Source organism: Microtus pennsylvanicus, chromosome 6 (assembly GCF_037038515.1).
Source record: "Microtus pennsylvanicus isolate mMicPen1 chromosome 6, mMicPen1.hap1, whole genome shotgun sequence".
Taxonomy (NCBI): domain Eukaryota; kingdom Metazoa; phylum Chordata; class Mammalia; order Rodentia; family Cricetidae; genus Microtus; species Microtus pennsylvanicus.
Genome location: NC_134584.1, coordinates 64,831,196 through 64,975,374, shown reverse-complemented (window position 1 = coordinate 64,975,374; position 144,179 = coordinate 64,831,196). Strand labels below are relative to the sequence as shown.

General features: G+C 38.5%; 1 protein-coding gene and 1 pseudogene across 4 annotated transcripts; one reads left to right on the top strand and one right to left on the bottom strand.

The window, feature by feature from the left end:
* Positions 1 to 37,243: 37,243 nt before the first annotated feature.
* Positions 37,244 to 116,228, top strand: Tmem161b (transmembrane protein 161B). 4 transcript variants are annotated; one of them, XM_075976371.1, is made up of 14 exons: positions 37,244 to 37,379; positions 63,613 to 63,716; positions 68,464 to 68,489; positions 76,063 to 76,146; positions 78,347 to 78,444; positions 78,668 to 78,685; positions 84,833 to 84,989; positions 103,654 to 103,805; positions 104,235 to 104,295; positions 104,884 to 105,024; positions 107,659 to 107,772; positions 112,812 to 112,986; positions 113,811 to 113,907; positions 114,990 to 116,228. In XM_075976371.1, the coding sequence occupies exons 7-14, from the start codon at positions 84,925 to 84,927 to the stop codon at positions 115,262 to 115,264; spliced, it is 1,080 nt and encodes a 359-aa protein (XP_075832486.1). In that variant the 5' UTR covers positions 37,244 to 37,379; positions 63,613 to 63,716; positions 68,464 to 68,489; positions 76,063 to 76,146; positions 78,347 to 78,444; positions 78,668 to 78,685; positions 84,833 to 84,924; the 3' UTR covers positions 115,265 to 116,228. The 4 variants fall into 4 exon arrangements, with proteins under 4 accessions (XP_075832486.1, XP_075832485.1, XP_075832484.1 ...); XM_075976370.1 differs by lacking the exon at positions 78,668 to 78,685; XM_075976369.1 differs by lacking the exons at positions 68,464 to 68,489; positions 78,668 to 78,685.
* LOC142852856 (large ribosomal subunit protein uL23 pseudogene) lies at positions 47,550 to 48,057 on the bottom strand (annotated as a pseudogene).
* Positions 116,229 to 144,179: the final 27,951 nt, after the last annotated feature.

Sequence of the window (144,179 nt, the reverse complement as noted above, 5' to 3'; positions counted from 1 at the left end):
TCCCAGTAGTTGGAAGTGTAGCACAGCTGAGATGAACTGATCGGAGACACTAGCTGCTATTATAGGAACCATATATCCAACACCATGAGCTGTTCCTCTAGCTTGCAAGACCTCTGTTACTGCTCACTCCTGTTAACCCAGGATAACCTCAGCTGCTGATTCTAAATGTCCCCAGCAGTAAGCATCTAACCTGAATGCCTACAGTCATGAGCTCTTAGTTTTCCAGACTTAGAGATATACCTCTCTGGGTGTATCAGCCAGTTCACAAGTCTTTGGCACTCCAAGCCACAAAACTGCCAACATTTGAAAAGCTGCCCCTTGCCTAATCACATTTCTGAGTAGTCTGAAAGGACCCTGGCCCTCTGCTTGATAACATCATCAGGAAAAAGAAAAACTAATCACTCAAATATTTAAGAAAGTGAAGTTGCTCTAATGGTCTTGGTTTGACAAAGAGATGGTGCTGCCATTTTATCTGAGTGTCCCTTTGGATATATGCACTGCTGATGTAAGTGCAATGCTTATTGTCTTTCTTATCTATATTATTGCATTCTTTTTTCTATTATAAATCTCAAGTAAGAAATTTTAAAATCCACTTTCTTTTCCTTTTTCTCCTCATAGTCATCCTCTTCCTACGGCCTGTCATCAAATGGAGCCTGTTCCTCTGTCCTTTCTCCAGCACAGAGCATCTAGGTTCAGATCAGAGCTTCAGAAGGTAAAGGTAACACTTGGTCTCAGAAATTCCAAAGTTCATCTTCGAGAAGATGATTTGATAGAAGTCTTACTGTTTAAATCAGAATTATCTCTTAAAATCTTTGAAATTGTTTTTGAAATGAATTTCTAGCAGTAGAGTTTTAGATTCTGAGCAAGCTGGTAGGATAGTCCTTGGATTTTTAGGTTCATGTTCTTCCCTGTAACCTTTACTCTGCCCCCTGTAGCTTCAACCCATGAATCTTCTCCAGTAAAGATGATTCTCTTTTCAGCGGCTACAAGTACAGCCATCCGATCGGCCCTCAGTCCCAAGTAACTCTCATCTATTTTCTTTCAGCAACATCAGCTGCTCAAAAAGCCATGATTTAGGAAAAAGTTGAAAATGTTTCCCCATTCTTTTACCCAAACTGAAAAGACCAAAGTTGCAAGGGCTGGGGAATCTCGGATATCTCCAGAAAGTACAAGGTTGTTTTTCCTGATTGGCGGGGAGGTAGGGGAAACAGGAAGAAACTATATTAGCAGCAGTACAACCACAAGCCTCCAGTCTATTCCCTAAACAGGCAGTCCTTTGTGATGGCCATGTCTACAGGTGGGCACAGGGCATGATAAAATGCCACACTTACAACTTTGTAAGAGACATTAGCTGCCTTCTCAATGGAACAGTGCCACTGTCCAACAAGAAGGAAGCGGCAGCTTTAACATTTAATGTCAGTATCTGAGTGTGGAAGCTCTCAGATAGTCCAAAGAGACCAATAGTGTTTTATATGATTTTAATAGGTTGCCATTATTGAGGCTAAAATTAAGATTAATAAGGGAGTCTCACAATTAAGTAACCAATCTACAAAATCTGTATAGGAAATGGACTCAACTATTTCTGGTGACTATTACTTAAAAAAAAAACAGAAAAGTATAGAATTTTTTGAGATGTGCTCCCTTGATGCTTTACATAAATAGCAAAATACCAAACAACCACCAACAGCTTGGTATTAGCAGCAGGATCCTTATACCTAAGCCAAACTGAACAGTTCAAAGAAGATTTCAGCCACTACTGTGTCTATTTGTTTTTGACACAGTTTCTTATTTACATATAGACACTAGATAGTCTATATTTACAAAAAACCAAACTGTAAAAAAAAAACAGTGAAGTTATTCAAGGAACTAGTGGTGTGGACGAAGGAACACTCAGTGTGTTACTAATACTAATGAATGCAGTCACAACATACAGTATCTACTTTGTAACCGTATCTACTTTGTATTAGGCATTAAGACTTCGTTATATATTAACTCATTTAAGAATTTTCAAATTTGCTGGGCAGTGGTGGCGAACACCTTTAATCCCAGTACTCAGGAGGTAGAGGGGCAGGCAGATCTCTGTGAATTCAATGCCATCCTGGTCTACAAGAACTAGTTCCAGGACAGGCTCCAAAGTTACCGAGAAACCCTGTCTCAAAAAAAAATTGAAAAATCAGCAAAATCATTGTTTTCAAATACCAGAGACCAACTCTAATGGAACAATGCATTAAAGTCATTCTTAATATTACAGAGTTAGGAGATGACATAATTTAAACCTTGATAGTCTGGTTCTAAAGAAGCATTCATAGTCAAATGAGCTCATTAAATTAGGTAATCAGTTATTCATTTTTTCATAAAATATGTAATATTCCCCCAGTACTGTGGTAAGCATTGGAGAATACATAAGTGAATTATAGCAGATATGGTGCCTGTTCTCATAGTAGGTAGGATCTATCTATAAGGGAACCTTATTATTAATCAAATAATGTAAACAATGCCACAAACAAATGTAAAAGTTAATATAATGGGTGTATAAAGAACAAATGTACAATGCTATGAAAATCAAAAGGAAATACCTTGGTAAGAATGTGACAGCTCCATTAACTACTAAGGGTATAAAGCCTTGAGTGGACAAAGAGGAAAAGGAAGGGATTTAAGCACATATAATCATCATTGGTTGCCTGGGCATATTGCATTGTGCTTACAGTTCCAACTGCTCCAGAGGCTAATAAAGGAAGAGAAGCTGAGTATAGCAGTTTGAGACCAGCCTGAGAAAGATGGAGAGACCATGTCTCAAAATTAAATAAAGCATCTTTGATGGTCAGAGAAAGCAAGAATACTAATCACTGAAGGAAGGTTAGTATGGGGAGAATTGCGAAAGCAAGGTGAAGAATGGAAGACAAGGATGGGACGCTCAGACCCAGCAAAGGTTATGTAGGACAGGTTTTGTCTTCATAACTTTTGCTTAATTAACTCTTACAAGCATTTAAAGATTTTTAAATGGGAGAAGAGCAGTGGTGGAATTATAGGTATGCGTTTTTAAAGGATCATTATAACTTTAATGGTTGCGATGAAATGGAAAAGAGCCACTAGATATAAATTAATTAGAAGTTTATGGTAATAGTCCAGGTGAGAGATGATTATATTAGAGTGATGATGGTAATAAAGACAAGTGCATAAAGTCAAACTATTACAAGCATAAAATCAACTTGAACCTCAAAATAACAAAAGACAATTTGATCAGATACAACTATTTGCTTTTATAGATAGATAAAACTAGTATTTATATAGATGGTAGGGATAGCTACAGGGAAAACAAACTCTTCATAGAAAGACATTGGTGGCGTTTATTTTATATTTTGAGAATTCCTTACTTGATTCTACCCTTCCCTCTCCCTTTTCTAAATCCTCCCATATTCCCTTTCAAATTCATTATATATATATAAAACTTATCATTATGTATATAAAACTTATGTATGCTTTATACATAGTCTCCTTCCATTAACAATCATTGACAGCTTATAGTTCTTCGACTCAGGTTGGACTTTGTGAGCCTTCACCTCTCCATGTTGGCATGTCAACTGCTGTGGCAGGCATAATACATTAGTGAGCTCACGGGTGAAACAGTCCTAAAGGAACCAGAAGATGGTATCTCACAGCAGTCCTCCCAGTCCTTGACCCTTACAGTCTTTCCACCTCCTCTTCCTCAATGTATCCCTGAACCTTAGCTGTGTTGTAGATATCCCATTTGGAGATAACCCCTTACTTATTATCTATAATAGTCTTTGTCAACCCCAAAAAGAAACTGCTTGACCAGGGGCAAAAGTTGCGCTTATGTCTGGCTACAAGGGTGAATATACAGCTGGTAGTTGGAAACTGTAGGTTCTGTAGCAGCTCTGTCCACAGGTTATTAGCTAGGTTCACAGTCCCAGGTATGAGTTTTCTCCTATTGAGTGGGCCTTAAGTCCAATAAGTAGGTGTTGATTACATCTGCGATATTTCTGCCACTTGTTTACTAATGGAGATATCTTGCTGGCCTGGTCTTTATTGTAGTGTATAGGATTTGCAGCTGGCTGAAACTATTGACAACTTTTCTCCCTCAGCAACATATGTAACACCTTCTCACATGATAAGTGCTAGCTTTCAGGGGGGAAACTTCCAGATCAGTAGTGGGTTGATTTCTCCAAATCCTGTGGCCAAAATGTGTACTGTCTTTGGCATATTTTGTTTTATTTTTGACAAAGTTTTGCTATGTGGTCCAGGATGATCTTAAACTCTTGATCCTCTGACCTCAGCTTCCTGAATATTGGGGTTATAGACATATAGACATATACCTTCACACTAAGCTCTGCAAAGATATTTTATATATGAATACTTATTAACAATGAGGTATTTACCAGTTCATATAATCTCCTCTATAAGCAAATTTAAATTTCAGAACTTGGTCCTTTTATGTGTTGTAATAGTTATCTATTTTTCTGTAGCAAATTACTATTGTGGGTGCCACTTGTTAGTTCCTAGTTGCTCAGCCCTGAAATTAAAACACAGAAACTGTATTAATTAAATCACTACTTTTCTCATTAGCTCTAGTTTCTTACTGGCTAACTCTTACATCTTAATTTAATCCATTTCTATTAATCTGTGTATAGCCTGTGGCTGTGGCTTACCAGCAAAGTTTTGGCCTGTCTGTTTCTGGTAGCAGCTACCTGGATTCTCTGTGACTCCCCCTTCCTTCTCCCAGCATTCAGTTTAGTTTTCCCCACCTAGCTAAGCTCTCCCTTGTTATAGGCCAAAGTAGTTTCTTTATTTATTAACGAATAAAAGCACATAGACAGAAGGACCTCCCACACAGAAAAGGGGAGGTGATGTGGGATTCCCCTCTGTATGCTGTGATTACCACTGGTTAATAAAGAAACTAGCTTGGCCTGATAGAGTAGAGTAGAGCTAGGCAGATAAAACTAAACTGAATGCTGGGAGAAAGGAGGCAGAGTGAAGAAGAAGCAATGTAGCGACCACCAGAGACAGACATGCCAAAACTTTGCCAGTAAGCCACCACATGGCAATATACAGATTAATAGAAATGAGTTAAATTAAGAAGTAAGAGTTAGCCAATAAGAAGGTAGAGCTAATGGACCAAGCAGTGATTTAATTAATACAGTTTCATGTGGTTATATTGAGAGTCTGAGTGCATGGGTAACGAACAAGCAGCCTCCTACAACAAATGATCCTAAAACTTACTGATGTAAAACAATGTTAAGCCCCAGTTTTTGTAGTTCGGAAATTTGAGAACAGCTCGGCTTCATAGATTTGTTTTAGGGATCCGACTTGATTTAAGATGGTGTTACCAAATGGCATAAGCATCTTCCATCTTGGCTCATTCCCATGTTTAGCCAAGTTAGCCTATAATGGTGTTAGATGTTGTTAGCTCCTACCAATGTGAATCTCTTCACAGTTTCAACAATGTCACTGCATGGAGCTGTTTTCTTATAGAAAAGATCATCCACATAATATGAAATCTGCAATGTCTTTTAAGACATATACTCAGAAGTAACTAAGCTTTATCCAATATCATTGATTACATAGGTCTGGTCTATTTGATCTGAGAGAGTACTGTGTGAAGGGACACAAACTAAGGATCACCAGTGTTAGGTCACAAAGGATGTCCCTTAAAGGTCATGTATAAAAACATGGGTTAGTCCTTTAGGAAGTAATTGGGTTAGGAGGGCTCTGCTTTCTCAAGAGTATTAATTAATTCAAAAATTAATAAAAAGTCAATTAAATTATTACAAGTGATTTTGATTAAAAAAAACTGAGCTCTGTCTGTAAAGTTTCTTGCCATGTGATGCTTTCTGCCATGTCATAATGTAGTAAGAAGTCCCTCATTAAAATCTGGCATCATGTTTTTGGACTTTCTAGTGTACAGAACTATAGCCAGATACTTTGGTGTGTCTTGCCTGATACCACTGAAGCAGTTTCTCTCCCATCTACTGGTTCCTGCAGCCTCTTACAAAATAATCATTCAAATGTTTAACATTAATTATAATTGCCAGGATGATGGCTCAGGCTATTACTGACAAACTCTCTCTCTCTATTAACCTATTTTAAATAATCTGTATATCACCATGTGCCCTGTGGCTTACCAGTAATGCCCTGACATCTTAGTCCTCCGGAAACTGTTGGTTTCTCCCTAACTCAGCCTTTTTTCTCCTTTTATCTCTGTTTGGATTCGCTGCCTGGCACTATTCTGACTGGCTATTGGTCAAATGAGCTCTGTTTTGAACCAATAGTAATAAAACATATTCACAGCTTACAGAGGGCATCCCACATCACAGAACTATATGTGAAATAAGCCTCTATTTTTTTAATGCCATATCTGGTCTCCAGTATTCTGTTACAGCAGTAGATAGCAACATAAGATGGCCATTTTGAAGGCTGGCCAACACACTTGTGCACACTTGCTTTATTGATGTGGATGTATGCTTTGAAGTAGGCTTTTGGGAACCAGCATACTCTTGAATCAAGAGCTGGAAAGAAGATGTTTAGTGTTCAAATTTTGGGTTCCATTTTTCTTATTAATTAGTTTTTATTATTTGAGAGTTTCAAATATTTATGTAATGAATTTTAGTCATTTTCACAATCACCCCCCCCCCTCCAATTCTCCTCTCTCACGCAGGTAGAAAGAATATAAGAGACAAAAGATAGGGAGCTGTACAGGACAAAAATATCTTTTGGACATGAAATATCTGGTGGACTCCAGAATGCAGTGCAACAGTATCTGTCTGTAATGAGACCTACACATGATTCAGTCCTCAACATTCCATCAAGGATGAGGGGAGGCCTCTTCCTGAGGGCCTATTGGGGAAAGCAAGTACCATTCTCTTCAGTGGCAGAGTCACTGATAAGCTGTCCTAGGGTCCAGTAAATAACTTCCCATCCATGCTAGGACAAGAAACTAATAGTACACAGATGATTATGCACAAAAAAATTGAAAGTAGGAATGAGACTTGCTGTGAAGAAAGGATCAATTATTAAGGATATGATTATGATGTTTGCTAGTCTTTTATACTTTGCAAAGAAATATGGAAAATAAATTAGTTATATATTTTATGGAGAACAACAATAACTTTACCAAATAAACCTTTTGCTAACATTCACTATGTTAAATAGAAAATTATGGTTTCTATGACCATGTACTTGTCATAGCTGTCTTAAAGCCTGATCAATTGAAAACTCAGTGAGAGAAATTGGGGATCAACCCGAAGACCCAAAAAGCAAAGCAGCCAACCACTGGCTCTTACCTCAACCTCAGTCCAAAATGTCAATCCTGCCTCCAGGAATCTCAGAAAAGACTGTGTCTGAGAGGTTTGCCCCCACAATCTTATAATCTCTCTAGGGCTGGGATTAAAGTCTTGCACCACTGGGACTAAAGGCATGCACCACCCAGTTTCTATGACAACTAGTGAGGCTACTGGGATTAAAGGTGTGTGTAACCACTGCCTGGCTGTAAGGTTGATCAGAGTGGCTATTTTATTTTCCCTATCCCCAAGGAAGCTTTATTTATTAAAATACAATTGAAATGCCACTACATTTTCTCTTTTTGCCTAAAATAAAAAAGAAGGCTGTAACTAATATAAGGAAAACTATATACAATAAGTATAATAACTATATACACTATTTACAGGCAATAAATACATCAACAATGTCTAGTCCATTTGAATTTGAAAAATTCAAAGAAAATACTTCATATCTATCCCATCTTGGTGAGTTCAAAGTCTTGTGCCTAGTTTACTTTTTATCATTAATTGCTTTCTGTAACAGGTAAACAAGGAAAACTATAACTATGTAGTCTTCAACTCCCTCAGAGATCCAAGAAGGAAATAATATTAACTAAGTAAGCAGGAAGTGCAAGCAAATGGCTTTTAGAAAATGTGAGTAATGACAGAAACAGCTAGCTGCCTGGACAGTCACCCAAAGTTTCTCCACAATGTTGGGACATCCATCTTTGGCCTACAGGCCTAGTATATTCAACAGACTTTCCTGTGAAGCAGGATATCTTGTGTCCTGCTTGTCTAATTAGGACATCATACTGTAAGCAGTTGAGGCAGGGCATTTTTTTTCCCAGTGTCTTACTTTTTCCACAAAGAAAGTAAACTCCATGTGGCATTTCTTCAATGCCCATTATCTTCTCTGAAGTAGATTGGTACTGCCGGTAGCAGACATGTCTCCTTGTCATAAAAAAAACAACCTAGGTTATTAAAACTTCTTAAATGCCATATTCTGTAGATCTCTGAAGTCTTTGAAGATGAACTGTCTATCTAAAAAATATCTTTGTTTGACCTTGAAAACTATCTAATGTGACTACAAGTTCAACTATACTAAGTAATTACTATTAACCTATATTTCCTTATCATTCTAAACAGTTGGTAATAATAATTTTCAAGGACTAGAAAGTTACATTACATTGTTAAATCAACTATATAGGTACAATACCTTGAAATGTATGTACAGTATATTTTAACAAAATTAATCTCAAATTTGTATCAATACACAAAATTTTTATAAATTATATAAAAGTCCAATCCAGTGTAAAACATTTAAAACTAATCACAATCTACCATTTTATCTTAACATATCTACCCTTTTTCTTTTCAGAGTAGATTCATTAATCTATCCTTTTATCCTATCATATCTATATCTCCTTTTTTTACTTTTCTTAACAAGAAGCTTGAATCTAATTTCCTTTGTTTAGCTTTTGTCCTGACCATTATCCATAACAACTTGTAACCAACACACTAAGCAAAGACAAACATCCCTAATCCATTTTTTGGGAATGTTGGCATAGTTTTTCAAGCTACATCCTGCTGTTTGGGGCACTGATAATCTTATGGGGACCTAAAGAAAATTTAAGATTATGGTCAAGTCCAGACTGGAGTATTCTGTGAAACTGAATCATCTCAGCCAGCAGTCTTGAAGCTGTCCTTGATGTAGAATTCAAAGAAAACTGCAACAGAAGTGCTCTAAAATGTTAGATCATCTGGAGATTTTTCAGTGGGTCTCCTTTGATCAAACCTTATTTTTCTTAACACAGAATGAATCCACAGCCTCTCACTTCTTGTGGTCATAAAAGCAAAACCTCTTCTCCAAAGTAAAATATCCTTTGACTTAAATTTTGAAGTCAAGGAATTTTCAAAATATATAGATTATATTAGTCCAGTAGTATTTATAATTAAATGTCTTTTAGCAGCTGCTGCTTCTTCCACAGAAGTCAAACAATTCAAAGACAACACAATAACATACAGTATCCAGTTTCGTTGTGTATTTTCCATCTTTACACGGAAGCTAAGCAGGGCTGGATGGGAGTTGGGAGTGCTAGTTTTTCTTCCAAATCCAGATCACTAGATATGGGTCCAGCTCTGGCCTGTGCCAGTGGATAAAAAGACTCAGGCAAATGACTTTTTTGTAAATTCATGCCCCAAAAGTTGTGTGCCAAAATGAAGCACAATTAATTAAAAACTCAGAGAGAGAACTTGAGGTTCAATCTGAAGACCCAAAAAGCAAAGCAGCCAACCACTGGTTTTTACCTCAACCTCAGTCCAAAATGGCAATCCTGCCTCCAAGAATCTCAGAATGAGACTGTGTCTGAGAGCTGTCTCCTCCTGTTTAATAATCCTAAATCTGGAATTAAAGGTGTGCACCCCCTGGTTTCTATGGCAGTGTGAATACTGGGATCAAAGGTGTGTGTCACCACTGCCTACCTGCAAGGCTGACCAGTGTGGCTGTTTTACTTTCTCTTTGCCCAGGCAAGCTGTACTTATTAACATACAACTGAAACATCACTACACTTTCTCTGAAATATCTCTGTATTAGTTAGGGTTACTTTTGCTGTGATGAAGCATTGTGATCCAAAGCAACTTGGAGAGAAAAGTGTTTATTTTATTTACACTTTCACATCGCTGTTCATCCTGAAGTGACATCAGGGCAGGAACTCAAACTCTCCAGGACTCTTAAGCCAGGAAGTGATCCAAGAGACATTTAGGGTTGCTGCACACTGGCTGGCTCCCCATGGCTTCTCTGCCAGCATTTTTACAAGACCCAGGACCACCAGTCCAGGGATGGCACCACTCACAATGGGTTTGACCCTCACCCATCAATCACTAATTAAGAAAATTTTCTACAGGCTTGCCTGCAGTATGATTTTATGGTGGCAATTTCTCGGTTAAGCATTCTTCCTCTCAGATGCATTGTGTCAAGTTCACATAAAACTGGGCAGCAAGGTGTCCTTTTCACTAAAAATCAGTTAACCATATCCAAAAATATGATTTTTAAATTTTGGAGGGCAAGGACACATTGCTAAATTAACAAATACACATGCATCAACACACATATTACATATCCTCAGTTATTAAGAGTACACTACAGCCCTCTTAAGACATCTGTGATTAGACAGTGCAACTATGGAAAAACTATTCTGGCCAATGAATGCCATCAAATGGGGCTACTCATACTGGGCAGAGTAATTTTCAAGAAAATTACTGAATACCAGCTAACAAATCATTTCTACTTTGGGACATGTTTCAGGGGAAAAAACATGCTCAAAATTTTCAGATTAAGCCATATTTAGATTACAAAGGGTTATTTTGACAATTGCATGAGTTAATAATTTGAAAGCACTTAAGACACAAAGTGCGTGGCATAAAGCAACATTATTAGTACATTTTGGTAGTGGTGATTGTTATGTAGGCAGACACATGCCTTTTCATGATTATCAGTTGTATCAAACACTGGGATATACTAACATCCTTATTTATGTCCAAAAGATGAATTTGCTCAACTGCTAGGAATACACAATTCTCAAAATGTTAATTCCAAATAGGAATTGCCCTCAGTTTCAGTCAAGGTCCTATCCACTTTCTGAGGGCAGCCTTTCCAGTGTCTGGCCTTGATAGTTATGCCAAGTTTTAGCATCCTGTCTCAAGTCGGGACGCATTTGAGAGGCCTTGTTAGGTTCAGAGCCACCCACAGAGTTGGTGTGTGCTTTACTATAACTGCCTTAGTTCTTCCCTCTGTTCAAGACTGTATTTCTCCACAGTTTTGTGTCCAGGAATACTTCTCAAAAGATTAATGTGTGTATGTACATTTCAACCTCAAATTCTATTTCCAAGGAAACAGGATAAGATGCCAATGTTATTAGGAAATTTCAAGACTGCTTAAACCAATGTGTCTATTTTTATTGATTAAAAAATTAGTATATTATGGTATAAGTTTGAAAAAAGGTATACATAATAAAAGGTGTTTAAAGCTTTCTTCATTTTGATTAGAAAATTTAATGTTAGAGACTAATGACACAAATTATTGGTTGAGCTGTTTTGTATGTTAAGTACTTTTTGGAAAAGGTAATGATTTACATATAACTAACTGAGGCATGCTCATCTGAACTATAGAAGCACAAAAAGCCAAGAAAGCTTTCAACTCTCAAGATAATTAGATGTGAGAGGGACATATTTGAACAAGTGAACTAGATAGGTTTTTTCCAGAGATTTCTTTGAAAAGATTATTGTACAACTTTTAAAAAAAGATAAACTGAGCTCTCCTTGATCAAATTCACTTGCATATTTTATTGCTCACTCCGTTATGAATAAAAGGAGTAAAACTACCCTGCATCACAACCATTTCACACACCCTTTGTCTTAGTTAGGGTTTCTATTGATGTGGTGAAACACCATGACCAAAAGGCAAGTTGAGAAGGAAGGGTTTATTTCACTTATACTTGCAGATTGTAGTCCTTCACTGCAGGACAGGAATTAAAGTAGGGCTGGATGGAACCTGGAGGCAGGAGCTGATGCAGAGACCATGGAGGAGTGATGCTAACAGGCTTGTTTCCCCTGGTTTGCTCAGCCTGCTTTCTTATAGAACCCAGGACCACCAACTTGATGGCACCACTCATAAAATGGGCTGGGCCCTCCCACATTGATTAGTAATTGAGAAAATGCCTTAAAGTTGGATCATTTCCTCTTCCCTTTATTCCTTCAAATCTTCCCATATACCCCTCCTTGCTGTCTTTCAAATTCATGGCCTCTCTCTCTCTCTCTTTCTCTCTCTCTGTCTCTCTCTCTCTCTCTCTCTCTCTCTCTCTTTCATTTGTCTGTTCATCCTTCCTTCTTTCCTTCCTTCCGTCCTACCTTCCTTACTAAATTATTTTTTGTTTTCAATACATCCCAACCGCAGTTTCTCCTCCATCCATTACTGCCATTCCCCTCACCACTCCATCTCCCCCCCCCCTCCCAGGTCTACTTCTTCTTCTTCCCCCTTCAGAAAAGAGAAGGCCTTCCAGGAATATTCACCCAACACTGTATAACAAGATACAATAAGACTAGGCACAAACTCTCATATCAAGGTTGGGTGCAGCCACCCAGTAGGAGGAAACGGGTCTCAAGAGCAGACAAAGAGTCAAAGACACCCCAACTACCACCACTGATAAGGGTCCCACAAAAACACCAAGCTAAGAACCATATTATATAGGAAAGGACCTAGCACAGACCCATGCAGGTTAATTGATTGCTGCTTCAGTCTCCGTGAACACCTACAAGCCATACTTAGTTTACGTTAGTGGACCATGTTCTCCTAGTATCCTTGAACCATCTGGCTCCTACATTTCTTTCTCCCCTTCTGCCCAAGGTTCCTCAATCTCCAGAGGGAGGGACCCAATGGAGGTCTCCAATTTGGGCTCTCTCTGCGACTAATGTTTAGCTGTGGGTTTAGCATGTCCTCACATTAGCTGCTCTTGGTAGCCTCTTTGATGATGATTGGGTTAAGCACCAATGTATGAGTATATACAAATATCAATGGCAATCATTTTATAGTTTTTTATATCATAAGTTTCTGAGCTGTATAGCCTCCAATTTCTGGTCATCCAAGCAGTATTGGGCATGAACTCCATCTCATGGTCATGGTTTTCAAATTAGGCCCATCATTGCTTGGCCTCTCCTACAAGTTCTGTGTCTGTGTGTCCATTGCCCCGTACATCTTTCCAGTGGGATAAATCATAGGTCAAACGTTTGGTGACTATTTTGGTGTCCTAGTTCCACCTCTGGAAACCTTGCCTGGTTAGACAGGAAGGCAGGTTCAAGCTTCAGATCCTCGGTAACTAGGAGTACTCATTACGGCCACCCTCACAGAAAAAAATGAGAGTTTCTACTAGACTAAGTTTCCACATAACACACCCCCAAATGTCCTCTAATTCCAGTACCTTCTACCTCCACACCCCATAGAATCTTTCTTGTCACTTAGTCTTTCTGGGTTTATGGATTGCAGCATGATTATCATTGACTTAACAGCGAATATCTATGTACTCTCGTTTTTATTAATTATTGTTGAATGTATATATGTAGCTACACACACATATATATGTATAATGTACCAGTAACATTATGCAGACTGAACAGGTTATACACACACATATACATATATATAATATATGTATGTATAATGTATAATGTACCAGTAACATTATGCAGATTGAACAGGTTAAATTTAGGAACACACACACATACATATGGTGACCTTCTGGTATTGGATAACCAATTGGTGTGCTCTTCCCTGGAAAGGATGAATTTCTCCCACTCTCAGCATTCATTTTCCGATAGTGCTTTGTAAATGGTTGAGGCCTTGTGGTCTTAGCCCTATTCAGTTTGACATACCTAACGTTGTTCTTGTGTAGTTCATGTTTAGGCAGCCATTTATGTATGTGCTTGCCTGCTTATCTATATGTGCATCATGTACATGTGGATGTCCACAGGAACCAGAAAGGAGTGCCTAATCACCTGAGACCACCTGATATGTGTGCTGGGAACTAAACACACGTGCTCTGCAAAAGCAGAAAGCGCTTTTAACCCCTGAGCAATGTCTGCAGCCCTCTCCTTTCTCTTGACTGCCAGTATGAAACACATAGCTATACTCCATCATGTACACTCAACGTGATGCTTTGCATCACTACATCCTAAAACCAATCAGCCAACTAACTGTGCATGGAAACCTGTGAATTTTAAGTGCAAATGGATCTTTCATCCCTATAAAATTTCTCATATTTTGTTACAGAGTAAAAAAACCTAACAGAATTAATAAAAATTAATAAAAATTAAAGGCCCTCTCTCTTGCAACAGTATCTTAAACATTTGTATTCATTCTCACAAGTATAGTAGAATGTGCTTCAAGTGGTAGAGCTGGTATCATATATTGAACTTGTAAAAGGCAACCATATATGTCTAATTGCACCAACAGGGGCTCAAAACAATGTGAAGTGGATAGGAAAGGTGAAGTGAATTTTCAAGGTTCTCTGTTGCACAATTATGCAATTGTCATTTGTTCCAGAACATGGTATGGTTTTTCACATGCTAGAAATCATAATAAACGCTCATGATGTTTGACTATCCTTGAGTATTTCCCATTTAATAGGTGGCAATTTCAGTTTGCATCTTTAAATTGGCTAGGAATCTATTCAGTTTTTTGCTCTGTACTTTTAGGAAGTATTTCTTGATACTGAGTGAAATTGCCTATAAACAAGTGAACAGTGTAAGTATTTTGGCATTGAGCTAAAATAGCTTGCTATTTAGGTCCTGTCAATAATCTCATGCAATCCTCTGAGACGAACTGATAGAAATGTATTTCTTTCCACACGGCAGGAACTCAGACATTTGAAAACAGTCATCCTGACCTCTCAAATGTACCTCAAGCTAAACATTCATATTTCCCCTTCAACCATTCCTAAAGTCAACTTCTTCACCATGCTCCTTATTCTCATGTGAGACAGTCCTAGATTTATTATTGGGCAAAATACTAAACAAAACATTTCTATTATTTGGTCTATCTGTATCTACAGAAGAATAAATGAAATGTGTTTTTCATTGAGAATATAGTTTATGTCACTCAGACATTTGGAAAAATAGTTTGTAATCTTTTCATTTTAATTTTTATTTTCTGTTTGGTTTCCTAAGACAATGTTCTCTGCGTCACCTTGGCTGTCCTGGAGCCTGCTCTGTAGATTAGGCTGGCTTCAAACTCACAGAGATCCATCTGTCTCTGCCTCCTGAGTGTTGAGATTAAAGGCATGTGCCACTGCCCAGGTATATTCCGAAATCTTAAGCCAAAAATCTCACCATAAATTGTCATTATTTTTCAAGTATTACATGAATATTTTTTAAAATTTGCTACATTAAAGAAGATATATAATAAAATACCATGGCCCCCTATGTTCTAACTGGATGGGCTGTGATGTGTTCTGTTTGATTCTTTTAAAAAGCACATTTCTTTACATGAATATAGTATTTTTTTGCATCGTTATACCATCATCTTTTTTAAAAGTCATGTTAAATTATGTTGTAATTTTCATACATTTATACATATCACTTTATGTTTATATTTTATATTAATTTTAGATTCAAAGAAGAATATTGCTTCATCAAATAGCATTGGTTTGCATAGAACAGCTCTCCACACACACCACCTTATGTTTTCATGAGCAGCATGTAAGTGTTCATCTATGGCGAATTCTTCCAGCCTATCAAACTCTTAGTGGTGATTGACATATGTTAATGCACATCCAGTCCATATAATTGATTGTAGTTTTTAAAACTTTTACTAAACTTGATACCTTAGAATGTTGTGTTATATTTTACTTTTTACAAATCTGTTTCTATTACCAGATTTTAACATTTAGCCATTGTTCTAAATCCCAACAGAGATATACATGTGGACTATTCAGTAAATGTATGGCATTTAAATGAGTGAAAGAGTGTGAAAATCCCTGCCAGCTTGTTGGATTCTATTTATAATTTGAAATGTTAGCTCTGTCAGTTTTGGCAGCTCAAATTAGGACCATTTAAAAGTATACCCTTCGTGACTTTGAATCAGGTGTAATTTGGATAAGTATAGGTTCTATGTCTTTATTCATTAATGAAACACAATATTGTCCCAGAGAAAATGTAGGTCTGTAAGAATGCCCTCTGGAGAGGACGGCTCCATTCAAAAATCACTGTCCTCTGCTGTTACCATTTTCTGACAGTACTATCATCTATCTTGTCCTCCCACCCTCTGACCCAACTTTTATGTTGAAGAATACCAGAATCCTACTGGCCCCAGGGAAGTACTATGTACTTTTTACTGTTTTATTTTTCTATTTTCCTAGTAACCTCATCATGAGGAAAATTAGAATGCAGCCAGTTATTACAGGTAGTCATACTGTATTACATTGATTAATGTGTTCTATTATTGTGCTGGCTGGTTTTATGTCAACTCGAGTCACCTCTACTGAGACAATGCGTCCATACGATTGTCTGCTGTGGGGAAGGCTGTTAGGGCATTTTCTTAATTAGTGATTGATAGGAGGAGACCCAGACCACTGTGGGTGGTACTTCACTGGGGTGGTGGTCCTGAGGTCTATAAAAAAAACAAGAAAAACAAACAAACAAACAGAAAAACAGGTTGAGAAAGTCGTGAGGAATAAGCCAGTAATCAGCACCTTTCATGACCTCTGTATCACCTTCTGCCTCCAGGTTTCAACTTTGTGTGAATTCCTGTCCTAACTTCTTTCAGTAATGGATTACAATGTGGAAAATATAACAAAATAAATTATTTCCTCCCAACATGTTGTTGCTCATGTTGTTTCATCATAGTAACCCTACCTAGGACAATGCCACATTAAAATTCTTGCCAAGGATCAACATGGTCCTATCTTGGCATTACAGGTTATCAGGAAATCTTAGCTGAATGAACAAATTCCCAGTTAAGCAAATTGAAAGGACAGTTTGCAAGTGATATAATTTCCACTTTATACCACTTTCAATACTTTGTCTATTTGTCTATTCAATACTTTGTCTATTTCAATACTTTGTATATTTGAGGCTTAAAATATTTTTGAAGTATGTTATCCTATAAATACCTTGAATATGATTGATTTAAACATATATGCAGCCACAGATTTACTTCCTCTACAAACAAAAGAAACAGGCAGAAACATTTGTTAATCAAACATGCTTTCTCTCATTACCTGACTCTGGGGAACATTGGGCTTTGCCTTGCTGAAACATGTCTTTCTGCTGCTGGCATGCTAACCCCGTGGGTATCCTTTGAATCCTGGTAACCTGTATCACCACAGAGACTGTGCCATCTGTAATTTAAAACCTACATTTTGGTTCAAATAATCACCCTGAAACATATCTCAGACCTTCTTTACCCTCCTCTGTCCATTTCAGTATCTGTTATTCTGTCTGATTCAACTCGGACTTTCTCACCCTCTGTTGCTCAGTTCATCATCTATTATTTCCTCTAAACCTGACTGGGATGACTAATTTTACATTCCCCAGATTGGGCTAAAGGATACAGAGGTAGCTAGTAAATATTCAAGCATTTATATTTCTATAAGAGATTAGCCTTTGCATTGTTGGTTTGCCCCGTCAGTGCCAGCAGGCCTCATCTAGTTGATCATGACATGCCAAACAGGTATTCTAATAACAGTTTCTTCTGGAGTTACAGAATTGGTGTCCTTTAGCCTGTCCAATACCAGAGCTGGTTCTGAACAGCTGGACTTGTGCCAGCACTCACAGACCTCATTCTCGAGTCTTGGGGTAGGAGTGACATCATTGACCCTACAGGTTTTGAGGCCTTCAACCTTCAGCTGAATCATATCACTTACTTTATTGTATAGGAGAAACACATGTGTAAAACAAAGAAAATAATTATTTTATGTGTTTGCAAATCAAGCAATATTACTTTATGAAGCTTAACTTCTTTTTGTTTTTATTTTGCTCAAGCAATATTTTCATTTTAATTATTTTCTCTACACTCCTTCCTTCCTTTCTTTCCTCCTTTCCTTTATTTTCTTTCCTTTATCATTCCACTTGTTTTTCCTTACCTCCTCTTCTCCCCACTTAAAACCAGGAAGATTGCCTCTCCTGGTATTCTAAGTCAAGACTCCAAAATCATGACCTTAGCTGTAAAAATTACACCACTAATGGAAAGGTATCTTGGCACCCAGGAGCCAAGAAATATCACAATCACACCACACAGAAAATTTCACACAAGAAATACCACAACCACATCAGACAGCAAACTTCATACAGGAAATACCACCATCACACCACACAGAAAACTTCACTCAAGAAATACCACAATCACACCACACAGCATACCTCACACAAGAAATATCACAATCACACCACACAGAAAATTTCACACAAGAAATACCACAACCACATCAGACAGCAAACTTCATACAGGAAATACCACCATCACACCACACAGAAAACTTCACTCAAGAAATACCACAATCACACTACACAGCATACCTCACACAAGAAATACCACAATCACATCACACAGCAAACTTTACACAAGAGGTTTATTGGGAGGGAAAATATAGGAGGATGGCTGCTTCTGCTCAGATGAGAAACAGCAGCAGACTGAACACGATACAGAGCTTAGATAGAGTTTCTCAGGAAGTGGGTGAAACTTTCCAGGATGGAGATTGGTGGGATTTCACATCCAGAGACTGGGCTTTTTACTCTGTAGGATGGGGTCAGGGTCCAGCAGTTAGGGCAGTTAAGAGCACACAGTGGGTGGAACCTGGCAGTTAGAGGTCCTTGTGGAAGGAGCCTGGCCACTCCTGTGACTCAAGGGGCTTACATTCCTAGGCGAGGACTTCCTCTTGAGAGTCTAGGAGAACATGTTCTTAGTTTTCTCCATTTCTGGCAAACATCAGTGTTCTTTGATCTGTGGCCATATTATCCCATTCCCTGTTTCTATGGTTAAAATCCCTCTTTTTGTCATGTAAAAATGTTATTGGATTTACAGCTCACCAAATGATCCAAGATAATATCATCCCAAGATTCCTAATAACATCTCTTCCCAATGAAATAATGCTCACAAGGCGTAAGATTGGGATATGGATTTTTATCTTATGAAGGTCATCATCAACCACTACTTCCTGTGTAAGTTTCTCTCCTTTTCAAACTGCCTCTTACTGCCTTAATGAAATCAAGAGACCTGTTCTTTCCACACCATTTTAGTTTCGAAGTATTAAATTTCCACTTAAACCTTTATTCAGTAAATGTATTCTTTTGTTTCTGTATATCTGGAAATCTCTGTCTCTTGGGCAAATGGACACAATATCATTGTGGAAGGAATTCACTAACAGAAGAAAACATAGGCTTGCATCACTTAAATAAAATGGGAGTGCATTCTGAGAAATGCATTGTGAGGTCCTTGTGCCAACATCCATCACAGGCTATACTTAGGCAGAGCTCAAAGACATAGGTCAGTCACTCAACTCTTCTCGAAGAAATCAAGAGATGCGGTAAACACATGTCAGAGATATTTCTGGCTCAGTACCATACATTGCTTTACAGTAAAATTTTTATAATTATCTTAAATTTATTTATATTTGTATGTGAGGGTGTGGTGGATGCCACAGCCTGTGTATGGTCAGAAGACAACTTATGGAATTTGGTACTTTCCTCCCATCTGTGGGTCTCAGAGACTGAACTCAGGTTGTTAGACTCAGTAGCAAGCACTTTACCCACTGCACTATCTTTCCGGCCCAGTAACGTTTTTAAATAAGTAGAACTGCACTCAAATGTGATTTTTTAAAAAAAAAGCCCATTGTAATGGTTGGTGTTATAAACTTGACCAGCCCTAGGGTCACCAATGAGTCAAGCCTCTGGCTATGTCAATGAGAAAGTATCTAGTTTGGGTTAACTGAGGTGAAGATCCACAGTAACTGAGGGCCACACCATTCTCCTGTGTAGGGTTCCGGACCGAATGAAGAGGAGAAAGCAAACTGAGCATAGGCACTCATCATCACTTTCTGCCTCCTGGCCATGGAGGCAATGTGACCAGCTGCCCCTTGCTCCGGTCCCATACCTTCCCTTTCATGGCAAATTCTAGCCCCAGAATTATTTGCTGAAATCATATCTTTCTTCCTTAAGTAGCTTCTGTCAGATCTGTTGTCAAAAGGATATAAGAAAATAAAACACATAGCAAATACATAAACCAGTGAGATAACTGTTATCAAGTGTGGACTTGATACAGTAGAGTGTATTTTCTTACACCAAACTACCACAAACATGTAACAATTTTACAATTTTCCAAACGAGTTACAATTTTAGGATGGCTGACATCACACAGCTATGGGAATTTTTTCTCTATATAATAATCTGAAAGGACTATGATCATTTATATGACATGCTGATGACCAAAATATCATTATGTAGCACAGGAGACTTCCATTTCTTGAGCTGGAGAGATGGCTCAGCGGTTAAGAGCATGTGCTCTTCTTGCGAGGACCTGTGTCTGGTTCCCAGGGCCCACATGAGACAGCTCATACCTGCCTATAACACCCGCTCCAGAGGATCGACCACTCATACACATGCAGAAGCACACAGATAAACATTAATACATATTTTTAAAAATAGCTTCATCTCTTACCCTAAAGATGCACATCTGCTTAGGTTTGGTTTAGTTTGCTCCATTTATTTCCTGCAATCTCTTCAATAAGTGCGTGGCTGTTCTCAGACCCCTTTGTTTCCCTCCAATGCCTGGAATGGAAACCCCCATAGAAAATGATGCAATCTAAGCTTGAATTGTTAGGAACCGTCAGGATGCCCCGCCCCGGCCCCCACTATTTAGGAATAGAGTTGCTTTTCGCCACCATTTAACTTCTCTTTTGAGGAGAAACAGCTAGTTGGAGGTACTATTTTTTTAGGTGCTATTTGTGTGGTTGTTTGAGTAGGTTTGGCCCCACAGACTCCTGTCTTTGAATGTTTGGCCCATAAGGAATGACACTATTAGAAGGTGTGGCTTTGTTGGAGTGGGTGTGGCCTTATTGGAGGAAATATACCACTGTGGGGGTGGGCTTTGAGGTCTTATATGCCTAAACTAGGCTTAGTGACACAGTCTCCTTCTGCTGCCTGTGGGTCAAGATGTGGGACTCTCATCTCCTTTCCCAACAGCATGTCTGCCTGCACACCACCATGTTTCCCACCATAATGTTAATGGACTAAACCTCTGAAACTGTAAGCCAGCCAAACTTAAATGTTTTCCTTTACAAGGGTTGCCATGGTAATGGTGTCCCGCCACAGCTCTACAACTTTAAATAGACAACTTGTGAGCCTGATTCAGTGCTTTAAATGCATGATTTCCATTATTCAGGGAATTCCTAGGAGAAATCCTCTTATAGATGGGAGGATCGCCTACCCGGAATAAGAAAATCAATTGTTGCCAAATGTCAAAAATCACAACACATTTGTCTTAAAGACTAGACTGGCTTTTATAGATATTTCTAAAATTGGGTAGTGTCTCATTCTATAATATAGGTGATCCAGCAAGAGGGGATGAGGGGTGGGCTCAATACACAGACTAAGGCTAAGGAAAGTACAAACAAGGAATAGGAAGCCAACTGGTCACTTCCAAGTTACTTTGTTAACAGGGCTATGACAGAACATATCTTTTATCACATGTGTCACACTAGCATGTTTGGGGACATGGATGCTTTCAGTTTGCTGATGGCCAGCTTTAGCAGCAGGGCTCTGTTTTTGCCTGGGTTGTTGGAGACGCTCAGTATATTTTAATAGTGTGGACAGGAATTAAACCCAGGTTCTTGAGACGGCAAACATTTCTCTTTCACCATGTCATCGTGTGCTTCCTTTGTCACAAACGCAGCCAGACAGGGAGCTCTGCTCTCTCTCTGTCAACACGAAAGCAGTACAAGAAGCTGCACATGGCTCACCCACGATTAGGTGGTTCTGAGCAGAATTGTAAAAGGTCCATTATTTGTCCTCTCTTAGATTCTTTTTTCAAGTCTAACCTCATTTGGGAGCTTTAGATTCTTAACACTATTCTTTAGTGTTCATGCTACTTTCTATAATTATCTTTGGTATGCTATTGCTTTCTCCCAAGGTTTCTGCCACTTTCAATTAGCCGAGCAATTCCTCGTTGTTGGTCAGAGTCAGGTTCCCCAGGTGCTGTGCCAGGATGTTAAATCATAAGAAAAGCACATGAAAAACTTCACTTTGCTTCTTAAAATTTTATCTCAAGAAAACTTTTAAGGGTGTCCAGTTTTTTGAATTTCCTTTTCTGAGTATGACACGGCTAGAGGTATTGAAAAATTGCATATGCTGTATGGTAAAGTATCAACAATAAATTATTTTATGAAGCATAGGCTGTGGCAGTGAATGTCTGAGACAGGCATAAAACCTTCTGTATCAGCCGCAAGCTTCCTCGTGTCTATATGTGATTTTGGTTACTCTAAGACTCACTTCTCAGCCCACAAATTCACTCATAAACTCTAATGAACTGAAGGTATTTGGTTTTTTTTTTTGTTTGTTTTTATTTTTGGTTTTTCGAGACAGGGTTTCTCTGTAGCTTTGGAGCCTGTCCTGGAACTCCCTTGGTAGACCAGGCTGGCCTCGAACTCACAGAGATCCGCCTGTCTCTGCCTCCCAAGTGCTGGGATTACAGGAGTGCGCCACCACCGCCCGGCAACTGAAGGTATTTGTATATGACTTTTTGATATAATCTAAAGCCAGAAAGTAAGGGGTTTTGTTAATTGAGAAAAACTGCCTACTGTCTGCTGTTTTATTTACATCAGGGATTAAACACAGGATCTGATACATACTAATCGAGTGCTCTCCCTATGTGAGTGTTACAGCTCTGGAGCTGCAAAGGTATCCTAACTTCTCAGGAAGCCAGGCTATACCTAGAGCTGCAATAGGACAGCTCAGCCCTGGAGGGAGAGGTATCTTGACTTGTGAGAAGCCAGGCTAACTGAAGCTGGGGTGTGGTGGGGAATGTTTTCCTGGTGGGATATAGCAATCCTGCTCTTCGAGAGAGCCTCTACAGCAGAGCAATGCTCTGTTCCCCTAAGGGAGAGCTCTTCTGAGGCCCAGTATGTTACTTCTTCTGATACACCCTTCTAAAGGGGAAGCCCCTGCAGAAATATATCAATCTCTGGCTACGGAGAAAAGTCATTACTTTTTCTGCTCAGCCTACATCTCAGCAATGTTTTTCTGCTCAGTCCCCTAAAGATCAGCTCAGCAAGGTTCTTCTATTCTGCACAGGTGAATTAAGTTCTTCACCCAAGACTCTTAAGAGAGATTTCTTTGGGAAAGAGGAGTCCAAGTGAGTGTCTGTCTCTGCCAGGGTGGGAAAGGACAGCCTGAAACTGAACAGGTAGAGGGACTTACCTAGTGCTTCTTAGTAGTGGAGTTTTCCCAGGGAGAAGTTTTGCTGCTCAGGGATTAGTTAAGTTTTCCTGCTCAGAGATTGCTTAGTTGGTCAGGGGCAGAGATTTTCAAGGCCAAACTGTGTTTCTTTCTCTGGCTCTTTTTAGCCTTTTGGCTCCAATCTTAGGGTCAGGGCATATTTCTTTCACTGGCTCTGATTCTAGGAATAAAGTGTGGGGTTTTGGGGCACTGATTTCAGAACAGGGTGTTTCTTAATTTTGAGTTCAGAGATAAAGTGTTTATTTTACTGGTTCAGGTTTCAGAACCTGGGTGTGTTTCTTTCACTGGCTCTGGGTTAGAGTCATGACGCTCAGGGATTGGTTGGTTTTCCTGATTAGGTATTGGTTGTTTCCTGCTCAGGTATTGGTTTTTCTGCTCAGGGGTTGGTTGGTTTCTTTGGCCAGTTGGTCAGGGGCAGAGATAGCTCTGATTTCAGATCCTAACTGTGTTTCTTTCACTGGTCTTTTTTATTCTTTTTGCTCTAATTTTAGGGCCAGCGGATATTTCTTTCTAGCTCTGATTCTAGGGACAAAGTATATGGTTTCTGAGTTAGGGTATGCTTCTTTGATTCTGGGTTCAGGGATAAAAGTGTTTTTAACTGGCTCAGGTCTCAGATCCAGGGTGTGTTTCTTTCACTAGCACTGGCTTTAGAACCGGAGTGGGTTTCTTTGTCTGGCCCCTTTTCCCTACTCTTCCACTGACCCACACCATATCTGCCATTTCTTTCTGCTGAGTATCAAACACGGGGTCTCAAACATGCTCACCAAAACTCTCTTGCTGACACACATCTGCAATCATGTCTGCTAATGTTTTTATTCATGTTGGGGATCACACAAGATTCCATATATGCTAACCAAATGCTCTCCCAATGACCCAGTACTACTATTTCCGCTAGCTTCTAAGTAAAATCAAATTTCTTCCAATAGTGAATACAGACAATAAATCAGTATTACTACTGTACTGGTCACTTTTTTTGCCCATAAAAAGTTATATTTTCTTATCACATTATCATAGTTATGAGTCTCAAGATACAACTGATAGCTTTTACTCCAAAATTTTACAAGTAGATCTTCCATTGATTAATAAAATTAACTTAAAAGTACATGCCTACACTTAACATATTTATTGCTGTACTACACACAATTGATTATAATCCGATGTATTTTATTTTAGTACCGAAAGCTATTATTCTAAAGGGGAATCTCTAGACTTTATCAGATGTCAGTGATAGCTATGGCATCCACAAAGAGCTAAGAAATTGTACTATACTTTCTGCTATTATGGTTGAGAACATATAGTCTGGTATCACAATGCTTGAATTTAAACACTGCTCTACTACATGTTTTAATTTTGACAAAATTATATTCTTTGGACTTGGATTCTTCATATGTAAAATGTGTATACTAAACACTTAGAGATCTTTCCATAAAGATGATGTAGTTTCTTTAAAAAGTGTAATACAATGCCAGGGACATGTTATTTATAACATCTACATAGATGATAAAGGTTCTATTTAGATTCAATTAACATTTATTATATACAGATATTTTGTATTATATTGTCACTGGCTATGATCTAGAATTATATAATTTCATTGACCAGTTCCAAATGAATATTTGTAAGTATATGTAAGATACACAGAAGAATAATTCAGTGAACAGCTGTATAGTCTATCTAATTTTAGGAGAGAGAGTGTTATGTTAAGAATAACTAGGGGCAAGAGAGAAAAGTCAGTGGGTAAGAGTGATGGTTGTGCAAATAAGAGGGCCAGTATCCACATAAACAGCCAAGTTGGGCAGTTTGTACCTGCAACCTCACCACGTACCTGTGACCTCACCACTGGGGGTTGGTGATGGAAAACAGGCAAATCCTGGAAACTCAATGTCCAGCTATCCTAGTCCATCTAACAGCTTTGTGTTCAGGGAGGAACTTGTGTCAAAGATGAAGGAAGACACCCACTGTCCTCCTCTGGACCTCCCAATGCAAGGGTGAGACTATACCCACACACATACACTATAGACATAAAGACAAAAGAAAAAGTAAACCCAAATTTATTATCAAGTTTTTTACTTTGATTGTTGTTGTTGCTGTTAAATGCAAGTAAAATACTTACATTAATACTTTGTTAATTTTTTGACGAATTTCACTAATAAGGCTAATTCATGTCCATACATGTAAAATTAATTTTTATATTGCTATATTCAACTATATGAATATTCTCAACATATTTATCTACTTTCCTATCAAATTTCAGTAGGATTATTCCCAACTTTTTTCTGGTTTATATTATACTATTGAGAATGTTCTTTTCCTCCTACGGTAATTTTTCCTGGGCCACAGTTACTGCTCATCTTTAACTTTATCAGGAATGCCAGATTGTTTTCTGAATTGTACCAGTGTCAACTCCTATTAGAAGTGTATAAATGTTCCAGGGATACTGTCAATTTAAAATCCTTGCTTTTACATATGTGTGTGTGTGTGTGTGTGTGTGTGTGTGTGTGTGTGTGTGTTTCATCAATCTTTGTGTTTTGCTGCCCGCCTAGCTGATGTATTTCAAGCTGGATTATGATTTCAGGTTTCATACTGTTGTCCACTCTGTTAATAAGTTTGCCAAATTTTTGCAAAACTGGGTTCTCTTGTCATGTAAATGGCTTCAATAATACACTTTTAGAGTCCTTAACCAAGAAATCTAAAATAGTGATCCATTTTAATTTTCAGACTAGTATTTGCTTCTTATATTTTCTTTGTTTATTCACTTTTAGGCCATTTTTCCTATTTTTTTTATTAATTCTTTGTGGATTTCATATCACACACCCTGATCCCATCCATCTCCTTGTCCCTTTATATCTACCCTATGGTCGTTCAACCTCCCCTGGAAATGAAAATAAATTGAAATTTAAGAGAAAAACAATCTCACCATGGAAGCTGTAGTGTGTCACAGTGAGTCACGCAGTACACCCTTTAGTCCATACACCTTTACTTGCAAGTGTTCATTGAAATGAGTCATTGGTCTGATTTGAGGCCTCTGGCTTCTGCCATACTATTGGGATTCCTTTTAAATAACCTGTTGCTGTCCTAGGTCATAGAGATCTTACAGCTTTGGACCTGCAGGACCAGTCCCTTCACGTGCTCCAGCAGTTCATAGATGAGGTGAGTGGTGGGGTGGGCCAACTCCCAGCCCTGGTTCTGTGCCTGGGTGGTAGCTGGTGTTTGACCAGCCAGCCGGCTCTCCCTCATCCTCCCACCACATTTTGCTCTCCAGCTAGCTCACCCAATGCATCAGGCAGCAAGGGCCAGGGCCGGTTCTCTTGCTCTCACCCTTGGGGGCAACTTACCAACACCCACACCAGCAGGGTCAGCTCTACTGTGTTGCCCGAGAGGGGCAGAGGCCGCTCTCCTGAATGTTATAGCTGGTGAGGGGCAGGACCAGCTTTCTAGCTCTCCTGCCTGTTGAAGGTGGTGAGGGGTGAGAAGTGGGGAGGTCATCTTTTCCTCTTCTTTTTCATCACCTGCTTTACAAGGAGGTGGCCCAGTTGAGCTCTCCCACTCTCATGCCCTAAAGTCTGGCTTATACCACCCTCCTACCTCCCCAACCCCCATCACAGGGTCAGTTCTATTGTGCTGCCCAAGTTACAGGCCATTTCTACTAAAAGATTAATTTCTGATCATAGGAAACACATCTGTCTGCTCCCCATTTCCTCAGTATGTAACAGTAACTAATACAAAGACAAAAATAAATATTTAATGATAGAATAAAGCTAATTTAGATTTTAAAGAAGTACTTTCAAATGGCTGTTTAAAGATGTGTGTGTGTGTGTTGTTTTACTGGGATTCAATCTAGGTAGAGTGAAGAAGACACTTGTGGGGGTAGGAAAATGACTCATTGTCACAGTTAGCTTCAGTTGTTGTGAGCCTCAGTTAACTAGTTACTTTCATCACACTGATCTGTGGAACATGTTCTTAAATGACAATTAATGTAGGGCTGGGTGCAGCCTGCTGCAGATGGTGCCTTCCCTGGACATGCAGACCTGGGAGTTTAAGGGAAATCCTGAATGTTTTTAGTGTTTTTCCAGCCATTTGTGTTCCAGCTTTTGAAAATTCTTAATTCTATACCTCAGTTTTTAATTAGTTGTCTCTTGATGTTGTTAATTTTTTGTATATTCTACATACTAAGGCACTGTAAAATGCATAACTGGTAAACCTTTTTCGTTTTTCTGTAGGCTGCCACTTTGAGGCTACATAGAAGCTTTTTAGTTTTATGAGGTCCTCTTGTTTTCTTGTGGGTTTTTTGGCTGTTACTATGGTTTGGTGGCTTTGTTTGTCCTTTTTGCTTTTGCTTTCTTTTTCTCTTTCTTTGTTCTCTTAGCTTTTTTTTAACGTTGAAAACAAGAAAGAAAGAACCTGAAGATGGGTGGGTAGCTGATGGGGATGATCAGGAGGACCTGGGGGAGAAGGAAAGAAGGTTTCACACATGACATAAAGATCCCATTATGGGAAGGTATCTTAGGCAGTGAAATGCTTGCTATTTAGTTGTGAAGGCAGAGTTTGATCCTAGAACCTATACTTAAGTCAAAAACACCCCCCAACAAAACAACCAAACTATACACCCACACACCCACACACCCACACACACACACACAAACAACCCGAAAACTCAAGGCAAAGTTGCTATTGGTTGTGGGTCAGCCAGCCTAACCAACCTGTTCCTGACCAAAAGGAGAGACCACAACTCAAAGAACATGGTGGGCAGCTCTTGAGGAAGGATGCTCAGGTTTGTCTTTGCCCTGCCCACCCCAGATCTCATGAAAATACGCACTATACAACTTGTACAATTATAAGTATTCATTCCACTTCTAAAGTTCTAAAAACAACTAGGGAAAGCAACACAGACATAAAGATTCACAGGAATGCTACTGAATTACTGAGGGACTGCAGTACATTTTTATTTTTGAGGCTGTTTGATGCAGCCCAGGCTGGCCTTGGACTGCTGATTTTCCAGTATACTCTCCAACTTCTGGTTTAACTTCTGAAGAACTTTTCTCCCAAATTAGGAAGGTAAAAGTAATATAGGTATTTTTCTTTTCTCTTTTCGGTTTTTCAAGACAGGGTTTCTCGGTGTAGCTTTGGTGTCTGTCCTGGACCTAGCTCTTGTAGACCAGGCTGACCTCAAACTCACTGAGATCCTCCTGCCTCTGCCTCTCGAGTGCTGGGATTAAAGGCACATGCCACCACCACCTGGCAAAACTTTTTTCTTACATACTTTTTTTTCAAAAATTTCCTTAGTATAGCAGAACCCCGGACGGTGGAGGCGGCCGGAACACTGGACGATGGAGGCGGCCTGAGGACGCCCTCCGCAGCTGGCGGGGACCGACTGGGACAGGCTGGGACTGGGTGGGACCGGAGCGGCATCAGAGGACACAGGCCGCAGGCGCCAGGAGCCATCGTGGCAGCAGAAGCAGGCTGCAGGGACCGTGTGCAACACCAAGAGCAGATCGCCCCACTACAATTAAATCAAAGAGGTAGGCCTTCGGTTGGGGAGGTCCCTGGCAAAGGAGGAGCGGGTCCTATTCCTGAAGACCCTTCTGAGGGGTGAGAGGGATCTTGGCCCCCAGCAGGAACCAGGAAACAGAGCAAGGGCATTTTGTAAGAGGAGCCCCTGGCCAGCAGGGAAACCTGAACCAGTTTTAACAGACCCCTTAGATAGCATCGATAGGAGAAGATGGGCAGGCGCCAAGGCAAGAATTCACCCAATAATCTGAAAAACAGCATGAAAACACAAGAACCCAATGATCTTACAACAGAAGGTCTTCAACACCCTAACACAGAAGAAGTGGAAAAAATAGACTTTATGAAAGCAATAGAATCCCTTAAACAACATGTGAAAAATGCCCTTATAGAAATGCATGAGAAGTATAACCAAAAATTTGAAGAAATGAGTAAATACGTATATAATACCCTGGGAAACCAAGAAAGAACGAACAAACAGGTAATGGAAACAGTTCAAGACTTGAAAACTGAAATGGAAGCAAGGAAGAAAACACAAACTGAGGACCAGCTGGATATGGAAAATCTAGGTCAACGAGCAGAGCCTACAGAATCAAGCATAATCAATAGAATACAAGAAATAGAAGAAAGAATCTCAGATTCTGAGGACACCATAGAGAAAATAAACGCTCTGATCAAAGAAAACTGCAAAGCCAACAAATTCTCATCACAAAACATTCAGGAATTATGGGACACAATAAAAAGACCAAACCTAAGAATAATTGGAGTAGAAGAAGGAGAAGAAGTGCAGCTCAACAGTCCAGAAAATATACTTAATAAAATTATAGAAGAAAACTTTCCCAACCTGAAGAAGGATGTACCTATGAAGGTTCAAGAGGCATACAGAACCCCAAATAGGCTGGATCAAAGAAAAACATCCCCTCGCCATATAAAATCAAAACACAAAATATACAGGTTAAAGAAAGAATACTAAGAGCTGCAAAGGAAAAAGGCCAAGTAACTTATAAAGGTAAACCGATCAGACTTACACCTGATTTCTCTATGGAAACAATGAAAGCCAGAAGGTCCTGGATAGAAGTACTGCAGAAGCTAAAAGACCATGGATGCAAGCCCAGACTACTATACCCAGCCAAGCTTTCATTCACTATAAATGGAGAAAACAAGACATTCCAGGATAAGAACAAATTTAAACAATACATAGCCACGAATCCAGCCCTACAGAAAATAATAGAAGGAAAATCGCAACCCAAGGAATTCAACATTGCCAACACTGCCTACAATAACTGTGGCATCTAGTGACCCTTAACTAGCACAACTCAAAGAAGGGAGACACACAAACTCTACTTCCAAAAACAATAAGAATATCCGGCGTAAACAACCACTGGTCATTAATATCACTTAATATTAATGGTCTCAATTCACCTATAAAAAGGCACAGGCTAAGAGATTGAATACAAAAACAGGATCCAACATTCTGCTGTTTGCAAGAAACACATCTCAACCACAAAGACAGGCATCTACTCAGAGTAAAGGGTTGGGAAAAGGTCTTTCAAGCAAATGGTCCTAAGAAAAAAGCAGGTGTGGCCTTATTAATTTCTAACAAAACTGACTTCAAACTGACTTCAAACTAAAATCAATCAGAAGAGATCGAGATGGACACTTTATATTCATAACAGGAACAATTTGTCAGGATGACGTCTCAATCCTGAATATTTACGCCCCTAATATAAAAGCACCCACTTATGTAAAAGAAATATTACTAAAACTCAAGGCAGACATCAAACCACACACACTAGTAGAAGGAGACTTCAATACACCTCTCTCAGCAATGGACAGGTCAATCAGACAGAAACCTAATAGAGAAGTAAGAGAACTACTGGAGGTAATGAAGCAAATGGACTTAACAGACATCTATAGAACATTCCACCCAAATAGGAAAGAATATACCTTCTTCTCTGCAGCTCATGGAACCTTCTCAAAAACTGACCACATACTCGGAAACAAAGGAAACCTCCACAGATACAAAAAAATATCAGTGTCCACCTGTGTCTTATCAGATCACCCTGGATTAAAGTTAGAATTCAACAACAATCCTACCTCCAGAAAGCCGACAAACTCATGGAAACTGAACAGTCAACTACTGAACCACACCTGGGTCAAGGAAGAAATCAAGAAAGAAATTAAAGTCTTCCTTGAATTTAATGAAAATAAAGGGACAACATACTCAAACCTATGGGACACTATGAAAGCAATCCTAAGAGGAAAGTTCATAGCACTAAGTGCCCACTTAAAGAAAACAGAGAAAGCATACATCGGAGACTTAACAGCACACCTGAAAGCTTTAGAAAAAAAAGAAGCAGATGCGCCCAGGAGGAGTAGAAGACTGGAAATAATCAAACTGAGGGCAGAAATCAACAAAATAGAAACACAGAAAACAGTCCAAAGAATCAATGAAACAAAATGCTGGTTCTTAAAGAAAATCAACAAGATCGACAAATCCCTATCCAAACTAATTAAACGACAGAGAGAGAACACGCAAATAAATAAGATCAGAAATGAAAAGGGGGACATAACCACAGACAAAGAGGAAATTCAGAGACTCATTAGATCTTACTACAAAAGCCTGTATGCCACAAAACTAGAAAATGCAAAAGAAATGGACATTTTTTTTAGATAAGTACCACATACCAAAGCTAAACCAAGACCAGGTGAACGATCTAAATAGACCTGTTAGTCGCGAAGAACTAGAAACCGTTATCAAAAATCTCCCTTCCATAAAAAGCCCAGGACCAGATGCTTTCAATGCAGAATTCTACCAGAACTTCCAAGAAGAGCTAATACTTATACTCCTTAATGTATTTCACAATATAGAAACAGAAGAGTCATTGCCAAATTCCTTTTATGAAGCTACAGTTACCCTGATACCAAAACCACACAAAGACACAACCAAGAAAGAGAATTACAGGCCTATCTCACTCATGAATATCGACGCAAAAATTCTCAATAAAATACTGGCAAACCGAATCCAAGAACACGTTAGAAAAATTAACTATCATGATCAAGTAGGCTTCATCCCAGAGATGAAGGGCTGGTTCAACATATGAAAATCTATCAATGTAATCCACCACATAAATAAACTGAAAGAAAAAAACCATATGATCATTTCATTAGATGCTGAAAAAGCATTTGACAAAATTCAACACCCCTTTATGATAAAAGTCTTGGAGAGATTAGGGATACAAGGCTCATACCTAAATATAATAAAAGCTATTTACAGCAAGCAGACAGCTAACATTAAATTAAATGGAGAAAAACTCAAAGCCATCCCACTAAAATCAGGAACACGACAAGGCTGTCCACTCTCTCCATACCTCTTCAATATAGTGCTTGAAGTTCTAGCAATAGCAATAAGACAACATAAGGGGATCAAGGGGAATAGTATTGGAAAAGAAGAAGTTAAGCTCTCATTATTTGCAGATGATATGATAGTATACATAAGTGACCCCAAAAACTCTACCAAAGAACTCCTACAGCTGATAAACACCTTTAGTAATGTGGCAGGATACAAGATCAACTCCAAAAAATCAGTGGCCTTCCTATACACTAAGGATAAGGAAACAGAGAAGGAAATTAGAGAAGCATCACCTTTCACGATAGCCACAAATAGCATTAAATATCTTGGGGTAACTCTGACCAAGGATGTGAAAGATCTATTTGACAAGAACTTTAAGTCTTTGAAGAAAGAAATTGAAGAGGACACCAGAAAATGGAAGGATCTCCCTTGCTCCTGGATTGGGAGGATCAACATAGTAAAAATGGCAATTCTACCAAAAGCAATCTATAGATTCATCATAATCCCATCAAAATCCCTTCAAAATTCTTCACAGATCTGGAGAAGACAATAATCAACTTTATATGGAAAAACAAAAAACCCAGGACAGCCAAAACAATCTTATACAACAAAGGATCGTCTGGAGGCATTACCATCCCTGACTTCAAACTCTACTACAGAGCTACAGTATTGAAAACAGCTTGGTATTGGCATAAAAAGAGAGAAATCGACCAATGGAATCGAATAGAAGACCCTGACATTAACCCACAAACCTATGAACACCTGATTTTTGATAAAGGAGCTAAAAGTATACAATGGAAAAAAGAGAGCATCTTCAACAAATTGTGCTGGCAAAACTGGATGTCAACCTGTAGAAGAATGAAAATAGATCCATATCTATCACCATGCACAAAACTCAAGTCCAAATGGATTAAAGACCTCAATATCAGTCTGAACACACTGAACCTGATAGAAGAGAAAGTGGGAAGTACTCTACAACACATGGGCACAGGAGACCACTTCCTATGTATAACCCCAGCAGCACAGACATTAAGGACCTCATTGAATAAATGGGACCTCCTGAGACTGAGAAGCTTCTGTAAAGCAAAGGACACTGTTGCTAAGACACAAAGGCAACCCACTGACTGGGAGAAGATCTTCACCAACCCCGCAACTGACAAAGGTCTGATCTCCAAAATATATAAAGATCTCAAGAAACTAGACCGTAAAAGGCTAATCAATCCAATTATAAAATGGGGCACTGAGCTGAACAGAGAATTCTCAACAGAAGAACTTCAAATGGCCAAAAGACACTTAAGGTCATGCTCAACTTCCTTAGCAATCAGGGAAATGCAAATCAAGACAACTTTAAGATACCATCTTACACCTGTCAGAATGGCTAAAATAAAAAACACCAATGATAGATTTTGTTGGAGAGGTTGTGGAGAAAGGGGTACACTCATCCATTGCTGGTGGGAATGCAAACTTGTGCAACTACTTTGGAAAGCAGTGTGGCAGTTTCTCAGGAAATTCAGGATCAACTTATCCCTGGACCCAGCAATACCACTCTTGGGAATATACCCAAGAGAGGCCTTATCATACAACAAAAGTATATGCTCTACGATGTTCATAGCAGCATTGTTTGTGGTAGCCAGAACCTGGAAACAACCTAGATGCCCTTCAATGGAAGAATGGATGAAGAAAGTATGGAATATATACATATTAGAGTACTACTCAGCAGTAAAAAACAAGGGCTTCTTGAATTTTGCATGCAAATGGATGGAAATAAAAAACACTATCCTGAGTGAGGTAAGCCAGACCCAAGAAGAGGAACATGGGATGTACTCACTCATATTTGGTTTCTAGCCATAAACCAAGGATATTGAGCCTATAATTAGTGATCCTAGAGAAGCTAAATAAGGAGAACCCAAAGAAAAACATATAGGCATCCTCCTGAATATTAACCTTCACCAGGCGATGAAAGGAGACAAAGACAGAGACCCACATTGGAGCACTGGACAGAAATCTCAAGGTCCAAATCAGGAGCAGAAGGAGAGAGAGCAGGAGCAAGGAACTCAGGACCGCAAGGGGTGCACCCACACACTGAGACAATGGGGATGTTCTACTGGGAACTCACCAAGGCCAGCTGGCCTGGGTCTGGAAAAGCCTGGGATAAAACTGGACTTGCCGAACATAGCTGACAATGAGGACTACTGAGAACTCAAGAACAATGGCAATGGGTTTTTGATTCTACTGCACATACTGGCTTTGTGGGAGCCTAGGCAGTTTGGATGCTCAACTTACTAGACCTGGATGGAGGTGGGGGTTCCTTGGACTTCCCACAGGACAGGGAACCCTGATTGCTTTTCGGGCTGAGGAGGGGGGGGACTTAATTGGGGGAGAGGGAGGGAAATGGGAGCCAGTGGCGGGGAAGAGACAGAAATCTTTAATAAATAAATAAATTAAAAAAAAGAAAAAAAATTTCCTTAGTATAGAAAGGTTTACAAAATCTATGCTGAGAATTAATGAATTATCTTTTTCTGTGAGTGTAGGATCTTTTTTCAGGTCAAAGTAATTATACTGACCAAAATTACTGCGTTCTTTACTTTGGATGTTGTAACAAAACTATTATAAGCTGGGTGATTTAAAGCACATAATCGGTTCTCATAGTGATCAAAGGTGGATTTGAAAGGGTCCCTCTTCATGGAGCAGATGACTTCCTGTTCTGTTCTCACAGGGTGCTGACTAAAAGGGATACAGCTCTTTTGTCTCTGACAAAGGCACTAAACAAATTACAGAGGTTCCACACTCATGAACCCTCCTCTAGCTTAAAGACAGCCTTTTTCCACTATTGAGACTAGTGGCTTTTTAGAACAATTACATAATCTTCCATTAACTATACATGGCAGAATATGACCAATACTTTACTGTTATTGGAACACAATTGTGCCTACTATTACCTATAAAGAATTTTAAGTACAATTTTACTACAGAACCAAAAGCCCAAAAAACAAGAACCATATAGCCACAAATCATAAAGGAATATAAATCACAGAATAAAGCACATAATCACATTTAGTATTGAGAAAACAATGGAACTTTTTAAAGAGGTGAAACAAATCTATACATTTTGTAAAAGACGGGGATTGTTCTTTGAAAAGTGATAGATTTTAATAATTGGAAGAGTTTCAGATCAGAGTGGGCACTGATAAGTAGCTTTCTGTTGATATTGACACATATTTGATACCAATTCTCAAAGAAGCCATTTTTAAGTTTTCACAAATCTCAAGTGGTAACAGCCCAGACTTCTCTGAGATTGTACCCATGACTTCTTTGCCAAAAAGATGTTTAAATTGTTATCATAACATCTTCCCCTTCCCTTTCATAATTCCCTGTATCTGATTTTTTATCAAAGATCTCTACTGATTTAAGAAATGGAAAGTGGTAAATTCATTTTTAAGAACAAAAATAGATAGGTGGTAGCTAGAAAATACTGTTTTATAGGATAAAAAGTCTTTATGTAGCTATAATGTAAACATATACAAACTAATGTTTAAAATATTACTTGTTTAATAATTTTGTAATTTTGTAACAGAGATAATCATGTGACATTAAAGGATTTTAACCAAGGATTGGCAATCAATGTGCCATGCAGAAAAGAAAGAGTATAGGCTATAACAGTCTATTCAAAGTGATGATAGCAAAAACTGGATGATTTCTTTTCTGGTTTTTACTCTGGCAGGAATGGATTCTACCTTGTTAATAACTCCCATCTTACTGTCATATAGGAGGAGATGTTTTGTGAACCTCTATGAGGCTTCCGGGTTTAGGACAGCTACAAGACCCACAGTGTCATAAATGAAAGAGTACGACTTCAGAGAATGTGATGTCAATAACAGGCTGAGGGCCACTCTCCTCCACCTTTTCCTTCCTCAACTGCTTCCTCCAGATACCCCAATCCCTCTTTGCCACACTCAACCATCTGCAGTTGGCCCAGGGCCTATTTACAACCTCTTCTCTGGAGATCAGAAACAGAAAGAACTCTTGGGGCAAAGTTCTGAATTGATCATCAACAGAAATCTATTTTACCAACTACTCCCCAAGGCCACTGGAGTTGCAGCAGCTTGTGACATTTCTTATCCTTTCTCTATCACCCGGACACTGACCCAACTGAAAACTAACAAGGTATAAACTTTGTCTCCTGTACCCTTTTCAAATAGCCCCATTTAAGTTCTTTAGGTGGCTCAGAACTGATTCCTAGGCCCTTGGGCCATTTACAGGTTGAACATTACTTCTAGGTACTCTGTCAGGATGAAAACCACACTATGGTGATATCTCATGGATAAGGGTTAAGGTAGGAAAAGTTTCTATAAGGCTTCTCAAACTGTTGGATAAATTTCTGAATTAAAGATGCTCTGTGTAGTTATTTCAAACTTGCCTCCAAGGTTAATTCTCATCACAATAGAGTTCGCCAGTACTCTATTGTTTTGCCCCCACCACCCTCAAACATGTTTTGGGACACACCCTCCATGTATGTGTGAGAATTTCCCTCTTTTCCGTGTTATCTTTCCTGTTTATATTGGAATTAAGTAGGTAGGACATGTCCATATTGAATTTTCTTCTTGGCGCTGCTCTTGGTAGATATCCACTGGCTTCAGTCGGCCTCTGTGGAGAGCAAAGAACTTATAAAGGTCAAATTCCACTGCGTTAGGAGAGGTCGGCAAGAAGTGGCTTTTTAACCAAGACTCCAAGGTACCACGTAAGAAAAACCTAAAGACAGAAAGGACGCTGGCTGAGCTAGACGATTTCGGAGCTACCTAGGAACAAATACAGCAGCGGGTCACGCTTTATCCTCGCCCAACAGAGAGGGTGCGAGGTTTTCTCCAACCCAGAGCGGATCCCTGGCTCGGGGGAGAGCGCCCAGCCCTCCTAGGAACCCTGCCGGCGCGGCACCCCGCCCCGCCCACCTACCTGTGCGCGTGCGCTCTTGCGCTCTCAAGGTCAGCCCCCCCCCCCACACACACACAGCCCGGCCCCCGCGGAAGTCGCTTTAGAGGACGCCCTGCGTCTCCTCCTCTCTGCGTGGCGTGGGGTCGCTGGCGGTGAGGAGAGGGAGGAACTTCCTGTCCCGCGCGGGCAGGACTTCCGGCAGAGCCGGAAGACCTTTTCCCTCGCGGTTTGCAGAGGTCCGTTCTGCCGACCCTGGACGGGGAGATTCAGGACGCTGCCGGTGGCTCTCGAGTGTCAGTCTCACGACCTATCCCGGCGTTATGGTGAGTCCTCCTGTGAGGACCAGAGTGACGGCCGTCGGGAGGAAAGGGCGGGGAGGTCAGTCCGTGAAAGAGCCGGTTGATGCCGCTGCGCTGAATGGAACCTGCGGGAGCGTTGGGGTGAACCGACGGGACCCCCACCTGCCCGGAGTGCGCGCGGCCACGGCAGGGACCCGTGGGGTCGCGGGAGGGGCGGGTCTGTCGGAGTGCCCTGTCTAGGTAGCCCCCATCGCTCGTGGCCTGTGGCACCAGGTGGCTCCCAGATGACCTTGCTCAGCTCTTCACCTGTCCCTGTCACCTTCGTCACCTTTCCCGCTGCGGGCTTGTGACCAAGATTTTAAGAATATAGAAGTACCTTTTGAACACTGACTGTATCTTTCTTGGAGACAAGCAACGCTAGGCACGTAAGATAAAATTGGCTTTTCTTAAAACTCTACTATTTCAGAACTGGAAATAATATCATTTCTAAAAAGAAAATATCCAAGTTGAGTATCAACAGATTTAATCGGAAGGAAACTTTGTAAAGGTATTGTTTTGAGAAAAGAGCAATTGCAGCAGAGAGAATAGCTTCAGCCATAATATTTGCAAGTGTCTTAAAGGTTAGGTGAAAAAGGTTTCCTGGAGAGCCTGGTGTGGGAAGATAGGATGGAAAGGAGTATGGTAGGCAGTAAGCAGAGGGTGTTTTACTGTGAGGTCAGCCATCCGGAGAGTTCCCGAGTGTTTTAGGCTGAAAGCAGGATAAAGTTTAGGGACCTAGAAAGGAAATTTTCATCAACTTTAGTTAAGAAGCAGTGGGTGTTGACTGATCGCACAGTTCGGTAGTTAACTTAAGAAATGAACAATGGAATTTTGACAGGCCTGGGTTTTGCTTTCTAGGAAAATGGGAGGAGGGCAAGTGGTTGTGTAGGGAACATGATCGCAGTAAACTATGTTCTGGAACATAAGAGAATTATAAAAGCAGATTCAATGTTTCCAAGATCACAGGGTTCTGGGAAAGTTGAACAGACAGCTGACATGAAAGATTTCAAACCCTCATCCGCAGACACTTCCATGTTTGATTCTTGCTTCATTTGGCCATGCCACCTTCTGTGTCCAACAGACTGTCCTCTAAATCAGAGATGTCTCTGCCACTGCTTCCCGAGTGTTGGGATCAAAGGCAAGTGCCACCACTCCCAGTTTGGCCATGTCTGCTTTTCAGAATCAAATATTGCCAGTTTTAGCTGTTGTGTGTGATGATTTTAGAAGGACTTTAGAACATTGTTGAGAATAAAATCTCATCTGGTTCCTGTTGCACTCTACCAGGTGACTTACATTTCTTTTAGATTTTTTTAAAAAAATGTTTTGTACCTCTGCATAATATGACTTAACTTCCTTAAGAGAGTTCTGTTCTCATTTGGCATAATGAAATTAGAAAGGGAACATTAGAACTGGAAGGAATCAAAATCTAGCCAACCTTCCCACCACTTCAGATTTTTCAGAAGGAAGAATGCAGAGTGTAGAAACAGGCAATGATATACTTGAGGTGATGTCTAATGAGCTTGGTCTCCGTTTCTTAAATATAAATGAGTTTTTGACTTCTTAATCTAGAAAGTTCACGATAGAAATCAATAAAAATCTTCAATACGTTCTAGTCACAGAGAAGTTGGATCAGAATGTGTTCCCAGCATTCTGAGATCTGTAAAACTACTCTGCCAGCTTCAAAGAAGTAGGTATATTTCTAGCTAATCTCATGGTGATTTTCACAATGTCAGGCTGGGTAGTTAACTGTCTTCATTGTGACATTGACCTTGTTTTTTTGAGTTGTTTGACTGAAGTTAGTTGTTCACAGCTATAGAATTGATCGTGTTTGTGTATGTAATTGCAGTCAATGCTTGGAATCCTGAGAATTGAATTTAGTGAGGATGGGCTGAATTTAGGATGTAGCTTAGTTGAATTAGCGTTTTTTTTTTTTTTAAATTGGTAACCATACAGTCAGCACCTTCCATGAACTCTGAAGACCCAGAGTCTTCCCATTAGTTATGTGATTTTGTAAGATTCCTCAGCTCAGTAAGAAGTTCTAGATTCCTGGGGCTGGAGAGATGGCTCAGCGATTAAGAGCACTGGCTGCCTTTCCAGAGGATCTGGGTACAATTCCTAGCACCCACATGGCAGCTCACAACTGTAATTTCTGTTCCAGGGTATCCAACACCCTCACACAGACATACATGCAAGCAAAATGTCAATGTATATAAAATACAAGTAAAATACTTAAAAATTATTTTTAAAAAATTATAAGTTCTAGATTCTTTACAAAAGAAGTAGAGTTAATCTTTGAGTCATCTTCTGATTCTTACATTCAATAATTTACTACTTTCTTTCATAATATATAGATATTTCTGATTAAGATTTGTTTTCCTTGGCTCTTTAGCTCCATTTTTTTTTCTTTAACCTCATTCTCTTTTTTTAAAAAATATTTTTATACATGATGTGGGTGGTCTTAGAACCTTTGTCCTTATATTTGGCTTTCAGTTTGTGAAAATAGTCTATAGAAAATTTATTAAAGGTATACTAATTCTTTTATACTCTTTGTCATGTTGGAAATTGTATTCATGCTGATTCGTGAGAGAACAGTAAAGTAGAGCTAGCATGTTGAGTTGTGCATGTTCCCTGGCTTGTTTATTCCATGTAGCAGTTTAGAGTTATTAACCACTGTTAGCTAGTTGTAGGGAGGGAAAGCTTTGCTATAGTCAGTTGGTGAGGACCTACTGGTGGGCAGAGATAATGTGCTGTGCTACACATTAGGAGAGAAATACATACAGCACAGACCATTGAATTGAGTCTAAATGGGGGGAGTCATAGAATAGGTAGCTTCTCATGAAACTGGAAAGAGTGTTAGGATACTTTTACTTAAGAATGTCTGGGCATGGTGGTGCATCCCTTTAATCCCAGCATGGCACCTGTGAGTTCAAGGTCAGCATAGTATACAGTGAATTCCATGCTACTCAGGTCTATGTGGTGAGATTCAACCTCAAAACAAGCAAATAACAAAAACACCCAAACCAATGATTCTTAGTAAAAAACGTATATTTGGACCCCATTATCATGTAGTGAAATTTCAGAGTCTGTGGTTGCTTGTTTATTCTTTGAAACATGTTCTTACTCAATAGCTCAGGCTGACCTTCAACTCCCTACGATCCTACTTCAGTATCCCAAGTGCTGGGCTTATTGTATGAGCTATCACTCCCAACTCAGAATTTTGTTTCTAATAAATTCTGTAATTAAGTCTTAAATAAGAAGTCTTCAAGCCATACATAGTGGAAAATGGGGTGTATTCATTAGAAGTTCTTATGCTTTTGAATGAAAATCAGACATGCAATTTGAAAGACAGATTCTAAGGAGGTTTTCGCATTAAACATTCAGTGCCAGAGATTTAAGTTTCTTCTGAAGTTTTCTGACTTCCTTTTACTGAGATTCTTCCTTGCTCTTTTTGTCCTTCAAGAGGCCTAGTGGATGCTTGTATTGAGACTTGTTATTTCCCCAGTTAGTATTTGGTTAATTCAGCTTGTCCCATGAGCACCTAAAAGAACCCCAAAATGTAAACTACTTTTCTTTCTTTATATACCACTTGTTTTATTTTCTTCTCCATCGCTAATAGTATGGCACCACAGATTGTGTAAATTCTGAGAAACGGGTTTTTTGGGTCACAGTCTTGGGCCAAGGTTGATGGACCTCATCTAGTGATGATGTCTTTGCTGGGCAGTAGTTAGGTGTTTCAGGTAATCATATGGCAAGAGATGGGCGAGAGGGGTGTGTGTGTGTGTGGTTTGTGAATGCATGCATCCTCTCATTTCTTTTCTTTCCTCGATTTAATATAGGGACTCTGTTGTGATGACCTTAACTATTTGTAATCACATCTCAATGACAATACTCTGAAACATGAGTTCTGTTAAGCTTCTACCCTCTTAATGCAATGGAAGCTAAACTCTAGCATGAATTTTAGAGAGGACAAACCCTACTTTACCATCTGCTCTGGATTTATAGTAAAACAACAGTTTTCAAGTCCTTGTGGAGTGAATCTTAATCCATATGTGAGTATTCTGAACCAATCTCCATCCTCTGAAGAATAACAAAGTGCTCTTAACTTCTGAGCCACCTCCAGCCCCTTGAAGCTTTTGTTTTTTAACCCAATTAATTTTTAATTAACTAAGTATTTTTTATGTATGTTGGTGTTTTTCCTGCATGTATGTGTATGCAGTGCCTGCAGAGGCCGTAGGAGGAGGTCGGATTCCCTGGAACTGGAGTTACAAGTAGTTGTTAGTAGTCACAGCTTCCGGGAATTGAATGAGGGTTCCCTGAGAAAAGAGCAATCTCCTTAACAACAAGCCACCTCTTGTAACATGAAGGCCAGGCTTGTTTGGGGTTTCTATCCTACCCTGTTCCCACAGCCAGTAAGCCCCCCCAAAAAATCACAGAGTCTACGTTAGATATAAAACTGATTGGCCCATTAGCTCAGACCTCTTATTAGCCTATTGTTCTTATCTGTGCTAGCCACTGGGCTCGGTACCATTCACAGCGGGGCAGGTAACGTGTTGCTTCTTAGGTGGTCTGGGCTGGACTGCAAAAGAGCTTCCTTCTTCCCAGAATACTCCTGTTCTCATCGCCCCACCTCTACTTCCTCTCTGGTTGACCCGCCTATACTTTCTGCCTGGCCAATCAGCGTTTATTTAAAACATGATTGACAGAATACAGACAATTCTCCCACACCAACCTCTCTGGCCCTGAAAGGTGTTTTTAAAAGAGGAGCTTCAGATTAGCTTAGTGTGCCTAAGTTTCAGTTGTTTTACATGTCCTTCCCATTATCTGTAGCTTTTAGTATTGTGGTATATCTCCTCATTGTCATTAAGAATTTCATACAGCAGATTTGATTATATTTACCCCTTCTTCCTTGCTCTTCTCCAGATCGACCTTCACCTCCCTATCTGCTAATTGCATGTTTTTGTCTCTTTTTTAAACCCACAAGTAGAGTCTTATTTTTGCTGTCCAGCTGCTTTCAGGTATGGGTGCTGCCGTGTAGTGTAGCTGACCTATCCTTTTTTAAAAAATAAAATTATTGTCGGGTGGTGGTAGCCCACACCTTTTATACTAGGGCTTGGGAGCCAGAGGCAGGTAGATTTCTGTGAGTTCTCAACCAGCCTGGTCTACAGAGTGAGTTCCAGGGTAGGCTCCAAAGGTACAGAGAAACCCTGCCCCAAAAAACAAAACAAAACAGACAAACAAAAAAAACATTTTACTTTTGCAGATAGGTTCTGGCTGTATAGTCCACACTGGTTTTGAACTTGTGATCCTCCTGTCTCAGTTTCCACTGTGCTGTGATTGTAGGCATGTGTCACTGTGCCCATCTCAGAATGGTATATTCCATACAATTGATATGTTATAATCACCCCGAGTCTATTTCTATATTAGGAGTCCCTTTTTAAAAATCATGTTTGCTTGTGTGCACTTCCACCTTAGCGTGCATATGGCAGTCAAAGGGCAGCTAATGGGAGCTGATTTTCTTCTTCCACCACATGGATTCAGGGGATAGAACTCAGTTTATCACGTTTGATGGCAGTGGCAAGCACCTTTGTCTACTGAGTCATGTCACCAACCCAGGACTCGTTTTTAATATACTTTTTGTGGGTTTGGATGAATTGATCATTCTTTGTCTCTATTATTATTATGTAAGATTATTTTAACTCCCCTGGAAGACTCAATGCTTTACTAATTTATACTTCTTCTTTCCCTTTCTCTGGCAACCCCTGATATTTTTCACTGTAATCAAAACTTCCCAGAATGTTGTATAATTGGAACCATAATCCTTGCAGACTGTCTTCTGCTCAGTAATAACTATTTAAGGTTATTTCCCCATGTCTTTGTGTCTTGATAGTTCCTACTATTTCTTCTGTCCCTCTCTTTCCTTTATTCTGAGACAGACCCAGGGCTTGTGCTTGCCAGTCAAGCACTCTGCCATCATGGTACGTGAATTTCAAGAGTGTGTTATGTGTCAAAACTTTTCCTGGGGAAACACAAGTCTACTCATTCCAGATAGTTAGCCCATGACAGACCTAAATAGAGATGACACCAAAGTCCAACTTGGTGAGTTCTCTTGGGGTTACTTATGGAATATGGGTGTGGGCTTGCTCACAGGAGCAGAAATGACTCTTCAGACAGTTGCATCACCAGGCCCCTCCCCCAGCATAGATGGCAGTCCACAAAGTTGGGAGTTTAGTGCACTCTTCACAGCTCAGCAGGTTGGAGAGTGTCTGTTCCAGGTGCATCAGTTGGTCTAAACCTCTTCCAGGCAGTGTGGCAGGCTTCTATTTCTTCAGGTAGCTGTTGTGGGCTCAAGTCTTTGCAGCTTGGCTAGTCTGAGTCTTCTTTCAAGCCTGGCTTCCTTCTGTCTGAGGGGAACACTTCAGCTTTATTGCCTACTCTGCCTGGGGGAGGCTTAGTGAATCAGTCAGTTCCAGGGCATTCTAAAGCTATTTTGAGTTGTTTACCTTTGTGTTTGAAAACTTCTTCCCTAAAGAATGTAATGTTTCAGTAACTGAGGAAACTTTTACCCAACAGGGTGGACTACCATGCTTAGATTGACTAAATTATTTTTAAATACTTTTGTTGTTTTGGTTTTGAAATTATTTTTCTGGGTGGGTTGTCTGCATGCATACATATGTACCACATGCATGCCTGATGACTGTGAAGGTTGGAAGAGGGCCTAAGATTCCCTGGACTGTGGTCCCAGACAGCTGGGATCTGCGCTATGGGTGCTGGGAATCAAACCCTGGTCCTCTGGGGTGCAGTTCTTACTCTTCACCACTGATCCATGTCTTTAGCCCCCTCCACTAATGTTTTTCTCTAATGAATGGACTTGGCCTTATTGTTAGGTCTAGAAAATCTATGCTATACCCAAGGTCAACAAGTTGTCTTCTGTGTTGTCTTATAGGGACTCTTTAAGTTTTGTCTTTTACACCTATGATGTTTCAAATAAATTTTTGTAAGAGAGTAAGTGTATGTCTAGTTTCATTTTCAATGTGAAATAGTTGTTCTAATATCATTTTTTTGAAAAGACTGACTTTCCTTTTTTGTTTTTCTGATATTCTTGACTGTCAAAGTTCAGTCAAGCAAATTTTTGTAGGCCTATATCTGGCCTTTATATCCTATTGTGTTAATTTGTCTTTTTGTCAGCACTGCACTTTTTTTGAGTACTACAGCATTATAATAAGACTTGAAATCTACTAATGTCATTCTTCTAACTTTTTCTTCAGTATTTTCTTTTTTGTCTTATCTCTTTTGCCTGTCTTTATAAATTTTGGAATTCGTTTTTTAATTTATTGAATAATTTTCCATAATTTTGGGGATTTATTATTTTTAATTATTTGTCTCTGTATATGTGTGCTCGAATGCAGGTGCCAAAGGAGACTGGAGGCATTAGATCCCCTCATAGAAAGTTACAGGCCTGTGGTCTGTCTGCAGTGAATACTAGAAACCACACTGTGGTTCTCTGCAAGAGCAGTACATATTCTTAGCTACAGAGCCATCTCTCTGGCCCTTCTTCCCATGACTTTGCTTGGTCATAAGTTGGTGTGGATCATGCTGAAGAGGATTCATGTCATGACAGTGTTTAGTCTTTCCTGGCCATGAACCTGGAATGTCTTCCATTTAATTTGCTCTCTGCTTTGGTCATCTATCTTTTAGTTTAGCTCATATTTTATCTTTCTGTTTTTAGGGCAGGGAGGGTCTCACACCATAGTCCTTGCTGGCTTGATGCTTCTTATGGACACCAGGTTGATGTCCAGTTTGTGGTAATTCCTTTCCAATTTCTCTCAAATTGGGATTGGTGTGTGTCTGGCTTATTTTCGTAGACACATAAATCTTTTACTTTGTATGGAATACTGATATAAAAATGCTGTTGTTGTTTTGTTTGATGCTGAAGAATAAGCCTAAGACTTTAATAGTATGCAGGTGCTCTACCACTGTGATGTATCTTCAGCTAAACAGATAGTTTTAAAGGCAAGGTCTTGGTCTATGCTGGTGTGAGGTCCTGATTTTTGTATGTTAGATTGTATTCTGCAACCTTCTATTATTGTTGGGTCCATAGTGTGCCTGCCACAAAGTACTCTGCTTTAAGTTCTGAGAAAAATACACCTCAGGCGCCAATAATCTCAGTTGTACCTTCACAACACTTATATTAAACTTGAAGAGTAATTCTATTATTAAAGTAGATGGGATATCATTTGTGGTTTTCTGGCATAAAGTGTAAGGTTTGGGAAAAAGGGAGAGCAATTTCAGTTTTTCCTAAGAAAATTAACCTTAATTGTGGTAGGAAGGCCCTCCTCTCTGTAGGTGAAGTGTTCCACAGGAAGGAGAAAACAAGGTGATCACTAGCCTGAGTGTGTTGGTTCCCTGCTGGGTGATCTTGACTTCACTTCCTGCCCCTTCCTTCTCTGCACAGCTAGACTGCAGCTAGAATTGCTGGCCAATAAGCCCTGGCTTCCCCGAGTTACCTTTGTCAGGCTATCACAGCAGCAGGAAGAAAACTAAGAGTCCATAAAGTCAAAGACTTTCAAAGCACTACAGGTGATCAAAATTGAGTTTTACTTTTCATCAATAACTGTAGTAGCTAAGTTTATTTAGCAGTTGGAATTTATCAGGTGTTCTAAAAGTGAACTTCACTGAAATCCTTATGAAGTATGTAAGTTCTGGTGTTTTGTGTTCTTTTAAATTCCATTTTATAGATTGAGGCACAACAAAAGTAGAGGAACTTGTCCAAAGAAATAGATAGCTGTGACAGAATTTGACTTCTAAGCCTGTTTTCCTGTTCCACTGTGCTACTTAGCCAGGCTGATTATTGTTTAATTTGATAACTTTTAGCTTATAAAAGAATTAGATTTCACAAGTTTAATCCAATATTAAAGATTAGAAACCATTTTCTTATAGAAATAATATTATAATATGAAATAATCAGATTATTTTTGTTAGTCCTGTTGGTTCAAATTTAAAATCCTAGCTACTCTAGAGACTGAGGCAAGAGGATCACAGATTCAAGCTAGCCTGAACTATAGAGTGTAAGGCCAGCCTGGACAATGTACTCTACCCAATTTCCACGTAGGCTGGAGATAGATAACTCAATGGCAGAGTACTTGCCTAGCGCAGCATGTGGAAGACCCTAAATTCAGGCCCTATTGTTATCATTCATGATGCACATGACCCCAGGCTGGTCCCACAAGGGGTGCGGTGGGCTGGTCCCCTGGGCAGGTGGGATACAGATAGATGGGCCATGCAGAGAGTGCTTGGGTTTAAAGTTTATTTGGGTGTGGGGGGAGAAGAGAGAGAGAGAAGGAGAAGAAAGAAGGGGATAGGGGAGAAGGGAGAGAGGCAGAAGCTGCCTCTCTAGAAGAAGGATAGACAGAGTAGTGGGAGATCCGCTTGCCTGGCTGGAGTGGGGAGATTGGGAGTGGACGGAGCATGTATCTTAAAGGGACAGGGTACCCAGGTGACAGGCCAGGCCAGCAGATTTACTTTTATAACTTCTATAACCAAAAAAAAAGAAAAAGAAAAAGAAAGTAGTAATTTTTATAGCTGTTATATACTTACTTTTGGAAAATCTTCCCAAGTCTAGTTGATAACATAACACATAGTATTACAGGAATTAGTCATTACTGTTAGGCATAGTATGGTTGGCATTTCTAAGGCAAGTAAGTGCTCAACTTCTTTCACTGCTACAGTGAGTCACAGTGTAGATTCCATAGTGCCTCTTTTGCCTTAAATGTATCCAGGGAAGAGATTCCTTTATACCAGAGTATTCATCATTTAAGTCTGGGCATGGGCATGAAGTAAGGGTGATGAGTTAGAAGGAGATGGAGATGTGGAGCTCTGAACTGGAATTCCTTCATTACTGTAGGCTTTCTTTATCACACTCGTCCCAAGCCTGTGGCACCCTGCTTTTTCCCCTTGGTCTCCAGCAGTTGTCTCCCTCCCCTCCCATGTGCTTGTAATGACTGTTGCTTACAGCTGAAACTTTACTTCCATGGGAGCTGTAAAATCTCTAATCTTCCCTTTTATATGGTCAGCCATCCCAAAGACCATCTCTCCATGTCACTTCTTCGCCACCACTAATGCGTTAATCATCACAGACATCTTTTTTTTTTATGGTGAAAAAGTGTATATTTAGAATTAACCGGCTGGGCTCAGTTTAGATGATTCCAATCTTGTTGGCAACATCCAGAGCATCATAATCAGGAGCCAACCAAACACACGCCTTCTTCTCTCCATCGGGCCTTATGAGGGTGTTGACTTTGGCCACATCGATGTCATAGAGTTTCTTCACAGCCTGTTTGATCTGGTGCTTGTTGGCCTTGACGTCCACAATGAACACAAGTGTGTTGTTGTCTTCTATCTTCTTCATGGCTGACTCGGTGGTCAGGGGGAATTTGATGATGGCATAGTGGTCAAGCTTGTTCCTCCTGGGCGCTCTCTTCCGGGGGTATTTAGGCTGCCTTCGTAGCCGCAGGGTCTTGGGACGCCGAAAGGTGGGCGATGTGCGGATCTTCTTCTTTTTGTGGCTGTGGACGCCTTTCAGCATTGCCTTCTTGGCTTTCAAGGCCTTCGCTTTAGCTTCGGCTTTGGGAGGGGCAGGAGCTTCCTTCTTCACTTTCGGCGCCATCTTGACAAAAAGGGTCCACAGACATCTTTTTTCAGAGGAAAAATAGGACTTGTGATGAGATATTGTCTTTTTGTTTATGCTCAACAACTTTTTATTTGTGTTACAAGAGAAATCACATTTTAAAAACCTGTCATATTTTATATAAATTTACAACTGTTGGTTCATATTTATAAATTACTCTGCCGTACATGTCACAGGTTCGAACACCTGCTGAATGGCAGTGATAGTATCTTTGCAGCAAGTTCTTGGGTGCAGAGCTTTGGATGGTGAAGAGGTGGTTAATGTGGATGGGCACTGGGAAAGAAAGGAAAGGAAACCCTTACCATTGCAGACAGCAAGCATGTCAGGAGGAACCTTTAGCAGATTCTGTTTTATGTATATTTCATTGTAGGTTGCCAATAGTTGATGCCTGCCGTGAATACTTAGCACTCTAAGGTTTTAGTTTTACTATGTTTGAAATGCTAAGGGAAAGGTTTGACTACTAAGATACAACCCTGTGTTTACCTTTTAAAGCAAACTTCACATTTTTATCTCTGTGATAGTCTTTAACAATCCCAGTTATCTGAATTATCTGCTTGTCCTTCACACTGTTTAGTACTCAACTGGTGTTTGTAATCTTTATTTGATTATTGGCTCTAATGCCGTGGTCTACTTTTGAAAAGCAAGGTCACCTTCTGTTTTCTTCTTTCTTTCTTTCTTTCTTTCTTTCTTTCTTTCTTTCTTTCTTTCTTTCTTTCTTTCTTTCTTTTTTTGTGAAGGAAAGTCACACTGGGAGATTTTTTTTTTCCACCAAAGCCAAAACTCCATTAGCTTGTCATATTTAAATATTTTTATCATTACAAAGACTTGAACCATATTTATGATGATGAGTGATTAATTACAAATAGTTCATATTCTTCAATTTTGTGGGAATGTCTGTGTAAGTGTTCTGTCACTAGAACTATTCCTTTCTGTTTAGCCTTGTTCAAAGAGAAAACTAATTTCTTATCTTAAAGGAATTGCTTTATGCTTTTTCCCACCGTTTCTTGCTAATTACTAAACTAGTATGGGACTTATTACTCTGTCTTTCCTGCTGCCTCGAGCTCTTGATCCCTCCACCACAGCCATCCAGGAGCTGGGATTACATCTGTATGCTACCATGCCCAGCTAAGTTTTTAATTTATTGTGGTTAAAATTTATATTATGTTCTTTAAGACAAAAAATGTAGAAGACTTGGGAACTAAATTTTTAAAATTGTCAGCATGTTTTTCTGATCATTAAAAACACAGAAAAAAACCTGAAACACTTCACTACACTGTTGATTATGACCTTAATTTTAAGACATTTTTTTTTTAGGATTGAAACTATTTTCTAGTATAATTTCAGCTAATTTTATTGGGTGCTTGCATTTTATTTTTATAATTTATCTATTAATCATTTTTCTAGAAGTGTTTGTGGTCATCATAGTTCTTATGTTCTCTGTGTCTCTCCCTCCAGTGTGGACTTCAGGCCATCTTGGAACTTAACTCTGTAGACCAAGATGGCCGTGAACCCACCATCCTGATCTCCCAAGTGCCGAGATTACAAATGTGTGCAGCATACCCTCAAATACGAAATTTTATTTCATTTTTTCCTAGTGCTGTGTGATATTGCCAACTACTTTCTCTTCATACCCACTGATTAGAGAAAAATCTTGTACCATTAAAACAAACAAAAAAGCCCAAGTCGTTTAAAGAGAGAATTGACTAAGTTTCTGCAATGGATTTCAAAAATAAAATAAAACATTAGGCTTTCGTAAGTCATAAGTCTCTTGTAGCTCAACTCTTGGTTTCCTTTTAAGCTTCTTATAAATTGTAGCTTATTCAGTCCTTTTAAGGAAAAGAAAATTATGTATTACCACTAGCTGAAAACCTAACGTTTAATGCTTCTAAGTGCTAGATGTGTATTAAGTTAAAATTGCTACAGTCATAAACAGTAAGAATTGCTTGGGATCTGAGAGATCATTTGCCCGTTATTTTAGAGATAAGAAATAAGTCTGGGAGAGAAAACATTTCTAATTATTGTGTAGCTAGTGCCAGAACTACTTGTACAATGTGTTTTGTTACTTAATTTGTTAAAATATTCACAATATTTAATTTTGGGATATATGTTTAAATTTCTTGGCTTTTCTATTTATCACTTTAAATTATAACTGAATTTCTTAATTTAAGTTTGTTTTAGAAACTATAAGTGCACTTAACATGGTTGTGATATACATGGTGTGTAAATGAAAAACTATTACTCTATATTGAGGTGATCATCACACACCCTGTCTTTATTTTGCAGTATGAAAACTACCAGGCTAACCTCCCGAGGTTGCAGTGGGGTGGAAGAAGCTCTTTAGTTGGGAAGCTCTTTCCATCAGTGGTCAGTAGACATACAGCTGAGCACGCCAGTGGCAGTTTGGAGGTATACTTACTAGTTTTAGTTAGAAAAGGGAAAATTATAGAAGGTTTCAGAGGAACTGAATATTAAAGACTGAGTTGGAATTGTTTTGAACAAGATGGTTTCTAAAAATCAAATATCTTTTGTTTTTGCAAATAGCTTCATTAAGTTTAGACACAGAGACTTATTTTCTGCTGTGTCAGAAACCATTCTCACAGTTAAGGGAAGTGGGAGGATTTAGGATGTCTTCTTCCACTGGGCCATTTGTTTTTTAAGTACGATGATGGAACATTTGTTCATGTCTTGGCTGGAGATGAAGTGTCTTCAGTGACATCTTCTGAGATACTTGGTTCTTTATCACTTTTAATGTACTGGTGGTTTGGGGTGTCAACTTGACATAGGCTAGAGTCATCAGAGGAAGGAGCCTCAGCTGAGGAAATGCCTCTTTGAGATCCAGTTGTAAGGCATTTTCTCATTTAGTGATCAATGGGGGAGGGCCCAGCCCATAGTAAGTGGTACCATCCATGGGCTGGTGGTCCTGGGTTCTTAATAGGTGGGTTGAGGAAGCAAGCCATGGGAAGCAAGTCAGTAAGCAGCTCCCCTCCATGGTCTCTGCATCAGCTCAGATCCTGCCCTCTTTCTGTCCTGACTTCTTTCAGTGATGAACAGCAATGATGACATGTAAGCCCTTTCCTCCCCAACTTTTTTGACCATGGTGTTTTGTTGCAGCAATAGAAACGCTAACCAAGGCAGTAGTATTGCTTTCTATGAGGTATTGCACAATTTATTTAACCATATTACTGGACAAATATCCTTCAAAATAAATATTAATTTCACCACCAATATGCTAGAATGGTTTGTAAATTGTATTTACTTAGCTTACCGTCTATTCTTGTAAAACTGTATCTTTAACTTTGCTGTCTTTCTTACTCTGTTTTTTATCAGCTTACATTGAACAAATGTCTTCTGTTATTTCTTAATTTAGTCAGACTTACGGTCTCTAGGTATTGAATCATCCATTTAATACCCGTGTTTTTGTTTTTGACTCCAATTCTTATAACATGTAGATGTTCCACCCTTTTATATATTCTCTGCCCATTCTGCTTCGTCGGAGCTAATTTGAAAAATTCAAAAAAAAAAATCTGAGTTTTCAAAAATAACTACATGGTACCAGCAAAGTATCTAGAATCTTGACCTCATTTATTTTTAAGATGTATTAGTTTTATTTACAGTGTAACTCACCACGTTTAAAACAGGCATTAAAAAAATAGATGAATCAGGAAGTTACATATAAAAGATGTAACTTTGTTTTGTAGAGAATTTCCCTAGTTTACACAAGACCCTAGGTTCAATCCCCAGCACAACATGAAATAAAAGATCTTTTAAATTATGAGGGAAAGGAAGTATAATGGAGAAAATGTGTCTTTTTAGGATTATTATAAAGGTTTTGGCCTATTTGAACTAATTTCTTTGCTTGTTGAAAATCGGTCTTTTTTCATATGATATAGCTCCCTCTGCACCTCCCAATCCCTCCCCACCTCCCCTTCTCTCCCTATTAATTTCTTTTCTGTTTCTCATTAGGTAAGAACAGGCTTTTAGGAGATAAGAACCAAACAAGACAAAAAAAAAATAAGAAAACAAAGACAATTGAGTTGGGATAAGGCAACCCAACAGAAGGGGAAAAAAAAACAACCAAGAGTAGGCACAAGAATCAGAGACCAACTTCTTCTAACACCCATGAGTCCCATAAAAATACTAAGTGTAAATGGAGACTGCTTGTTTGTTTCCCGGCCTCTTAGACCCAAACAATCACAGAGAAACTATTAATTACAACACTGCTTAGCCAATAGTTTAGGAATATTTCTGGCTAACTCTTATATCTTAAATTAATTCATTTCTGTTATTTGTATTTTGTCATGATGGTGTGGCCTACCAGCAAGGTGAGCCTCTTTCTCCTTTGACAACTACATGGCATCTCCTTGACTCTACCTACTCTCTATATATCTCTGTTCAGATTTTCCCCTTGGCTTTTTTCTGCCCTGTCATAGCCTGAAGCAGTTTCTTTACTAACCAATTCACAACATAGAGAGGAGAGGAGAATCTTACATCAGCTAAGCTTAAAACTATAATATATATATATATATATATATGTATATATATATATATATATATACATACACACACACACACACACACACACATATACATACCTACAGAGGACCTGGTGTAGGCTCTGTTCTTGCTGCTTTACTCTGAGTTCATATGAGCTTTGCTTAGTTGTTTCAGAGGGCCTTGTTTTCCTGCTTCCTCCGTTTGCTCTGGCTTTTAAATTCTTTCTACTTCCTCTTCTACAGGGTTTCCTGAGCTCTGAGGGGAGGGATCTGATGAGACCCCCCACCATGTGTGTAATATCTGGCTATGGGTTTCTATATCTGTTCCCATTTGCTTCAGGAGGAAGCTTCTCTGATGATGGTTGAATAAGGCACTGATCTATGAGTTTAGTAGAATATCATTAAGAATCATTTTATTGTTACTTTTTAAAAAGTTATTTTTTTTTCCAGATCCATAGTATTTGGTTTTACCTTAGGTCTCTGAGCTATCTAGTGTCTGGTTCTTGGTCATTCAAACAGTGTTGGCTATGGGTTCCATCTCGTGAAGGGACCTCAAGTCAAGTCAGACACTGGTTGGCTACTCCTTCAAGTTCTGTGCCACCGTTACCTTAACATATCTTGCAAACAGTACAAATTGTAGGTCAAAGGTTTTGTAGGTGGTTAGTATTTAGATTTTTCTTTTGGTAACCTGCAGAGTACTTTCCTGCATCAAAGACACTAGAACAGAGATTAAGATATCATGTAAGCTCCAACCTGATTTCTCTATGTTCTGGCAATGGGGCCCCTCAGTCAGTTTGCAGAGAACAACCCTTTTTCTTAGCAACAGCCTGGATTGTTTGAGGTTTTCCATGGGACCCACTTGGCCAACAACAAAATTGAATGCAACCAGTCCCAGTACTAGTAGTATTATGCCTGTGTTGTGAGACCCCCAAACAAGACCACCACAAAGCCTGTATCTGATGCAAACACAAAGGAGTTTAATTAATTACAAGCCTGAGCTTGGTCCACTGTCCAACACTCTGGCGCAGTGTGTGGAGGAGAGTGGTCCTGAGCATTTACAAATTAGGGTTTATATAGGGAAAACCACAAGTGGATCACAGCCCTGTCAGAGGGTTTTGGGGTAGCTGACATTTAACCTGATTGGTTATAGTGAGGGGAGGTACAGAATTGAAGAGTAAAGTAGTTAAAAATACATCAAGCGTGGTTGAGGCGTGTAGTTAGTAGCTGTCATTAGTCATGTCATTAGTGGCTGTCATCAATCTTACCCTCATCAGTCATACCCAGGGTGGAGTTCCACTCTTTTCTGAAATTTGGGGGAACTTGGGATCATGGAGAGGGCATAAAATGGGTGGTTAATAGTTTTGTTCAAATTTGGCCATCACAGTAGACTTGCTTGGTGACAGGGGATGGCCAGTAGGGACTCTATCACCATTATTAGGAAACCTCATTAGGATCCCCTTCATGTATTTTACGAAATTTCCAGTATGTATCTCAAACATCCCTTAATTCTAGCTGTGTTGGAGACCAATTTGGACAAGGATACCACTTACCAGGGTAGGGGCATGGGGATTAGAAAAATAAGAGAATGAGGACACGAGTGAAAATAACAAGCAGAAGCATGGGATAGTACGGGAGGGAGTTCCAGTGAGTGCTGAAACCAGCTGCATTTACTTTCCATTTGCTTAAACTGTTAGTTAGCATGATACAAGGACCAGTTGAAGGTTGTGAGCTACATTCTTAGTTAAACATTCTGTTTCTAGAACAAGACAAGTAACACTCACACCCTAGATCAAAACATTCTGTAGGCAAACCACTCCTAGGATGGAATCTGTTGTTATCTCCCTAAAGGAGTAGGAACTTAGTTGGATCTTTAGACTTTTGTTTGAAGTAGAAACAGATCTACTTTTTAATACCTGAAATCAAGGTCTAGATATTAGCCACACCTGTTGACAATAACCTTGAGAAAGCAGAACTCTGACCTAAATCAAGGTAGGGCCTTTGTTTGAGATAGAAACAGACTATAACCTTGAAGGGAACACAAGTAAGTTCCAACTCTCTGACCTTTAGGCGGGGTGGAAATAGGCTCACATTTTTGGGCCTCCACATAAAAAGTCTGTCCCCACATTCTCTTCCTCAACCTTATCTCCCTTCCCCATCCCCACTTGGTCCTCTTTTAGCATCTCGCAGTGCCCCCAGTCTACTCCTATTTCCTCCTTTCAGGGAGATCCACGCATCCCCATTAGTTCCTGCCTCCATACTTAACCTCTCTGGGTCTAAAGATTTTAGGTTGCTTATCATTTATTTAATGGCTAATATCCACATATAAGTGAATACATAACAAACATATTTACCTTTCTGGATCTGGGCTACCTCACTCAGAATGATATATTTCTAGTTCCATTCATTTGCCTGCAAATTGTTTGATGTAATTTTTTTTAACAACTCCATTGTGTAAATGTATCACATATTTAGGTTGTTTCCAGTCTCTGGCTGTTATGACTAGAGCAGCAATGAGCATAGTTGAGAAATGCTCTTGTCATAGGATGGAGCATCTTTTGTGTATATGCCCAGAAGTACTATAGCTAGGTCTTAAAAGTAGATGGATTTCCATCTCTCTCAGGAACCACCATTCCCATTTCCATAGTGACTGTACAAGTTTGCACTCCCAGCAGCAGTGGAGGAGTGAAGTTTCCCCATTCCACATCATTGCCTGTATGAGCTGTTATTTGTGTTATTGCGTTGATCATAGCTATTCTGATGAGTGTAAGATGCACTTGTATTCTGTTCATGAATTTGCCTCTGTAGTTCCTGTTTCAGTTCCTAAACTTTTCATTTCCAGAATTCCCTTAGTGTGTGTTTTCTTTATTGATTCTCTGTCTGTCTTCAGGTCATTGACAGTTTTATTCATTTCCTTACACTGTTTCTTTTCCTGGATTTCTTTAAAGGATTTCTTAACTTCTTCTGGACCTCTATAATCTTCTTACAGGTGGTTTTAAGGTTTATTGTGCTTCAGCTATGTTGGAATATTCAGGGCCTGCTGTGGTAGAATAGCTGGATTCTAGGAGGGACGTATTGCTCTGGCTGTGTTTTTTGACTGTGATTTTTAACACTGGTGTCTAGGCATCTGGGATTGGGTTGATTATAGGCATAGGTGCTGATTTCTGTGTTTGGCTTTGTTGGGTGGGTGTTTTGTTCCTTGGTTTCTGTTTTTTCTCTGGATTTTGGGGGGAGTGTCATACCTATGTGTTTCCTGGTAGGACATTTTCTATGGACTTGATAGTTGTGACCACTGGGGGTTCCAGGTAAAACGTTTTTTCTGGGTACTAGGAGCTGACACTTGGGAATGGGCATAGGCTAGAGGTTGAGAACAGTGGTCAACAAAGATATGCTCACTTTGTCTCCTTGGAATGGGGAAGTGGGTGGTCAGTGGTCACCACAGAGGCTATGCTATAGCTCTGGGAATGGGACTGCGGGGCGGATCTAGAGGAAATAAGGGGGAGGGGAAGAGCTACAGATGGCCTTCCTGCTTTCTTGGTGGCTTCGAATACTTGCTGGAGTTTGGGTCTGGGATAAAGCAACAAGAGGGGAGATGGAAGTTGGAGAGGAAGATCTGTGGGATCCATAGGAGATGTGGGTAGAGGGGAAGGGAGGCTGCAGCAGGTGATCCATTACAGAGCTGGGATTGAGGCTGGGATATTGGATCTGTGGAACAGAGGGAGAAGAATCTACAGGTAGCCTACCTGGTTTTCTGTCATGCATAGTCTGAGCCTGCTCGAGTTGGGGGATAAGATGGAGTGATGAGTTGGGCGAAGGAGTTTAGAAGGGGAATGAATACACAGGACATGGATCTACAGGACATGGGAATAGGAAGCAAGGAGTTCTGCTGCAGAGTTGGGGGTGAGACTGGGAAATTGGATTTGACAGGGAGGAGGGAGGGATGAAAGTCTTTAGCTGGCTTACCTGTTTTCTGGCCTGCTTAGCTGGTGTGTTCCCAGGAAATGTCTGCTGGTGTTGGAGGCTGCCATACTGTGGTGAGTTGGAGGAAGGAAGCTTTGAGGGGATGTTGTGATCTCTTGGGGATAGGGTCAGAGAGAAAAGGCAGACCTTAGCAAGCGTTCTGCTGCAGAGGTGGAGATGAGACTTGGGGGGAGGGGGAGGAGTCTAGGGAGAAGCATAGGTGTGGATCTGTTGTAAGCCTGCTTGTTGCCCTGACTGGGGCAGCCCTTGAGTGGGGTCCATTTTTAACCTTGTTAGACTAGGTTAGATAACATTCCTTGAACCAGGCTTTCCCAACCACATTTGGTAGGCTTAATTACTCCTTAGGGTTACTGAAATGCTATACAATGATATTTATCTTATAGTTTATCATCTTTTGCTTGTAGGTGGTGGTGTGGGTTAACATTTGGATGAAATCAATATACCAGGAAAGAAATATATCCTTTCGTATTGAACTTAGACATTGCTTGACTCCTTGGGCTGCTGGCTCTAGAATAGCCATATCACACTTGTATTTACATGTCAAAAGGAGTAGTGTTTCATTAGTTTTTATCTAAAGAGCAGACAGGTTTGTGTTATCAGTTGGAAGTCTAAAGAAACAACAGTTTACGTAGCCAAGTAAAACATATTCAGAACTATTTGGGGTTGAATATATTTTACACACTACAAAGATCTACTGTATATGCATTTTCTTTTTTATCAATCTTAAGCATTGCCTAAGTGAAATGTCCTTCAGTGTTACTTGCTGTGTTCTGTGCTAAATTCACCAAGGATCCTGGGCTTTTGGTTTCTTGTGTAACTCATACATTAAGACAGCAATTGAATGGGTCCTTGGTAAATTTAATGCTTACCAGCTTACGTTTTCCTGTAAATTAAGTCATAGCACTCTTCCAAACCTGATTTCCGTCAGTCTGCTTCAAGCAGATTGATTATCCTTATCACACCAGTAAACATGTATTTTCTGAAGAGCTGTGCTTAGCCAAGTGTTTTTTGGGATGCCTCCCTGAGGCTTGTCAGCTGCTTCTTGGGATTCTTTCCGTCTACCACTTCTTATATTCTACCATCCACCCAAACGGAATCAGCTTGCCGAACTGTTGAGCCTTCCTCCTCTGTACCCTTTACACTCAGTCATATTCAGTTTGATTTTTGTCTGGAGTGGTCTCTCTCTGTTCATTCCTCCTGGGTTCAACTGCCCTTTTGTCCTAGAGTTTCTCTTTAATTAAGCAGTTTACTAATGTGTCTAATTTTGTATATGTCATGTTCATTGCCTTATTTCTGATTACTTAGACTTCCAAAGTGATACTTTCATCAAACAGGAAATGAAAGGTATATATCTTCCAAGTTAGATGCTTTGTTACCATGAAAAAAATACCTGACAAAATTCTTTTAAAAAAGAAAGGTTTATTTTGGATTACAGTGTTAGAAGTGTCAGTCCATGTCAGCTGCTCCCTTGTTTCTGATGCTGTCATGAGGCAGGAGAACACATTTCATTACAGAAGATGGAAAGGCAGATGGGAAGGGGCTAGGAAAGTTGTAGCCCAGGGTGAATAACAACTTTTTGTAGCCAAGTCTAGCATCAAATTTGTAATCTTCCTGCTTCAGCTTGCTGAGATTATAGGCATGTGTTATAACTAGCAGGACAGTGTATTTTGCTTTTTAGATTTATACTTACTTCTATGATGATATAATTTGATTCATAGTGCTTTGTTATTGTTCAGAATTATTAATTTATCTCTGTTACACTATACATACACAGTCAGACTTACATAGTTGTTGTCACTAAAGTATGAAAATGGTGCTTCCCTGCTTACTTAAACGTTAGGTCCACTTCTCAGGTTTGAGCCAGTTGTCCTAGTGCTGCTGGGCTTTCCTCGTTTGTTCTTGGTATCCAGAGGAATATTTCTGAGCCACTTTCCATGGCATTATAGCCTTAATGTTAAATTTTAAATTCGATAGTCTACCTTTTACTATATGGTTTTGCCTTCTAATCTTTCTCTTAAGGCAGTTAGCAGTGTTGATTGACCAAATTACTGCCTCTTGAATACTACTTGACCTCCCAAGGTAATCTTTTATAGTTTGTTCGTAATTTCTCTTTCCTTTTGTTGTGTTATCATAGACTTCCTACCCGCTTATCACTTTTGAATATAATATGCACCTCTCATCTGAGGTATGTGCCAACTGCTCATTAAAGTAAAAAACATGCACTAGTTGCTTCTAGTATTCTGAAGCACCATACAATAGCTTGTTCTTTAATAATGCATATTAATTAAGTGAATTCAGTAGACTTTAGTAGAAAAATCATTACATTTGAAATTAGGTGCCAAGGATTTTGGTCATTTAAATTCTGCTTTCCTTTGCTAATTGTCTAGAGGCTTGTTTAAATGCTGAAAGTGTGAGTGCTTAAGTTTTTTATCAATCTAGGTTGAAATGGCAAGTCCTATTTTTGGAGTAAAAATGATTTTTACATGTTTAAGAAATCTGCCTCAGTCTGTCTTGATCTCAGTCACTAAAGTGTTTTAAACAGTTGAGAAACAAAAAAAAGAAAAAAAAATGGGGAGGTCGATGGGTAATAGCCTTTCCCTTTTTTTGTAAGGGAGATGATAATTGAAACCATTTGGGGTGATCCTGAGTCCCAAGTTTATATGCAAATATACCCTCTAATAGTAAACAATGTGTGTTTCCTTTCAATTTGTTTGTCAGCAGGAGAGCTAGTTTAATGAAACATAACAAAATGTCAACTCCACCAAGGGTGACATAATTTTCAAAGTTTGAAATTTAAAATTGCAGCATGTTTGTATTTCACTATAGAAATTTTGTTTCCATTGTTGACAAGCAGAAGAGACAGTTGGTGTTTGTTATATATTTTACTTATTGGAAAATTAGTTTTCATTGGTAAGATTTTTAACCTACTCAGAAACTATTAATGACAAAAATTGAATGATCATTCTTCTAGATACTAAAGATGTAACTTTTCCTTGCTGTCCATGGCCTCAGGTTAGTAGACCTGTAACCACAAGGTACTGTAGGCTTTACCCGAGTCTTGGGTCCCTAAACTATTTCATAAATTAGTTTTCCCAGTTTTAGTTGTCAAGGGAGTCTGAACTTAGAGGCAGTGGATCCAGATAGGAACTATCTGTTTGGCCAAGCTACTGTTTTGAAGCATTAATAAAACCATTAAGGCCCCTCTGTTGTAGCATGCTGAGATTCAACTGTGATGGTCTTTGTAGCTTCAGTGTTTCAGTTTATAAGTCTTTTGTTGTGAAATTTGTTTACTTCAGAGTTATATTTATTTAAGTATCCCCTGTTAAAGAAACAAGGAAAAATATTCAGGACATGTAAGAGACTTTAAAATGTTCGATTCTGGGGTGAATATTAAAATTGCTAATGTCTAAGTTAGTACTAGTAAAATAGCAGATTAATGAAACATTTCTCCAAAACTTATAATTTGATAATGTACTCTGGGTGGTCTTCCTGTTTGTGTATGAAAAAGAGTATCTGTGGTCAAATTTTTTTCACATAAATTTAAAATGAACTCTTGATTCATTTCATTGAACTATTTTAGGGTTAAAGTTAGATTTTCTTTTAGTATGACGTTTGTAGTCATCTAACAGTGACACACATTCTAGGAAAGACTTCTCTTAGAAAGCTGAACGATTGCTGTTGTGTAAGAATGTGTTTAGCACAGCAGGTAGGTGGAGTTTTGAAAGCTATTTTCAGCTTCATTTCAGAAGAGGAAAGTGACATAGTAATTGAACAAATTAGAGTTATGGTTTTGCATTGATCAGTTTTTAGTCACACATGGACTAGAATACCGAGAATATACCAGCTTTCTTATAGCTAGTTCTAGGATAGGCCCCAAAGCTACAGAGAAACCCTGTCTGGAAAAACAAAACAAACAAATAAATAAATATAAACAAAAAGCATTTGCTTTTCTCAAGTTAAGTTCTTAGTTCTCTTTTGTCTCTATATTTGATCAGTTTCTGAATTTTTCAACATCATCCCCAGAATGCTGGGTACAAAGGTACAGCGTCATTATTTTTAAATCTAGATCATTAAAACTGTTTCCCAGATTTTTGTTGGATTATTTGTGTCTTACTTACATGGCCTACATCTTTAGCAGTAATGCTTTTAGCAGTATCTCACTACAGTTTGTGATTTGAAGGAAGAGGAGCAATATCTTTCCCCTAGTTTATCACATTCTGTCATATACATCTTCTAGATCAATCTTGCTGGAGTAGCTTTTTATAGTAGCGACTTTTATTAAATGCAACTAAAATATGGTTTTACTATTGGACAGAGATGACTGAACTGTTACATTGTCTGTGTCTGTGAGAGTCAGTACCACTGACCTTGAAGACTCTGGGCTACTGTCAATTTTCAAGGCCAGGTTGAGTGAGGCTCACTTTGTCTGTAACACTTTACTAACTAGAAGTGGTTTGCTTTTTAAATTTATAATTTTGAGTAAGCCAATCTTCTGGCATACTGTTTAGGAGTTTTATGTGCTTATATACAGGGTTAAAAGATGCAGAACTTCTGTAATGAGCAGTAGGAGAAAGAGTGGAGAATGAAATAAAATAATGTAGCCTTGGATGTGAAGGGAATGAAAGATGCCCTATCTGTAATACACAAAAGACATGTAGGGCAAAAGAAATATATATAATTTAAAAAAAAATAAAGCCTTGACACAACATTATGAGACAAGGAACCTCCAAAGATGCTCTAGGAGTTTCCTTTGTATTGGCCATCTCTTGCTGGGAATCCCATAGAAAAACTTAAATTTTCATTTGCAAGTGGTTGTCACTTGGAGATTATTTCTGGGTAAAGGATAGGGCATGTGTCAGCTTCTTCTTTCAACTCTAGGACCTCAACTGGTGCAGACCTGTGCAGGCTCAGTGCATTCTGCCTCAGTCTCTGTGAGTTCTTGTGTGCTTGGATCCTTTTGGTGTGGAAGGCCTGTGTCCTTGGTGTCCTTCATCCCCTCCGGCTCTTGCACTCCTTATTATGCTTATGGCTTCTGCAAGATCTCCTGAGCCTTGAGTGAAAGGACTTGATGGATGTGTCCCACTTAAGGCTGGTTATTCCAAGGTCTCTCACTTTGCATAATGTCTACCTCTGGGTCTCTGTATTTGTTCTTGACTGTCTGAGAAAGAAGCTTCTCTGATGCTGGTTGAACAAGGGCACTGATCTGTGAGGATAGGAGAATGTTATTAGGAGTCATTTTAATGTTCTGTTCTTTTCCTAGATCAGTATGTTTGATTTTTCCCTAGGTCCCTGGGCTATCTAATCTCAGATTCTTGGTCACCCAAACAGTGTTGGGTAAGGGTTCCATCACATGGAGTAGGCCTTAAATCAAATCAAATTGGTTGTTTATTCCCCAGATTTGTGCTCCCATTGCCACTAGCATATTTTGTAGGCAGGAAACCTTTGCTGACCAAGGATTTGTAGCTGTGTTGGTATTTTCATTTCCGCCTTTACCAAAGATGCTAACAAGTAGAAAGCTCTATGTAGGCACAAGGTTGACTTCTCCATGTTTAATGAGTTTTGTAGGTGGTATCTTCAGTTATAGGGCCTTGTCATCAGTTTCTCAAGGACAACCTATAGTCTTGGCAACAGCCTGGGTTGTTTTCAATCGCAATAAATGGAGAAAATTAGACGTTCCATGATAAAACTAAATTTAAGCACTATCTGTCTATGAATTAAGTCCAACAAAAAGCGCTACACAGGACAAAACACAAGAAATAGTAATCTCAGATCAGCAAATCAAGAGAACACAAACACTCACACACACATGGCACTACACACACAAATTAACAGGAATCAACAAACAGTGTTCATTGATATCTCTTAACTTCAGTGGTCTCAATGTCGAAGTAAAAAGACATAGACTAATAGAATGAAAGCAAAAATAGAATTCATTTTTCTGCATCCAAGAAACACACCTTAACATCATGGATAGACATCATGTCAGGGTAAAATAATAGAAAAAGATATTCCAAGCAAACAGATCTAAGAAGCAAACTGGTATAGCCATTTTAATATTTGACAAAATAGACTTCAAAGTAAAACCAATCAGAAGATAATAGGACAGGACACTACATAGTCTTCTAGGAAAAATCCACCAAAACATCATTTAAATTCATAGCATTTATGTAACAAACACAAGGGCACCCAAGTTGGTAAAAGAAACCCTACTACAGCTTAAATCACATATTGACCCTCACAACATGACTGACTCCCACTGAGGTGAAGGCATAAGTCGCAAACAATGCCACACCAGTTTGGAATTATGATTAATAGGGTGATATTTATTTAAAGGGGAAAAAACTTACAGATAACCATCCCAGACAACAGCCCTCTGCGCAATCAGGAAGGAGTCTAGTCACCCGCAACACCGAGTGGAAGATTTCACTACCTCACCCTCACCAGTTGGGTCATCCAAACGAACACTACGCAGAGAAATACTGGAGCTAACAGACATTAAAAAGCAAATGAGCCGAAATATGTACAGAACATTTCACGAAGCACACACACACAAAAAATACCTTCTCAGCACCTCAGAATTTTCACCAAAATTGACCGGATATCCTTAATTTATGTTGAGTATTTATTGGGTATAAATTTTGAGTGTTTAGTTTATTTCACTTGGATTTGCATATGTGTGATACTTTGGGAGTCTGAAGAGGTCTATAGGAGTGACATCCCATACTGTGCTTTAAGTTTAAACTATGTATGTGGTCTTGTAAGCCTAAATGCCAAAGGAAGAGATTTAAAAAAAAAAAGATTTATTTACTTTCCTATGTCTACATTGTTTTGTCTTCATGTGTGCCTACTCACCAGAAGAAGGCTCCAAATCTCATTTTAGGTATTCCACCATGTGTTTGCTGGGAATTGAACTCATGACCTTTGGAAGAGCAGCAGCAGCCAGTGCTCTTAACGTCTAGTCGGTTTTTTTAAAATACAGTTTTCAAAATGTATAGAGAGTTTTCCAACAGGGTCCCCAAACATTAATTAATTTATTGTTAAATTTGTTTCCTTTTTCACACAGGGTGTGATAGGTATACAGCTGGTTGTTACCATGGTAATGGCCAGTGTCATGCAGAAGATTATACCTCACTATTCTCTTGCTCGCTGGCTACTCTGTAATGGCAGGTAAGTAAGGGATAGGCTGTTTGTAATGGGCACTTTTCTGTTTGTTTTGAGAGAGGCTTCATGTAACCCAGGCTAGTCTCGATTTTATTATGTAGTTTAGGTGTCTTCACCTCCCCATCTTTCTCTTTCTGCCTCCCAATATCAGTATTGTAAGCATATACCACTTCACCTGGATAACGCCTGGTACCTGTGGTCTCCATTCAGCTTACCAGTCTGAGTAACGTCCTCCATGTACTAATTCAAATCTGTTTCTAAAATTACAGTGAAGGATTTTGAGAGAGAATCTTGCTTTCTCTTTACATAGTAGTTTATATGTATTGCACAAAGGCAACAGCGCAAGCAATAAGAATTCAGTTCCTATTTCCAGTCTTCCTCTTTCTTCTTTCATCTATTCTCTGACCACTGAGAATAGGAAGTTTATTTTCTAGTTAAAAAAGCTGGTCACCAAGAGGGTGAAAAGTTAGAAATCCAAGTGGTGAATTAAATGTTTGAATGAAATTAGAAAAACTTCCTACTTTTGGTGGTTTAATTAAAAAAATTAGTATAAGAACTAATTTCTCTGTTTTATTGTTTTAATGTCCTTAATTCAGTACAGACAGAGTGGAATTATGTTGTATTCTTTAAATATATCTGTTGTACTGCAAACTTAATACTGTTTATCTCCACTACTTCCCAAAAAACCTAGGTTGACATGCTAGAATTTGTATAATATAATAAAATCAGAAGAAAAGAAATTAGATGATAGTATTACAGAAAATCTGTATAAGCCTTATGTGCTTCCTGTGCCCTTACCGAAAGGTCAGTGATGAATTTGGTGCCATGACTACTTCAGTAACTGACTAGATACCGACTGTGTTACTTTGTTTAGACCTTTTGAGATTTGAACACACTGGGTGGCTCTCTTACTAATACTTTTAGGAAGCAAGACAAATAAGCCTTTAATTTAGAAAGCTATTCTCTTTAAAAATTTAAGTTTCATTTATCTAATTTATGTTTCATTTTATTCATGTTTGCTGTTTCATACTTTTTGTGACAGACAAATACAGAAAAATATTCAGGCTTAAAAGTTTTTAATATTGCCCACTTATATATGTATATATATACTGATAATGTGAAATAAACTGTTTAATGTATTTTAAATAGTGATAAAATATTTTGATAAAATTGAGAAGCCTGTGTATCTATGCCTAAAATTTTGTTATGTAGGTTTACTATACCTTCCATCTTGTTTACTTACTTTGTATTCCGTAGACTATGAAAAAATAAAATAACAGCTGCACAATGAGTCATTAGTTCTAAGTAAATGGCTTAGAATAAATCATGCAAACCTTAAACTATATAAAATAAATTTGTTAACTGGAATAATGTGTTATAGAGTTTTTTCTTTTTTTGTGCCACTGGGAATTGTACCCAGGGTACTGTTTATCTGAAGGGTTCTCACTGAGCTATCCCATCACTTAGAGTTTGATCTTTTACAAGAATGTGTCATATTGACTGTTCTTGTTAGCAGATTTTGTATTTTGTAATAATAAAGGTGTTTTTTAATGCTAAGTAAAGTTCTATTAATAGACATATTTTAATAGGATTACTTCTTGTCTTTCATATCCTTACTGTTTTATGTTTTAATATTGTCTACATTTGTAGAGTTTGATGCTAACATTTTGGAGTCACAAAAGCCAACTCTCAGCACTGTCAACTAATTGAGTAGAATATGATCATTGATTTTATAGCCTTCAGAATAACTACTGTTTTGTCAGCCTTCATTACTATGAAACAATACTGTATTAAAATTGAAAAAACACTCAAATATCTTCTTAGTGACTTATGTACTATTGATCATTTAAATGATAATTTTCATTGGAAGCCATTTTAGCAGTTGAAAACTATTGTAGGATGACTTGGGAATGACTATGTTTAATAGAACTGTTTAGCAAGATCATTTATGTGAATGAACAAATGTATAAATACCACTAATCAACAGTATGCTAAAGAATTTGAGTGGATTCTTTTTTATTTTTGTGTATATCAGACTATTCATTTATTCCATGATAATATAAATAAATCTTAATTTTCTTAAAACTTAGGACTTGTGTTCGTGTTGACTTATGGCCTGTATCTCTCTGACCCTGTGCCTTTGAAGTGCAGAGGTTAAAGTGGCACTTGAGTCAAGTGACTGACCTCATAGTTAAGACAGTTTTCCAAAGGTGTCAGTCAGTACCTTCAAGGAATAAGCAACTGTACCTAGCAAAATGAGCAGTTTTTAAAACTAATAAGACTTTTAATATAAAAAGTTCATTATTTTTCCAGTTTTCACTAAATAACATTTTCTATAATTTTTAACAGTACTTTTTTTTGTTTTTTTTTTTTTTTTAAAAAAAACAGTATAAAGCCTTTAATCTGGCTTAATTCCATTGATACCACCTGACAGATCTTTTAAGATCTAGTGCCTCGTTTGGACATTCTGAGTGAAGTAGAAGAGACACAGTGGGACATGTTATCCCAGCGCATAGAAATTGATGTAGGTTTGTTTCACTTCTGCCAGACATGAATGGGGTCAAATGGGAATCAGTGTGACTGTGCAGTTCTTCAGGTGAACTCTTCACAAGATATTGATTAAGGAATGTAGTTCTCTTTTAAGTGGTGAAAATTAGGGATCCTAGCTGTCTTGCTTGTGGCTTTTGTGTTCTACGACCTTAGTGACCACTGTTAATGCTGTGCTGGTTGGCAAATGAGAGGAGGGTGGATTATGGATCAAAAGCTCCTGAGGTTTGAAGCTTGGAAATACTCATTCTTTTCATAAGCTGGGGCCTTTGGACTAGGGCTAGCTAAAGGCCACAGGGAAGTGTTTTCATTGTACCTCGGAAATAAAAACAAGATTATTAGATAACTATTTCATTTTTGGAGTAGATGGCATTAGTTCCATTTTAACATATGGGAAAACAAGTTTTAAGTAATGTATTCAGGTTCATATAAGGAGAAATAAACAGCTCCAGACCGTCCTGTAGAAGCCCAAGTCACAGCCTAGTATAACAATTTTCCCCAAACCTGGGATTTTACTTTCCACTACAGTTCATCCCAGTCTGAAATACTGAATGGAAAAAGCTTCAGAAATAAACAGTTTATCTTTTAAATGGCAAACCATTCTGAGTCCACAATGAAACTGCACTCTGTTCCTAACTGACCAACTACATGCTACCTACCTATTAGTTACTTAAGACCCATGTCAGGGGATGAGGCTTACTTGTGTGGTATCAGAGTGCTGCATTCAAAGAATCTGTACATCGTAAATTATGTTGTCTATACCATGTGCAGATTAGGTTGTCTATACCATGTGCCCCTCACTTCATCTGATCACTCAGGCGTTATTTACCTCACCCCATCAAAAGAAGGCTTAGGATAGTACAGTGAGGTTATGAGAGGCAATATTAACTACTTTTATTACAATTTCTTGATAAAGTTTTGCTGTAATTTGGTATAATTTTGCTGCTTGTTATTCATTGTTACTGCCTTTAATTTATAAATTAAACTTTACCAATAAGTATATATAAGGAAAAACATAGCATATATAGGGTTTGATAGTGTCTGTAGTTTCAAGAGTACCCATTAAGGGGTATTTTTATACATTCTACCAAATATAAAGGGTGAACTCCTGTATTTGCTTCATTGATAGCTTCTCTTATACTTCTCATCTTGTCCTGGAGCTGTCATGTGTGAACAGTGTTTAAAACGTGACATTTTTCTCTAATCACAAGTAGAACTGTGATTTCTGTTGGCAGTTGAGTAATTTCGGATTATTTCTTTGTCTTTTTTTCTTGCAGTGTTTTGTCTTTTAGTATGTCATGAATATGTAATATATACTCACATGTGCACACACAGGTAGTTACAGGTAGTGTATGATTTCTTTTCACTTACTTGTGTTCTTTTTGTTATTCTTTGGCATCTAGCCTTGTTATATTCTAAATCAAAAAGCACATCAGCACTGACTGTTGATTACAGAATCGTACTAACTATGAAGTAGAGCCTAAGTACTATTTATTACTCCCAGTCTATACCTCTTGTCATTTGAAATAAAATTTTTTCCATGTGTTTAATGTTCCATCCTTCCAATATTTAATAGGAGAATACATAGTGACCATTCGGAATTGAAAATTCCCAAATCTAAAATTATCTAAATTCTGAAATATTTTAGACAACTGTGTTTAACACCACAAGTAGTCAGTTTGACATATCATGTTCCAAGTAATAGTGAAAGTATATGTATATTGGAAACACTGTTTAAAATTGCCTTTGGACAGAATGTATATTAAAACAAATAAATTCCACAATTAGATTTGTATTCCAACCTCAGGATACTATATGTATGAAAATATTGCAAAATCTGAACCCTGAAACCCATCTGGTTCGGTTGCAGGCGTACTCAGCCACTATTATATGAAAAGTTAGTTGTAGTTGTACTTTTTAAAGATTATCAGACTCGGTTAAAGGAATTTCTCCTCTATGAGAAACTGAGTAGTTTAGTAAGGAACATCTCCTAGGCCAGTAACTTATGAAGTGTATTGCTGACCTTAGAAAGCAACTCTATAGAGCCTGATCCTTTCAGTCTTCCAATCCCTTACCTTCAGAAGAACAATCCTAAGAAGTTGCATTTTTTGTAAAGTTAGAGTGAACAGCTGTCTATATAACCACTCACTTGAGCCAAAGAATTCTCTACTTTCTATTGTAACAAAAGTTACTTTTTGTTTTGAAGTTTGCTTGGCTCCTCTTTGCACAGAGGTAAGTGATAGGTTACCGTCTTGTACATTTGAATAGTGGGTTTGCATGAACACAGTACTGCTGACTCATGATAATTTCTTGGCCATCTTGCTTTTCATTTTCCTTGATGCACAGCTTAAACCTCATGCATGCATCTCTCTTTACACTTTGATTTTTCTAATCTCTCACTTTGGTTTGCTACCTTCCTTCCTGTGTCCCTCAGCAAAACTTTTTTTTTTTGGGGGGGGGCAGTAGTTGTGAGATGGCCCAGTGGGTAAAAGTGCTTGACACATAAACACAAAGACCTGAGTTGAATCACCAGAACTCATGGTAGGAGAAAACTGACTCCCACATTTGTGCGGGGCATGCATGATCTTGTACTGTCTGTGCACCCTCTCCTGCTCTTTCTCTCATGCCTCTCACACATTAATAATAGCTTAAAATTAAATTATAATTTGGTCAAATGTACTCAAATATTGTCTCATTCCATATTGAGTAAGTAGGGTGTCATAACTCCTTAGTGTTCAATTATTGGAATTTTTTCTGTTGTTGTTTGCATGTTGCCTGAGTCAACAATCTGGAAGTTCCCTTTTGTGAGAGAAACCTACTATTCAAATGCACAGTAGGTAGGACCTAAGACCAAGGGAAAGATTTAAATTTTCAGCTACTGCTTTATGGAATGCTTGAGTCCTTGTTCCCTTTGCCTTAATAACTTCCAGGTCCAAATGTTCATGATATTCTTTGAAATCTTTTAACAAATAGCAGAAAATTATCTTATCTCCACCTAATATAATTATGAACATTTAGAATGAAAACTGAAATTGTGATTAGTTACTGCCTTTGTCAGTTTGGGCTGCTCTAACAAAGTACCATCGATTGAGTGGCTTGTGCAATTAGAAACCTGTCTCATGATATCAGGATGCTGACCTGTAAAGATTTATCACTTATATTTGGTTTAATAAAGTGTTAATTGGCCAATGGCTCAGGCGTATTCCTAGCTAGCTCTTACATCTTAAATTAACCCATTTCTATTAGTTTATGTATTGCCACGTGGTTGTGGCGTTACCTCATTTCCTATATGTCTTGTTTCCTTGGCGGCTGGCTGGCATCTGCAGACTGAGCCTTTCCTCTTCCCAGAATTCTCCTAGTCTGATCACCCCTCCTATATTTCCTCCTGCATACACTGCTACTTAAATTTTATAGTAAAGTTCAAACCAATAATTCTTTAGTTTCTGCTTTTTGGCTTTCAATGTTGCTGAATTGTTATAATGGTCAGATAATTATTTAAGTAGCTAATATGAGAATGACCATTATAAACTTGATTCAATAATTTAGTTAAGTACAACAACAGCTTAACTTTATTATCTGAAATGTTGCTACTAATAGAAATTCAACATAAGTGAGAAAAAGCACAGAGTAGCCAACCAAATGCATGGAAATTAATATATTTAAATGTGAAAGGTTCAGTTCTTAGTGAGAACCTTTTTAAATTTATTTTTGTCTCTTATTGTTTTCCACTTCAGCATATACCTACTGTGCGAAAAACAAAAATGGCAAGTTGATAAAAATGTTTTTTTTAAAAAAAGGTAAATTAAATGCCCATGACCCAAAGGTAATAATAATGTAAATTTTGTTTTATTTCTTCCTAATCTTTTTATTTAATTTCCCCCATTAGTTATGCCATAATATATGTACAAATTACATTATGCTTTTTACTTAACATAGGAAACAGTTTTCCTCTAAGTACATTCCTGTAGCTCTGTTAAGAAGGCATAGTGCAGCTCTTGCGAACATGCAGTCATTTTTCTGAGACAAAATATAGAAAGTGGGAACCATGTGGTAGTGAATGAAACTGCAAAGTACTGACTATTATTATTAAGGGAAATTGGGCAAGCATCCATCTGAGTTTTGCCTGGTGAATTGCTGTCCAGAATACATCTTCCTACTATTGTTTCTGGCCTCCCACTGATATACAGAGCAACAAAATAAATCTTAAAGCATAAATGGAACGATTCCCTCCCAAGTTTGAGACTGTTATTTTAGCATAAAGTCTATACTCCGTACTATCACCTAGAAGGATTGGCACAATCTGGTCATTTCTTACCTACCTCTTGAGTTTACCGCTTAGATTTTTTGTTGATGATACTGCCTTGTTGACTTTTTGTTACTGCGTTGTTATGTTTCTTTAAGCTTCTGTGCTTTTTGGACATGCTATTACTTGCTTGAAATGCCTTCTCTCCATTTCCTATCCATTAGGATGCTGGGTTTTTTTTATATGTCTAATTATATCTCTAATAAGTGAAATCTCATATTTTCACTATTTTTATGTGCTATCATTACCTGCAATTTATTTTTTATTAGAAAATGGTTAAATTCTGCTTTGACTAGAATAGAAGCATCAAAAAGGCAGGGCTTTTGACTTTATTGGACTTAATTTTGAATCAAATATATAACCAGGCCAAAATACCTCTAACATGATGGGCTCTTCATAAATGCCTGTGAGTGACTGAGAGGTAGACTAGAAATAGATGTTCCTAAAGGGTTCTGGTATCATTGGAGTTGAGATATAAAAATATTCTAATAAAATTAATTTTGAATTATCTAGTAAAAACTATACTACATACTCTATTTTAGAAAAATGGACTTATATTTTGGGGCTAGAGAGATGGCTCAGTGATTGAAGCACTTGCTATGCAGCCGTGCAGACCTGAATGTGGATCCTAAACACCCACAGAACAAAGGTGGTTCCCTGATGTCCTGTCGCCTTGTTAGGGTGGTTGGCAGAGACAGCAGGAGCTGTAGGCTTACAGCCTGCCTGACAGAATACAAACACACTCAATTTGTAAGCTCCATCCAGGTTTCAGGAGAGACAATGGTGTAGGGCAGAAGTGATGGAGGGGATACCCAGTGCACTGCCCCACTAGTTCCTCTGTGCTTGTGAACATATACACATGCATACACCACATTCCACACACACCGGAGTCAGTATGTGGATAGAGCCTTCCTAGTGAGTCATGGATTTCTACAGGGTGGTACAGAGTTTGTGTGGGCCTAACAAAGACATTTTTCCTGCTTCTTTTGACTCTCATAGTAGACATCCTGTTTGTCTTGTCGAGGCTGCTTTTATTTCTCTTTGACATTTTTTGGATAGTTTTGCTATTTAAAAATCTGACCTCTAGGCCAGGCCCAGCCATGCAAGTCTTAATCCAAGCGTTCAGGAAGTAGTTTGAGACCAGCCTGATCTACATAGTGATTTTCTGGTCAGCCAGGACTACATAGAGAAATCCTGTCACAAATAAAATAAAATAAAATGACCTCCAAACATAAGGCTGAGTCCTTGTCTAATATTCATAAGCACACAAAAGCTGTAATGTAGCTCAAGATTATGTTGGAATGATTCACAGAACACGGGAAAATGCCATATTGATGATTATAGACATTAGAAAGGCTATATTCAGGCATGAGATAGTACTACTTGCTGTGAAGTCAATGTTAATGAATCAGCAATCTTAAATAAAACCTTTTAAAGTAGAAACACGTATAACAAGATTTTGTTGATCAGTTGATGAAAGCTGTTGTGACCAGAGGCTCGCAGGAACCTAACCCTGTATTTCCCCTAGGAGCAATGGTTCAGTGTTTCGCGGCGACTTAATAGACCATAACTACCGCGAATAACGAGAATCAACTGTAAGTTAAAGTTCTCGGCTTGATTAGAAATAGCAGGAAGTTCCTCCTCATTTGTTAATTGTAATTTAGAGACTTGATTGGTGTGTGTGTGTGTGTGTGTGTGTGTGTGTGTGTGTGTGTGTGTATTCATTAAACTAAGAGGAAAACTGAATTATTTTGATTCAGTGATCCTTTTTGAGCACTTACTATATGCCAGTAACTATACTACCTTTGCAGATACACACACACACACAAAGTAAAATAGTAAGTCAGCTTCAGAAAAGTTAAGAGTACTGTTCTGTTTTTAACTGACCAACTGGCAGCTGGCTATGTTGTGATTCTGCTGAGTGACTCATATAATTCGAGAAACTTCATACTTATCATTCTGTAAAAGATGCACATATGATAAGATCTGGGGAAAGGCATGTCGTTTCTGTGTCCTTCACATACACAATCAGAATATTATCAGAAAATTTGGGGAGGACTAGAGTCCACAAGCAGACCCCACCCCCTCTTGGGTTCTTAACCTCTTTAATAAAAGAGTTTAAGAGCACACTCAAAAGAAACTTTAGGGTAATTTTATTGAGGGCAGGCAAGCTATAAATTTCAGCAATTTAAGAGGAACAGAAAGTGCCTCTTAAAGTTAGGCCTTGATTCAGAAACAGGAAGCCACTGCCAAAAACAGGGGCTGGAAAACTTTAGACAAAGAGTGAGAAAACTCAAAGCATCAGGTCCACATGTTTTCAAAAGAAATGAAGAAAAGGGAAATGGAAAGAGAGCAACTGTCCAGAGGGTGGGAATTGTGGGCAAGGGGAGGTCTGTTATCTCACTAGAGGAGTAGATATTCCTCCCGTTTTTAAAGACAGCAGTAGGTGAAACTGCCTTTCTCAGGGGTGACCCTTTAACCCTTAAGCAGTTGACTTGCTCAACTGAATTAACTCCCAAAGGAGGAAACAATGGCTTGTTTCCACTGAGAGGTAGATTTCACATCTATGATGTAAAGGACCTTTTCCTGCCACTTTAACAACTCTTCTCTAAAGAGGTAACCCTGTTGAAGTAATAGGAGCGGCAGGGCTGTGTCCCCAGCACCCCAGCCGCCTGCTAGCTTATGCCCCGAAATAACAACACACAAATTGTATTCATTTAAACACTGCTTGGCCCTTTAGCTCTAGCCCTTACTGGCTAATTCTGATATACCGATCAACCCATCTCTAATAATCTGTGAGCACCAGTCTTACCAGAAAGATTCTAGCCTACGACCATCCTGGGTCGGAGCTTCATCGCGTGTGTCGGCCCAGGAGCGCAGCGTGGCATCTCTCTGAGGCGTCTGCCCCCGAGAGGAGAGCGGTCGAGTCTCTGAGCTCACTTCCTCTTCCTCCCAGCATTCTATTCTGTTTACTCCACCCACCTACGTTCTAACCTATGAGGGCCAGCCAAGCAGTTTCTTTATTTTTTTTTAACCAATGACCTTCCTCCATCACCCTGTAACTAGGAGATGGGTTGAAATTGGGGGAAATATGTAATACACTTAAAAGTTTGGACATCCAATTCCAAAGCTGCTCACTAGAAGGAATTAATGTAGCTTTAGTTCTCCACTTTACACTTTGTGTTGTGTTTGCAAGGCAGGAAAGCAGAAGTCCCTGGTTTTCTTGGACAGAGAGCTGAGGTATGAGATCCAAGTTCCATGCCAGGGAAGAAGGTGGGTCATGGGAGGTCTGGAAGTTTAAGAAGTCAGTAGTCCCAAGCAGGTAAGAAAGACATAGGCTATTTACTCCAGCAAAGGGCTCAAGGCACACACAAACCTATGCTCAGGAAGACATAGACACATGCAGACAGGCACATAGACAGACACACGTGGGCAAAGACCTCTCTCCTCAAGACCACATTTGTAAGAAGCCCATGTGAAAGTTGCATTTTGACCAAAATAACCATGTAACGGATAACATCACTGTACCCTTAGGGTTCCCCTGACCTGTGGTGTGCTTGCTTCATAGCCCCTTGAATGTCTAACATTAGCTATGCTGGACATCCGTAATATCCGTAGCATTGCCATGTTATCAAAACATACATTGTTCTTTGTGGCCATCCCTCTGCTGCCAATACAGGGACATTTCAGGAACTGGTGCTTTGGGCTCCCTATCCCACCTGACCAGTTTTCACTTCTCACCTTGAAGGTTTCCCCTTCTGGGTCCATCCGTGTGATAACCAACCAGAAGATTACAGCAAGCTTTGACATACAGAGTTGAGGCAGTTTCATCAATAGATAGAATTTTATGAAGTAGATTTTATATCATTGATTTAAATAATTGAACTCAAACTCTGGTTTCTTTCCTGTAACTGAAGGTTTAGTGATTGAAAATTCCAATCCTTTAATCATGTTTTTGGCGTTTCCTATGACTAGATTCTATAACAAACTGTCACTTTGAGCTTTTGAAGCGTTGTCCAGAATGAGCAAAGAACAGATGATACATTCTGTATTATAGAACTGAAAGACTGCCTGGTGAAACAGGAAATATACTGCAGTACAGGTGTTTATAGCCAGAAAGAAGAGTGTGTGCAAAAGCACCATAAGATGAAAGAATCTGTGAGAAATAAAATGTCGTTTTAGTCAAGGTAGCCTGTCCTTTTGAAGTAGGAAATGATTGAAAAGTTGAGAAGTGAGCTCTGAGCTCATCATGTAGGACTGTGGAGCAGGAAGTCACAAGTTCTGTACATGTTAAGGCCTTGGGGCATGACTTATAGGAAGTTTCAAACAGTAGACGGACGAATATCATGAATTCCTGTGTCCTCAGACATGTTTCTTCTATTCTTAGCTTCATCTACCTTTACCTCCAACATACTGTATTGCAAATTTTAAACATTGTATTATTTTAGCCATAAATATTTAGTATCTTTCTAAATGTAAACTTAAAAATTAACATAATCCCAATGACATCTCAGAATTTGTATCAAATTCTTTTATATCAAATATCAGTCATTGCTCAGATTGTCAGTTCTATAGGATTTTTAAAAGAGCAAGTTAGTTGTTGATATTTCTTTCCATTTAGACATGTCATATTATAATCTAGAGTTTTATGATTTAGAAAATAGTGCATAAGGTTTGTGTTTACCATTCTTTGTAACAATGTAGTGGCAAGAACCTTGATGAGAGTCCTGGCATAGCCGACTCATTGCACTGCCTTGAGTAGCCTTGAGAAAGATTGCACATGCTAATGTACTTTGACGAGATATCCATTGTGGAAAAAGAGCCAAGTGGGCTCTGAGTGGGTGGATTGGAAGGCTGTCCAGGGGAGCACAGATCAGGGAGGGAGTTTTGTGATAGTCATACCACAGAAGACTGTTAAGTTACACTCAGGTTTGCAATAGAGTGCAGAGAGTTTAAAACGTTGGATAAACTGATGGCAACATTTGATTACCCCAAGAGTAAGATAATGATTATTAAATTAAGTGACTGGTAAATAGTGAGACCACTCAGTAAAACAGGAAAGTCTTAGTGAGGCGGTTGGTGCTTGGGGAGATTAAATGATGTGGATATTTTGTGTGGTAGAAAGGAAAAATAGAAAGATGACTTATAAATTTGAGGGAGCATTCAGTCTGCTCTTTTAAAGACAACTATCACTTCATTTAAATGCGGGATAGTGGAGAATTAATGTGTCCAATCTCCTGCAGAGTTCTTATCACTTTGGTTTATGTCAGGACTCCATGCAGCCTGCCAGGGCCTGGCATCTAGTAAGTACATTGAAGTGTTGCCTGAGTATGCATCTAAGCTTTGTAAGGCTTAAGAACAGTGTCTGCATTGCAGTTGTTACCTGGTTATTTCCCTACAGTGTCTTCACAAATTGGAAACTCAGTAAATATTTGTAGAATATATAAATAATCTGGTAAGTTTCAGTGATTTGTTTAAAAGGGCTTTTTTCCCCTCCCTTAGTTTGAGGTGGTATCAACATCCTTCAGAAGAAGAATTGAGAATCCTTGCAGGGAAGCAGCAGAAAGGAAGAAGTAAAAAAGACAGGTGAGTTAGCTTGATGTGCTTCTAACATGAAACATTTAACAACATTGTGCAGATATAGTTTATGCTTTGATTAAAGGGATGCTTATTAACTATGTTGTAAATAGTTGATAAATTCCAGGTCAAACCCTTGCAAATTCCAGTAAAATAGAAATTAGAATAGAAGGACAAAATAACAATTATTTTACTCAAAGAGTAACTTTATTCTTGAATAGTTAATATATTTGACATCAGAACCCATGTAAATCTCACTAAGTGAAACAGTATGTAAATGTAAGAAGATTGTTGTATTACTTAAAGGTAGCTAATTTGTTTCTTATTTAAATTATGAAAACATTATTTACAGATATTTACTTGGGTTGATTAAGAGAAGAGTTGCATTGATGTCTACAAATCTTTCAAAGATGTCATTTGTGAATCTTTGCTACTATTATTGCTAGATATCATGCCACTGCCTTACCTTGTGTTTCTGGGTAGATTGGACTATCGACTTAGTGTCCTCATATTCAGAGGAATAGAGGTAGATATGACTTTGGAGGATCCATTCATTTCTTTTCCTCTAGGTGTACTAAGCAGAAGCTCTAGCAGTGAGCTTTAACCCTCAGCCCAGCGCTTTCTATTTTGAGTATATACTAATAACATGCCTCATTGTTAGAAGTCATTGTTGAATCAACTTTGATTGGACATAGTCATATCGAAGAGCTTTTCGGGCTTTAAAATTGCATACCTGTAATTAATTCTGAGAAAGTCAGCATTGATGTCCTCTAACATGCTTTCGTTTCCTCAACTGGGCTTCAACTAAGGCTTTTTCTTCTTCACTGATTATAATATACACTGAAGTTCATTGAATTATTAGTCCTGAACCTTATTCTTTTTAAATTTCAGTAGTTCTTCAAAAACGTATCAATCAATGTTCTAGCTTCCAAAATACTTCATGTACAATTGCAACTTAATAGAGATAACCACCACAATAATTTAATTGACATTTTTTTCCAAGAGGACTGCATGTATGTAGTACACACATTCTGACAAAAACTCAATAAAACTAATTTTAAAAGTATGAAATGAATTTCCCAAGTTTATATACTTAAGGACCAGAAATTTAATTCTGTTGGTTAGTTTTTAGTTGTTTTTGTTTTTAAGCACTGAAACTCTGCTGATAGCCATTGTTACCATGTCAAACAGTTGCGGGAATTAATTATGTAGTATATTATTCATTTTGTAAATATTTGGATTCTTTTTGCATGCCTTATAATCTGTTGTTTTCCTTGTTTAGACTGGGTTTCATGTAGCCCAGACTGGTAGCAGAAAGACCTCAAACTTTTTGATCCTCCTGCTTCCAGTTCCCAGTAACAGCCATGTATCACCACTCTTGGTTTATGGCATCCTAGGATCAAACCCAGGGCACGCAGGCAGGGTTCAGCTGCGCTGAATGCCCAGCCCTTACAGGATTTCCTGGTGTTGTAATTACAGAAAGATGCAGTGGTGATGCTGTCATCTACTCACAGCAGTAGTCATGGTGGGGTTTGCCTACTAAAATTTATCACCGAGATCCCCCATTTTTATTTATTCGAGTAAATATAATATTATTAAAATAATAAAAAAATCTTATTAAAACTCAGCTTATTGCTTTCTATATTCATTTGATTGTCCTTACAATGTAACTTTAGGAGTGACACAAGTAAACTTAAAAGATCTTTGCTGGTTTTCTGTCTGTAAGTCTTTGTAGTCACCACCAGTGGTTGCCTTTTATGTTTCTGAATGTCTTACGAACATTCATTTTAATATACTCATTCATCTCTGGCCTACCTACAATTACAGCTGTGTTTGTGTGTATAGGTGTGTACATCATTTCAAAGAGAATTTTATTTTCTCTTCCATTCCTTCAATCTTGTGCCTTCGAAAGAGATACTAGGTTGTTTTTAAATCTTCAAAAGAGAGTAGGAAAAATGGGTGTGAAACACTGTGCTAGTCAGCAGGATTTGTTTCTCTTGCTAGTTTAGATAATTTTTTTTCTGGCCAATTACGTAGTAACATAATTTACTTGAGCATTTTGTAGCCTCCTTGGAATACTGTTTTTGAGTATCTGACCTCATCTAGGGTAACATTAGAATGAAACTTAAAATCTCTTTTGCATTTAGTGGGATGTAAGCACTTAGATAACTAAGTAATTTGGTTTTGTGTCACTTGTCTAATTTTGCAGAAAATACAATGGTCATATTGAAAATAAGCCACTAACCATTCCAAAAGATATTGACCTTCATCTAGAAACCAAGTCCGTTACAGAAGTGGATACTCTAGGTAATGGAGTCCTGTACATGTTCTGCTTACCGTCTATGGCAGCGAGTACCCTTTGTTTGTTGTGGCTGTGGTTTTGTTTGTTTATGGGGTAAGATTTGTGTATTTTCCTAATCGTGAGTTCATTCTACAGAGTGTGAAGTCTAACATATGAACTTAACAGCTCCAAATGACTTTACTCAAATAAAATTTTTCTTTTCTCTTTATATGGTATTATTTTCCCCAGTTCTGGAAAAATAAGTAGGTAAGTTGCTCAGCCTTTTTATAGCTTCTGGTTATTAGGCTGAAATCACAGTCTTGTAATCGTGACTTCCAAAACTTATTTTCTATAATCTACTTTAATAATGCAATTTAAACTACATTTGCATATTGAGGCATCTATGTTTTAATAATTCAACTATTGTAATAGTGTTAGATATTAAGTTGAAAAAATTAATCACAAATCAATTTTATCCATTGAATATATCAAAGTAAATAATTTACTTTTCCTCCTCAGTTTCTATAATAATATGACTATAATGATTTTAAGGTTACAATGAATTCTATATGAAGCTAATTGAATCCTAGATGGGGAGACTTCTGGCGTGATGTTCCTCACATCAGGATTCCCCTCTAGGTCCTCTAGGCCCTCCCCACTTCTCCACCCTCTCTACTTTGGCCTTCCCCTCTTTAGAGAGTAAAACAAAACACTACCACCACCAACAAAAACAAACCAGAATTTAAAAAAGTTACAAGAAACATAGAGACACATCCTCACTACCAAACCACAAAAATTGGAAACCATAATAAATAAGCAAAAGATAATTAAGACAAAAATGGCCAAAACACTCTGAGACAAAAGTATACCAAACTGCCATTGAATTTGTTTTGTGTTAGCCATCTTTTGCTTGGCAGGAGGCTTGCCTTAATATATTGGTTAATATACCCAATGAGACGCTATTGGAGAAAACTAATTTTTTTTTTTTTTTTGCAAACCAGTGTTAGTTGGAGATAACCTTCTTCATTAGGGATGGATCCCCATGTCCATTACCCTTTCTCAACATTGGGACCCCATCTGACATAAACCTTTCCAGGACCTCTGCATGTTACCATCGTCTTCGTGAGTTCATATGTATATCAGTGTCAGTGTTGTGTCTGAAAGACACTGTTTCCTTGCAGTCATCCATCATGTCTGACACTTAAAATCTTTTCTCCTTCACCACATGGCTTCTTGAACCCTTTGGGGGGTATTTGATAGAAAGAAACCAATAGCCTGAGATGTTTGGGAGTTTCCAAGAGGCTCCTTTGACCAACAGTGCATCTAGATATAACCCTGGCACTAAAGTTTTCACTTGGTGGTGAGAGTATCTAGTTGGGGTATTGTTATTGGTGACACCAACTATATTTCATTCATATGTGAGTATATACGTATATATGCATGTATTAATACACACATATACACATACATATGTACATACATGTTAGGAAGCTTCTATAGTTGTAGGCATCCATGTGAACTCTCAGCTAGCCCTTAGTGCCACTTTAACTGAATGATGGTGTCCTTTACCATACAGAAACTTTTCAGTGTCATGAAGCTCCACTTAGTAATTGTTCTTGGTGTACGTACTATCAGTGTTCTGTTCAGAAAGCCTTTTCCTTTGCCATGTAGTTTAAGACTATTCCCACTTTCCCTTCTACCAGATTCACTGCTTGGCCTTGTGTTGAAGGCCTTGATGCGTTTAAAGTTGTGTTTTTGTGCATGGTGATAAATCTGAATCTATTTTAATTCTTCTATAAGCAGCCATCCAGATGACAAAGCATCATTTGTTGAAGATGCTGCCTTTTTTTGCTGTTGTATATTACTGACTTCTGTTTCCATAGGTGTGTGGACTTACGTGTGAGTCTTCAATTTATTCCACTGATCAGTATGTCTATTTTAATAAAAATATCTTGGTGTTTTTTTATTATTGTAGCTCTGTAGTACACCTTGGCATAGAATATGGTGATACCTCCAGCAGCTCCTTTAGTTTTTATATGAAACTAAAATTGTTTCTCTCAATTTCCATGAAGAATTGCTTTGGCATTTTGATGGGGATTACATTGAAGCTGTAGATTAATTTGGTAGGATGACCATTTTTTACTCTATTCCTACCAGTCACTGAGATATCTTTCCATTTTTTGATATCTTCTTCAATTTCCTTTTTCAATGTCTTAAATTTTATCATACAAGTATTTCACTTACTTGGTTAGAATTATCCTAAGTGTTTGTGTTTTGTTTTGTTGTTTTGAGGCTATTGTGAAAGGTATTGTTCCCTTAATTTTTTTCTCAGTTAGTTTGTGGTTTTTATACTAATTTCTGTTTGTTAGCTTTGTGTCCTGCTACTCTGCTTAAAGTGTTATCAGCTATTGAAGTTTTCTGGTAGCGTTTTAGAATTTTTTTACATATAAAAATCTATCATCTGCCAATAAAGATACTTTGACTTCCTTTCTATTTGTATACTATTGATGGTCTTCAGTTGTCTGATTGCTCTAGGTAAGATTACAAGCACTATATATTGAATAAATATGAAGTGAATAGACACTGTTTTTTTTTCTTCTTGGTTTTACTGGAAAGTCTTTAAGTTTTTCTCAGTTTAGGTTGGTTTCAGCTATGGATTTGCTGAAAATTGCCTTTTTTATGTTGGATCCCCAGTCTATCTAGGATTTTTATCCTGAAGGAATGATTGAATTTTGTCAAAAGCCTTTTCTGCATCTAATGAGATGATCATGTGGTTTTTGTACTTAAAAATGCATATTTGATGAATTACATTTATATAGTTACATATGTTGAACCATTCCTGCGTTTCTGGGATGAAGTCTACTTGATCATAGGGACTGATCTTTTTGCTGTGTTCTTAGATTCAGTTTGCAGATATTTTATTGAGTATTTTTGCATCTATGTTCATTTCTTCAGTTTCTGTTTTAGGGAATAATTTGAGGAGCATTGGTGTTAATTCTTTGTTAGTATTCTGTGCTGTTAGGTTTTCCTGTTGATAAAGTACAGATTTTTAAAGTCTCTCCTTACGATTCACTGGATTTCCTAATTGTCTGTTGTGATGTCTCCCTTTTTATCTCTCATTTTAATAATTTGGATATTCTCTCCCTTTTAGTTAATTTGATTAAGGGCTTAAGTCTTACTGATTTTTCTCAAACAATCACCTCTTCATTTCATTGGTTTATTTTATTGATTTCAGTCCTTTGTTTGATTATTTCTTTCTGTACCCCTTTGGGGTGTTATTCCTTCTTATTTTAGAACTCTTGGTGTTAAGTTGCTCATGTGATCTCCAGTTTTTTATGTAGGCATTTGTGTTGTATGAATTTGCCTCTTAGAACTGCCCTGATGGTGTCTTATCATAGATTTGGGTGTATTGTGTTTTTATTTACATTCAGTTCTAAATGTTTTTAATTTCTTTCTGAATTTCTGTCTTGTAACACATTTTTTCATTCCCTACTGTAGTGGTCATTTTCTATGAATTTGTAAGCTTTTTGATATTCCTGCCCTGTTTTCCATCTTTAATTCATGATGATCAGATAGAACGTGGGCTGTTATTTCAGTTTTCTTATACCTGTTGAAACTTATTTTATAACCAGTATGTACTCAGTTTTTGAGAAAGTTCCATGAGGTGCTGAGGAGGTATTTTTTTTGTGTGTTTGGGTGAAATGTTTTGAAAATATCTGTTAGGTCCATTTGGTTTATAATGTCAGTTAGCTTCAGCATTTCTTTGGTTTTTGTCTGGATGACCAGTCTATTGACCAGAATAGGTATTGAAGTCGTCCACTATCATAGTTTGGGATCAGAATGTGATTTTAGTTGCAGGAGTATTTCTTTCATGAACTTGGATTTGGTGCATAGATGGGTGGATTTTGATGAGTTTGTAGTGTCATTCCTTATTCTATCTTTTGGGTTGAGATATATTATGCAACATATTTAAATGGCTACATTAGCTTAAACAATACTTCAGATAATACATAAAATATTATTTTGTAATTTAGTTTTTCCTAGGACTGAGTCATGTCAACTTTAACAAAAATGATAGCAGATTTATCTAGCATCTTATAAAATTATTTTATGTTATAAAGTAACGTCAGAATCTTTACTAGTTGAGGACTGAGTATTAATCATATAAAACTTGCAAGTATCTGTAGGGGAAACCTATAACCCTCAAATGATAGTGAAGAACTTTGTAAATCAATTTCATGAGTTCATTTAAATATTGATAGCCATCCTTTTTCTTTTTACTTTCTCAATGTAATTTTCAAAACACCTTGTTATTTTGATCAGCCATGTTACGTTTCGATGAGTTCTGTATGTGTAATGTACTTGTACAGAAGTGTTCACTGAGTTCTGTATATTGTTGCTGTTTTTATTATCAGCTAAAATTTACTGAAAATTTACAAGCTACTTAGCCAAACATTGTGTCAGTGTTGTTATATTCAGATGTCTTGGGCAGATATCAGTACCAAGCCTCCTTTTTTTTTTCTAAACTCATTTATATAAAATTTAATAACTTGGCAGTTATATTCTTTATGTTACATAACAAATCAATGAGACCGTGACTACTAACTTAAACAATGCAGTTAGGTGATACAGCTTTCACATGAAGCTTCTTAACATATGCTATCACAGTTTTTAGAAGTACTTACAAATGGTACTAGTTTAGCAACTGGCTATTTAACATCAAGCACATTCTTGTTAACTAGAGAAGCAGTGGCATGTTGCTTGGTGATTGTGTGTTTTTGTCAATGTACATGCATGTGTATGATTGTGCAGATAGGTTTTGTTTTTTGTGGTACTCTTTTTGAACCAAGTGCCTCATACAAGTAACCACTTTACAACTGAGCTCTCTGCCCTCTGATATTATTTTGACTCCCAATTTTCTAATGAAGGGACAGATATGCTTATATTATTAAATAGAGATAAAAAGAATTTGATCATATGGGTTAATATATGGCTAAGAATATCAATTTTACTTTAGTTGCCTGTATACATAGTTGATAACTATCACACTCTGGAGTATATAGAACACACTATATTTTTTAAAAAGTTCAAATCAAATGAAATACACAGAGCAATAGAATTGCATGTATTGTCAGAATTTTTTTAAATTCATTTTTTTCTTTTTTTAAATTGTTTTATTGAGCTAAATGTTTTTCTCCCCTCCCTTACTTCCTTCTCTCCTTTTACCCTCTCCTGTAACCCTCCACGCTTCCAATTTACTCAAGAGATCTTGTCTATTTCACCTTCTATGTAGCTTCTTGCATGCCTCTCTTAGAGTCCTCTTTGTTGTTTAGTTTCTCTGGCATTGTGGCTTGTAGACTGGTTTTTTGTTTTTTTGTTTTTTTGTTTTTTTTTTTGCTTTATGTCTAAAAACCACTTATGAGTGAGTACATATTATTTTTGTCTTTATGGGTCTGGATTACCTCAATGTGGCTTTTTTCTAGATCCAGGTTACCTCAATGTGTTTTTTTTCTAGATCCATCCATTTGCCTGCAAATTTCAAGATGCAATTATTTGTTACTGGTGTGTAGTACTCTATTGTGTAAAAGTACCACATTTTCTTTATCCATTCTTCGAATAAGAGGCATCTGGGTTGTTTCCAGGTTCTGGCTAGTAATGTGTGAGTTACTACACATAAACAGTAAATAAACACACTTCTTATCCTTTCTTAACAGAAAACTGGTAGTATGTTGATTTTACCTAAAACAACCCTTCAACAAATGATTCCATCATTCAAAATAAAATTTTCTGACAGACCAATCTCACTTATGAACATTGATGCAAAAATACTGAATAAAATACTGGCAAACCGAAACAAAAAAGACATCACAAGCAGGCTTCATCCCAGAGATGCTGGGATAGTTCAACATACAAAAACCTGCCAATGTATTCCACCATATAAACCAACTGAAAGAAAAGAAAACACATGAGCATCTCATTAGATGCTGAAAAAAGTTTTGACAAAATTCAACACTGCTTCACGATAAAAGTCTTGGAGAGAGGAGGGATACAAGGAAAACACTAGTCCTTCATCAGTGGTTTAAATCTGAAATGAATGTAAACCTTTTGTATTTTAAACCAAATTGAATTTATTGAAGTTAACATAGACCAAAGAAAAATTATTTACTTAATTTTTATATAAATAAGCTGACTGGTTAAGAAAGCACCAGTATATTTGTATTCATTTTTAATAACAATTTAAATAATTTATAGTAATCAGTTCAACTTTGTTTTTATTACTTAATTTATGAACTATCAAAATTAATGTTAAGTGCTGAAATTTTCGGTCTCCTGCAAGCATACTTAAGGTTATATGGATTGATCCTCATAAGCTTTAAATTTAACTGAAACTTTTCTTGTTCTTTTATTTTTCAGCATTGCATTACTTTCCAGAATATCAGTGGCTGGTTGACTTCACAGTGGCTGCTACCATTGTGTATTTGGTAACTGAAGTCTACTACAGTTTCATGAAGCCGACACAGGAAATGAATATCAGCTTAGTCTGGTGCCTCCTGGTCTTGTCTTTTGCAATGTATCCTTCAAACCATCATTATAGTGTTATGAACTTACTGTTTTTTGAACTTGGACCATTCAGTGTAACATGAGGGCCTGATTCTCTTCTTTTCTGTCTAGAATTACTTCCCAAGCTCTCTCAGGTTTTATGTGGATGCAGTTGTCCACATGGGCGCCATTCTGTAACATGAGGGCCTGCTTGTTGGGGTTTCTGTCTGCCCAGTTCCCCAGCCATTTAGTCCCAGAGAAAATCACACAGAGGGTCTACATTAGATATAAACTGATTGGCTCATCAGCTCAGGCTTTGTATTAGCTCTTATAACATATATTATTCTAGTATATGTTAGCAACATGGCTCAGTACCTTTTTTAGCGAGGCAGGCCACATCTTGCTTCTTCTGTGGTCTGGGCAGGACTCTGGAAGAGCGTCCTTCTTCCCAGAATACTCCTGTTCTCCACCTTTACTTCCTGTCTGATTTTCCACCTGTGCTTCCTGCCTGGCTATCGGCCAATCAGTGTTTATTTAAAATATAATTTACACAATAGAGAATTGTCCCTCACCAATTCGACCTTGTGTTTAATTTAAAACAATTTTGTCAGTTGTTAGAGAATTTCCTTTGTTGAATACAGAATTTTTAGGATACACTAAATTTATTCTTCAACAGTTTCTTCCATATATAGTATAATTTGATCATATTCAATGGAAATTCTTTATGTCACTTCTTAAAATTTCAAAGTAGTGCGTAGCTAGTTCCAGGACAGGCTCCAAAGCCACAGAAAAACCCTGTCGGCCGGGCGGTGGTGGCACACGCCTTTAATCCCAGCACTCTGGAGGCAGAGGCAGGTGGATCTCTGTGAGTTCGAGACCAGCCTGGTCTACAGAGCTAGTTCCAGGACAGGCTCCAAAGCCACAGAGAAACCCTGTCTCGAAAAACCAAAAAAAAAAAGAAACCCTGTCTCGGAAAAAAAAAATTTTTAAATATAGAGATAGATGCCACATCTTTCCATTCCTTTTTCATCCAAATAGAATACCAGAAAAGCCAGCAGACATTTTAACCTTTTAGAGGGGCTTTTTGTGCTGGCTGGTAGGAGGCTTTCCTTCTGAGTGCTTAATTACTCTTTGAAACTGGGACATTTGATATTACCCTTCTTCCTTTGCTCTTACATTCACCCACTAGAGATAGCATTTTAATAAGTTTCAGTCAGTTTTACAGTGCTACTTATAAAAATATTGTTGTAGCAAAACATATTTTATTTACCTTCCTTGAATGGTTTGTTTTACTCTATGGAGACTAAGCTTTGCTAGAGCAGTGGTCCATCAGTAGATCAGCACATCATTTCCATTTTGTTTCCTATAGAAGTGTCCTTCTGCAGCTCTCCTTTTTTATTTAAACTGTATAGTTGTGTTAGTGCATTACTTTCTGTGTGTGCACATGTGGAGAGCAGAGGACAGCTGCAGGAGCCACTTTTCTCCACCTAATTGCTTTCAGTGAACTAGGGTCCTCGGTCTCAGTGTCTAGCACCTGCTTGGCCACCCCCAGTTCTGTCTTCATAAACTTTTACATAGCTCATGTCCTGGAACATTGTTCACTGCTGTGTTCCTGAAAAATTCACTGATTCCTTTTTTAGCTGCCTTGGTTTCTTCTTCCTTGGCTCACTTTCTTTTTCAAGCTTTTGAAGTCTTCTGCAATATCTTTAGAAAAGGTTTTTGAAGTTTTGTGTGCCTTAAGATGTCTTTATTGATTGATAATTTGACTAGTTGCAAAATTCTAAAGTAGTTTTTCTGCAGAATTCTGAAGTGTTGGAGAACTGGATGCACTTTGACCTTCATGTTGTACATCCTCCTCCCAATTCAGCTTCATGGAACTTGTTATCTTTGTTACTCCAGATTAAGCAGACAAAAAGTAGATTCTGTGCTTGAGGAAAGAGCTGATCTTATTCTTGTAGAACTTCCAGTTTTGGAAATACATGTTCATGAGATCAGACAAGCTGTTTTGTAGTTATTTGATGAGTTTCTTTTTATTTTGAACATTTTGGGGATGTTTGCTCCTGGGGAAGTAGAATCTCCTACATTAGCATCTAGAATTGTCATCTGTATTTCATACATATAGTCATTATTATTTTAGGTTTCCTAGGAGATATTCTTAATTTTCCCAACTATTTTGTTATGTTTCTTGTTTATACTTTCTACTACAGTTTAAAATGCTCATGAGCTCTTCATTTTTTTACCCCTTCTATGAAACTCTGCTTGTTTTATGACTACATTATTTTGTGTCTAAATGTATTAATGATAGATATTTTTGCTTCTTTCTCTGTTGCAGTTTATGCATGTATGGGAATGTATATGATTCTTATGCATATTATTTTAAGTGGTGTAGCCATTAGTATATTACTACCTGAAGCAAACACACACTTGTAATTAGCTACTCACATATATTCTATCACTTTTCATTTTATTTCATATTGCTTAGTGTGATAGTGGCAATCATACAGTCTTTAGCAATGAACTACCTCTACGCCATTCAAGTAGTGTTCTTATGAAAGGTACCAAACAACTCCATCTTCCCTCAGGAATGTTAGGGTTTTCTGTGTGCTCATAGGAGAGTGTAGAGAAAGTGGTAAAGTTTATAATTCAGGTCATTTATTTTTCTTTGACTCTCTATGAAAAGGTTAGGGAAGAAGAAGGAAGTAGAATTGTATGACTGAGTATGTGAGTTTTATTTATTATTGCTGTGAGATAATAACCTACTGTAGTTATGTGCATTCAAGAGACCAGAATTAAATGCCAGATATCTAGATTTGCAACAAAGAAGAGTCCTGACAGCCTGTGCTTGTTCTAGCTGTACCAGCTGTTTTCAGCTTTATCTCTGTAAACTGAGTCTACTAGAGTGACTTCTGTCTGGGGTTTCTTTATTTCATTATTGTATGCCCCTATTTATGAATCAAACTAGGTCTCCATTGACTTCATGGGACAAGAGTTCTGCTGAATTCCAAGCACATGTGCAATAATTGATTCAGAAAATCTCTGCAGTTGTTACTAATGAAATAGTCTTGGTTAAAGTAGTTCTCAAATTAGATACATGTAACTTAATCAACTCTGTGGATAGTCATGAACCAATTGCGTTATTTCCATAATCATTTTGTTTTCTTTTTTCACTGTATTGATGTACTTACATAGGACAGCAGAAATGATTTCTGGAGTATCTTGGCAGTTCTAAAAGGATGAGAATGACATTTTGAATGCATGATGCTAAAGCTTGAGTGTTGGAAGCTGGAAGTGTGCCACCTCTTGTTCTCTCTCTTGCCCCCTCCCTGTCTCTCCTTTTTTTGTTCTGTTTTGTTTTGCATGTGTGTGCTTGCTTCTCTCTCTCTCTCTCTCTCTCTCTCTCTCTCTCTCTCTCTCTCTCTCTCTCTCTCTCTCTCTCTCTCTCTCTCTCTTTTGAGACAGGGTTTCTCTCTGCAATAGCCCTGGCTGTCTTGGAACTCACTCCATAGACTAAGCTGGCCTCAAACTCAGAAATCCACCTGCCTCTGCCTCCTGAGTGCTGGGATTAGAGGGGACGCCACCACCTATCAGTACACTCTTACACTCATACTAATTCTTCACTCCTCCCTCTTTGATATGTAGCTCTGAGCACTATCGGTGACCCAGTCCTTTATGTTCAGTCCTGTTTTTGCCACCTGTTCCAGTGTAAGGAAGACAGCCATGAAGACAGAGAAGCAGCTGTAGTAACTGTCTTCACTTTGTATTGACATCTTAGAATTATGAGGAAATGTCTGTTGGTCTTATGATTATAAAGCATATTATTCTCATTTATGAATAATTGAAAAGTGAAAAGGTAAAATTGTCATAGAGAAAAGCCACTGATCCTATGATACAAATAAACGGTTTAAATGTTAAAGTAGTTTACGCCATACAGGTAGGATTTTAAGAAACTTTCTTGAGAATAATTTGTAGCACTGTACAATATTGAGTGAATTACATGAATTTCAAGAAGAAAACTATGTTGCAAAGAATTTGAGGCTTCTCAGTTAGACCTATTTTGCTTGGCTAAAGAACTAAATCAGTAGTTAAATTTCCACAATGTTTGTATTATACAGTGTCAAAGGTGTAAGCTACAAAAGGCTAAGTTACGCATATTTTTACACGTCATTTTTAATTTGCCATAATTGTGGACATGCAAATTTTTATAAAACCAAAAGTTGTAAATAGTTTAAGTGAAAATAAGTTCTAAGGTTCTCCAGTTGAGTCAGTTTTATTTATAGACGTGCAAATGTATATAAATTAAATGCTACCTTATTTGCTTGGGAAATATATAGCTTTAGCAAAGTAGTACAACTCAGTTGCCATTTCTAAATCTCTTAAAAGGTTGCAAATTACTATATTCTTCCTCTGTACAAATGTTTCTTCTTGAAATTAATATGGAAATTGGAACTCTGAATTAGATTGCTTTATATGTCAAATCTAGTGAGAAAAGAGAATAACTGAATCTTAGTCAAGGTACTTACTTGAACGTAAGGACCCCATATGACAGACACGTTTAAGCTTGTTTTCTATGTATGTGCACATGTGTACATGCACACATGTGGAGGTCAGGGGACATCACGAGGGAGTCATTTCTCCACCCCCCACATTGCCTCTTGGGGATCAAATTCAAGGTTGTTAGGCTTGGCAACAAATGCCCTTTAGCCTGAGCTAGCTTGCTTGCTCCAGGCTTGTTTCGTAAACATTTACAGGCCTTTTGTGACATTATTCCTTTCAGGGTACTATGATTTCTGGCCAGAACCCCAGAACGAAATAGGGGAGCTGAATCTGAATAATAGGACCTTCCTTCTGTCTGTTGACTTATAATTAATATGACTTTCTCCTTTTACCTGGGAAATGATAATTTTCTTTCTGAAACTAAAATTTCAAGGGTGGCCTTCTATGTTTTATTTTAATCTAGAACCCTGGTCACTTTTGTTTTTAAAATAAAGCTCATATTTATTTATTTCTTTTAGATATATTTGGTTAGTATTTTCCTCTATAATCTGGTTAGATTGAGCCCAGCTAACTATAAGCTTATCTTGTGACATTGTTTAAAACATGCATGAAAATTTTACTAACATCTGGAAGAATTTTGTTTCTTTTTCTCTAAGTAATAATTAAGTGTGCATATTAAAAATTAAGAATAAATTTTAAGGTAATGTTACAAACTTTTTATACCACTGAATAGAAACAATTGTCTTTAAAATGATTTTATTAAATAAGTCATGAATGAGGGTGCTTATTGTTAGCTTTAAAGAAAAATCTGTAATAGAGTTTTTGTATTGTTTCTCTAGCTTTGTTTGTCTATTTGTTTTGTGGCGTAGAATGAAAAGTGTAATGTGTTTCAAGTATTTTAGTTGCCTTTCTAAAAAGAAAAATAGATGTGGGAAAATTAATCATTTGAATGGAAGTAGGGAGGACTAGCTTTTTTTATAATAGTCACAAAAAAGTATATATAATCTTGCTTTCCATAATTGAAAAAATTTCAATTTATATGAAAATCACTTAAGTAGAACATATTTTTAAAAATAATTTCAAATTTGTGAAACATGATGGAGACTATTTTAGGCTTATTCATTAGAATATTAATAACATTTGCATATTGACTAATATTTCTTCTTAGGATATAGTTTTCTTTTTTGTTCTATTTGAATGATTTTAGTGGTCACTTTATATTAGGTATTGCTACACGTGCCAGGATTTATTTATTTATTTTTTGGTTTTTTCGAGACAGGGTTTCTCTGTGGCTTTGGAGCCCGTCCTGGAACTAGCTCTGTAGACCAGGCTGGTCTCGAACTCACAGAGATCCACCTGCCTCTGCCTCCCGAGTGCTGGGATTAAAGGCGTGCGCCACCATCGCCTGGCATTACACGTGCCAGGATTAAGTATTTGATAATGACAACCATTCTTCCATTCAAAAAAAAAAAAAACTGGTAAAATATATTCAAGTATAACAAAAGCCTTGTTTTCTTGATATGAGATTTGATCCCTTTTTTAACTGTGTATTTGTCTCTCTGGATATATACTATGAAAGTGCAGGTTCAGAAGTAGGTAGCTGGTCCCTTGGAGCTGGAGATGTAAGTGGTTTTGACCTGCTTGGTGTGGGTGCTGGGAGCTGAACTCAGGTCCTCTACAAGAGCAGTGAGCACTCTTAACCACTGAGCCATCTCTTCAGCCTGGAGAACTGGATCTTTAAGACAGTGAATCATTTGAGCTGGCTCCTTGCAGTACCCCTGCGTGCTGAGACTAAAGATGACGTAGGATTTAACTTGAGCTGGCTCCACACAGTATCCCAGGGTGCCGAGACTAAAGATGACATAGGACGTCTATAACTTGCATCTATCTCCATGTGTACTTTAAATCCGGCCTCTTTTCTATTTTATCTCCCATTGTTGCTGTTTCCTCTCACTTTTAAAAAACAAGATGTTTTAGAAGCCAGTGAGGTGACTTAGCAAGTAAAAATACTTGCTGCTCAAGTCTGATAACCTATGTTTCACCCTTAAAACCCATGTAAAGTGAATGGAGAGAACCAGCTCCACAAAGTTGCCCTCTGACCTTTACATATTCGTGGGTAGTGGCATGTATATTGCATATGCTTTCTCCCCACCCTGTGCCGTCTTCTCTCTCTCTGTCTCTCTCCCACACACATCATACATGTAATCATAAATCTTTGTATTTCTAAATAAAAGATTACAGTCCTATAATTTATCTGTTACAGCATATAAAGATTTTCTTCCCCTGAACTGCGAGTTCAGTTTTGTGTTTTGGTTGTTGTTTTAAGGCAGGGTCTATTTGTTTGTCCCATGCTATCTTAGAACTGAAAATTCTTCTGTATCAGCCTCAGGCATGTGCTGCCCTGGCCAGAGAGGATTTTGTTTTCTTAGAGTATTCTATTCCCTCTACTTTTTTTTTTTTAATGTTGCTTACTAGCACACTTTGTAAACTTGGTGAAATCAGTAGTCATAGACATTTTTATACCCAAGCATTCAAGTGTGAGCATTTTAAGGCACTGTTTCATTTGTATGTTTTTCATAAATTACTGCTCTGTAATATTATTACTATCCTTTGCGTTTCATGTTAATTCCATCAGCTTTTCCGTAGTGGCCTACCCACTCACTTGTAACTGCGTTCTTTCTTACGCTTTGGCTCTATTGGGGTTATTTGCCTCTCAGACCAGATGAGTAACTGTTATCTTGGAACTTAGTTTTATAGATTTTGTAAGAATTCCCTGTTCCCTTCTCCCGATCTTAACTTCTGATTTTTAGAAATCATTCCTTTTCTTGATTTGTTCGAATGGTTTGATGAAACTTTCAGTCATAGTGCAGACAGTAGCCAGGTTTTGGACTTCGGGAATTTTGAAGGGGCCTTACTTCTGTGCTGTCATCCGATTGGGTATAGAGTTCTAGATTCTCAGTATTCCTCCAATGCCGGAATATATTCCACCACCCATAGCTTTCAGATTAAGAATAGCATTCTTGCTGTGATATACATATGGTTTATCCCCCCAACCCAGGAAACAGTGATTATCTGGTTTGTCCCACTTCTATAAGCTAGTTGCCACATACCTTGATTGAGATCTTACGTCCTTGGACTAGGCTTCTTGAAGACTCCTGGACTTGTAAACTTCAGGTTTGGAAACTTTGTTTTATTGTCTTTGAGGTCTTCAGGACTGCACCCTGGCCCCACCCCCTACCCTCAAGTACACTTACTTCCTTTTGTCTTTTGTTAGACAGTGTACCTCCTGCACTGATACTCTTTTTGTTTTAAGCTTGATGAAACTTTCTTTAGTCTAATTTTTTTCTTTTGTTTATCATATCTTTTATTAGCTAACCAATTTTATTGCATTTTGTTCTTTGAAAGATGAATTTACCTTTATGTAGCTAATATGAAATATATATGTGTGTGTATACAAAAACATACATAACTTACATATTTGAAATGTTTTATGTTGCTGCTTGCATCTTTTCACCAAGTTAATTTTTCCTCAGTGATAATTTTATCTTTGATTAAATATGATACAGTACTGTAGAAATAAACAGGGCCTATATTCACAGCTTGTTTTTTTTTTTTGTTTTTTTTTTTGTTTTTTGCTTTTTCGAGACAGGGTTTCTCTGTGGTTTTGGAGCCTGTCCTGGAACTAGCTCTTGTAGACCAGGCTGGTCTCGAACTCACCGAGATCCGCCTGCCTCTGCCTCCCACGTGCTGGGATTAAAGGCGTGCACCACCACCGCCCAGCGACTTCACAGCTTGTTTTGTGTAGCTCTGGGGCTAAGAATAGTTTGTTAACAATTTTTTAAATACTCAGGGTAAGGAAAAGCATACAAAATTTATATACAGAAATAGACTGCATATGTTATTCACAAAGCCCCATTTACTATTTTAAAATTATTGATCCTTTCCTTAGTATATAAGGATTCCTTTTATATTTAAAACTGAGAGTCTAAACTTAAAGAGGAAAAATGGAAGTTCTGTATATAAGAAGGGTTTGATAGTTTCACTGCAGAATAATTTGGTAATATTGAAGTTCACTTTGTAAAAAGGCCATAATCTTTTGGAGTGATTTGGTTTATGTAGTTCTCAGTCTCCTACCTGCTGTGTGCCAACTCTTTCCACCGGTGATTCAGTGAATCCCTCAAGTCTTCTTTCCTTTCCGTTCCTTTCCTTTGAGGTGTGTGAACATACTGTAGAGTAGAAGCACGATTCATCCAGGCCCTGTGGAGCAGTAGAGTGCTCTTTACAGCTTTGTTACAAAGCAGTCCTCATCGCGCTGGCCGCCTAGTGTGTGCATTGTGGAAGAGAGTGGTGGGGTGAGTCTTCACTTCAGCGGTAGGTGGGAGGGAAGAGGACAGTCCAGATTGTAGATTATGGCCGAAGACAGTGTGTGGGCTACTTCCAGAAGATGGTGGATTTTAATTCAACAGGAAGTTTGGGGATTGTTGAAGAAAACTTGAAGATGTGAATTCACCCAGATTGTAGCATTGCATTGCAGAATATTTTTTGTGTATTTTATAGTGAGTTATGAGGAAGGTTTATTTTAATCTGGTATAAATGAATACTTGGTTTTATAATTTATCTAGTATGCAGTGTGAATTGATTCAGGGATTATTATGTTTTAAGCATCTGTGGTATGGATTATACTTACTAATAGATAAATTGTGAAGGGAAGGCCATGTTTAATGCCCGGGTCATGTTTTGTCTAGTATTGTTTGCTTTCAGTGTGGATGTGTTTTGTAATCTATTCGGATCTATAGTTTGGCATTAGGTGTAGTCTTTGGAAATGTCATTTTGGTCATTTGACATCACTTTGGCCAAAGACATTTTTCCTCTCGTGTCAATAGAGGAGTTGGAAATTGTCTTATTGGAAATTCTAGTTTCTGTTTTCAATGAAATGAAACAGTTTTTTTTGTTTTTTTGTTTTTTTTTTTCAGATCAGGGGTTAGGCCCCTGAGTTATTGAATGATGGTAAAACTGTATCTTGGAAGTAGTTTGGGTATGGGTTTGGAGATTTTATATTCTCTGCTTTTTACCTTTATTCTCTTTTCTTGTACATTTCAATATAATGTCAAAGAGAAGGAATTGTAGTATTTACTTCTATTAAAAGAAACCAATAAAATAAAATTTGCTTCTCTAATTTTGTTTTAGAAAAGATAAATAAAGGAAATGTAGTTTAGACTCATGTGGAAAGAATAGGGAGTAGTTTGAGCATCTGTGTTCTAAAACCCACTGTTGCTCTCAAACAGAGCCTTAGCTGGGTGGATTCTAGCTAGTATGTTAATTAGGTGAAGAGTGTTTAATGTGTTAATTAAATAAAATTTCTTTTAAGACTTAAAATTTTTCCTAATTTGTTATTGTGGCTTTATCTTTAATTCAGTACTCAAATTTTTAACTTTTTTTCCCCAGACAGGGTTTTGTTATGGGACAATGGTCTTGTACCCTGTAAAGATTTGTTATTTGTATTTTAATAAAATGTTGATTGGCCAGTAGCCAGGCAGGAAGTATAGGTTGGGCAACCAGGCAGGAAGTAGAGGGTGGTTGGGTGACCAGAACAGGAGAATTCTGGGAAGAGGAAAGAGTCAATCTGCAGTCATCACCCAGATGCAGAAGAAGCAAGATGTGAACACCTCACTGATAAAGGTGCCAAGCCACATGTCTAACACAGGCAAAATAATGGGCCAATTTAAGATGTAAGAAAGAGTTAATAAGAAGCCTGAGCTAATAGGCCAATCAGTTTATGATTAATGTAGTAGACCTCTGTGTTTTTTCTCTGGGACTGAAAAGCTGCATGACTGGACAAGACAGAAACCTCGGTCAATAGGGTTTTTCTGTATAACAGTCCTGGCTGTCCTGAACCTCGTTTCATAGACCAGGCTGGCCTCAAACTCAAAGAGATCCACCTGCCTCTGCCTCCCAAAGGCTGGGCTTGCACCGCCACCACCCAGCCAAATTCTTAATGTTTAAATGGCAAATTATGATTCGTATGCATAAAAATTTCAGTACTTTTCTGAAGTACTGAAAATGTTTTTGTTTCTGTCTGTTTGCTTCCACGTTTTCCACCGTAGGTTGGCTTTCAGTTCTATTACTAAGTATTTAATAATAATGTCCTGAAACGCATAGTTTAAAGACTAGTTGTGTATGAGACTTTCATATATATGTTACACTTTGCTTTCTTTAGTGACAAGCTAGAAAGTCCAAACAGAAAAAAGCTTACTTTGCAGTTTTCTTCAATTAGCCTACTAAAATAAATATAAGTTACAGTATGTTTATGATTTGTTAACTATTAAGTGGCTCCAAGACCTTAGACCATGCAAGATGCTTTAAAATTTAGATGAAAACATTTAACTTTTCTTCTGACACACAGCCAGTTGTTTCCAGTCCATATCATATTTTACTTCAAGCTATGTATTTTTTAGATTTGTGTTTAGATTTTACAGTGTGAGGAACTGAGCCCAGAGTCCCTTATATGCTCCCCAGACTCTACCACTGAGCTGGAAATTGTGACTTTACAGTAATGTTAGGATAGGCACTGCCTGGCCATTCTCTGCTTCCTCCCTTCCTTCTAGAAGTTCATACATGTATACAATGGATTATGATCATATCCCTCCCCATACAACTTCTGAACCATCTTCCAACATATTTCCCCCCAAACTTCATGTTCTCTCTCTTTTCAAACAACTTATAAAACCATTTAATGCTGCCCATATGTGTATAGGCATGGGGCCATTCATTAGAACATGGTACCAGAAGCTACTTCCTTGAGGTAGAATGATTCTTCCTTCTCCAGTAGTTGTAATTGCCAATAGCCTTTCACTAAGGAATGGAGCTTTAAAAGACCTTCCCTTGGGTGTGCTAGAATTTTGACTGGCTTGTTCTGGTGCACTTTGTACAGATCTGGAAGTGTGTGATCGTGATAGCCATGCCAAATCTAGAAGATAGCAATTCCCAGCACTCCTCCCCATCCTCCAGATCTTTCTACCTTCTATTCCCTGGACTCTGGAGGTGTGGGGAGGGCGGTCTATTGATGTCCCATTTGGCCTGAGCAGTGAGTCAGTTATTAGCTCTTTGATTAGTTATGAGTTTCTGCTTCCTGCTCTTAAAAAAAGCTTCTCTCACCAAGGTTGAACGTAACATGAGTCTATAGGTATAAACATGCTTAGAAGGCCATTTGACAATATGACAGTTTTGTAAAATAATATCAGGGTCCACCTTAGGATCTGTTACCTCTGCAACCATGAGATTACAATACCATGAAGTTTTACTATAGAGCAAGCCTCAACTCCAATTAAAAGGCAGGTAGTTATAATAGCCTTGCTACTATTGCACCAGTGGGCACATGTAAATAAGCTGCCAGGTTGGTGCAGCATGCAGGGTCCAACTCTGAAAAGAGCATTGCTGTCTTTTCTCCTGTAGTAGTCCATGTAGCACTGTGACTAGTTTTCAGGGAGGAAATTTCCTGTTTGATCTGAGATTGATTTCTTTATGGCCTGTAGCCCAAGTGTGTGGTGTCTTCCACAGCAGGATTTTACCATCTGTCTATGAAAGGTAACAAGTGCAGTGGCTTCCCTTACTAATAACTCATAGAGAAGCATCCTGTGCCTTGCACTATGATTTTCATTTAATAGCCGGTGTCTCCTGGGAGTGGCATTGTCCATCTATGCAGGGTTCTTCTGCTCAAACTACTGTTTGTAAATTAGCTTGCTAAACTAGTAGGTTTCTGTATGCTATTTTATACGCTATTAGTTTTGGTTAACCCACCTATTTTCTTTCCTCTTGCCCATTTCCCCACTCACACCCGCCCCTTTTAACAATCCAAACTTCTTTCTTTCATTTCACATGTATTTTAATAAACTTAGATTTGTTTTTTCATGCACACTTTCCGTACATGCTCCTACCTGCTTAAACCTCCTCACCCACAGTCGTTCAGCTCTCTGCTCTTCTTACCTGTGATCTACTTTTCCCTCACCTTTAAATTTTCCTGGCTTCAACTTGTGTTTCAAGTTTAATACACAAAACAAAAGTTTGCACCTAGGATACAACTATGAGGGAATTTGGGGTTGAGATACCAGTTTTCCAGTTCTATTCTACCTGCAGATCTATTTTGTAGTTCTTTGTACCTGAACATTTCACTGTGTGTATATACCACATTTTCCCTATCTCTTTACCTGTTGATGTGTTCTGATATTCTACAATTTTCTTGCTATTGTGAATAAAGGAGCAAAGTGTAGCCGGCTTTCTTTTGGGCCACCAACCAGCTCCCAAGTCATGACACAGAGACTTAGTTATGAAAGCTCGTTTGTTTCGTACTGACTCTTATAATTTAGCCTGTTTTTCTTCATCTACATTTTGCCTTAGGACTTTTAACCTCTGTTTCATTCTCTAAGTCCTACTTTATGTCTGCTGGCTGGCTTCTGGCTGGCCATGGACATCTCTTCTTTTTCTCCCTCATTTTCTTCTACTCAAGCCTAGATTCCTCCTTCTACTTAATCTCTTTGCCTGCCAGCCTCACCTCTCCTGCTACTGCCTAGCTACTGGAGGTTGAGCTTTTTATTAGGCTAATCGGGTGCCATAGCAGGCAAAGCAACATTTCTTTACATTATTAAGCAAATCAGCATAAACAAATGTGGCATAAACAAATTTAACACATCTTTGCCTAGTTAAAGTAATTCCACAACAGCAGGTAACATGGTTGTGCAAGTGTTTCTCTAATTAGAGAGAAAGTGCTTCTAGTATGTCCAGGAGTAGTATAGCTGGGGCATATGGCAGTTTTATATAGAACTTTCTGAGATGCCTTCAGACTGATTTCCAGTAGTTTATGCTTCCACCAACAATATGTAAAAATTCCCCTTGCCACGTCCATGGCAGCATTTGTTGTCATTTGTATTACTGGCGATGACTGTTTAGATTGGGGTGAGATGAAATTTTTTTAAGTATGCATACTCTGAGTTCTTTTATTTAACATAAAACATTTGAAATCTGACCTTTTCATTGCATGATTGTAATTTTTATTTTTATTCTTTAGTAGTATTTAAGTATACTGTTACAACACTTTGAAATAGTATGTATATTAAATAATTTAAATATATCTTAGTTGTGCCAGTTTGAAGCCATATAGTTACTATTAATACCTACAGATGGATATTTATGTGAGCATGAGTTTTGTAACTTTTTCTTAAGTAATAGACTGAGATTTCCCTGCAGATTGAATGTCCAAACATATTCGAACCTGGAGAAGACTTCAAAGTGATTGTCCCCATTTTTGCACCTTAAAAGTACTGGGGAGGTCTTGTTTACAGCTCAACTATCTGATACTGTCAGATTTTCTTTTCTGTTTTTTTATTTTTACTCATTTTAGATACCAGCCACAATTCTCCCTCCTCCCCTACTCCCATCCACTCCTCAGAGAGGGTAAGGCCGCCCATGGGACGTCAACAAAGCCTGGCATACCAGGTTGAGACAAGACCAAGCCTCTTCCCCTATATCAAGGCTGAGGATGGTATCCCACCCAAAGGATGCACATTCATACCACAATGACACTTGCTCAGCTATGTTCATAGCAACATTATTCTTAATGGCCAGAAAATGTGGTACATTTACACAGTAGAGTATTAATCAGTTGTAAAAAGCAGTGACATCATGAACTTTGCAGGCAGATGGATGGATGTAGAAAAAAACTGAGCTGAGTGAGGTAACCCAGACCCAGAAAGACAAACATGGTATGTACTCACTCAAAAGACCACACCTATTCCAGCAAGGCCTTCTAATAGTACCACTATGGGTGTTCTTTTATTTCCTTGCCTTGTTTATTCTTAAGCATTTTGAGTTTATTTTATTATGGCTATTGTAAAGGGAATTTTCTTTTTTCAGGGTGTTTGTCATTGGTATATAGGAGGGCTACTGTTTTTTCTGTTTTGTATTCTCCCATTTTGCTGATCATGAGTTTATTTTTGGCTAAGTTTTAGGGTTTCTTATGTAATGTCATCTGCAGAAAGGGATGCTTTGTCCTTTTTTCCTATTTGTATCCCTTCTATTTCCTTTTTTGTTGTTGTCTAGCTAAGACTTCAAACTGTATTGTATAAAAGTAGAAGGGGTGTTATTATTATTTTAGTGTGAATGAGTTTGAGTTTTTCTGCATATGATGGTAGTTATAGGTTTGTTGTATATAGCTTTTATTATTTTGATGTATGTTCCTTCCATCACTAGCTGTTTCATGACTTTTATCACGAAAGGATGCTGAATTTCATCAAAGATTTTCTATTGAGGTGATTATGTTATCTTCGTGCTTTGAAACTACATGATGAATTACATTTATCTATATATATTGACCTATTCCTGCATTGCTAAAATTATTGGAGACTCTTTATTCTTGTCAGGGTCATAGTCTCTCAGTATATGTAGTATTTTTTAAATATATTTTCAATTAACATATAATTACATTGCTTCCCCCTTTTTCTTCCTTCACCCCTTCCCATATCCTATCCTTCTTCCTCTCAAATTTATCGCCTTTTCCTCTTTGTGTGTGTGTGTGTGTGTGTGTGTGTGTGTGTAGAGATGCAGAAATGCATAAATATAACCTTCTGAGTGTTTTTGGTTTTTTGTATGAATATAATTTCAGGGCTGACAACTTTGTAGTAGATGTTAGAGGGCTCATCCTTTGGAGAACCTAAGTCTCCCTTCCTCAGCCGTCATTAACTGGCTGTAGTTCTTTGCCTAGGATTTAGACCCATGAGGTTTTTCCCTCTTCCACATTAGCATGACTACTGACTGATACTGTCATTGTTCAGCGTTACATAGGCAGTCATTTCTAGGGATTTAATAGACTTTGTGATCCTCTGGTTCTTACAGTCCTTCTACCCCATAGTCTACATTGTTCTCTGAGCCTTGGGTAACAGGAGTTGTATTGTACGTGTATTAGGTGGGTCTGAGTTTCCCATAGTCTCTGCATTGTGTCCTCTTGTTGATTTCTGTGATGGTCTCTATTTTCTGTAAAGAGAAGCTTCTTTAATGAGGGGTGGAAGTTGTATGTGCTGGTCTAGTAAAGTTTGTAGATCCTCTTCTAAGATCCATGACATCACCCCAGACAGTTGGCTGGATTTCTAGTACCAGGCATGATTTACCTGCTGTTGGTTACTTCAAAAATATAAATTTCACTATTGTACTGTAGGGATAGCTTGTAGTGTTGATCGTTGTTGTGGTTCATAAGCATCACAGCTATGAATATTGATCATCCAAGTCCTGTGTCTTTATTATTATTATTATTTTAAAAAGAAAACTATTTTTTCATTTTACATATTAATCCCAGACCCCACTCCCTCCCCTCCTCCCATCTCCTCCACTTTCCCCCCTCTCCATTGGCTCATCAGAGAGAGTAAGGCACATTGCTTTGGGGAAGGTTCAAGACCCTCCCTACTCTTATCTAGGCTGAGCAAAGTATCCCTCTGAAAAGAATGGGTTCCAAAAAACAGTACAGTCAGTAGAGATAAATCCTGGTCTCACTGCCAATGGCCCTGGAGTCTGCCGCAGCCATACAACTGTCACCCACATTCAGAGGGACTAGTTTGGTCCTATGCTGGTTCCTTTCCCTGTCTGGCTGGAGTTTTAGAGCTCCCATTAGCTCAGGTAAACTGTTTCAGTGATGTACCCATCATGGTCTTGACCTCTTTGCTTATATTCTCACTCCCACTCTCCAGCTAGACTTTGGTAGTTCAGCCCAGTGCTCTGCTGTGGTTCTCTGCCTCTGTTTCCATCAGTTGCTGGATGAAGGTTCTATGGTGATATTTAAGATATTCATCAATCTGACTACAGGCAAGGCCAGTTCGGACACCCTCTCCTCTATTGCTTACAGTCTTAACTGGGGTCATCATTGTGGATTCCTGGGAATTTCTTTAGTGTCAGGTTTCTTGCTAGCCTCATAATGGTGCTCTCCATCTCTGTCCTTCCTCCACCTTGACTTTCCTGTTCCCTCAAGTTTTTCTCCCCCTCCCCTTCTTCCCTCCTCTTCCCCTTCTGCCCTCCTTTCTCCCCTGACCCCCATGCTCCCAATTTTGTCAGGTGATCTTGTCTATTTCTTCTTTCCAGGTGGATCTGTATATGTTTTTCTTAGGATTCACCTTGTTACTTAGCTTCTCTAGGATCATGGCCTGTGTCTTTAAGTGTGCAGTTTCTCACCTTCAACCTCCAAGACACAACCAAGAACTGTATTGTTTTATGAGTCACTTAGAGAACCCAGACCAACAAGTCAAAATAGGTTTCTCATCCCTGGTACTGGGTTTCTTTTAGTCTTTAGTTCTTGTGGGGAACATTATCTGTCTAACAGGTAGAAATCTGTTTATATACATACATGTGTGAATACACACACACACATACACACACACACACACACACACACACACACACACACACACACATATATATATATATACTTTAATTTTAAGGTAAATATAAAGTAATATGGTTCCTTGAGGTTTTATTTTAAAAAAACTTGGTATCTTAAGAGTCTTTTCTGTAGCTGTAGATAAGAGCATATTTGGTAAAAATCTCCTTATGTATAAAATTTGAGAATAATAATATATGGTTATATGCAATGGTTTTATGGAAGAGAAACTAAAACAATAAAAAAAATAACATGAAACTCATGCTACTGATAAACCTCTATGAATCAATTGAAATAGGATAATTTGGTTAAACTTGATAGCACAGAATCATGCCAGATTAGAGTGCCATAGTATACTCTTAGCTGCTTATGAATGATTGAGTAGATGTTAGTCAGAGTAGGAAAGATTGACTACTGTGTTCAGGTAAGATTTAGTTAGTAATAGTAGGGATTTTAGAAGAAATGAAACAGAAGCAGCACAAAGTACTACACCGCAAGATACGTGTTTAAAGTCTTTTTGTACTTTAGATTGTCAGCTTTCCAGAGTCAGAAGACTTGAAGATTTATTCTGTGCTATAAAAATAATGTAGCAGGATGTGCATGTGTTCTGTGGCCCAGCACATGCCTAGAAAGCATAAGGCCCTAGGTTAGAACCCCAAAACCATGTATCCTTTAATTGATGGGTTAATTAAAATAAAATACAAAAGAAATTAACTTCAGCTTTCACATAGGCCTTTGAAAAATATAACAAGAATGGTTAACTAGTTTGAAATGATTCCATCTTTTATGTCTGAGCTGCAATACATAACTGTTAGGTGCTTTGTATAATTTATGGAGGCACATAAGTGAGTGCTAAGTGCCCACGCTCTGGATTATGATGGCCTAGGTTTAAATCTCAGTCATTTCAAATCTGTATAACGTTTAGGTCTTTACTTAGCCCCCACCATAGGTTTGTTTAAATGTGTTTTGTTTTTTACGTGACTCATACTAAGTAACAGCTCCTTATTTCTAGTCTTTAGCATTTGTATTAAAGTTGCTTGTGTCTAGATTTGTTTACTGGCTTCATTATTTCATGTATTTGGTTCAGCCTTTCAAGAAGCATGACTTGTATGCATAAGGTTCAAGTTCTAGGTTTAGGTTATATTTGATTTGATCCTAATTAAATGGGTGTGTATTATGTTAGGCTCAGGTAACATTATATTTTAATTTGATTTTCAAGCTGAACATATTGAAACTGACTGGTTTGGAATCTCAGGTGGAACTCATCTCTGTTTAACCCTCCTAGTTTTCATTTGACAGGCTACCAGAAGCTATTAGTAATTTTCAAATTTTATTTATTAAATGGTTACAAATTAGTCCTGTGGTGTTATGTTTTGTATCTAACTATAGATGTAACAATAAATATAAATGTTTGATAAATATGCGCAGTAAGATTAACTGCCTAAAATCTCTGTGCCTTTTTATGCTACTGTTGTCATAAACTTGTTAGCATAAAATTCTGGAGTCACCCCATTACATTTGAGTCATATACATAAGAAATACATTCTGTAATTGTTGCTTAATTCTAATGTACTTTTCCATAGTTTAAAATATAAGCTCATATTTATTTTCTCCTTATATCTGTTCTATTTCCATTAAGGTTTTCACTTCCAAAGTACATCTGACAGACAAACCAATAGAATCAAAGTGAATCATGTTGGTTTGCTTTGGGGGCATTGACTTCATGTGAAGGTGTTGTGCAGAGCTCCCACAAGTTATTTGTGGTTTTCCTGAACTTTTCCTTCTGCAGCAAAGTTCTATTTTCATTAACTACACACTATTTTAAAGTAGAAGACGGTGGTGAAAGGTCAGTTTGTGTCACCTTTGGATTTTTTTTCTTCGTTAAAGCAATGGCAGTTTTGATCGTAACAGAGAATTATCTGGAATTCGGGCTTGAAACAGGTAATAGTTTTACACAACCTTAAAATTAAATTTTATTCGTGTAGTATATTTTGATTTCAGTATTTGTCTTAATTTTATGTCTAATAAATACTTAAAATTGACGTTGGTTTATGTTCTAGTTAACCTTTATTCATCTTCAATGAGATCTTGACTGTTGTTTAAGCTAAAGTTTTTATTTACCTTTTTCCCAAAATATTGCAACCTGAGCGTTTTTCTTAATTTATGTAATGCTAAAGAATTAATTCAAAATGTATGTACTTGTAGAATATACAAGTATCTAAGGGCTATTTTTAGAGACTGTTCTTGCTAATAACTGATTTTATTGCATTATAGCTTACTGGTTAACACACACAAAGCTCGTCATTAGCCTACAAGATGCTCTGCTGTAGGAGTCTATTCATCCTCATGATAATCTCTTTTTTCCTACAGGGTTTACAAATTTTTCAGACAGTGCGATGCAGTTTCTTGAAAAGCAGGGTTTAGAATCTCAGTAAGTTTTTGAAAAGTTGAACATTATTTAAATTTAACATTTTCCATTCTTAAATAGAGCAATTTTTGCTGTAGTTATTACTATATATTTTAGTTAGTTTAATTAATAAAGATAATCCCTTGTAATACCCCCTTCTCTCCTTCCCTCACTGCAATTTGGGGAACAAGCCCAGGGGCTAACCCATGCAGAATAGCAAGCACTTACCCCAAGCCTGCCTGTCCAGCCCTGGGTCACCACTGCTAGGAACAGCTGACTCGCACTTTTACAGCTGTGAAGTTAGAGTCTTCCATCAGTTTCTTAACCTGTATTTGCTCTTACAATCCGACTATCTCCATAGATGAAAAGAATTTATATTCAAGCCATATATCATTTGAAAATATGTTGCTTGGATTGGTGGCTTTGATTTAAGAAATACCTGGTTTAGTTTATCATTCACTAAGATCTATTATGAATAATATCAGTATTTTTGTTGATATATTCTTTGATGTTTTAATATTATTGTGATTTGTAAATTAGCTGAATGGGGAAAATGGGTTCTTGGTAAGTTAAGTAAATATTTATCTGCTTTTTTTAAAACTTCATTTTTAGGGGGCCTGTTTCAAAACTTACTTTCAAATTTTTCCTGGCTATTTTCTGTTCGCTGATTGGGGCTTTTTTGACATTTCCTGGATTACGACTGGCTCAAATGCATCTGGATGCCCTGAATTTGGCAACAGAAAAAATTACACAGTAAGCGGAAAATGTACATAAGCACATGCAGATAAATATATGTTTTCCATCTTAATTAAGGTATATTATTGTGATAAATAATAAGTTATTTTATTAAAATTACTATTAGTAAATATTTGATGTCACACCACTTCCTCTCAGCTATAGGTAGTTTCTCTTTTAAAATTTCAAACCTGTGTTTAAAATGTATTTGTTGTTAAACATGTTTCTACTTGAAATACCAAAGTTTATGTTCATTCTTTTTAATTCAGAGATTTATGATATCAGTCTCTACATTGGAACTGAAGAGCTGTGGAAATTTCCCTTTTAAAATTTAAAATACTTAAAGTTTATGTGTTATTCAAATATTTTAAACCTAAGAGTTACGTTTATAAGAAATGTTTTATTTAAGTTGATGATCTGTGGGTTAGACTTAAAGTAACTCACTACTTTGTTTTGAGATGGCAAGTAATGTGCAATGTCTTATAGCAGATTAGTTTTAACCACCAAATTCTATTTTGATTCTGAAATGAAGATAACATAGTAAACTTCTGCCTATAGTTCCAAGCCCTTATTCACTGTTTTCTTTGTAGTTGGGTTTTGTTTTTGTTTTGGTTTTTTTTTGGGGGGGGGGGTTATTTGCTTGTTTGCTTATGAATGGAGACATTGTAACAGAAAGGTGGCCTTGTGTATACTTTCCTTTACTTCCACGTTCTTATCTTACCTGCAACCCTGCTTAAGAATATTTCTCTTATGCATGTGTGTGGTCATTAAGCTTCTCCAGACAGAGTTCTAAAATTACTCTTCTGTAAAGCACTGTATTTAATGATACTGACTCTCCTGCCTTTGCATTCTTATTTCTTACCTGTGTTTTTTGGTTTTCACTCCTCCTCCTTGACTTCATTTTTCTGTTTAATATGTATTTACTTATCTTAACCCCACCCCCATTACACACTACTTCGTCTTTGTGTTTGTTTTTTAACTCAGCATGCTCTTTCCTATGTCCTGCCTTTTCCTACCACTTATCTCTCTAACAGCTTCTTTTAAGGCAAAACCTGGTTCCCCTCCTCTCTGTACATACACTGCAGCCCACTAACCCCAGTGTTATGATTTAAATAAGCTGAAAAGGATGGGTGGAGGGGTGCCCTTCACAAGCTACCGAAACCGCTGTGGGCTGCTCCTTGATAACTGGTGTGTTCCCTAGCAACACTGCATACCGAATACTGCTCTTTCTTCCTGCCCTCGATGGTTTACCAAGGCTGTGGGATGAAAGATTCCCTTTATAAAACATAAAGCGTTTAGTGGTGGTTAGAGAGAGGGGTAGCACATCTATCTTCAGTAAAATGTGGCTTCTTTGTAAGCGTTTCCCTTTGGGGATTTGGGATTTTGTTTATTTCCAGTTTATTACAGCCTGATGCTGTAGTACAGCACTCTGCTGTGCTGTACCAGTTGGGGCGTGCTCGTTCTGTTGTGGGTAACTTGGGTGGTAAGGGAGCAGCTTTGTCTCTACTCTGTGGCAAGGCACTGGGACTCACATAGTAATAGGGATTGTGGCCAGCTTTTCTTGGCACATCACTGTCCCCGACTCAGCCCTGTGTCCTCACACCCATCACTACCATTTCTAAGTAGTGCTGTGTTAAAATCTGTGGGTTTGTGTGTATGTTAAAGCCTATAGTTTAGCCTGTCTGCGGTTTAACTGTATTTCTTGATCATGAAATTAATTAGTAATAAAATTAAGCTATAATTTCTTGATAATGGAAACAGTATGTTGCAACAAAACAGTCTGTTGAGTTTCCCTTGTTTTTCTAAAACAAATTTTTAGCAACCATGTGTGTATGTGTAGGATACAAATTTAGATTCTACTTAACAGTGAGGTGTAGCTCAATCCTGAAATCACCTTTCTGCCTTAGGAGTGTAGCTGTGTCTTGAGTAAAGCAAAGCTGGGTGCCACCGGTGGCTCATGTCTGTAGTTCTAGCCCTTGTGAGGCTGAGAGTATCATGGAGTGGAGGCCAAAATTAAAAATAGAAACAAAAAGTAAAGTACCTTTATTTCAATATGATAAAGATTAATTTCAACTGTGTTTGTAACAGTCCAAGAAGAAATACAAATTTTGAGTCACTTATAATTTTGGCAATATAATTTTAACATTATAAATGATCGTGACATATTGCAAGGTTCCTCAGTCATAAGTTGTTGTGTTTCATTTGCCATATGCCTTCTGGTATTATGACTTTGCTAATCACTGTCATTTATTTGTGAATTATTAGCAAGCATTTTGTTTAGCTGTGCTGACAACTATTAGATGACTTCTGCATATCTACCATTGGAGTTACTGACTCTAGGGAATTAGAGAATCATTAAAATATCTGCTGAGTCATGGATTTAATAAGGAATTGCCAAATGCATCTAAAGTAAAGTGAGCAAATCTCAATTGTAATCTTATCTTTAATCTTTAGTCTAACCTACTAAATGGCCTTGAGCAAGCCACTTAACTTTCTACGTCTCCACATTCTCAGTTGAAAAAACTAAGATAAATAGCCTTATTTCTTAAGGACTTGGATTAACAGTAAATGATTAAAAATGTAATATACAAGTACACTATACTAGCACATTTTGTTTCTGTATCTTTGTGTTTATTTCCGGTATTCTTTCAGAACATTACTGCATATCAACTTCTTGGCACCTTTATTTATGGTTCTGCTCTGGGTTAAACCAATCACCAAAGACTACATCATGAACCCACCGCTGGGGAAAGAAAGTGTCCCTTTGTAAGTATGGAAACTTGAGCCCTGAGTTTTGTTTTGTTATAAATCAAAGCTGCTTTCCTAAATGCCCCTTAACTGTATTTTTAGATAGGTTGGTTTGTTTGCTATTTCAGACAGGGTCTCGGTGTGCAGGCCTGGCTGAATTGGAACTCACTATGTGAACCAATCTTGTCTTGAACTCACAGAGATCTGATTGCTTTTGTCTCCTGAGTACTAGAATTAAAGACATATGCCACTACCATGCCTAAGTTTTTTGGTTTTTTGGTTTTTTTTTTTTTTTTTTGGATAAATTGAAGTTACTTGCTTGTTTTTTGGTATTTTAATATTAAAGAAATGCTGAAAGTTTTTGAAGTTGAAGCTGCAGGCCATCATGTAACCCATGTTTGCCCTTTTTTGAATGAATACTAATGATTACTACTCTACACTACTATTAGCCTGTGCACACCTTCAGATTTATCTCCCAATAGCCAGTTGTCATCTGACATATTCTTGTTATTTTGTTTATTTGGATCCTTGTACTTGTTGTCTGCTTTTATTATTGTTCTGTTGTGGAATTTACGGAGGAAAGTGCTGTCAGTGAAAATGTAAGTGGTATTCATTTCTTTGCTCATGGAAATTTTTAACATCTCCTTTTGTTTCATGTCTGTTTTGAATAAAATGTTTTTCAAATAAATTAGAGACATATTTTTATACAGTAAGTACTGCAATTTCCATCTCTACCAAATGAGTTACATACTTAGGAAAATTAAAACTAATGTCTTAACATTATGATTAATACTTGTTCAGATAGATAACTGTGTTAGATAACTGTTTTAACAGTATAAGATGTCAAGAAAATATAGAAGCAGTTTATAGAAAGACGTTAATAACTACTTTGTGTATTAGATGCAGTGTTGTGGAATTATGCTACAGCTGTACAAAGGTTTAGACAGGTGGTTTGAACTCTAGCTTTGCTCCTCCCCAAAATTATCACATGAGGTAGCTTATTGAACTGTACTGAGCCTCTGCATCCCAGTTTGGAAAAATGAAGTGGTATGTACCTCACAGGGTGATTGCTGGAATTAGTGAAACAACACACATAACACAGTCTTTGAAAATGAGTGCTAAGTAATATTCTTTTCACTCTTGTCTCATCAGAATTAAAATAGAAACACCTGAGTAGGCATTGACTCCAAAGTGTGCAGTGTATAGTATTTAATTCTTTTCAGTTCTCTATGTTTGTTTGTCTTGGAGAATAGAACCAGTAAAACCATGACATCTCTTTTTACTTCATATTCTTGAACTAGGGATATATCCACTCTCAAAAAGTAATGTTTATCCTCCATATAACTAAACCAGCTAAATAATAGTTTTAACTAGACAGATTACAAACAAAATTACTGAAAACAAGGGAACTAGCATTTGGCATAAACCAATTATGCCATATATCAATGACCTGGACATTTTCTCTTGGTTTGTGCACAGTAATCCTTTGTAGTTACTGCTCCTATTGTCTGTATTATCCTTATCTCTTCTACCCCTCACTCCGCTGTGTGGTAGCAGGACATTTAGTTGATGTGCCGCAGCCTGGGATCTTCTCACAGAAACCTTTTCCTCCTTTCCTTTTTTTGTCTCATCTTTGCTTCTGCCCTAGGGGTTTTTTGTTAGTCCTGGAACTACCTCTGTGGACCACCCAGGTGGCCTTGAACTCACAAATGTCCACTTGTCTCTGCCTCCTGAATTAATTAATGCTGGAATTAAAGGTGTGTACCACCACGGCCCAGCTATATTTTATAAATAGTCCATCCGTAAGTATGCTTCACCTCATTCTTTTTTTTTTTTTTTTTTTTGGTTTTTCGAGACAGGGTTTTTCTGTGGCTTTGGAGCCTGTCCTGGAACTAGCTCTGTAGACCAGGCTGGTCTTGAACTCAAAGAGATCCACCTGCCTCTGCCTCCCGAGTGCTGGGATTAAAGGCGTGTACCACCACCGCCCGGCTTTCACCTCATTCTTTAGTTGTGATTTAATAATTCAGTTTAAAATTTCTATTTAAATTCCATTGTCCATGTGGTAGAAGATGAAATAACTACCTACCAGTCAGAAAGGAAACGATGGATATTTCTGTTTGATAACAAATCAGTTTATGGAAAAGTGTTTGTGATCAGAAGCAGAGATATGGTGCTGTTCAATTTCGAAATGTACATTAATTTATGGATATAGTCTCATACTGTACTGAAAGAGTAAAATGTGGCTATGTGCAGCCTTTGTGTGTTTATAGCCCAAGAAGAAAATCAGTAGTTATCATGAAACCCAGCATTACCTTGGAATCTGGGAAGAACCTCTTCTTCGCATTCTCTCTGATTGACTGATTGAGACAGCCTCTCACTTCAATCCTGGCTGGGTTGAAACTCACAGAGATCACGTACCTCTGCCTCCACCTCCACACACCTTATACCTGGGTTTCTTTTTCACTTTTTGATAGTCTCAGACTTGCCAGGAACTACTATGTAAGGAGTGAGCTACCACACTTGGCTTCTGCCTATTCCTGACCTGTTATTTTATTCTCCTTGAGACACCCCATCTGATTGAATTATCATATATTTGGATTACCTTAGTATGAGTTAGAAGATACTTAATGGCCATTATACCAAATCTAGAACTTGTAAAATGAGTCAGCCATTTTCTTTCTTTCTTTCTTTCTTTCTTTCTTTCTTTCTTTCTTTCTTTCTCTCTTTCTTTCTGCTTGTTTTGTCTTTTTGAAACAGGGTTTCTCTGTAGCTTTGACGCCTATCCTGCAACTAACTCTTGTAGATCAGGCTGGCCTCTAACTCACAGAGATCCTCCTGCCTCTGCCTCCCAAGTGCTGGGACTGCCTGGCTGAGTCAGCCATTTTCTATTTTAGTCTAGTAACTTTATGTTTGTTCTCCTTGATGGCTATGAGATAGCCATCTTCGTTGTGCTACCAGTCAGTTCTTAATCCCACTCCAGGGAACAGATTTCTTTATGTCCCTTGGGAAAGCTTCAAGGCTGCAGAAGCCCTTACATCCTGTATTCTGTTACTACTCTGTAGCTGGCTCATTTGTTGCTTATTGTAGTGAAAATGTATTGTTAAAATATTATGTGTTTTTGTTTTCTAGACAACAGTGCCTTCACACTAGAGTTTTATATCCATGTGCATTCATAACCTTGAAAAATGAAACAAAAGAGTATAGATTAGAGAGTTTCTAACAAACAATATCACACTTTGATGTGTTCTGTGTCCTTTCCTGTTCCACAGCACCTCTATTGGGCTCTAGTTCATTGCCCAGGTGCTTGCTGTTGGACAGAGGGACGGTGTGGTGACACAGCATGTTTGCAGGATAACTATTGTGAATCACTATAGGCTATTAATATTATTTAACCTTTCCAGACTGGAGAGATGACTCAGTTGGTAACAGTGACAGCTGTGTATGCAGAAAGACCTTGTTGTGATTGGAGTGGCGAGGCTGCCTCCCCGGCACCTGGCCGCCCGCATGGCTAGCTTACGCCCCAAAATAATTACACGGAAACTGTATTCTTTTGAACACTGCCTGGCTCATTAGTTATAACTTCTTATTGGCTATCTCTTACATATAGATCTAACCCATTTCTAATATTCTGTGTAGCACCACGAGGTGGCTTACCAGGGAAGATCTTAACCTGCGTCTGTGTCTGGTGGGAGAATCATGGCAACTGACTGACTCGGCTTCTTTTTCCCAGCATTCTGTTCTGTCTACTCTTTCTACCTAATTTTCTGTCCTATCAGGCCAAGCAGTTTTCTTTATTAGTTAACCAATGAAAACAACAGATAAGATACAAGACCCACCTCCATCAAGACCTGAGTTCAAGTCCCTGAAACCCACATAAAAAGCCAGGCCTGACAACCATACTCTTAGGACATCTTGGCAGAAATTAGACTACTAGGAAAAGTTTAAAACATTTTAGTACTGAAGACAGACTTTCTGATCCAGGTTTAAAGGTTTCAATGTTTTGTATGAACTGTGATTTCTGCTTGAAAGGGACCACTATGTGAGTAATTTGACATAGTAACTGGATCCAACGTGTTCAGAATCTAATCTGTAGCACAGATCCCAGAGTACTTAATGTAACTGGTGACATACACACACTGATTACCCAAATAGGAGCTGGAACTAAGAAGATGCTTCCTGAAATAGATGGTAGAATGGATATAAACACACACACATGAAGAAAGTTGTGGGTGAGGGTATGTGCGTGTATGTATGCTGGTGGGGGCAGGGTACATGTGTGTGAGATATGTATGTAAGCATGCATATGGAGTGCCAGTGTCAACATCAGGTGTCTTTCCTAGATCACAGTCTACTAGCATTTTTCTGGGGCAGAGAATTGTTGAAACTGATTGTTTTGACTGGACTGTGGCCTTTGAACTTCAGGAATTCACCTATCTCTGCTCCCCCCCAGCCCTCTCTAGTCTTGAGCCAATAGATGTGCTAAAATTGTAAACTCGGTGTTGAGGCATTGCTTACAGCATAATAATAGGTTAATTAAATGACTTTTAGAGAAATCTGAGGTATCTAATACCTTTGTATTATGTAATTTATAATATGTGAGGATGGTTTTAGTTTTCAGTGGTCCTAATTAGAAACAGAATAGACTGAAATCCCCCTAACCAAATAAGTATATAAACAGACAAAACTGTAGCAAATTATAGATTAGTCATTGATTTGCTTAGTTCCTATGGTCTCCTTAGGGACTCTCATCTCTAAGAGCATTGAAACTCGCTGCCTGTGTTAGAGCTTATATTTCTTCCATAAGTACAGGTAGATAGAAAGAGGAAAAGAGGGCTCTGTTGTGACTTGTACTTTCATTATACATTTATCTACTTAATTATTTTGCACAAGTGAAGCTATTAGATAAGTTATTGGCAGAATGGAACTCTTGCTCAGGTCTACCAGTTGACTCTGGGGAAGTGTAGATTTCCTGTATTCTACATGGTGAACCATAGCATGATTGCTATGTTAGTATATGATGGTCCCTGAGAGCACCATATCAACTTTTTGATCTATAGAATGACAGAAGCCACATTCGATACTCTGCGACTCTGGTTAATAATCCTGCTATGTGCTTTGCGGTTGGCCATGATGCGAAATCACTTGCAAGCATATTTAAACTTGGCCCAGAAATGCGTGGATCAAATGAAGAAAGAAGCAGGCCGGATAAGTACAGTTGAGCTACAGAAAATGGTACGTTTTATAACGGTCAAAGTGAAACTAAAATAGCACAAGCTATCTCGTGTCCTTACAGTAAACAGGTGTGAAAGCTGTAAGCTGACATTTGTCAGAGAGCTAGTCTGATTCTGTTGCTGAATCAGATCTGACTTACCTTCCTGCTCTCGGTGCTCAGTACAGGTGAGTACTGCAAGGCTGTCATAAGCCTGAGCCAAAACCCATCTCATGATCAGGAAGGCGTTGGAGAATGTTGTCCAGACCTCATGTCTAAAGGGGTAGGAAATTCAGTGCCTTGGAGTGCTCCTTTTAACGTTCTTCTATGTGCTTTCATGTGAATTTTAGGTACTTAGCAGAGATTTTAGAGAAGAAAAATATAAACTGTCACCATTGCAGTTGGCCTGTAATCCAGTCTTTTTTCTTTTTAGATTTACTATGATTTTGGCCCCTATTTTTTGTCTTGTGTTTCACGTATTATAGTGTTATTCAAAACCCAACCTCAAATATGTTCATATGGAATGAAGATTTAATGTTTCTATTTATAAGGAGTTCCTGTTTGTACATGCCTGCTTGTCACAGTTATTTACTCTGATGTTTAAGTAGCACTCCGTACAAGTTTTAGTATTTTCTTCTACCTCTGAAATGTTTCTTTGAAATTTTTTGTAAAATTTTCCAATTCTAAAAGCTTATCTTTGGGTTGAGCCTTTCTGAAGTACATGTATGATAAAATGTAAATGAATAATACTTATTTTTAAGCATTTCAGTTGGGTAATTTTATAAAAACTTAATTCACTCATAACATGTCAGCGTTATTAGATACTTAAGCATGTTGTTGGTTGCAGGTGGCTCGAGTCTTTTACTACCTTTGTGTCATTGCCCTGCAGTATGTGGCACCTCTGGTAATGCTGCTTCACACAACTCTGCTTTTGAAAACACTAGGTAGGCATGCCATGCATCTGGTAAACAGCCCTTGCTTTCTACCTATAGTTAATTCCTTTTCTGTTACTAGCACAGAAATACACTGCATGATGTTGCTGCTGTTGTTATTGTAGCTTTAGGAGGAATCGGGGAAAGTTTTATCTGTACAAGTTGATTTGTTGATTCTAGAAGCCCAGGTGTATATAGTTTTCTTATTTGCTGATTATAAGGGTTTTCATTTTAATGTTAATTTCCACATTTCCCAAGTAATGTGGGTAAGCACTTGTTTAGACATTGGGTAAAAGCAGGTGAATTAAAGGTTTGCTAGTACCTAACCTTGAAATCATCACAAAGTCAATAAATTTGGCTAGACTGCAGGACTGTGTAGAGTTTGACTTTAGGTAACTTGTATAGAAAGGGTGAAGGGTTTTCAGGGAATAAGGAAGGTCTGCACTGTCAAGTCTCCTTGTGTGTTAGCATCCAGGAACTGCCCATTGTTGCCCTGTTTCTCTTTTCTCAAATTGGGCAGCGTGCCATTGTGCAGGCTTAGAAGCACCAAGAAACTCTTTTAAGTATGATCTGAGTAGCCTCACTCATGTCAGGGGACTGATGCTAAGTGTATTTGTGCCTTAGAACCTGTGTCCACACTGGGCAGGGAGCTCAGTGAGCGTGTGTGAGTCACATCCTGTGCAAGGTAGAAAAGCTATGATGAGACCAGTTAGAAAACCCACTAGTAGTCGCTCCCATTGACATCCTACGTAGTTTCTCAGAAAGACATTTGTCGTGATACTGTAGAGGTAGAAAGCATTTCTAGGAAGTTAATGAATCTGTTCTGTCAGTAAAAGCAGTCGATTCATAGCTTATAGATTTCCAGATTTTACTGCACTAAATGAGAGTCTTATCAGGCTTGGTTTTTTTTTAAATACTTTAAAACCATTCTGTGATATGGTTCAATTAATCATGTTCTTTTAACAAATAGCAAAATTGTTTTCAACATACAATGATTCACTATATCACTTACTTAGTTTCTAATATGGATTGGGGATTTAAGGTTTTCTTCTGTTAGTTTGTTTTTATTAAGTTTTGTGTCTTAAATATTCTAGGTAATCATTCCTGGGGGATCTATTCAGAAGCTGTCTCTGTCTCCCCAGTGGATAACCTTCCTCCCAACTCCATCTACTCTGAACTGCCGTCAGCTGATGGGAAGATGAAGGTGACTGTCACACAGATCACAGTGGCACTGAGCAGCTTAAAAACCATCTTCACCCCTCTCCTTTTTCGAGGACTTCTGTCTTTTTTGACATGGTGGATTGCTGCTTGCCTCTTTTCTACAAGCCTTTTTGGGCTTTTCTATCATCAATATCTGACAGTGGCATGAATTTCAATCAAAAATGGATATCCAAGTCATACTTTAAATTCAAGTATTTGTGCCCTTAAAGGGTTGACAAAAGAAGAATACAAATACAAAAGAGAAAGAAATTCTTGGAGTATCTTGTTTGGAATGCTCCCTCTGTACTCTCAGGGTGAATCCTTGTTGTAATATTTAAAATCCCAGGATAGGTTGTTACACTGTTACACTGTGCCATTGGAATCGTAACTCACTGTAGTAACTAATGGGAGAGGGCTATTTGCAGGGGTGATCCTTCTGATTACCTTGGTTTACAATGCAAATCTCCAGCTAGGACTCCAGTTACTGGTTACTCTTCATGGTGTTGTGGTACTGTTATTACTCTAGTTGCTGCCTATAGAACAATCTTCAAACTGAGCCATGCTCTATGGGAGGGAAAGGAACTAAAATCACTTCTGTTGGTAATGTATTAGTCCAAAATCCAACAGAAAGGAAGAGAAAGCTACTGTATATTACAGTAAGAAAAGCTGCATAGTCATTTTAAATTGAATGGAGATATAAATACCTAATGTCTACAAGTACTGCTACTTGAAAGTAGCAAGAGTATTGTTTTAAAGTGTATGCCACCCAGGTTGAAAGTTTCGTTCAAATGATTGACCATTTGAACATTTGCAGTCCTTCTGTTAGTGTTGGGCCTGCTGTATTTTATTTCTGTGATTCTACATAGTTATGTTTAATCTAAATATATTTATCAATACTGATCAAATTTTAAAAATTACTTTGTAATCCTGCTGACTATGTGTATGTATTGTTTATATTATATATTAAATATATAATATATTGAGGCTATAAAAGATGAAAATATTGAATCCTTATAATATTTTAAGTTGCAGAATGTTAAAATGATTTTAATGAGATGTATTTGAATCGAGAAATTTTGTTTGGAATGAGATTAAAATACGTTTTTTAAAGCTCTACAGAGTGTAATTTATTTGTTGTATATATATGTATAGATTATGTGATTTCGTCCAAATTAATTTTTTTCTTTGTTTTTGACTTTTTTAAACATAATTTCTTTTCTCATACAGTATGAGTACAGTTCTGAATACAGTTTCCCTTCCCTATGCTCCTCTCAGTTCCTCCCCGCCTGCTCTCCTGTCCAGAGCCATTCCCTTTCTGTCCCTCATTAGAAAAGAACAGACTTCTGAGAAACAGCAATGAAACATAATAAAATATAAGATAAAATAAAAGCCATCACACTGAAGTTGAACAGGCCAAGCAAACAGGAAAATAAAGAGTACCAAGAGCAGCCCAGACTCAGAGGCCCACTCTTCATACATTCAGGAGTCCCATACAGTGCTAAACTGAAGCTGTGGTGTACATGCAGGGGACCTGATGCAGACCCGTGTAGGCCCTGGGCTGCTGCTTCAGTGTGTGCGTGCAGGTGTGCCTTCCTCAGGAAGGGGCTTGTTCTAGTATCCTCTCTCGCCTTTGTCTCCTCAACCAACACCGTCTGTCTTTTCTGCAGAGTTCCCTGAGCTCTGAGGAGAGGGATTTGTTGGAGACATCTTGTTTTGAGCTATGTGTTTCAAGGTGTGCCTCCCATGACGTGTGGCTATAGGTCTCTGTATTTGTTCCCATTGCTGTAGGAGGAAGCCCCTGTGATGACTGCTGAATAAAGTACTGATGTCTAACAGCCGATACCCAGATTCAAGCGAATCATGCCATATTTCTCTTTCTGGGTCTGGATTACCTCACTCCGGACTACTTTTTTTTTTTCAAATTCCATCCATTTACCTGCAAATTGCATGATATCATTTTTTTTAAAAGCCGAGTAATACTTCATTGTATAAATGAACCGTGTTTTCTTTATCCATCATCTGTTGATGGACATCTAGGCTGTTTCCAGTTTCTGAGTAGAGCAGCAATACTTGAGCAAATACATCTGTGGTAGGATAAAGCATCCTTTGAGTATATATGCTCAAGAATGGTATAGCTGGCTCTTGATTTTCAAATTCTGAGGAATCACCATACTAATTTCCATGGTGGCTGTACAAGTTTGTACTCTCACCAGCAATGGAAGAGTGAACACCTTGCTCCATATCCTCACCAGCATAAGCTGTGTCTTGTATTATTGATCTTAGCCATTCTGACAGGTGTAAGACAGAATCTCTAAGTAGTTTTGATTTGCATTAACCTGATGTCTAAGGATGTTAAACATTCTTTAAGTATTTCCCAGCCATTTGAGTTTCCTGTATTAAAAATTCTGTGTAGAGCTTTACCTTATTCGTTAATTGGTTTACTTGTTTTTTGTGTTTTTTGGGGGGTCTTTGTGTTGGGCTTTTTGTGGGTTTTTTTGCTATCTAGTTTCTTGAGTTATTTGTGTATTTTGAATACTGGTCCTCTATCAGATGTGGAGTATGTGAAAATATTTTCCCATTCTGTAGGCTGCCGCTTTGTCCTGCTGACTGTCCTTCGCCTTACACAAGCTTTTTCAGTTTCCATTCGCTAATTGTTGACCTTAGTGCTTGTGATAGTAGTGTTCTGTTCAGGAAGTTGTCTCCTCTGCCAACGAATTCAAGGCTCTTCCTCACTTTTTCTTCTACCAGGCTCAGTGTATCTGGTTTTGATTCAATTGATGAGTGTGTATATTTTTATGCTATTGCTGTGCTTTTTATAAATGTTACTGTGGCTTTGTAATACATCTTGAGATCAGGAATGGTGAGACCTCGTACTAGGTCTTTTTGTTGTTGTTGTTCAAGACTTTCTGGTATGCAGGGCTTTTTGTGCTTCTATATGGAGTTGGGAATTATTCTTTCAAGATTTGTGACAAATTGTGTTGAAATTTTGATGAGGATTGTATTGAATATGTAGATTGCTTTTGGTAGGATGGCCAGTTTTACAATGTAAATCCTACCAATCCATGAACATGGGAGATTATTCATCTTCTGATATCTTCTTCAGTTTCTTCATACAAGTCTTTCATTTGCTTCATTAGAGTTACCAAGATAGTTTATATTTTTAGGCTATTTTAAAAGGTGTCATTTCCTGATTTCCTTCTCAGTCCATTTGTCATTTGTATATAGGAGGACTACCAATTTTGGTGAGTTAATCTTATATCCATCCACATCATGCTAAAAGCTGTGGGAGTTCCTGGTGGGATTTGTAGGGTCATTTACTTTATATCATATGCAAATAAACATATTTTGACTTATTCCTTTCCAATTTGTCTTAATTCCTTTAGCCAGAACTTCAAGAATAGATATGAAGAGAGTGGCCAGCCTTGTCTTGTTTGGCTGGCCTTGTCTTGTTCTTGATTTTAGTGGAATTGCTTTGAGTTTCTCTTCATTTAATTTGATGTTGGCTGGCTGCCAGCTTACTTTTATTATGTTTAATTATGTTCCTTGTATTCCTGATTGCTCCAAGACTTTTATCATGAAGGTATTGGATTTTGGTAAAGGCCTTTTCAGCATCTAATGAGATTATCGTGTGCTTTCTTTTTTTTTCAGTTTGTTCACATGAGAGATTATGTTTATTGATGTTCATACATGGAACCATCACTGTACCACTGTAATAAAGCCTTCTTGATCATGGCCTGGAACTCAGATCCACCTGCCGCTGCCTCCCAAGTGTTATAATTAAGGTTATATGCCACCATGCCTGCCTACCAAATGATATTTTTGCATCCGCCAATTAGACCAGTACAGTTCTTTGTAATACTTACATTAGACTCTAATCATCAGAATATGTTTCAAAGGCCAAGTATTTTAATCTATTTAACACAATAAATAGGAAACTTTATAACACTGCCTTGTACAATTTATAGAATTCGAGATGGGCAGTAGTGGCACACACCTTTAATCCCAGCACTCCTGAGGCAGAGGCAGGTGGGTCTCCGTGAGTTCAAGGTCAGCCTGGTCTATAGAGCAAGTTCCAGGATGGGCACCAAAATTACAGAGAAATCCTGTCTCAAAAAAACAAAACAATAAAAACATCCCACAATTTGTAGAATTTATTTTACAATTTGTAGAATTCATTTGACAGTTTTTGGTCCTGTTTCCTCTTCTCACATTTCTCAAAAGCATTTAACTTTATCGTAATATTTGTATGTATTTTTATTATCTTTTCTTCAAATCTCAGTTGTGCTTGGAGTGACCAATGCATGAAAGCATGGTCCCGTTGTCTTATTGTTTCTCAAATAAATATCATTGGTAAAAATATCGCCGTTTCTTCCTAGAGTCATGATTCAGAAGAGATAATCATCTATTGATAGAATTATTAGGTCCAGGAAGCAGTGAGTGAAATTCATTATAAAATAAATTAGAATATCACTAGATAGATTTTCTTCTTTTCAATGGAAACTTTAAATTCTCAGTATTGGGAAGCATAAAATGTCAATATTCTCTGAATTTGTACACATTTTCTGAGCCATCACATAATTGAAAATATTCTTGTGGTATATGACTGTATTCAGCAATAAGCAAAGTGATTTTTTTTAATGTGGTTCATTCTGCATCTTCACAGAACTTCAAGTAGCTTGAAGTACCGGGTTTTAAGACCTGCAGCTGATAAAGTCTCTCTTCCTCGCTTTCCTCTCTGTGCATTGTGCTGCTCACAAACAACACGGGCACGACTGATGTTCTCAGTCATCTGTGTTCTTCCTACAGAAAGGAAAATGAGGCAGAGCCTCTAAGACTAACTTCTGTTTCTCTACTTGTAATAGCACAGATAGTTTTTACATTTTGTATTACTTCCATATAATTCCCATTTGCCAGAAGATGGTTTATTTTCTTGAATGAACTAACATGATTTTTCAGAAATACTAATCTAATAATAAAAATAGCTCATTCCATTTCTGTTTATAATTAGCCTTTTTGTCTTCTTGTTTTTGCATGCACAGGGTCCTCAGTTCCTGCTAATTAAATACAGCTTAATTGTCTTGGAGGGAATCTAGTGAGGGATGCAGAAAGTAAGCAGGTGCATAAGACTCTTACAGGGTGTGTTCAATAGGTCTGAGATCTGGTGAGGTCAGGGTAGAAGGATAAACCATGAAAGGGAATGTGCAGTTGGAGATAAAATTTAAATTTTCAGCAAGATAAGAACAGAAAGCATCACAGAGAGTGATTTACTTGAAGGAGATGAGTGCAAAGAGGAACATAGATTGTTAGTATCATTATTGCAGTGATTCACTACAGCTCAAACAACCTGATTGCTGGATCTTTGCTTGCTATGAGACTAAGGAAAGAAATACTTTTATGTCTCATTTTAATTTATACACAGAGTGTATTAAGTGTCGTAAAAATGAAAGACAGCACTAGTTGGGAGCATGAGCAAGTTGGAGCTCCTATACTTGTTTAACGAGAAAGAAGTTTTATTGTTTTTGATGTTGTCTACCAAAATTAGCTTTAGCACATATTTTGTGTAATAGATTTTTTGTTCTTTAATTGTACACTGAAGTAATTCATACTTTTGAATAAAAATTTCCAAAATTAAATATATGAAACTATAAATTAGCAATGAAAAGATACAGGAATTGTTACAATTATTGTTATGTGAATATGATTATGCTTACTTTTGCCTTCGTAGTTTTAATAGTTTCTTCAAGCATGAAATAAAATATTTACCAAATATTCAGATTTCTATCATTATGATAATATGTTCTTATACCTATTTTGAATATAAGTAAAGTTAATGTTCTGTTATGGATAAAAATCAGAGGGCTAGGTTACAAAAAAATAAAAATTATCTTAAAATTTTAATTATTAGTTTTAAAAGCTTACTCATAAAATTTGAAAAGTAATAGCATTGTGGAGGAAAAGGAAAAATAATTTAAATGTTAACTTTTTCTGTATTCATATACTTGAAATATTTGAATCCTCGAGGTGAAGATCCTGCCATCTGCTAAACACATATACATGCATGCATACATATCTCAAGTGTGTGTTCCTAAGGTGCGGGGGGGAGGGGACTCACGTAGACTCAGGGAGCCCCATTGAGCCCAGTGTATGACAGATCCGAGCTAAAATTCCATTGAAAAATATCTTCTAACATGGTAGCACTTTCCTGAAGTCCCAGCACATAGGAGGTGGAATCAGAAGTTGCAGGTCATCCTCACTGAATTCGAGCCCAGTCTGGCCTATAGGAACACTGTCTCAGAAGAACTGGGGAAGGATGGTGGGACAGGTGCTGCCTGAAGGAGTGTGAATAAGGAAGTAAACCCAACTCGCACAGTGCTTGCACAGACTGACTGACGCTTGGAAGTCCATATATTAGACTCAGTGTCTGCATCTCGAATTTTCCTCAAGGAGATCTTGCCTCTCCTAGAAACTGACTAGGGGGCTGTGTCTCTGTGTTAAAGTAAGTATGAGAGTTGTGTTATACATGCTTTGTAGTTTTACTCGAAACTTCAGAACTTCTGAAGTTTGATTTTTGTACTACTCACAAGGTAAGTGAATTTCAAAATAAGACTCACTTAAATTGGATCACATGATTAAAGGTTATTTTATTATGCTAGTGTGCCAAATGAGCTCAAGTATACTAGAAATGCATGCTAGTATATAAACCCCTCTTAACTATTATCAGTACTGCCCAGTATAAAACCCTATAATGTTCTTAAATATTATCTTCTAATATGACTTTTTAAATTCATTCGTTCTTTGAAAATTTCATACAATGTATTTTAATCATATTTACTTCTTCTCCCCTATTTCTCAGATCACTTCATACAACTTGCGTCCTCTTTTTTGTTTATCAGGTTCGATTAGTGCGACCCATACACTCTTGGATGTGTGGACTTCCACTAAAACATGGTTGGCCTTTCAGTTATTTCATCAATAACTGACATCCTCTCCAGCATCTATCAGTTGCCAGTAGTTCTTGGCTGTGGGTGGGACTTCATGCCCAATTGTCCCCTCTCCATGCTGGGGTTTTGTCCTGCTTGCTGTCTCATAGCTTTGAGTTTATATATGTAGCTGCTCTCTTGTGTTTGGGAAACACTGCTTCCCTTGGAGTTATCTACCACTCCTGGCTTTTAGAATCTTTGTACCCCTTACTCCTCAATGATCCCTGGACCATGGGGAAAGAGTTTCAATGTGTACTAGAAACCATTAGTACTTTGCGTATATTTGCGAAATTACTAGTTTTAACACTGGCACTTATTTTGTGGAATTTTAATATAGAAAGCATATGAGGAAAGAATTAGTCCGAAGTTACATGGAGGATATTTTCAAGAAAAAGCCATCTAATACCTCTAAATCTGAAAGTGGTGCTTGTGTGTTTAATAGGCACTTGATAGAGTACAAGTTTGAGGCATCTGGAGTCACTGACGAGGTTTTCAGCCATTTGTCCTCCAGGGGCACCGCAGGCGTATCCAGCTAGTGAAGTCCTTGGCAAACAGGGATGCATTCATTCCTCTTTCCGACTACATCTCAAAGATCAAGGGAAAAGATTTCACAAGGTATTTTTAGAATAGAATTTAAGTTGATTTATTTTTCAATTAAAAATGCAACAAATGTAATTCCTTAGGATCAGTAGTAATAAATGGGGATTTCCAAGGTCTGAGAGGAGTTTGTGCACCTTGTTGGGAACAATATGGCTTTGTTCCTCAGGTAACATTGCTTTTTTTTTTTTTTGGTGATTCATCAATAAAATGCTATTTTGTACATTTTTACTATAAGATACTGTTAATAAAATGTGCATAAATTATGCTATATATTTGTTTTTATCCTTTTTTTGGTTTTTTGAAACAGCATTTCTCTGTAGCTTTGGAACCTTTCCTAGAACTAGCTTTTGTAGACCAGGCTGGCCTCGAACTAACAGAGATCCATCTACCTCTGCCTCCTGAGTGCTAGGATTATAGGCGTGTGTCACCACCACCCAGCTGTTTCTATACTTTTCTTATAACTTCGGATAATTTTAAAATAAATATCTGGCCAGTTGTAGGTAGAATGAATGCAAATGTTTTTCTCAGTCAATAATTTAATGTGTCAAATCTACTCAATTCATGACACTATATTAATCATAAGTAAATAAAACATTAAATTATTTGGTCAATTAAAAGGTTTTTGTTTTAATATACAGATTATTACAAGCCAGATTGGCAAAGTAACGTTATATCAGGTCTCTACAGCCAATCAATGGGTAAGACTATGTGCTTCAGTAGTTCATAAATACAGCTAAAACTTTTGATGGAGCAAGGAGAATCTTGAGAGCTGCTATTAATGACCATTTGTTCCAGTTATCTTTTGCCCCAAAACTATGACAACAAACTTATCACTTCAATCAGATACGTTATTACCTGTCTGTTGCTGGGTCATAACGTCTTCCTAGGTGGAGAGGGTGAGAAGGGGCAACATCAGCGAACACAGATGCCTGGAGTCGGGTAGGTGTATAGTAGGCTTGTTTATTTAGTGCTGGGGGGAAACATATATTCTCCCAGAACCCAAGCATTCTGATCCGTTGACATTGACATCACACGGTCACCCCTTATTGGCTAGGCACAGTCAGGAACTCTTGATAGCTCCTGCTGCTAGACCCTGAGGCAACATTGCTTGATCATCCCTCATTGGCTAGGTGTGATCAAGAACAAACTCCAGGTTTATTCCTTTTGGCCTGGTAGGCTTTAACTTCCTACATATCCACCCTTTTTTATATGGAGCCAGAGTTCTTTGCTCATGCCTTGTTTTCTCTGCTTCAGGTGGGCTCAGCAACTAGACTGCTCCTGTCTTAGGTTGGCTGGCCAAACAAGCTCTTGCCTGTCTTGACTACCATCCCTCAAAGAGCATTCATTCCTGGAGAACTGCCATGGTGGGAGGGGTGATGACTAGGCAGCAGCCCTTTGATAAATAACCTGGCATGCATAGCATCCTGTGGGGGACTGCGAGGATGCCTAAGAGCCTTAAGCATCTGAAGAGACGCCTTAGTTGCTGTCTGCTGATGTTGGATCTGCTGCAAGAGACATTTTTTTTTCATAGTACCCAGTCTGATGACATCATTTTAATGATATTACAAACTATATTAACAGTTTTCTTAAATCCAGTCTTCAGGGCATAGGAAAATGGGAATACATAGACAAAACTGCCCTAAGAAGCTGGAGATCAATTAAGAGCACTTGCTGTTCTTCCAGAGAACTCCGGTTCAGGTCCCAGCACCCACATGGTGGCTCACAATTGCCTATTAATTCCAGTTCTAGGGATCCAATTCCCACAAGAGACATTTAAAGAGACTAAGGTTTAACAATGCCACCCTACCAATAAATGCGCATGTGAGTATCCAGGAGGGATCCAATAGCCTTTTTATATTATGCCAAACTATATATATATAAATATGTAGTATATATATATATATATATATATATATATATATATATTCCTTTATTCCTTTCTGGGTTATTTCCTCCTTGGTGGAAGCAGGCTGATTTATGGCTGTGCATACGTGTCTTACTAGGATTTATTTTGCTGTCGTGGCTATCTGAGGAAAAACACAGGAGTACCCTCTCCTGTGGGTTAGCAAGGGAGCTGGCAGCTGCCATTGGAGGAAGATAGGATCTCTCCATTTCACCAGGGGGAGGGACATGTTCCTTGGCAGAGATGCCCAGTGCTTGTAAGCTGGGCTGACCCCCTTGTCATCAAAACAGAAAGTTCATATGGAAAAGGACCTCTGTTAAGGCCAGAAGAGGATCTCGCCTAGCCTCTGGTGAGATAGTCCTGGCCAACAATACCTTAAGAGCTCTATTGGTTCTCTCCACAGTGGCTTGTCCCTGTGGATTGTAGGGGATGCCAGTGGTATGGGAAATTTTCCAGGATGGAATTGTTGAGAGGCATAGTCAGGGCCATACATGCAGACACATAGACACACATACATTCACAAATAAGATAAATATGTTAAAAGTATACTATTTTAGTGAACTTATATATCACATCTATCTATTTATCTTGGTTTGCTTCTTTTGGCCTAGTATGCCTTAACTTCCTACACATGTTCTGATGTTGTGAGTTATTTTCAAGCAATACAATGATCCCTCCTCCACAAGGCACAGATTGAGGTACTTTGTGGTATTTGGCTGGGCTGGAAGGGTCAAAGTGAGTCAGTGTATAATCCTGTTGTACTGTCATGACAGATTGGGTACAGGGTTTGGCCTCCCTTACCAGTGCCTTTCTCAGACACTGTTCCTGTGGTCACTACAGTTGGTGGAATCACTTGGTTTTCCAGATAGCAAAGAGAATCTACCTTTTTAGAGGTAGGACTGGATTGAGCACTGTTCTCTACTGCCCAGTGCAGTAAAGGACCATCCTTGAAAGAGTGGGAAACACCACTCAATGAAGAAACGTCAGATAATTACTTCAACATTCCTTTCTTCCTTTTTTTTAAAGACAGAGTTTCTCAGTGTAGCCTTAGCTATCCTGGAGTTCACTCTGTAGATCAGGCTGGCCACGAACTCACAGAGCTCTGACTGCCTTTGCCTCTCAAATGCTGGGATTAAAGGCACGTGCTACCATCAGCTAGCTCAACATTTCTTTACAAAAATACTAACAGCTATATTATTGTAATATAGAAATTAGTTACTGAAACTACTGAACAATTTTGAACATTTCTATCAAGAAAGTTTTTTCCATGGTATTCATTAATTCCTGCAAGTATTGTTCAGTAATTATTACCCCCTAAATATATTTAACTCGAAGTCAGTTTAGGATATAATTGAGCACACCTGGACCCTTAGAGTTACAAAAAGAAGTTTCTGCTTTGTTGGTTTATATATAGCATATATACATATATGTAATATAATATATATTGGTTTATATATAATTTATATATGTAAATTAGATCTGCTGGACCAGTAGATGAAAGATATATTTAAGAATAGCCAAAGATTTAAGTTCTAGATTATAACCCTGATAGTTCTTCTGTACTTATATTTTTGTTTCAGAATGGTGGCTTCAGGTCCAGAGATCCTGGATTAAGCTATGGTGAAATGACTACCATATTACTACTATTTTCAAAGTTAGAAAAAAATCTTTACCAAGTAAGTATTTTAGGTTTTTTTAAAAAACAAGCAAAATAAACTGTAGACATTGGATTAGTATCAACATTATTCAGCAGTTGAAATTTAATTTGGGCTGTAAATATGAGCCTTTTCTCTCCACCTAGTTTAATTAGTTTGAATAAACTAATTAAAATTATAGTATTAACATGTACATAAAAACAAATGCCAGTATGGTGTATATGTGTGTTCCTTATAATGATAGTATATCCATGATGTGTATTTAGGGACCTCAATTTAAAAGTAAGTTAGTATGGGTTCTTCCCATCTGAGTTTCAACATTAAGATTTGGTGTTTCCCAATGATAGCTTATGCTGGAGAGGCTTTGAAGTAAAGGAACACTCATCCATTGCTGGTGGGAATGCAAACCACTTTGGAAATCAGTGTGGTGGTTTCTCAGAAAATTGGGAATCCACCTGCCTCAGGATCCAGAAATACCACTCTTGGGTGTATACCCCAAAGATGCTCAATCATACTACAAAGACACATGTTCTACTATGTTCATGACAGCATTATTTATAATAGCTAGATCCTGGAAACAATCCAGATGCCCCTCAACCAAAGAATGGATAAAGAAAATATGGTACATTTACACATTAGAGTTCTCAACAGTAAAAAAAAAAAAATACATCTTGAATTTTGCATGCAAATGGATGAAACTAGAAACACCATCCTGAGTGAGGTAACCCAGACCCAAAAACATGGATATGGTCTGTACACTCATAAGTAGATACTAGCTATAAAATATAAAGGATATTGAGCCTATAGTTTATGATCCTAGAGAAGCTATGTAACAAGGTGAACCCTAAAAAAGCATATATAGATCCATCTGGAAAGACAAGATAAACAAGATCACCTGACAAAATTGGGAACATAGGGGTAGGAGGGGGGGAGAAGGGAGGGCAGAAGGGGAGAGGTGAGGAGAACTTGACGGAACAGGATAGTTGAGATGGAGGAAGGACCGAGATGAGAGCAAGGAAAGAGATAATTTTGATTGAGGGAGCCATTATGAGACTAGCAAAGAACCAGGCACTAGAGAAATTCCCAGGAATCCATAAGGATGACCCTGGCTAAGACCCTAAGCAATCGAAGAGAAGGTGCCTAAACTGGCCTTGCCCTGTAGTCAGACTGATGAGTATCTTAAATATCACCATAGAGCATTCATCCAACAACAGATGGAAACAGAAGAAGAAACCTACATCAGAGCACTGGACTGGATTCCCAAAGTCTAGTTGAAGAGTGGGAAGAGTGAGAATATGATCAAACAGGTCAAGACCACGATGGGTACACCCACTGTGACAGTTTATCTGAGCTAATGGGAGCTCACCAACTCCAGCTGGACTAGGAAGGAACAAGAATAGACCAAACTGTTCCCTCTGAATTTGGGTGACAGTTGCATGGCTGGGGCAGACTGAGGGGCCACTAGCAGTGGCACCAGGATTTGTCCCTGTTGCTTGTACTGGCTTTTTGAGAACCTATTCTCTTTGGATGGATACCTTGCTCAGCCTAGATAGAGTAGGGAGGGCCTTGGACCTTCTGCAAAGCAATATGTCTTACCCTCTCTGAGGAATGACTGGAGGGGTGAAGTGGGGGTGGAGTAAGTGGAGAGAATGGGAGGAGGGGAGGAAGTGGGAACTTGGATTGGTATGTATAATGAAAAAAGCTAGTTGGTTTTCTTTTTAAAAATAAATAGATAATAATAAAAGATTTGGTGTTGAGATTTCATGCTTTATTTTTTGGATAGGTAAAGCATGGTTCAAAAGACAAATACTTGCAAAGAAACAATGCATTTGGGACTGCTGCTTGTGACTCCAATGTCTGATTGTGGGCTGTGTGTTTCATTCTCTGTTTCCCCAAGAAGAGTCTGAGTTAGTTTTCTCCTAGGCAGTTGACTGGGCTCTAGAGAGATTGGGGACTGTGCGCTGCAGAATGTCATCCCACTTTCAGTGTAGTCTCCTGCTCACCAGGGTTACAAGAGATCAGCTTGTTTCTGTATTTCTTAAGAAGTAGTTCACTGTATACTGATGACCTGGTACCTCTCTGGGTTGGGGAAGAAGGATTTGGGACTTAATACTCTGCTGTTTAGCTGCTGTCACTCTCTGTTTTAGAATTGCTACTTCCATGTGTTAATAGAAAATAACACACTGAATGCTGATATAAGACACATAGGACAGTGTGCTCTATAGATAAAATGCTTTGTTTGTCTTTAGAAAGACAGTCTATGGTCAACAGGACTGCACTAAAATAACATAACATAGGAATTCTGCGGGATGAACCCTTGCTAAAGAAGGGAAAGTGACTGAGGATAGGAAGACAGGAAACACTAAGAGAGCATGGGAGGACAAACCCCTAATCTGGTTAAGTCTTTCACCGTGTGAAAGTCGAGATTTTGGTACAATTAACAAAATGCACTGTGTAGGTTGATTATATAGAGACAATATTTCATTTATATTAGAGATATTTCAAATAGAAAGGATGAAACAGCAGTGAGCCATTCTTAAGACCTGGGCTTATGGGCAAGCATAAGCTCTTTTCCCCAGCGTATTCTTGCGTTTGTAGGAAGCTCATGGGCAGGACTGTAAACTCCACTGCAGTTGAGGACAGGCCTTCGCCACATGTGCAGTCTTTATGACCCAGGCTGTTACTTATCAAAGTGTAATCCTCTCGGGGGCACCTCAGGAAAGAATAGACTTCCTTTAGTTGTGTTACCAGATGTAACTTCTGAAGCCACTCAGACCATACATAAGGCTATTATGAGGAACACAAGTGTGACTCTTGAATGTATTTTACCCTTTCTGGTGTCTATTTCTGCTAATGTGCTAAAATCTGTTAAAAAATCTTGTAACACTAACTTAATAAGTTAATACAGGATAACAATGACTATCCTGAAATCCTTTTAGCAGTCAAGGAGCCCAGCTTCACTTGCAAGGTCTCTGATAAGAACTCAGGTTGCTACAGGGGACAGTTTGGGGCAGTGTCTCCTGCTTCTACTCCCCCCCAACAGACTATTTGATGGTATTCTACACATATCTTCCTCATAACTGCCTGTTATAAATTCAGCTCTAGGTGATTAGATATCCTATTCTGAACTCTGCTGGCACTATATACATGCAGGTAACACACACACATAAGATAAAAATAAAGTCTTTGGAACTGGAACCATGGCTCAGGTTAAGAGCACTCACTGCTCTTGCAGAGGTACTATTCCCAACACCCATGTGGAAGCTCACAGCCACTTGTAACTCCAGTTTTGTGGTGTCCAGTGCCTTTTCTGGCCTTCTCAGGCACCTCCATGCACATGTCACACATACATATACTTGAGCACACAAACACACATATAAATTATTCTTTTTAAATTCAACAGACCCAAAGTACATAGTAACAATGGGAAAGAAAAGTTAAAAAATGTTGCAGTTTGTGAAAGGAATTGGTGTTTATTATTTCTTTAAAAACAAATACACAGTAGAATCCTAAAATTTAAGGATTTAAGTTTAAGAATTTAGTTTAAAATTTAGTTTAAGAATTTATAATAAATGAAAGGGTAAAAAAAGAATAGTGTTCATTCACAATATGAAAAAAATAGTGCAAATCAGAACAGTATAAAATCAAGAGCAATGGAAATGCATACAGCTTTTGCAATAGTGGATTAGTGTGCGTGAGCCACATGACCTAAAATTAAGTGTATTAAGATTGCTTAACAAAAAGAAAAAATACAAAACTATGGTGTTAGAAGTTGCAGGAAAAAATGGAGAAGCCTGCAGTAATTCCATCACAGTCCAGTAGCGGAAAGAACACATGCAAAAAGAAATCCTAGATTCTGAGCCACCTATTTGTCCTGGATAAATCACTAAAGCAAACAGTGGCATTTGCTTTTAAGACTTCCTGGAACTTTGTCAGCTCGGCTCTGTACTTGGTGACATTAGGTATTTGAGCCATGGACACATAAATACTACACATTCTCTCATTTATGGTTTCAAGATTTAATGACATATGACAGGAGAGTAGCAGCAAAACTGCCCATAGTAACAAAGAATCTCTACAGGCAGTGAGAAGGAGGAAAGAGGATCATGAAGGGAATATTCTCAGTGGGTAGTGTGTATATATATATACATATATGAAAAATGAAATATTCTTGTGTAACATATTGTCTATAAGGAATAAATATATTAAAAATTTAAAAATTCAGCTGAGAACATTTGATAGCCCCCTGCCATTCCAGAGCTCTGGCTATGATATTAAATGGCTTGTGTCTTATGGACTCCAGTTTCTTTTTCATTAACAAACCTCTTACCTCATAGACATTGGGCTGCTTGGGCTCTGCTGGGCTGTGGCTTGATATTACAATTAATAGTAGCACAATCAAGTATTTATCTCATTATTTTCCTTTCCAGTACCTTGCTGCTTATTTGATTCTATAAGTTTTTATTTAATATATGTTTGTGAACTTTAGTTTTGAAAAGTAAAGGAGTATATTTGATTTCCACTAATTTCTTTTTTTTTTTTTGTTTTTTTTTTTCTCAGCATATACCAGGATTCACCATCCTTTTTTTTTTTTTTTTTTCCACTAATTTCTTTTTTAATGGGATTGGAAGAAATACCTAGGTCCTGGTTTTAATTTTAGGTTGGAAAATATTTGTTTCTCATCAGTATTCACAGACAGACTTTCAGTTCACATATTATTTTAAAAGTTATGCCACTTGAAATCATTAGCCATCATAGAAATGCCAATTACAGCTACCAGGAATAACCACTAAACTCATGAAAAGTAAAAAGCCTGTCATCCCCAAATGTTGAGAAGCATGCAAAGCAGCCAAGACTTTATGTTTTGATATAGTTATTTGGGAAATGTTATCCCCACTCTAAAAAAGGTACCAGTCATTTTAGTTTTTATTGGAGTTTATTCATTTTACATGGTGATAAGTATTACAGCTCAAGTACACCATGTACTTTGACTGTCTCCACCCCTCTTCTTTCCCCATTCTCCCTCTCCTGCTTCTCCACCTTCTTATGTGTCATATAGGCAATAAGGACCCTTGACAAAGTTTAGCATCCCTTTGTAGTAAGGAGACGAGCAGGCCTGCTTTTTGTCCCACCCAGCTCCCCCATGGCTAGCATTACACCTGAAATAACAACACACAAATTGTATTCATTTAAACACTGCCTGGCCCATTATTTCTAGCCTCTTATTAGCTAACTCTCACATCTTTACAACCCATTCCTAATAATCTGTGTAGCACCACAAAGTTGTGGCTTACTGGCAAAGATTCTAACCCACGTCCATCCCGGGCCTGAGCTTCATGGCGATTGCCACATTGCCTTCTTCCCAGCATTCCGTTCTCTCTTCCCCACCTACTTATGCTCTGACCTATCAGGCCAAGCAGTTTTCTTTATTAATTAACCAATGAAACAACAGATAGATAGAAGACACTCCTACATCATTTCCCCTTTTTCTGTTTAAACGAAAAGGAAGGCTTTGACTTTAACATAGCAAAATTACATATAACAAAACAGTTATCAAGCAAGAATTACAGTCACAATATTTATATATATTTTATCTTTTATCATAACTAAGGAAAACAATAACTATCTATTTATTCTTCAACTTCATCAAAGACTCCCGAAGGATATTATACTACCTAAGTAAACAAGAAGTAAGCAACTTCCAACACTCTAGAAATGACAGACATCTCGCTGCCTGGACAGTCACCCAAAGTTCCTCTGTACCATTGGGGCATCCATCTTTGGCCTACAGGCCCATTGTATCCAGAAGACATTTCCATGAAGCAGGAAATTCCAAAGACAATTCAGTCACTTTCTTTTGTGCCCTGCAGAATGTCTCGCCGACTCTTTCATGAAGCAAGAACCCTGAAAGACCATCTCACCTTTAGGCAAGTTCAGCAGTCCTCTCTCTGTGGGTTTTTTGTGTCCAGTTTAGGCAACAGTCCAGGCAAGAGCAGTTTCTTGCCCAAATGGCTATCAAACTCCATAAGGAGCCTCTTTGATGCCCATCTTCCTCTTGAAGTAGCATCAGCTGCCAGGAGCAGACACATCTTATTGTCATGAAAAACTGTAAGTTATTAAAACATTTAAAATGCCATATTCTGTAGTCTTTGAAAGATATGAAAAATGCCTATCTAACTGAAATATATCTCTATATATCTAGAAAATCTAACATGACTACAAGCTTGACTATTATCAATGATTAAACAACCTATATTTTCTAATTATACATTGCATTTTTAAATGAACTACACAATCACAGTACCTTAATCAAGATCAGAAATACATATACATATAACTAGATTGACCTTAAATTTATATCAATAAACCAAGATTTATACCAATGCAAACTATTCATATCTATATCATCTCCCTCTTTAAATGTAAAAGAACATTTATAAACAACATTTGGGAATATGGGCACAGTTTTTTCTCTCCAAACTGCTTCATGCTGAATGGGGGCACTGTTATTTAGGTCTTTCATGGTGTAACCTGTGTGCTAGATTCATCTCAGTAGGCAGTTGAGCAAAGTAATTTTTGAGGATGTTCACAGCAACCTTTCAGGAGAGCGTGGTCTATCATACCATATTGGGATAGAAGCAATCCACAGGGCCTCATCCTCTGTGAAAACAAAAGAAGAAACTCTTTTCCAAAGCATGATATCCTAAGATCCAAATTCTGAAGTCAAGTGGCATGCGGCCATACACACAGACAGAATACATAATAAATAAATAAATAAATATTTAAAATAAATAAATAAAAATAATGTCCTCAGGCTTGAACAGCAACTAAAAAAAAAAAGAGGTAACAGTGTGAAATGCTGTCTAAATGGACAAAATATAGGAAGGTGTTAGTTAAATTATTAAGAATAAAATTAACAAATGAAAATGAGTGACATTGTATGTGACATAACATGTTAGTGATGTTGGGTTATATAATGATATTTATGTGCAGAATATGATACATTGTTATAAAACTTAAAGAAAATATCATTCTATAAAAAGTGCCATTTGCAGCCGGGCGATGGTGGCGCATGCCTTTAATCCCAGTGCTCGGGAGGCAGAGGCAGGTGGATCTCTGTGAGTTCGAGACCAGCCTGGTCTACAGAGCTAGTTCCACAACAGGCTCCAAAGCCACAGAGAAACCCTGTCTTGAAAAAACAAAAAAAAGTGCCATTTGCAGAGAGAGAGGACACATACAAGATGGGAGGCAAAATATCTTGTCTAATTTATAGAAATGCCTCATATACACCTAGGATCAAAATTAAATAAGCCCATTTTTTTTCTGACCCTGTAGTTCCAGATTGAATTTTTTTAAGTAAGCCTTCATTCCAGATATGTTAAGAAACAGATTGAAAAACTATATAGCTGTAATTTACCCCTGGTCTAGCTAATGCCTATTTTGAGTATAAAGCCACATCTTACTTTTCTTGAGTCACTAAGATGGGAACCTCTGCAGTGCACACCCATCCACATCTCCTCTGCTGTGCACACCCATCCACATCTCCTCTGCAGTGCACACCCTTCCAACATCTCCACTACAGTGCACACCCATCCACATCTCCTCTGCAGTGCACACCCACCCACATCTCCTCTGCAGTGCACACCCATCCACATCTCCCCTGCAGTGCACACCCATCCACATCTCCTCTGCAGTGCACACCCACCCACATCTCCCCTGCAGTGCACACCCTTCCAACATCTCCCCTGCAGTGCACACCTATCCACATCTCCCCTGCAGTGTACACCTATCCACATCTCCTCTGCAGTGCACACCCATCCACATCTCCTCTGCAGTGCACACCCTTCCAACATCTCCCCTGCAGTGCACACCCATCCACATCTCCCCTGCAGTGCACACCCACCCACATCTCCCCTGCAGTGAACACCCTTCCAACATCTCCCCTGCAGTGCACACCCTCCCACGTCTCCTCTGCAGTGCACACCCTTCCAACATCTCCACTACAGTGCACACCCATCCACATCTCCTCTGCAGTGCACACCCACCCACATCTCCTCTGCAGTGCACACCCTTCCAACATCTCCACTACAGTGCACACCCATCCACATCTCCCCTGCAGTGCACACCCATCCACATCTCCTCTGCAGTGCACACCCTTCCAACATCTCCCCTGCAGTACACACCCATCCACATCTCCCCTGCAGTGCACACCCATCCACATCTCCTCTGCAGTGCACACCCACCCACATCTCCCCTCCAGTGCACACCCTTCCAACATCTCCCCTGCAGTGCACACCCTTCCACGTCTCCTCTGCAGTGCACACCCTTCCAACATCTCCACTACAGTGCACACCCATCCACATCTCCTCTGCAGTGCACACCCATCCACATCTCCCCTGCAGTGCCCACCCATCCACATCTCCCCTGCAGTGCACACCCTTCCAACATCTCCACTACAGTGCACACCCTTCCAACATCTCCACTACAGTGCACACCCATCCACATCTCCTCTGCAGTGCACACCCATCCACGTCTCCTCTGCAGTGCACACCCATCCACATCTCCTCTGCAGTGCACACCCTTCCAACATCTCCACTACAGTGCACACCCATCCACATCTCCCCTGCAGTGCACACCCATCCACATCTCCTCTGCTGTGCACACCCATCCACATCTCCCCTGCAGTGCACACCCATCCACATCTCCCCTGCTGTGCACACCCTTCCAACATCTCCACTACAGTGCACACCCTTCCACATCTCCCCTGCAGTGCACACCCATCCACGTCTCCTCTGCAGTGCACACCCTTCCAACATCTCCACTACAGTGCACACCCTTCCAACATCTCCACTACAGTGCACACCCATCCACATCTCCCCTGCAGTGCACACCCATCCACGTCTCCTCTGCAGTGCACACCCATCCACATCTCCTCTGCTGTGCACACCCATCCACATCTCCTCTGCAGTGCACACCCTTCCAACATCTCCACTACAGTGCCCACCCTTCCAACATCTCCACTACAGTGCACACCCTTCCACATCTCCCCTGCAGTGCACACCCATCCATGTCTCCTCTGCAGTGCACACCCTTCCAACATCTCCACTACAGTGCACACCCTTCCAACATCTCCACTACAGTGCACACCCATCCACATCTCCCCTGCAGTGCACACCCATCCACGTCTCCTCTGCAGTGCACACCCTTCCAACATCTCCACTACAGTGCACACCCTTCCAACATCTCCACTACAGTGCACACCCATCCACGTCTCCTCTGCAGTGCACACCCTTCCAACATCTCAACTACAGTGCACACCCTTCCAACATCTCCACTACAGTGCACACCCATCCACATCTCCTCTGCAGTGCACACCCATCCACGTCTCCTCTGCAGTGCACACCCACCCACATCTCCTCTGCAGTGCACACCCATCCGTGTCTCACCTGCAGTGCACACCCATCCACATCTCCTCTGCTGTGCACACCCATCCACATCTCCCCTGCAGTGCACACCCATCCACATCTCCTCTGCAGTGCACACCCTTCCAACATCTCCACTACAGTGCACACCCTTCCAACATCTCCACTACAGTGCACACCCATCCACATCTCCTCTGCAGTGCACACCCATCAACATCTCCCCTGCAGTGCACACCCATCCACATCTCCCCTGCAGTGCACACCCATCCACGTCTCCTCTGCAGTGCACACCCTTCCAACATCTCCACTACAGTGCACACCCTTCCAACATCTCCACTACAGTGCACACCCATCCACATCTCCCCTGCAGTGCACACCCATCCACGTCTCCTCTGCAGTGCACACCCTTCCAACATCTCCACTACAGTGCACATCCTTCCAACATCTCCACTACAGTGCACACCCATCCACATCTCCCCTGCAGTGCACACCCATCCACGTCTCCTCTGCAGTGCACACCCATCCACATCTCCTCTGCTGTGCACACCCTTCCACATCTCCCCTGCAGTGTACACCCTTCCAACATCTCCACTACAGTGCACACCCATCCACATCTCCCCTGCAGTGCACACCCACCCACATCTCCCCTGCAGTGCACACCCACCCACATCTCCCCTGCAGTGCACACCCACCCACATCTCACCTGCAGTGCACACCCATCTAACATATCACCTGCAGTGCACACCCATCCACATCTCCTCTGCAATGCACACCCATCCACATCTCCTCTGCAATGCACACCCATCCACATCTCCTCTGCAGTGCACACCCATCCTCATCTCCTCTGCAGTGCACACTCATCCACTTCTTGCTGCAGTGCACACCCTTCCACATCTCCCCTGCTGTGCACACCCTTCCAACATCTCCACTACAGTGCACACCCTTCCACATCTCCCCTGCAGTGCACACCCATCCACGTCTCCTCTGCAGTGCACACCCTTCCAACATCTCCACTACAGTGCACACCCTTCCAACATCTCCACTACAGTGCACACCCATCCACATCTCCCCTGCAGTGCACACCCATCCACGTCTCCTCTGCAGTGCACACCCTTCCAACATCTCCACTACAGTGCACACCCTTCCAACATCTCCACTACAGTGCACACCCATCCACGTCTCCTCTGCAGTGCACACCCTTCCAACATCTCCACTACAGTGCACACCCTTCCAACATCTCCACTACAGTGCACACCCATCCACATCTCCTCTGCAGTGCACACCCATCCACGTCTCCTCTGCAGTGCACACCCACCCACATCTCCTCTGCAGTGCACACCCATCCGTGTCTCACCTGCAGTGCACACCCATCCACATCTCCTCTGCTGTGCACACCCATCCACATCTCCCCTGCAGTGCACACCCATCCACATCTCCTCTGCAGTGCACACCCTTCCAACATCTCCACTACAGTGCACACCCTTCCAACATCTCCACTACAGTGCACACCCATCCACATCTCCTCTGCAGTGCACACCCATCCATGTCTCCTCTGCAGTGCACACCCATCCACATCTCCCCTGCAGTGCACACCCATCCACATCTCCCCTGCAGTGCACACCCATCCACATCTCCTCTGCAGTGCACACCCATCAACATCTCCCCTGCAGTGCACACCCATCCACGTCTCCTCTGCAGTGCACACCCTTCCAACATCTCCACTACAGTGCACACCCTTCCAACATCTCCACTACAGTGCACACCCATCCACATCTCCCCTGCAGTGCACACCCATCCACGTCTCCTCTGCAGTGCACACCCTTCCAACATCTCCACTACAGTGCACACCCTTCCAACATCTCCACTACAGTGCACACCCATCCACATCTCCTCTGCTGTGCACACCCTTCCACATCTCCCCTGCAGTGCACACCCATCCACATCTCCCCTGCAGTGCCCACCCATCCACATCTCCCCTGCAGTGCACACCCTTCCAACATCTCCACTACAGTGCACACCCATCCACATCTCCCCTGCAGTGCACACCCACCCACATCTCACCTGCAGTGCACACCCATCTAACATATCACCTGCAGTGCACACCCATCCACATCTCCCCTGCAGTGCACGCCCATCCATGTCTCACCTGCAGTGCACACCCATCCACATCTCACCTGCAGTGCATGCCCATCCATATCTCACCTGCAGTGCACACCCATCCATATCTCACCTGCAGTGCACGCCCATTCAGCATCTCCTCTGCAGTGCACACCCTTCCACAACCCTCCTGCAGTGTCTTCTGGATAGTATAAGCCTGTAGGCATAATTTGACCATATATGAGAATGCAAAGCCTACCCCCACAGTGACACACTTCCTCCAACAAACTGATACCTATTCTGACAAAGTCATGCCTCCTAATAGTGCCACTCCCTCTGAGTTTATGGGGGCGATTTACATTCAAACTACCACAGTAAGTAATCTAAAGAAACTATACATTTAGTCAATAAAATGTATCCACGCAAGGTTCCATAGATAATACAAATGGGCCATCCTGGATAAAATACTAATAAGTAAATCTGGGTTCCATGTACTTATAGTTCACTACTGTTTTTAACTTTTTCTGTGTGTCTAAGAAACAATTATAAAATAATCTATTCATGTAAAAGTCTATTCAGGTTTTATGTAACAATTGGACCCTGAGAATGCAGGGGATGCAAGAACAAGGCTCTCAGTCAAATTTCTGAGTATAATGGCATCTGCTCTGTTGCACCAAGATAACATCTACAGGACAATTTAATATAGTCTTCAGGAGCTATATGGATGTGATTTAAAGGAGCATTCTTTGTTCTGAGTTAAAGTTCTGATGTTAAGATGCCACTCTACGACTGAGCAACTCCAGCCCCTTAAAGTAACTTTTCCTATGAAATAATGCTAATAATAGTTTTGATCCTCCTATACAAGGTGGACTAGTCGTCCCTGAAAACAATAAGCAGGAGATTCACATCCCTTAGCAGCAATTTTCACCAACTTTCATAAATGGGTACTTCTGTCAGAGAATAAAAACACAATTGCTTTATGGAGTTCCTTTAAACCTCACATTTCAAAGTCTAGGTGAAGGGTTGGAACAATGACTCAGAGTCTAAGAGCAGGAGTTGATCTTACAGAGGACCAAAGTTTGTATTGCAACACCCATATCAGAGGGCTCACAAACCCTTTCCTCCATTTCTTTGAGGGAATTTCTCATTTCTTCTTTAAGGGGCTAACGCATTCTTCTAAAGTTAATTTTTAGGTCATTTTCTTCTGCTTCATCTATATTTGGCTGTTCAAATCTTGTGGTTGTATAGCCACTAGATTTTACTGATATTGTGTTGCTCTTTGTGATGCTGAATGTGCTCTTACTTTGTGTACCAATCTTTTCCTCTGATTGGTATAGTTGTATCTGTATGTGGTGATCAATCTTCCAGGTGCCAGTGAATTCAAGGTTCAGATGATTGCTCCTTGCGGTGGAGTCCAGGCCACATTTCTCATCACCCTGGAGGTTACTCATTGTTCTCACAGGTCACTTAGCGCTTCTGGGGTTGCTCTGCAATCCCAGGGTCATTCTGGCCTGTTCCCAGAGAGCTTGCTTGCTTGGGGCTGCCCCTGCTGAGGTCACTGCCTTGGGCCTGCTCCTGGAAATCGTTGGCTTGTGACTGTTCCCTTGGAAGTGGCTGATTCATGTCCGGTGATGCAAACGTCTCTAGTTCAGGCCTGCTCCCACAGTAGTGGCTTTATTGTACCTGTTCCTGTGGAGGTCTTTGCCTTGGGCCTGCTCTCATAGAGGTCCCTGGCTTGGGCCCAGTTCCACAGAGCTCTTTCTGCCTACTGGCTTTCTAAGGAGAGAGAGAAAAAAAAAGTTTTGTGGATTTGGAGGTGGATAGGTTTTGAGAGGAGATGGAGAGGGGAGAAGAAGCCATATCAAAATATATTATAATTAAAAAATTGTCCTCAATTTAAAATTTTTCAAAAAACATCAAATGTAAGCAACCACTTTGGGGTGGTCTTGGCTAAAGTTGCAGGATTTGTGTAGGTAATCAGCAGAAAATAAATATACAAAGAATGTGTAGTTATGTACATCATTAACAAGAACGACGTCATATTGAGTAAGACAGGCACATCTCACACAAACACACATCATATATTTTCTCTCATGTTTGGAAACTTGGCTGAGTGGTGCAGAATGAAAGTAAAAGGGGGGTTGTTAAGAATGTGGAAGGCGAAATAATTTTTAAAGTAAAAGGGGGGTTGTTAAGAACGTGGAAGGAGAAATAATTTTTCAAGGGGGAGATAAAGTTTGTGGGAGAAAAGAAGCAGAGTGTGGATCACTGATGAGTTAAGGGGAGAAGTGGGGAGCAAATATGAACAAAATACATTGTAAACATTTATGAAATTATCAACTAATAAAAAATCTATATTAAAAACATGGAGAAAAGGGGGAAAGGAGAGGAGACATTGTCTTCTAGAATTACTTCCAGCTGTCACGGGGGCAATGTTCATTCTATTGGATCCTGTGAAAGTAAAATGATATTTAAGTTCCAAGATTACTTTCTGGTATAATTGCAAATAGTCTCTGAGTATTCAGTAGGGTTTTTCTGATGTTCCTATTTGGAGTTCTGGCCAGAACGTTGTAAAAAGTGCACCATTTCAGCTAACCAAGTTGGAACCATCTTGAGCAGCTGCTACCCCAAACAAAAGGTCTTATAGTAGCTCTATCAAAATCATGATGTCATATCAACCAGGTGGAGCTGTTGTTGTGGGGCCCCATCTTCTTCCTGGAAACTTCAAAGATTACTGCAGGAAAATTCATTGTTCACTGTGGAAAACTTAAACATTATTTATATAGACATATACAGACACACACACACACACACACACACACACACACACACACACACATATATGCAATGAAGAGTATGATAGGGACAAAAATAGGTATGAAGAAAAGTAATTTTTTTCTAAATTCTTTTTTCTTTCTGTCCCATACCAGATGGCTCTTGACATGAAACAAAAACTCTGAATTTTTATTTTAACGATATGCTTAGATTCAGAGAAGGACAGAGATGTTGTCCAACTTCAAAGCCAGCTCTACATAGTCATATATATATGTATATATATGCATATATATATATATACATACACACATACATATATGTATATATTTTGATTGCCTGTCTTTACAGGTCATATTCCTTTTTCTTGATAATCCTTATTGAATAGTTATTTTTTCTTCTGTCGGCATCCAAATATCCAGGGTCTCTTGAATTTTTGAAGATGTGTATTTTCCTATAAAGACAAGAGCAGAACCCTGTCCTAACCCTATATGGTTTCCTTACCATCTGCATGGTTATCACCATTGTGGGGGAGCTGTCATTTCTCTTTCTCAAGAGATTTCTCTTTTTCAAAGCAAATCTATCATAACTTTTTAACAAATTGTGATTATCAGATACAACAGTATGAATTTTTTCAGATAATTTCTCAGTATCCTTTGACATAGATTTAATTTTGTCTGTCAAATTAATGTTACCCTTTTCAATAGTATTAATTTTTTCAGGCAACTTTTGATTTTCAATGGTATTGGTTCTGTTGGCTATCTGTTCATTATGAGTCTGTAGAGACTGTATCATTTCTAGAAGTGACTCATTCTTGGCTCTATTATCAAACTATTTTCTTTAGGATATAATATGAAGAAAAAAACTGAGTCCCAATATCCAGTAAATGGATGTATCACCATAACCATATAAACCTTGCAGAATACAATCCATAGTATTAGCAAAAAAAGTTATTAAAAGTTTCATTGGTAATGTTGTCTGCAATTATGTAACCTTCAAATTTATTGATTTATTAATTACCTGTTATGAAATCGAGTAAATTGTTTTCGGTGTAATAGTCTTTCTCATACAGCAGGTGTTGTGGTTACAGAGTTGTGATTAGAGGTGCAACCTGGTGCCATGAACAGTCCTGAGTGGCTTTGGTTTCCCCACCTTGGTGCTGGTTAAATACTGACAAATACACTTTGTTTGACAAATTAAAAGCAATTAAATCAATTCCATACACAGAGAAAGAAGCCTAGAACTCAGGAAACCGGAAGTTGTGCAAGTCACCACATGGCAGTCTTTGTATCTTTAGACAGTGTCTTTCAGATTGTGTAGGATCCTGGACAGATGCTTGTGCCCATTCAAGTGGTGCATGTGTGCACACCCACAGAGGGATGGGCAGCAATGCAGAGAGGCATAGAGAGACAGAAAGAGTGAGATACATCTTACTTTGAGATATACAAAAGAAATATATCTGTGCTTCTCAGAACTTTCTACAATTTGGTTACTTAATACTGCTGAAGAATGAAGATTTTATGTGCTTATGATAAATTTTTGTTGTTTTGTTTGGGGTTTGGTTTGTTTTGGTTTGTTTTGGTTTTGGTTTTTCTTGCACTTGATTAACAACAAAAAATAGGAGAGAGAGAGAGAGAGAGAGAGAGAGAGAGAGAGAGAGAGAGAGAGAGAGAGAGAGAGAGAGAGAGAATTTTAATGCCTAAAATTGAAGAAGTTTATTACTGTCATTTTGATGATGTGTCTTTTGTGCATCTGCAGTGGTTAAGAAAGACTTTATAGTTTGGAGAATGAGCACTTTAAAGTGATTCAGTTATCGAAGAGCCACAAATTTTATAAAGTGCTTCAATTTGTGAGAGACTAGCACAGCAACAGAAAAACTCAACAGAGCTTTTAGGTCTCTGCACAGCCGGCAAACGCTGTCGTACTCTCCTGTGTGTCTCTCCCTTTACACCTGGGAACTTAGAACTCATGACACAGAGACTTCCATCACTAGCAGTAGTGGAGCATCTGTTCTCAGAGCTGGGATAAAGCAGAAGCCCTGCTCTCACACAGGTGTAGTTTGGACTAATGCTGTAACCCCCTCTGTCTTAGGGTTCCTATTGCTGTGAAGAGACACCAGGACCACAGCAACTCTTATAAAGGAAAACATTTAACTGGGGCTGGCTTACAGTTTCAGAGGTTTAGTTCATTATCATGGCGGGAAACATGGCAGCATGTGGGCAGACATGGTACTGGAGAAGCAGCTGAGAGTTCTACATTTGGATCCTCAGTCAACAGAAGGAAAAACTGTCACACTGGCCCAACTTGAACTTGTAAGACCTCAAAACCCACCCCACAGTGACACAATTCCTCCAAAAAGGTCACACCTACTCCAACAAGGCCACACCTACTAATAGTACCATCCCAAAGGGTCAAATATTCACACATGAATCTATGAGGGCCATTCCTAGTAGAAAACCACCACACCCTCTGTTATTACTTTTGTTCAGAAGAAATAATTACTCTAATAAGAACAGAAGAAATAGTGGTGCAGCTATCCCACTCTGTGTTCGGTGCCAGGAGAGGTGCAGGCCTGGGTGAAGTACATAAAGCACCAAACAGGTGAAAGTTGATGCTTCTAAGATGCTTTATAAAAGGAAGGTTTAACAGGTTCTTTCTGCTTTGTTGTTAGTTAAATGTTAGACCTTTGATTTGAATGTTTAAGTAACAATAAGTCCATTTCTATAAGACTAGAAAAGTAAGACACAATCTCTGACATTTAAAATGAACAGCTGAATAAGTATTAACTTGTAAAGTTCGACTTTAATGTGTTGATGATTTTTGCTTCTTCATATGGTTTTACAAAGCTGAGACACATCCTGAGTGCTATGCCACCCCTTGGTGTGGTAACTGTAAGCAGTACATTTTACTCTGTAGAATGACAATTGTGGAATTCAGTTAGTTATGAAAAAGAGACATCTTCAATCAGAACAAAGATGAAGACGTAGAAATTCAAGATGTATCCTATTGGGAGGGGTCTGCCAGCTCTCTAGTATGGAAGTATCTAGTATTACTACAAATGTCTGGGAAACTTGGTTGTGTGTGATTGCCCCAACTTGACAAAGTGTTTCTCAGCTGAGACTGGAGTCCACATGTTCCAACACTTATCTGTGTGATTTTTATTACCCTGATGTTTGCACATTCTTTCTATTTAAAGTTTAGCATGCACCTCTGTAATATAAGACCTATGTTATAACAACATATATAGATACATTAATATAGTTTTAAAACACATCACCCAAGATTGTATTCATTTTAGAGAAATTGCTTGTGTTAAGATTATTACTATAATTAATCCAAGTGTCCACACTCAAAGTTTTACAGCTCCTGAGCATTTCCCCCATTTAGCTGTCTTGGCTGCATTTCCAGTCTGTGCCTGTGTATGTGCTTTCTCTACCCTAAACTATAAAGTTGTATGCTGTTTCACAAGAGCCACAGTAGATGAGACAGAGAAACCAACTCATTATACTTACTCAGAGACAACAAAGGCAAGCTCATATGTCATTTTAAGGAAAGGCAACACTCTAATAGAATAAATTCACTGCCCCAAACCCTCCATACACCATTTCATTGTGTTTTTTGTCTCCTTAGATGAACTAATATGTATAAAGAACCT

Coding starts and splice junctions, on each gene's coding strand:
- Tmem161b (XM_075976369.1), top strand. Junction 63,717..76,062: donor TGGCTACTCTGTAATGGCAG/GTAAGTAAGGGA, acceptor CCCCTCCCTTAG/TTTGAGGTGGTATCAACATC. Junction 78,445..84,832: donor TACAGAAGTGGATACTCTAG/GTAATGGAGTCC, acceptor TTTATTTTTCAG/CATTGCATTACTTTCCAGAA.